Here is a 144,179-nt window from a genome sequence, read left to right as displayed (position 1 = left end):
TGCAGTTCTCTAACCGACGATGGGCCGATGTGTGTGTGTGTGATTGGACGAGGCGGTAACGTTATCGGTAAAATATTATCTCACCGTATACCTTCGTATATTACGTTACACGTATATAGATTTTTACATTACGTTATATATTTGTTATTAAAATACAAATTAGAGAACTTCGACAAAAATAAAAAAAAAACTTTTAACGACGAACTTCTCGAGCGTTACACGTCTTGTACAAATAATGAAGACTCGCGGGAATTTCCAGCAACAAAATTTTCTTTGAAAGCAGAAAGCGGACTCCGACTTTTGACGCTAAACACGTTTAATTACAGCACTTACAGACAAATACAAATGCACGCGCAGAGGAAAGGTATCACTGTGTGCTCTTCTGACGGTTCGGTCTAATTACGGGCAATGATTCGCCCACTGTCTCTACCCAGAACCATGGTTCTGTGTCCATAATGCAGACGGAGAAGGAAAATTTAATTAACCACGGGGTTACCCTTCTAACTCAAGTTGGTGCGCGACGCGACTCTATATCTGCCAGCGTTTGGCTGTAAACGTGAATTAGCGCAACGTTATTATCGGATGTTCCAAAATTAACGAGCGTGCGTGGCGTATAAATTTCTGCCGAAATCGCGATCTACGAGCGGTCCGTCTTGTTCGCAAAACGATGGGAAATATTCATTTATTTTTTTCGTCGCGTATATACACACACCGCACGCGCAAACAATACCGCTTTATTATTGAAATTACCGAAGTCTATACAGAATAGTATAATGGAAATATACGTTCAACTCTTTGTATCTATAACGGGAAAACACTGAAGAGAAACAGCGCGCGCTCGAGTCATCGCGCCGAAAAGACACATGTGTAAAAAAACTCACGAAACACGTCTCTCTCTCAAGACACATCTCATCTCTCGTTAATGAAAGGCCAATGTATGTAAATCGCATGCGACAGCACATTCACAACCTCGCTCGGATTTTCGGAGTGAATCGGACCAACGTGAAATCGGGCGCGAGCGCTCAGTTTTGTTGCTTTGACAACCAACGGGATTGAGTCATCGTATTATAAAGAGGGTCACGGCTCAGTTCACGCTCTGCTTACAACTCGGTTAACATAACAATGTAGCGTCTAACAAAATTTTCTCATTTCCAATTTTTAAATTTTTATCGAAGACGCGGACATAAATTATTCAGCGTTTATGAGAGAATCAGTATTTATAACTGAACTCTATGATCGTGTCTCTCCCGGAGCTCTTTCTTCTCATAATGGATATGTATCTTCGTGTATCAGATGCTCGAGAAACACACGCGCGCGAGCGCGGTAGGAAAAATACAACGAGCGTGCGCTCGCCTCTTCCCCGAGGATTTAGTGTGTGCGCACGGACGAAAGAGAGTTAAAACGTTTGTTACTTGTGATTAATGGCGGCGCACACCGCGGTCGTTAGGATACGCTTCCGTTCTTTTTGTTAACACTTGGCCTCGCGGTTCCGCTCGCTCGTATCTGATTTCTTTGCGCGCAAACGCTCGCGTTTGATATATAACCGCTACTTTGTTGCATGCCATCGCCGCGCATCCCATTCCCCCCTGCGGGTGACTGCGCATTTTTATTATTATCGCAACGTTAAATATAATCCTTGTCCGACTCGCGGCGAATTCGTTTTTGAGAAGACTCGAGAGAGAACAAATAACAACGAGTCAATTCGAAAAGCATTTTCGAAATTAATTCGATTAAAAAAACATTTGTGCGACAATTTCCGACAAAATTCTCTAATCTTGATTCTAAAAAATACTCTATAATAATTATTTTTTTAAATGAGACTAAATAAATTTACCAGAACCAGATAACAGTACGCACACATAGTAGAATATTTACAAAAGCAACGAGCAGTCGGTGTGATCGGTATGATGAATGTCGGCGTGAGATTGGAGACAGTTAACGCTACCCTCGACGATAACGCTATTGCGCAATATGTGTACGACATATGCGGACGCTCGGAACATTGTTAATAGCTTTAACAAGACACTAACAGTGTTCATTTTCTATCTGCGATAAGTGTGTAAACGCGCGACGAAGGGGAGATCGATCCGAAGGCTCTCCCGCGCTGCGTAACTTCCTCGAAACGTCCTCGAAACGAACGACGGAGGACCCTCCCGAACCGAGCGCGAAATGAAATCGATACGCCACCGTCCGGAGAAACAAAGGTGTACACACTCGACCGATAGATAATCGTGCGCGACGCACTTACACTTCCCGAGACTTACTCGAATTCCAATTTCCAACTAACAAGCGTATACCTACATAACGAGAAACCAGAGGACCGATAGATGTACGCGACGTTGTTTCTCTCGATATTGGCGCGCGATATGTCGAGAGACAAATTGTATCTTTCGGACATTTTTCGAAACGCGGCCGAGCAAAATGGTATTACATTCGATGTGAGTCATCGCGATAATCTCGAGTTTTGTGGGTTTTTTTTTATATCACTCTTTGCTCGACGCGACAAAGTTGTGTTTATTCGCGCGGCAATCCGAAAGAAATTGCGAAAGAAAAAGAGATAAATTTGTATCGGGTGAAATTTTCTCCGCTAACATTTTCGATTAAAGTAATTAAAAACTGCCGCGAAAGCAATCGGATCCAATTTTCACGAACTTCTATTTCACAAATTCCCGAGTTAAAATATATAAAATTCGAGCCAAAGAGAAGCTGCTGTGTTTCGTTCACATCGATCATGTAACATATACATATATGTATATATTCGTGTCAAATATGTTTTTAATTAAACGTGAATTTATGATAATTGGATTCTATTTCAGAGAACCGATTCGTTCCAATTAAAAACATTACAAGGGATCTCTGTGCGCCGCACAGTTCGTTGCACTCGGCGAGTGCGATGTATCGAGCGCGTTCGAAATGTGTGTATGGAACGCCGCTTTCGGCTAAATTGACCCTCCCTCCCCCCCCCTCGCATAAGAGAAAAACGTCTTTCGTTTAACAAATGATACACTTTGCCGGTAAACTTCCGAGATTTGCGGACCGCCAAGTCTCGAGCAAGTTCGGTGTTCATGAGCGTTCGTGCACATTACGGCGTAACGAACAAACCGATTAAAAAGGAAAACGATACGGTGAAGTAACGTCGTAATTAAAGGCGCCACATACACCGGCGCGAACGGCACAAACGTGAGATAAGCCTTTCTTTCCGGAGCCGAGAGTGAGAGAGAGAGAGAGAGGAGAGCTGCGCACGTTTTAGCGCAAAGAGAACACGATCTTGTTGCACCACTGTGTACGCTGAATGTGATCTCATTATGCCGCTGGATGCGCGATCTTATTACACCACTGACTGATTTTCGGAACGCGCTCCGTGAGAAATTCAATTCAACTCGTGTATAATGCGATTGCGAGTCGGTGTAGTGTACACATAATATACGCGCAGGCGTTTCTAATATTTCAAAGCAGTCAATCATAGCGAACGAGAGAGAGAACGTGCGCGCGCACACAAAACATGATGCAGTATTAAATGTCTGTAATATGTCATCGAGGAAATCCGCGATACATCGAGTGTCACGGCTCGCAAGTTATTGTGAGTATTCAATACATCGCGTGATGCGACTTCAAAGAGACATTCGAAAGTCATTCGTCATTCTACCGTTATGAACGTTTGCGACGATTGTAAACGCGCGAGCGCGAGCGCGTTTCCGAACGTCCCCGTGACATCGCGGACAATTTTCCGCGTGTAAACTCGTGTCATAATGTTCGATATGCGTGTGATTCACAACGGTTCTGTTAGTCGAGACAGAGAGTATCGCGTACAAACGGGTTTTTCGTAGATAATGTTAGATTTACGATGACGGAGCGAATTGAGTCGTTCGAAAAAGAAAGTGCTACATCACTCGCGCAGTCTCCGAAGCGAGTCGTGTTACGATATTATTGGACAAATTAAAAGCTTTGTAAAAACATCAATATACAGAACGGGAATTATTGAATTTAATAACAAATTTTGTGTCACAGAGATTTTGACCTGTTTAATCATGTAGACATATTTTTTTTTTTTTAGGTACTTGATCCGTAAACTCTGATACTTATGCCTAACGTTTTTTTTATTGATTAAAACGTTAGGCAACGGAAAAAGTCTGTAAAAATTCATGATGCTTTATTCAACATTCTATATTAACATTAATTTTGATACTTTTTTTATTTTCTAAAAATATCTCCATTAAATAGTTATGAGATATTTTATTTTCAAAAATCGCTGAGACACTAACATCAGATTTTATAAAATTAAAGGTTAAAAATAAGAGCGATAAAATTATTATCGACGTATTACAAATGCGCTTGTGTTTTCTGTCAATTTCTGTAATTATAACGGAATTAAACTTGCAAATTGAACTATGCAATTGTCCAGTTGTAAATATACATTGAATTGATCAACAAACAGAAAAAAAGCACTAAACTGCAAAATTCACTCGTCCGTGAAATAAAATAGAAAAAGCTGCATATGAAAGATTCTGTATTAATTACTGTACACACAGTTAAAGTACTCACGAGCACAGGCGACCGAGATTACAAAGTAATTAGTCACGAGCAGTCAGGTACACGCGTTACTTTTAAGGAAAAACTTGCGGCGAATCGAAGGCCGCGAAACAGCGGTGCCCGGATCCTTGACAACAAAGATATCGCTTGAATTTTTCATAGTCGCCACGAGTCTCACAAAACTGTTTCTCTGAAAGTGGCACGTGTGTAATAAACTTGATATATTTTTAATACGAACCGCAAACTGGACCGTTAACAAAAACTATTGTAATTTAAATATGTAACAAAAAAAGAGTTCCATAAAAACAAATAAGCAAACAGATCCGTTTTAACAGCGTGTGCATTTATCTTTCAAATTCTCGAGAAAGATCTTGCTAGATTTAGCTCAAGGAAAGAATTGCGCAATAACGTTCGAAGATTAAAAAGGCAATTTAACTCTCTCGGATATTTACATAAATGGTTTTTGATAGAATCGTGCCGTGAGGTTTCTCAAAAAAATGCGCGCGATCTCGCGCCCAAGTACGCGCGCGCGTTGCGCGGTAGCGCGCCGCTGTTAATAACAGAGCAATTCATTAGAGTTTACCACCCGTTGTTTCATGAATTCGCCGATAAATTCTCATTAGCTTTGCGAGAGAGAGAAAGACAACTCGCGCGTAAGTATGTATATGTTTGCTGCGACCGCTCGGAGATAAATACAACCCGATAACGCTGTGACCGACCTTGCCCATTGACCAGAAAACTGATCTGGCTAGAATTTGCAAATGATCCGATCTTGCGCGAGAAAAGACGCCCGACGTGCGCGAAGAATGAGGCGATATTCGAAAAATATTTCGTGAGACGCGACCGAAAATGCTGATTCAGCGTTAAAAATATTAATCCGGCAATATATGTGTTTGCAAAAAAACTTGTTTGTCAATATTATTCAACTTCAGCGAGTGTAAAGAAAACGCGAAATCAAATATTGTTATAACGCGCGTTACAATTGTCGATTTGCGTGTGGAGTTTTTGTTTTTGAGATATTTTTGTTTTAGATTGCAACAAAATTTTTTGCTATTACTCAACCGCGGTACAAGTGTAAAGAAAACGTGAAATCAAATATTGTCACACGTATTATAACAGTTATCCACTTTGGATATGTGGAATTTTTTCTCGGATATATACATGTATTTGTCCACATGTTATTCCGATAAGCGCACCATTCACGCGCGGGATGTACGAGCGACGGATAACGGGAATCGTTCGCGCGAAGAAAAAAAACCATATATTTTTTTCCCGGTCGAGATAGTTACGGTAATTCGCGATAATTGTTTGTTCCGCGATCGCGTATCGTTGTGCGCGCGCGATACGTAAACAAAGACCCGTGCTAAATTTCAGGTACAGAACGCGCGCATCACGTACACACACACGCGATGATAAACAAAAAATTTGTACGTTTCGAATTTTGTTTTTTTTTTTCAAGAGAAAAAAAAGTATCGCGCAAAAAGTATCGAATAAAAACGTTTAGAGAAAAAAAAAAATCTTTTATACGAAACAATTTTTCATACACCTGCAGAAGATCAATAAAAATGTTGTAGCGCATCTGTATACAAAATGTAGTTGAAAACAAAAAGCGATCGGTTTTCGATGATGGCCTGATCAATCATTTGTCTGTCGAAATCGAATTTTGAAGAGAGCGAAAGAGAGAACTTATTATAAAATATACACAGATGTTACATTAAATTAATTTACCATCAACGCGCGCGCGCGTATATCAAACTCGAAACTTGCGTTAACTTGAGGGAAATGTGATAATGTATTTCACACGAACACTCATTCATCTCCGTCAATTATTCCGATTACTCGAAGGAAGTTGTGGCACACAAGTTTGTAACCGCAACATCGAAAACAGCGAGCGTCGCTTTCATTTGTCGCGCGCATTTTCGTTATATATATATACCTCATTCGTGTGTAATTCTAACCTACTTTCGCGCACACGGGGGCGGCGCGTTTTCGCAACGTCAACACATTACCACTAATTAGGAAAAAGACTTACGATCCGCGGAGAGATAATCCTCAGCGGCCAAGCTCGTGCAATATTCGCCAATTCCACAATCGCGCCGACATAGGTTAGGTTGGGTTAGGTTGTGAGTTTCTCCGTTGAAGCAAACGTCGAAAACAGTCTACGCTGGTCTTCGAGGCCACTGCGCGACCGAACAACTTTTGTCCGTATGTATATTTAAAAAAAAACCTCCTCACACGTCACTCACCGCTGTTTACATCCGACCGCAAGTCTCACATCCGGTCGAGAAGCAACACTACGCGCGTCAAACACGCGGAAGGCGCGCGCGCGCGAAAAAGGACGCCATGATGAGCGTGTCTCGATTCAAATCGACCGACGATCGCGGCCAACTTCACGCACGTCGTCTCTCGCAACGAATTTACTGTGTATCTCGTTCCGAATCGTTTCCGCTTCTCTTTTTGCGACTTTTTCCGATTCTTTACGCGAGGAATCTCTGCTCTTACACGAAAGAACCGACACGTTACACCGATGTGCTGCGCCGTGTGTGCGAGGAGTGAGTGAGACTTTTACAACACGACTTACGACGCGATCCACGAAGCAGGACGACGCGGCAACGTGAACTGAATTCGGCGATGTTCGCGGCCACGCTCGGAGCCCGATTGACTACTTCGGGCGCGCGCGGGGGCGAATGAAGGCGTCGCGCCGTCCCGCGCCGCTCGCGGCGCTTCGCTATCCGTTCGTCCACACAACACACTCCGTGGAAACTATACCCGAGAGGGGGGCTCCTCTCGCGCGCTATACAACGTTGTTTATCGATAGGCACATGTATACACAGTCGCAGTTTTCTCGTGCAGGATCGTGCATCCGCGGGATTTGCAGTCACGGTCGATTAAAACACGACGCGGTTACGTCCGAAATAAAAATAGAAAGGCGCTCCGAAATAGCAGATATCACGCACGACGAGTGTAAACAGATTACGAAAATTCTACGGGTCACGTATATTGCTTATCGGTGAAATAAATGAAAAGGTAATTTTAGATACCTACGTGGCGTTCTCGAAGTTCTCCTGATATTTCTGTGAATTTTAAGACGAGAAAATAGAGTTTGTTTAAAACACGTATGTACGTTGGATGAAAGCAAAGAATTGTTTTACGGATTTCTCTCTGATAACGATCTTCTCAACTCAATGTTGGTAAACAGATCGAGGTCTCTTTTTATATTGCAGTGGGCAAGAAAGCGAAGAAAAAAAACGAGAGTAATATGCGATCGAGCGGAATTTACGACATCTTCGGTCGAACTGCTTAGAGAAATATGTGAAGTATCGGCGATAAAATGAAATTTACTGCAAACGCGCGAGATCGCGGCGCGGGGTTTTATTCCAGAACGCGTGTGCGCGATTGATTGAGCGCGGTATCAATGAAAATTATCGCGAGCTGTGCGTATGCTGGTTTCGAATTCGCATATCATCAACAAAATCGAAATTAGTTGAAAACACGTCTATTTATATTTCGAAACGTTTGTATACGCGGGAATTTGCACGTTCCGTTTCGCGCGACGAAACATATGCGCATGCTACTCCGTGCTGCTGTATGTGTACCGCAAACAGACAACCGAAGAAGGAAGAAAAATATTTCCCCGGCGAGATATTAAAACTTGAGAAGACTTAACATATGTCAAAAACGCAATCAAGAATGGAGGTATAAATTAAAAAAATATGTGTGTCGCGATAAAGTCAGAGACGAAACAACCGAACCGTAACAACAACCGGAGGGATGTTTTCGTTATCCTCATAGAAATTTTCCCGCGAGTTCACTTGGTCAAGCACGCTTGTTTATCGATGTAAAATCGATGCGACATATACGCGCGCGCGTACGTGCACATATGTGCGTACAGACACATACGTGTGTGCGTGTGGATGCGTGCGACGCGCACCTGCCTCGCACACAGCTCGGTCGAGAGAGCACAAGGGCTATTTCGGGGATGAAAGAACCGCTCTTACCGATGCGATCGTTGCGAGAATTCCGGATTACCGGAGAGAGCGAGAAAACTGAGTCGTACACTCGAATTGCGTCCGAGTGACGTGTATTACGCAAGAGTGTGTGTGTATTGGCAAACGTATATACACTCAGGAAGACGAATGTGTATTGCCGAACGATAAACTCAGCATTCTTCGAGCAAACAGAGAAGAAGGACGACAAATACGCGACGACCACGCGCGAATTCTTAAAGCGCGCAAGGATTTCAAAACAATCTCGAGATTGTACGCGACAAGAGATTGTGCGTGCATGCGCGCGTGCGTTACGCTTCCTAAGCGTGACGTCAACGTGTTTATCGCGCGGTTATATAATCGTTCGACAAAAAAATTATAAATAACCAATGTAGATAATCGTTGTTTCGCAAGATCGTTTCGAAAGCGAGTTTGGAAGTAATCTCGCGCTTAGCGAGAGAGCGCGGTTAATTTGCCACATTGAAACGCAATGCGCCGTTGAGTAAATTGAGAAGCTAATTCGTTTGTTTCACCGCTAATTCGCCCCGCGTCGAAATCCGGTAATCCTACGCCGAAGCCGCTAACGTCGGCTTATTCGCGCGGAGATGGGATTAAAGTGAAACGGATCGACACGTTGCGCGCCGGGACGGTGTAATCGCCACCACGCGCGGGTGCCACGCGGGTTCCCCGCTCGTGTTTCTCTGCGGGGGAATGAAATGCCGGGGAAACGAAATTAGCGTGTGTGCGAAATTCGGGCGCGAATCCGAGATTTGCGTCCGACGAGAGAAAAGTATACCCCGTCGTCAAGCGAAAGAAGAAAAGAGAAACGTCAACTCAAAGTTCTCGCGCGCACGTCTTTTGACATCGCGACTTATCGGCCTAATTTGGAAAATGAAGTTTGAAGAAACTCCTGGCGATTCCTTCGGCAGCCGCGAATTACATTCCTCGCGAGAAATAGGCGATGTAAATATACATAGGTAATAGTTTATGTAAATGCGACGAAACTCTAGCTACCGCAATTTTCTCGTGCTCGCGATATGGAAAACTTCGTCGAGACCCAATTATATAAAACGACAATGCTAAATAGATTTTCCCCGACGTGTCTGAGCGAGTTACTGTTTTACCAAGTTGGAAACGAACTTTCAATGCACACACTCCGACTCGCATGCGAGCCCCGTAGCGAATCGGAGACGAGGCTGACTGGGGGAAACGTGAACGCGTGTATATGTGCGCGCGTATATGTATACGTATGTATAAAAGAATATATTCCAGACGCATACGATAAGCGAAGGTTCTTGGCCCTCGCCGGCACCGTTAAGTCAGCCTTAACCGACCAGTTTCGAGGTCGCGCGCACCGAGGTGGGGCCAAAGACGATACCGCGCGCCGGACAGACGCGATCAAATTCGATCGCGCGGAAAACACACCGCCTCGCACGAACGGGGAGAATCTGCACACACGCCGGAGAACGGAAGCCGTCGCGTTTATACAAGTTGAAAAACCGGATGCTCGCGGCGCAAAACGGACGCTTCTCGTTCAACGCCGTCGTCGAGTGATCGCAGTGTCGCGCGACATGTTAAATAAACGCGAGATTTTTCAGTCGTAAACATTTAACGACCGTACGTGTCACAAGACAGCCGTGAAACGACAAAGTTGCGCGCGATTAGGCGCGCGCGTATACAATGTTTTTTATGTCATGAATTTATGTCCTATCGTAGATGAAGCGCGAACGTAGCACGTACACGCATGGTAGCGATCTCTCGTCTCGACAACGACAATAATCGGGGGGTTTTTTTTTCAGGTCGCTCGTGCCAGGTGAAACCCGCGCCGAATACTTAAATGTCGAGTCGACGCGCGCGAGATATACGCGCAGGTGCGCATAAAGACGTGGCATTTGTTAAACGATTATTCGCACCGGACGCAACAATATTTATACCGCGTTACGATATACGTCAAATGTCAGCGCGGAGGAGAAGCGTGTGAGTGTCTGTGTTTGCGAAATCGAATTCCGTGCGTGTTTTTTTCTGTTTTTTTTTTTTTTTTGTTTAAATAAGACGCGAAGATTTGTCGCTTCCGCCGGTGATACGCCGCAGCACAACACACACGGCCTCGAATTTTTGCAATCTCGAGCCACGCGCCTGTGTCGAACACTTTCGCTGATCCACGCGCGGCGGAAAGAGAAGGGAAGTGGATTGAGTGTTTGTTCTCTCGCGAAATGTTCAGAGTCGCGACTCCCGGCTTGCGCAAAACAGTGGCACGGGTCGCGCGAAGCACACCTGCATAAAGACCGTGAATGCAGCCTCCTTTAATGAATCGCGCCGCGGTTCATTAAAGGAAGCTACATTCAGTTTCTAACGAATGCGTACAGTATCGTATTTAAATGCATTTTCCTAACGAGCGGTTTGAAACACACTCTCGCGGATGCGGAGCACGAAGGCAAAGACGAAGCGAGCGAGATGTAATTTCACCGAGAATAAAACGTCAAAATTCATTCATATTCTCTTTCTCTCTCTTCTTGCACGAGACGACCAAGATGAAGCTATTTATCACGCGGAAAAAGAAGCAGTTATAAATTGTCAATTTGTTTTGTATTTTCATTAACGTGTGACAGATTTTGAGGAAATACTAATTAGTATTTTTTTCGAGAGAATTTCAATGTAACATTCCTACCAGAAAAAGCGTGTGTAAACAATCACAATCGATTCTTTCGACTTTACTTTAGTCACGGTTTTTAAGACACGTGACTAAAAAAGACAGTCACGTGTTGTTTTTCCACTCCCCCCTCTTTTATTTTTTGAGTTTGATTTTCATGCGTTAGTTTGGACATCTCTCATATGTACATCATGTGTATTATATGGTTTGTAAGACGTATATACTAACTGTCATCGCGGTGACAGGTTAAGTTCACTGACAACACGTTAAAATAAAAACAATAATAGCGTGCCTGTGTAGTATTGTTAAAAAAAACAAACAAATTCGTCTGGGAATGTAAATTGAATTAATATCTTTAACCGAATTAATTTTTTAACTAAATTAATATTTTTTTATTTTTTCACTCTCGAGTATTGTAAAATTTCTATCGCAAATTTTCTATCTCGGCGAGAGATTCAAGCAAACAACCTGGTGCTTCTGATAAGAAATCTTAGATAATCTCAATACGCGAATATTCGTGTGGATTTTTTTGTTTTTCTCGCGATATAAATCGTAATCGCCGCGCGGCAATGTTGCTAATGGCACGATGACAGACGAAAGATACTTGGCAGCCAAGGTCCCGAGGTAATGAAAATTAATGTTGCATTCACCAGAATGACTTGGTAACCAACTATTACGAGGTCGTACACGACTACTTTATGATCGTGAGATTGTCGGTAGTCAGTTGGCGCTGATAACGCTGATAACGCGGATACCGGAGAATATCGGTAGGCATCACCACCACCTTTGACTTTTATAATTTTCAATTATCGCAAGCAAAGCGAACGTGAGCTTGTCGTCGAAAGGTTCACACTGAGAAAATATCATTCGTGATTCATACGCGTTGTATACGTGTTGCGCGCGGCTGTTGATGCTATCTTTAAGTTTTAATTTTGTGCTCAAGATAAATTTAATTGAGTAACGTGATTCATCTCAGACACACCGCGCGCGAGATTGCTTTCCATCCACCGTTCAAGTTTTAATTTATCTGTGATTTATATCTTTTCAATGCACAATGGAGTCACATACGTGTATATGTGCGTGTGTAATCTTCGTTGAAAAAATCTCGGAAAGATACATGAGAATTTGTTGATCTTTGAAGCGATTTCGCGATTAAAAGAAATATTTATCCGCGGTGAAGAAAAAATAAAGAACTTGACTTGAACACTCGTTTTGGAAAATTCGATTTTCGAACACAGACGAGTGAAAAGGCGTGTTCTTTGTGAAAAGGGGTCAAAATCTTGTCATCGCGCAGAAAAGATGGAAGTCCGATCGACGATTCTGAATACGAATCGTCCGCGCGTGTATACGTATAATCTTGAACGTTGGCGTTGTATTTGCATTCGAGATCGCCGATTTCGGGTATCGCGATCACGTATCCGCTCCGAAAGTTCTCGAAAGACGAACACGCGCCCGAGTCCGAGTACTTGAAGCTATCCTGAATATAAAGTATGCCGAGACCTGTACTTGCGATCGACCTTTCCGTAACAGGCGTGCGGATATTTTTAAAACCGGTTCGGAGAGGCTCGTTCCACTCGGCGGCTGCTCGTTCGGGCCACCGGAAAGCTAATGAACGCTTACAACGGTATCCTAATTGCGCGCGCATTCTACGCTGAATTTCGTAATGAAAATTAATTCGACGAATCGGGAACGGAACGATCGATCTGCCTCGTCCATAATTAAAACCGAACCCGATATCGTAAAAGTAAACATTTTGTATGCTGCAGTGATACAAAATGTTGTACATGTCAAACATTATTTGCTTGCAGTCATGCAATTTATCAACGGCCAACTTTCTACAGTGATAAAAAAAATGTTGCGCGTTAATAAAACTCGGATTAATATAAATTCGAATTCTTTCTAACAATATATACGACGTACAGCGTCGCGAAAAATGTTACTTCCGTTCGGCGGGTTGCAATTAAGATCGTAAAAACGATTAAAAGAGCTCATTGAGTAAAAATTGATGGGTCAGGCGCATTCGACCGAGTGTCTTGATTAAAGAACGAATGTGTGCGAGATAGAAAGAGAGAGAAAGCGTTTTCGGTGCTTCTCTCCGATTGCGGAGAGCATTTTCGCTCTCGACACTCGACCAAGGTAAATGAACCGTGAAGTGTCATCGAGGCTCGGTGCAGCGAAGTACATAGTCGTAAACGACGATTGCGCGGACACGTATGAATATACGAGCTGTGGGTCTTCTATTGCTTTGTAACGCGTGACAAGCTCGCACTGCGGCTCTGGTTACCTCGTCTTCGAGTACGTTTACGTGTGTATAAAGCTTCAGTCTCGCGTAGTCTCCGAAACTCGCGTGTTGCATATTTTCAACGATAACTGCAGGCGCACAAATTTCCGCATGCGCTAACAACATCGAGTTAAGTCGAAGTGTGAATTTTCCGATTGCATCGGGCGAAATTGATGTAAAATTTGTAAAGTGAAAACAATTTTGTAAAATAATATTTTAACGCGTAATAAACAGATGTGCCGCTTCCCTTTAGCGTTATTTCTCATTTTAACACATCGCAGAAGAAAACCTTAGAAAAAAATCTCTCACGTGAATAAAACAATTCGCGAATAAAAGAAATGGCGTGCCGCGGGACATATCCTGTGCATTCAAGAATTCTATGCGCTCGCATCGCGCATTCTACACGCGCACGTCACCGGGTATTCTAATGGCAACCGGTGTTTCCCAAGCGCTTGTTGTGTCGTCGTCATCATCCCGCTCGCTTCTGTTCGCCGTTGTCGTCGCCGTCGTTTGTTCCCATCTTCTCTTTCTCTCTCTCTCTCTCTCTCTCTCTCTCTCTCTCTCTCTCTCTCTCTCTCTCTCTCTCTTTCTCATCCCGCAATCATACGGCAAGGAACGCTATTCCGCCGAGTAATTATCGTATTGACAGTGGCTAATAACTGGGCATCAAATGAATAGTGTTTTTCGCCGACTGCGCGTTTTCCCCGCTACTGTTTTCGCATCACGCGTCACTTGTACAAATTGCTCGTACGGCAGGTTCCCGAGCGAGGAATCATCGGTTCGAGCCAACTGGCACTCAACGTTTCAACGACAAAAAAAACATCGAATCGCCGTTTCTATTCCGATTACACGGGTTTGAAACGCGATTGCGTTATTCGAATAGAGAACCTCGCGAGCTTTCCGAGAGATGCGACCGCGCTTGCATTCTCTGCAATAAAAAAAAAGAAACACACACAAATTTCCGTGAGGTCGTGACAAAAAAGTTACGAGATACGAATGTCGCAAGTCGAGTGACAAAACAAATTAGAGAAAACCGCGAGATAAGATAGCGCGGTGGGAAGAAGGAGAAGAAGGGAAAAAGGGGAAATATCGTTTCTCTGTGACACGACTGACACGCAAAACGTGACGTATAGTTTCTGCCAATATCTCCGCCGGTCGCTGTCCATCGAATTGTGTGGGTTTTGCGAAACAGCGGATTCACATGTATGTTGGTCAAGGCAATTGGGTTAAAGCGCTCGCGATCAACGTAAATTTCTTAGCACTTCGACGTTTTTTTTTTTGTAGACGATCGTTGCGCGCGAACGCTTCGGGAATACTTCGAGCGCCGCCGATTGAAACTTTGTACGGAAATTTCGAGGAGTGAAACGGTCGTTTCTCTACAACCGCGTGTCGACAGTAGTTTTCCTCACTGTCAATAAATATCAAACGTTGACTTCGTTGCTTGCAATACCGACCGATAATTTCAAAAAAGTTTTGTAATCCGTAATTTAACACAAAGTTCGGAAATTTTGCTCGAGGTATTTCTTTTCTAAGAGATTTCAAGGATTACGTAAGCATCCCGCTGTGACAGATAAGTCAACACGGTCAATATTCAGTTAAATCTTCGGATAACGAATTAAAAAAAAAATCTTTTTACAATCTAGAAAAAAACCACATACGGCGATTACATCGATATGAAAACACACCATCTACCGGTGAAAGGAACGCGTATGTGAACGGGTTCTTTTTTTTTCTTCACATATGCTATTAAAAAAAAAAGGTTACGATATCGCTGATCCGACAGCGGCAATTCGATAGCACTCGTGCTCACTGAGATAAAGCAGTTTTTTTTTCGAATCTCATCCCGCTCGGTGTTTTCGATCAATCGAAATCGATAGCGGCAAGGGAGAAAGAAAAAGAGGGGAGAGAGGGAACTCGAGCGAAATTACGGCGTTATCGAGAACACATTTAACAGCGCCGATCGGAATTCCGGTGTAAAGGGCGCTTAAAGCGCCGCTTCGCAGTTGACTATCCTACAACGCGCGCGCGCGCGCACACACGTCGCATCTACTCGGCGAGAAGTGCATTTGCAGAGAAAAAGGAGCAGCCATTTTCAACGGCCGCGGCCTTTGTACAAAGTGCTACTCGTTTCCCGCCGTCGGTTCTGCTCAGCCGCCCCGGCACTCGAGCTCCTGGAAAAGAGGAGAGGTGGCAAATTCACCCCGGCTGAATGTATCAACCGTTTTTCCATGATAAACGTTCCCCCGGGTCGGAATCATTATTTATGCGTGATGCGTTCGCGGAATCTACGACGTCCTTTCTCCTCGCGTTCCGAAACGACGTCGGCATTTTTTCTTGTCGCGAAGCGCAGCAACGACATAACGCAGCGCAATAAATCCGATAGATTATACGCATTCGGTCGTAAAGTTGTTTCGGAAATTTCTCAAATATAAACTCTTTTCTCTCGTGAAGACGCGATTAACAATTTTTCAGAAAACTCATACAATTCTACTGACGTATCTGTAAAAAATGGATACAAAAAAAAAGATTTCAAAATGCAAAAGATTGTCGAAATTGACCGACCAACGTGTGGAATTCTATCACTCGTCGTTTGTAGCATCAGATTGAAGAGCTTTTGTTAAAATTTTCGCACGCGTGAAAAGAGGTTTGGATTTAAAGCTGTTTCGAGAGCAAAGCGAGAAATGCGATTTGTCCATTTTCCGTGCAGTTGCCAAGTGGCGCGCGGCGATTTGTTGTCGCTGGTATATGAACGACGCGAGAATAGTGTGAAGTGCATTACGCCCTGGGACGGGGGGTGGCTTGGGAGTAACGCATGAGAGGGCAAAGGTTTATCATTTTATCGTCGTTCCACGACGGGATGCGGCGCTCCAATGACACGTGAGAAATCTTGACGCCGAGAGTTTCACGGCATCATTACGGTCTATATTAAAAAAAAAAATTAATAATAATAAAGTGGAAAACGAGCAAACTGCATATCCGCTCGGAAAATATATGAACTCGAGACAAATATAGATCACGGCGAAACGTGATCAATTGTAATGCGCGCGTATATTGCGCGTCGTCACACACACACAAGCCGTAATTTCTCTTTCCCCCTTTCCATCCCGCGCGTAAATATTGTCGGAGTACAATATCGTCTGTATTAGCGAGCGCGCGGAGAGAATCGCCTTTTGCCGGGTTTTAATTAAGTTTTCACAGAAAACCTCACCCCGTTCCTTCTTCCGACAATGTTACGTAATCTCCTCGAGACAGTATTTTTTCATCCTTTAGAAGAACGCTTGAGAGTCGCGCCTCTCCATCTTCAACAGGTTTTACACGTTACACAAATCTAACTTTCAAAAATATTTCAACTCTCTGTGAATTCGTTTACTTTTAAAATGTCAGACATGCGCCACGCGAATGTACACATCCGATCGAAATAAAACAACATCCGCAGCGTAAAAAAAAACGCGGTTACAAAAATATCGCAACCTTTCGAAAACAAAAAAAACCCCACCGAAGATAAACACGATGAGAGTTGCTTGACGTACTCTCTAACAAACGCGAGAGACGATCGGGAGCCGGAAGTTTCTCTCGGAATAAAGTTCTCAGACTCGGCGGCGTTCTCGTCGTTGTCGTCGCCGCCACCGCCGCCGCGGAGGTGCGAAATGTCGTGAACGGAGCGCGTCGCCGATACGTGACGAAGTTTCGTTTCGTGCGCGCTATTCGATTCTTATCGGCAAGGTGCCGTTGACCCGGTCCGTATGTGTGTGCGTGTGTGTGTACGTGTGTGCGAACCTTTTGCGTTTTGCCCACACGCGCGTGTGAAACACGCATGCACGCGCAAAACGGACGAGACACACACGCCGGTGTGTCTCGGGATCCCAAGACAGAGGGACGATAACGCGCGGCGGTTGTGGGCGTGTTGGATGTACCTGGAACAACAGAGGAGAGAGACCGTGAGAGGGACAACGTCGAGGTGCAACGCAATAACCGTCAACTCGATAAAGGAGGACGCCAACGACCGTGACATGACTTTTATGTGTCGTCGAACATATACATAATCACGTTGCTGTGTACACGCGAGGCAGATATTACTCACGACGTCCGACTCCGCGTTATCCTTCCTTTCGCGGGGGCGAAAACGAGCGAGGGAGGACGCTCTCTCGCTAAATGTGTTTTATCAGCTGAAGACGGTCACAATGTTACCGTTCGCGTCACAGTCTATTTCGGAGTTGCGTCGTGGACGCTCTATAAAATTTTGATTGGAGTAGGCGCGTGAAGATTCGCAGATTGAGCGAAGAAGAGGCTCTCGCTAAATGCGATCAAGTTGACGATGGTCGCGCGACATCGTTACTCGCGGTCTATTTGCGACGCCATAAAATTTTGACCAGAACGAGCCAAGTCTCCCCGAGATGCGCAAAGAACAACATCGAATATAGAACATCTTTGTCTTCAAAATTTTGTTTTTCGAGGATATTTTACGAGATATTGAACAAGACCAAACACTCTAGACTTGTTTTATGATTAAAATGGATTCCTTTCGTGGCGAGGGAAAATCTCGGAGACTATCGCTCCACTTCTTAAATTGTTCTCGGACGATGCCATCTTCAGATTTTGTTTTTCTCGAGACGCACAAAATGCGCGGCATTAAAAATAAATAACGAGACCGAAGAAAGAGAGCGTTGTTTACGACTATTCCCGAAGGATGCTTGAGAACGGACATGGGGTATTCGCGCGCAAACTTTTCCATGGGAAAGTGGAGGAGGCACCTTTCGCGCGCGGACGCTCGTAAAAAGTGCGGCGCGGTCTTATGAGTTTTAAATCGTGAGTTATAACGCTGAGCGAAAGAGCTCAGCTCTCTCTCTCTCTCTCTCTTTCTGGAAGGCATCCAAGTCATATTATCTCAAAACAGTCACATTGCCTATTCCAAGAGCAACGCGAGAGAGATAAATAATTTTGTGAAATTATATAAACACAAGAACCTTGTGCGCATAAAATAAACAAACGATATTGAGTACGTACAGCCGGACGTGTCTTCCTAAAATCGCGTCTCCAGCAGTTTTTATTTTTCTGCAAAACAACCGCGATTCTATCTTCTTTCATCCGCTTTGAGCGATGCGTCATTTGAATATTTATTTTAACCAACGTTCTCGAGGAAAATTTTAATTACTCCGCTTTCAAATCGCAATCTGAATTAATTACGAGCGTATTGTTTTCGAAAAAAAACCTCGAACTTCATTTGAGAACTCGAGATGCTTATTAAATACGGGACGTTGTAATTAAGTGTACAGCGAGGAAAAAAATACGCGCAGTCTTATCGTTTGATATGGAAATAATAAAAGCGGGGTCAAAGTCTCACACACTTCGCGTGAACAATAAAAATTTCATCAATCTATTCTCGGTAACGTTTCGACGGTCGTTTTCTCGATTTTGAAACAATCGCGAACGAAATTGAAATGCGTCTAGTTTTTAAATGTGTATTTTAAATTTGAGCGCTTTCTCGTTGAAATACGCGTCGAGAAATAGCGAAACCGCATTCCGTACATTAGCAACACGAATATATTTTCGCATGTCGAGCTCCGACTCCGGGGAGAAGCAATCCTAATTATGCGAACTTGGTCATTGTGGTAAAATTACCAGAATTCGCGGTTAGCGAACGATACGCCGGCAATTTACTTTTCGCGCCGAGCTGCTAAATTGAACCAAGTAATTATTCGCGAAACGAAAGAAATTTCATTTTCGCGATAACTCTTCACGCACGCGCGTTTTGACGTCTCTGCGAGAGTTACTTATAAAAAATGCACACCTGGATGAAAACATCGTCGACCAGAAACTAATCAGCTGAGAGATCGACGCAAAAAATATCGGAACTGGAGCAAGTTTTATGATTCTCTTTCCTCTCTCCGTGCGTAAATAATTCGGCATGCGGTTCGACGCGTACACATCAAAGAGAAAAATATTCAAACTAAATTAAGCACAAAAGTAGATGTTTCAAATATTCAGCGCGCTATTATTTACTCGCCGGAGATTATCTCCCGAGAGAGAGAGAGAGAGAGAGAGAGAGAGAGATTCTGCACGTTCCGGAAATACGTCGCCTAAAAACTCGCGCACACACACAGGCGAGATATCAGTTTATAATTAGCGCACATTATCCACCGCCTGAATGGAATATTAATTGCCCTATTAATTTCCACTAACTATAATAATTTCATGACTAATACCAGTAATATCTTTCAAGAAACTATTACGCGGCGTAACCGGTATTTCTGTCGCTATTTACTTTCACAATGCATCATTGAATAACACGAGAGGTAGGTAAGTTTCAAAGCTCTTTTTATCACGACAAAAAAAAAGAAAAAACTGTATATTCCCGGAATAACAGAATTGCATGCTTCACAAATTCTTTTCACGGACGCGCTTAAGTTGCAAGAATGTATATATCTCGTCTCTTTTCGTCAGCGTTTTAATATGCTTCTGAGAAACTAACAGGAACATATTCATCGTTCGCTAACGACCTTCATGGAGACAAGTGACGTTCTTATCAAGAAAAAGCGTCGCGTCTTGAGAAAAATTTCTTCCTTTCGAGAAGATTTTTTCTCTATTCGATGCCGTTTCGGAAAAAGACATTTTTGCAAAAATAAGTGAGAAATGTTCAAGACGTTCTTTTTTCAACGTGATACTCGCTCGTAATAATAATTAAGAGACGACGTAACCGGATGCGCATCGCGACGAAGACAAAAGCGTTTAATTAAAAGACACTTCCGGCTTCCAGATGTGGTAAATGAGATTCACGCGTGCCGATTATGTACGACACGCGCGAACGTTCGCGTATCTCCCTCTCTCTCTCTCCCTCTTTTTTCTCTTTCCACAAGTTAAAACTTATTACATACTTGTTTGTTTATCTGGCGGTGCCTTCCGATCAAGGTTACCAGCTGCGAGGACTAACTCTCTTATGCATGCGTTTTTCTTGTCGCGCGCGTTGTGAAAATGAACGAGTAACATAAGTAGGTCGTTTCATGCATAATCGTATACGGCAAACATCCTTCGTGATACCGTGAGGGTATATAATATACGAATGTCGCAAGTGTATTTGTTATCGCGCGAGCAATCCGCGCAGCAACACACTTTCCGGATTCTCGAATCCGAACCCGGTGAGAAACAAAATGCGCATAAACACGCGTAAAAAAAAATACTTGCCTTACGTCGCGTATTGTCAATTGTTGCAATTGCACGGGACGCGAGCATATTTGCAAGGCGTCTTTCTCGTCTTCGACAACAACCGAAAATGAAGGAAGAGAAAAAAAACCACAAAATAATGTAACGTAATAAAAGTCGCGTGTAATAAATATGAATCTCCGAGTAATAAATAAATTCAACGCGCGGTCCGCGCAATATATACGTTTCACATATCTCGTCACTCCATTTACACATGTCGCGATACGTATATTACCCCTCCGATATCAACTTTCCGTTTTGCATTATACTCGCGTAATCTAACCGTTTTTTATCGCGATATTAACATGATGTATCGCGATGAAAAATACACGCGCGAATTTTTCGCGCATACATGTGTCACTTTAATCAAGTCAGAACCGCGAACGCGTATATCAGCGAGCTCGTGTGTCAGATAAGAGTCGGAGATTAAGTAATATTAATGCATCGCGAAATTAATGCGTCTGAACGTTGAAAGATTAGATATTGCGATTTATTCCGATGCAATCGGGGTATCGACATTAATGAGAGATACCACCCCCGAGTATTATCGCACTTTGTTCGTCTCTGGTTTCGCTCCGCTTGGGTCACCTCGCACGTAATTTTTAAAGAGACATTTTGACAGGATCGATCTCTCGCTGGGAAGGTAGGGACAAAAAAAACAAACAGATTTCCAGCTGGCTTGCGAAACGCTGTCCCACACATGTTATCCCGTTAAACAGCTGTGAAAAAGCACCCGGAAAGAAAGAGGAATCTCACAGCGGAAGAATTTCTCGAATTTCCGCGCGAGATGAACAAAGCGTGATCGACTGTGTGCGTAAGACAATACACTAACCTTGATCGTCGGTCCAGTTTCGAGACGCTCACCCCCGCGGCGTTGGGTCTTCTCTCACTCGCCTTGTGTTGCTCGCCGCCTGCAGCGAGCCTAGACTTGACGACAACGACGAGGAGATGTTGACAAGGTGATGACAGACGATGACACGATCAACAAGAAAACTGAATTTCTTAATCCTGAATTTCTTTTCGCGACGATCTGTCTCTCGGCCAGCCGCGAAAATCCGGATCTTCCTCGAGAACTCCTCCTCCTCCTTCTCCTCCTCCTTCCTCCTCGTTCTCCCTCGCAACGCCTGTGGTACTCGCTCTCGCGCGGTGCTGTCTTCTTCGCCCGTGTGCTTCCTCTCCTCTCTTTCTCGCTCTCCCTCGCTATTCACCGTACACACGGAAAATGGCAGCTCTTACCTATATACGCAGCTGACCAATGCCTGCCAACTCGCGCACACTGACACGCACCACTGACAGGTCACCGCGGAAATGACGGAGCACGGGGTCTTTGGCGCGATCGCGACGCTCACGGGATTCACGTTCGACGGACGGGGGGGGTCACGCGGGTCACCGCCGAGCACCGGAGTCGAATTTCACGAGGAGAAATGTTCGCGAACGACAGACCCGTTGTTTACGACGCGAGACCGCGTACGTTATGCGCCTTGACACGCGTCACGTTGGCATCACTGCGCGCGCTTGTGCTCGACCGACACTTACGTGGTAGCCGGCTCGACCGCGAGATAGCGTCACCAATCCGTCGGTAAGTCAGCTATTTTGGCGCGCACTTCGCGTCGGCCATTTCGCGCGAGTATCTTCGACCGCTAAGAAGTTTCCCGTCTCGGATTTTGAAAACAAAATGTGCTTCAAGTCCATCCGAGGAACGGGGTTAGGTATATTTGTAATCTGATTTTCGTTCAGTATTATGCATATTTTGACATTTGCAAGGTGACGAGAAAGAAATGAGTAAATATTAAAAACATATTACCGCAAAGTGTATGTGTTGATAAGATTGCGACAATAAAAACAACAAACGTCTCACTTCAGACTTGATTAATCAAATGATGTAACGATAAAGAGATAATAATATTTTGCGAAAATTAGTTTCTCGATCTACATATAGCGTATTTCGATATTCATATACTGTGCTTCTCTATGTTTTAATAAGCAACGCAGATAATGTATCGACTGAATTGTTAATATCGTCGTGATCTTATTTTTGTTGTTTTGTTTTTTAATTTATACTACACTACTCGGAAGAACAAATAGTCGTCAATAATATGAAATATGTAATGGAAAATGAGAAATATTTATTATAAAAATTTGCAATAGAGATCGCCAAGTCACTAATACACGGTGTGCCTAACAGATGCCGTCAGTTTCTCTGCACAGCTCTGTTTTTACTTTGCGTGTCACGTAATTCATTTTTTTGTGTCTTATATTTTACAAAATGTCTTTTTCAAAAGCGAGAGAGAGAGAGAGAGAGAGATCAAAAATAAATTCACGATCCAACCCGATACCGTTCGCGAAAACAAAATATATATCCGGAAGATAAAAGGCATAACAAGCAAAAACACGTTTCACCGAGATATTAAAGTAACATTTGTGTTTCTAGTCACGCAAAATATCAAGAGAATGTTGAATGTGCGTTATTATTACGTTACAAAACGCGATCGGGTATATTGGTTTCTCGGGCTGACAAAATCAAGCATGCGGAGTGTGTTTGTCAATGTTGTTTAGGTATCGAAACGTAATCGAACCGGAGAACCTCAGGGGTCTCTCAGACATAACATCTCGCACCACGGAGAGAGTCCTTTGTTAAAGTCGTCTCTTTACATCTCGGTTTTCGCATTTTTCTTGCTTCCATTCGCTCTTCAAAACCCTGAATGCCTTGCGACTTTCTGCGGTTTGTTGACTTTTTCACGGTGACCCGCTTCGAACATGATAACAAAGCGAGAGGCACGAAGGCATTAATATTCAAATCTCACCGTGAGCCGTGAGCGCAGTTTGAAAGTGGCATTTTAAACGCAATTGCTTTTCGATAGAATTAACAATTGATTTGTGAGTTAATTAGCAAAAAATTAGCGTAAAAAAATTTAGAGAAAAATCTTCAATTAAAAAAACCTTCACATTATCTATCGACTCGCATTATCTTTTCTCTTTATTATCGCTCTGTCATTGGCGACTTCGATAATAAATCTCGGTGTCGTTCTAAACAGCGCGCTCTCTCGAAGTTCACATTTAAGAATAATCATTCTTCTTCCGTTATAATAAAAATCCGTTTATCGTTCTCTATCAGCATGAACGTGGCATTACGTGGCTGGAAGATACAGAGGCGAGGGAGGCGGAGGGGGTTGATGGGAACAGCGGGAGGGGTTGGGGACTTCGTGCTGAACCTTCGTAGCGACCTGCTGGTCGCGGCGATGGTCATTTGTGGGAGCTGAACTCCTCGGGCGAAGGACGAGGGGAAAGGCGAAATGTCTCTTGCGATCCCACGACGAGATACCGGACACGCTACAGCCCCTCTTAAACCTCCTCCTTCCCCGAGTGATGTCCACCGCGCGACACGCCACCCCCGCCGGAGACGCCGAGATTGTCTTCGAGGGAGGGAGGGAAAGGGATGGTGTACACAAAAGAACGTACGCGGACGTACTTTTACCACGTCCGCGGAAAGAATTGCCTTGACACGCAAGAAACTGGCGGCTTGTCCCTCACGAAGTGGAATACTGGCGAATCGGGATCGTAAATAACGTCGCGTTTAACATCGTTATTTATGACGTCGCGAATACGATTTACAAAACAAATGGACTGAACAAATTAACGTTTCGCGTTTTCCCGAAGACTTTCAATCTGTAATTAACGTCCGATCTTAACGGGGGATTGGTTTGACAATTAGCCGGTGAAGCTACAATTTCAGTAATCCACGGGAAGCTTGGTATCTTTAATGTAAATTTAGCAACCGATCAAACATCATTTCAAAATCGTGAGTTTCTAACGAAATTACATTTTAAATCGTGAAGAAATTACATTTTCTCGCAAAAACCAATTTTTCTTTTTCCGAGAAGATTTTTTTTTTTTTTATACGGGGGTGGAACGCGTCTTGTGTGGGAAAACGAACTGCATATACCAAGGGCTATTTTCAACCCCCTGATGGTTATGCGCTGACGCGCCATAACGTCTTGTCAAAGGTTTATGCAGGCGCGTGTGCGGTGCTCGTGGTACGCGCGATGGACACGCGACTTCTTCCTGTCTCACATCGTGTATCTACCTTACGCTTCCCTTCCGTCTTTTTGCCCACCCTCGAGCTAAACACGTTCGTTTTTCATCGTCTTTGCTTTATCGCGATTTTTCAGAGTAATAATCATGTTTTATTTTTACGACGTTAAAGAACCCCCACGGAAATTACGACAAATAAATCTTGCCAAAAGTTCAATAAGACAACATCTATATGTTAATGAATATTAAAAAAAAAACCCAAATTTCGGGGAATAACGTATTGAAATTAAAAACATAATTTCGGCACGCGATTTTCGATGAAACGTGTGTTTAGAACAAAAAATACACTACAACGATATTGTAATAAGTTGCGTAAAATAAATATCGAAGGAATATTGTCAGATAGAATCTACGTTGTGTGCAGCTCCGTTCGGATAAATCGCTCCCCTGTGCTATGTAGTCAAGGAGCAGGAAGATCGTATACCGATCATTCGAGCGGGAGGTATGATAAGCGACCGCACATACCTGCCGTGAGTACTCGCGGTACTCACACGGGAGGGAGAGGAGGAGGAGGAGAAGGTATATCGTGTAGGGGCACACACAGTCCGGTATCAACACCGTGAGACACGGCAACGCAGCTACTGGACATGCCACCGAGATCAGTCCGGCCGATATCGCCAGCTCGTATTTATGGCCGCCGAGATTTCGCATTATTAGAGCCATTTACCGTTTTCGCCCTATAATATCGCAGGCGTATGCCTGCACCGAGATTGCCGAGAGGCGCCTCGGATCGTGAATCGCGAATTTAAGGGTCGATGGAGACCGCGGGTAATTTCGGAAGACTTAGAGCCTATCAGATATAAGTTACGTCTTAAGCCCAAGTGCCTTCGGCCACGACAGAGTATAAAAAGTATACTCGGAATATTATTTTGTACGCGCACACAGTCGAGTACGTAACATTTTTTATTTTTTATTTGGAAACACATTGAGTTATTTTTGAAGTTATAACTCTTTGTAAATTTCAAAAATACTGTTTCTATCGATTGTTCGAGAGTTTTTAAAATAAAATAATTAATATCTTCTTCTTTTGTAACGCTGAGATAGAAATGTTCGATTCTCCGCGACGTAAAAAATTGATCTCGAGCGTGTAATTGTGTTCTTCGTTATTTACCATTTCTAGAATATTATACGAGTGTAGGAATCGTAACGGTTGTGTGTGATAGCGAACCGTTATTACACGGTGTAAGTTACGGGTTCGGCAAGTTTATTAGGACGTTATACACGTGCCGCACGTGGAAAAGGCACACGTGAAGACTCGTCTACTGTCGCGGTCAAACGGGAACGATGACATTTATTCAAACACATTACCGATGTAACGACCTCTTTCGTGACGATAAAACGCGAAGACAAATAAAGGTGGTATTATTTTACGGCAAATTTGTGGAACAGTGTCTCTCCATTAGACGTAATTTTCAACGGAGATCATCGAACACAAATGTAAATAACAGTATTACCGCGCTTGGAATCTTTAACTTTATCCCATTAGCGGAATTTGTAATTTTACAAATATTGAATTATCTATCGCTAGTGAAGATTGAATTATCTATCTCGAGTTTTATCGCGCGGCGCGTCGTAATTAAATCCTCTCCCTCTCGTAACCGAGGCCTTACATCGCGGATTCGGGAGCGACAGCGGCAACGATAGGAGGCTCGGGAGAGTATGTGTACTGTGACAGAAGGATATATATATATACTGACAAGAGACCCGAGAAACCATCCATTCCTGCATTAAACCGCGTTATCGCCAGCGTTAACATTCGTCTTCCAGGATGCATTGTCCTGCGATCCAGCTGGGGCAAGGTCCTCATCCGTCTCCCATTCAGGGTCGTGGGTCTCGACATTTCCGAATCTCCGAGGCGGTCCATTGTGCTCGGCCCTCGCGTCGCTCTCCAGCCCTTTTCCTTCACCTCTCGCGTCCCTTGGCTTCGTTGCTCTCCTCCTCCTCCTCCTCTTCCTCTCCTCGCTGCTCCCGCCTCACCCTCCTCTCTCTCTCACTCTCTCGTTTCACTCGTCTCCTGTCTCGTTTTAACTCGCTCCCGGAGTCTTTATATCTCCGCTCCGTCTTCTCGGTCTCGTGTCCTCTCTTTCCACGCTCGGAGTCCTCTCGTCCAGAGGTAATACGGTACCTCGAGGAGCGTCGGGGAAGGGGCGGCATGAGGGGCAGGAGGGAGGCGCGCTCAGTAGATGGGGTTTTTAGGGGTGGCGACATGGAATCCGGGAATTCGTGTCTCGCGAGGTAGTCTCGGCAGGAGCTCTATCGATTCTCAACCAGACACCATCCTCCGAGCATATCTCGCGAGCGATACTCTCCGAGTATATAACTCGTCGAAAAGTTTCGTTCTCTTCAAAGAACGCTGCTGAATTGTCGCCGAATAATCGTGACAGTTTTGTAACATGGAAGGAAACTCTTCAGCTTTGTAAAACAAAAGTGAAATTTTAATTAAATAATAATCGACGAAAATCGTATTCATGGTTTTTATTACATATATATTTGGAGATCGTAGCGGACTTAAAAGTTACAAATTTAAACGACAAAAAAAATTTAGATGAAAAAAAACGTGCTCAAAATACTCCGCGATTGTGTGTGTGTGTGTGTGTGTGTGCGTGTGTATATACGCGATAACATTAAAAAGAAAATATATCTTAAATGATTTATTGCGCCAAATTTACGGCGATGATGAAAGGAGTGAAGGAAAATAGACGTAAAATCAAACCGCCACACTACCGCGAAGGAGAAGCGAAAGTAACCGATAACCAATAAATTCCTCTCTAGTACATAAGGCACTCAAATACCGCAAACTTAATACAGATCCACAAATTGCTCATTTGTCATCACTAATTTCACTTTGTTTCTTTTTTTTTTATAGAAAAGGTATTATTGTTACAATTACGTATCTAATTATCGTTACTAAAATTAAACACAATTTTTACATACTTACGTATCGTCGAAATTTAATTTAACGAAAATTCAAAGTATTGTACATTTCTTTTTAGAAACTCGTGCGCGTGCGCTCGCGTTGTTTACTATTATAATTTCGAATAGCGCTCGAAACAGAAGACATTGATTGGAGATTGTAGAAACATTGTGGGAAATATCGCGAAAGTATCGAGAGAGAAAGAGAGAGAGAGAGAAAGAGAGGGAAGGAGGAAGTGAGAAAGAAAGGTAAAAGGAAGGACCGCAATATCACGGCGATAAATCCATCGAGAGTTGATCAGCCGACACTCTGCAACCCGTGCACGTATTCTTGGCATATCCACTTGGCGTGACCAGAAGAAGGGACGCCATCTTGAGGGTTTTCTCGCTCCACCTGCGAGGGTGATTCTTTATTGTTTCAATAAGCACGGCACAGGTCCAGTCTTATTAGCGAAATAAACCTCTTTTAACGGCGCGCTGCCGTACTTCTCGTTCCTCCTCTCTTCCGCCTTCTTCTCCTCCTTTCGCTTCTTGTTTCTTCTTGTTCGCGAGAGACGCGCGGTAGTCAAGCACGACCCCGTGGGAGAGGAAAAAAACTCTCCTCTTCCTTCTCCTCCGGGCGAAGACGAGAGAGATTCAGCGAGGATAAGAGAGGAGCGGAAAAGGGACCGAGGGATTCTTGAAAGAGTTCTCTTTCAGAGGAGTCCAAAGAGAGAATCGATAGGTTTTTCCGCGGGTTTCCATGGAGACCGCGAGGCGAATCGGACTGTACACGCGATAAGCGAACGAAGACGTGGAAAGAGCATCGCCGCAGTGGCGTAAGCGCCATCCCCCTTTTTCGTTTTCCTCTGCCTTTTCCCTGTCGCCGAGATTACATAAGCTCTCCTTCCCGCGCCATGCGCCCGCACAATGAGCCCGTTTCGCGTAACAAACGTAATGCCGCGAATAACTGTAAGTCACCGTGGAAATACCAGTCAGCGGCGCCGTTTTTCTCGTCGAACCATCCTCACAACATCGAGTTTCGTCTTTTTCCCCCGGCGCGATTACATCGCAAAAGTAAAATTTATTTAAAAACCGCTGATCCTTTGAAGGTACAATGGAGGCTAAAAGTTTCCGCGAAAGTACTTTAGCACGGTTTAGTTCAACTACTTTGAAAAAATTAAACTCCGTTTATCACCGATCAGAAAAAAAAAGAACAACTTTTGACTTCTTGTATTTCGTAGGGAAATAAATCGGTTAAAAGTTTCTCTCTCTTCCTCTGAAAGTCCGCGATCACTTTTTGATTCTTTATTTCCTCGTAACAGAAAGAGGGAAAGAGAGAGAGAGAGAGAGCGCGCGCGTATCCCGAGCGGCGTCGTCCGACTCTTAAACTGCCCTTCCTTGACGCGATTCGCCATCGGGTCGAGGCGAACAATCGCGTTCGATGCATCGCGCCAGGCCGGCCATTTTGCTAAGATCGTTTCTCATCTTTTACGAGGTTCGACACTCGTGGGCTCCGGTCGCCGCGTGTCGTTTCGGCCCCGCGAGAAACAATCGAATGTCCCCGGGGGTTTATTTTCGGAAGCCTTAATTTAATTTCCGTCCCGCTGACGGGTGAGCGCGAGAGAAAGACGGAGGAAAGAGAAAGGGAGATAAACCGCGCAGGAGAAGAGGTGGAGGAGAGCGAAAGGAGGATTGGAACGAGAGACCGTGGTTGAGAGACGAATCTTTTGTTTCCCACCGCGCGTTTTGTGCTCGCAATAGTCTTTTTGAGTCACGTCGAGCTTCCTGAAGAGACGCGCCGATGTCTCTGCCCCGGGACTTGTCCAAATTGCGAATTACGCTCGAACGAAAAGTTATATCGCATTACAAATTGCGGCAAAAAGTCAGATTGACGATTTACGTGCATTTTTCTGTAGATCAAAAGTTATTTTTTTTTAAATTTAAATAAGATAGCGCGAAAACAGATTTCGAGTATTGTACGAAACGATCTTTCTATTCGCGCGCCCACATCCGTACTTTTATTTTTTTTAATACCTTACGTATCTCGACGAAGCGTATATCTACTGAAAAATGTGGGTGGTCGTTCGCAAACGTCTTTCACATGTTTCTTTCATTTAATTCTCAGAAATATCACTTCGAGTGTGCCACCCACAGCAAGTCGCGCGTATTTTCTCGACAGGTCGGCAGCATCTGATGACTTCTTCTGTTGCGAAACTGATATATTCTGAGAAGAGAGATAACAGAAAGAGAAGAGAGATTTTTTTTTTTTTTTTTTTAATAATCAATTAAACAGAGGTGCCGGCAAAAGTAATCAACGTTTTTTCCGCAGTTTTTCAATTTTCTAATTCGCGACGCAAAAACACGTTCATGCAAAGTTTCGCTGCTGTTCGCAATCGCGTCGTTCTCTCTCTCTCTCTCTCTCTCTTCTCGACATCCTTAACGACTCGCGTTGGATGTTGAACCTGAGATCAAACGGCTGCGGGTAAAAGACGAAATTCGTCACGAGCGGAGTGTCGGCTTAGCAGCAGCGATAGACCGGAAAGGTACTTCGCAGGCAGTGTCTCGCAATGCGTGTTTGTAGTGACGCAGCCCACCGCGCCCTCACACGTATACCTGTCCGTACGTATTCGCGCGCGCACACGTGTGTGAGTGCAAGTCCCGCGTGTGTACATACTTGCACAGACGGGTGCTCGTGTTGGTGCGCGGTAGCTTTGCCAGGAGTCAGTGACACCTCTCGCATCGTCGGTGGCGGCGACTGCGGTTTCTGGTAGCCATGGTAACCACCCTCCCTCTGCCTCCACGTCCTCCTCCATCTCCTCTGCTTCTCCTCTGCCTCCTGAGGGGACTCTCCTCTACCTCTGTTCCTCATCAGACTCCCCGTTCTCCACCTGCCTGTCGGTTTCTCTCTCCGACAAGGAGAGAGAGAGAGAGAGAGAGAGAGAAAGAGAAATTCTCTCTCTCCTCCGTTTCCTCCTCCAATTATCATACCATCTCGCTCGGTCGCACCCTTCGTGGATGTCACTGCGGCCTCCTCTCCTTCGACTCCGTTCTCTCCTTCTCTGTCGTCTCGGCTTTGAGTTCCTTCGCAGAGGACCGATTGAAGTGAAAGGGAAAAAGACAGAGAAAAAAGAGAGGGAGAGAGAGAGAGAGGGAGAGAGAGAGAGAGAGAGAGAGACGAGAAATAGGAAAGAAGAAGGAAGACCGAGAAGTGGCCACTGTTGCCAAGCCTGTCTCTCATTCTCTTTCTCTTCCTCTCGGTCTCTTCCTCTTTCGTTGTTTTTCCTCTCTCTCTTTGTCTCTCGTTTCTCTTCTCTCCCGCGTCAGTGTATACACCACGTCGGATACGACGCAAGTCGCGCTGCCAATACCGTTGACGTCGGTGAAGCCGACGGTGTGTATGAATAGATGCAGCACCGCGCTTACTGCCGCTGCAACGACCACTCTGCCGATGCAGTCTCTCCGTTTCTCTTTCATCCTCCTCCGCGGCTAACCTCCCTCCCCCTCTCGCGCGATATCGCCCTCCTTCTTGTTCCCGATGTCTCTCTGCTCCCGGCTTCTCTCTTCTGGCGTGTCTGCCATAATGGCGTTAGACCGTCACGGCGCCCGGTTATAGCGCGATGTACGACAGGATGTATGACTAACAGTTTCTGCTATTCTGGGAGACGAGCTCTCTCCGGTGCCGCGGCGACGTTAAAGGAGAAATGTATGATTTTGTTCAACGGTGAGAGACGAGTTTCGGGCTGAAAAGTCTTGAGCTTGCGTGCCGAGAAATTGATGTTTAATTTTGTTATTTCAATATATATTTTGTTCGTCGCCTTTTCAACGAGACAAATTTCAAAACCACGGCGCGATAAAATTTTTCGGACTGTTAATAATATTTGCAGCGAGAATATTCGCATATATAGTTTTCGCGGCAAGGAAGAAACCTCCATTTTGGACAAATGTGTTCACAGATACGGATCATCGCGGCAGCGCGCGCAACCCACGGAGATGAGCAGAGATGCTCCTGCTGCTGGACCAATCGGGAGCAAAGGATGCTCCCCTCAGTCCAATCCTGGCTCTCTTCGCACGCACACCAGTCATCCCGAAGAGTCGGAGGTACGCGGGGATGCGGGAGGACGGCTCTCTGATGAGCACGAGGTAGGCATCGCCACGAGTGGGAAGATCATCGGCCAATGGGAAGCTCCCTAGTCAGAGATAACGATGGCTCGAGTTATGAGCGCGTGAAGAGAAGAGGGTGGGAGAAGATAGTGACGGAGACACCGCGCCAATCGTAAATGCGGATTCCCTACACAGAAAACGCGTGCGATGAGCTACCAACGCTGACAATCTAGAGGTAATAATAATAATAATGATAATCGCAAATGTAAAAAAACAAGATAATTCTTTCGACACAATTTTTGTCTAAAGTGAGAGAAACTTATTAAATCGTTTTGTCGTGAAAAAAATTTATATTTTGCGATCGTGGAAAGAAACGCGCCGTGTCGAGAAGACACCTATATTTATTTATCAGAGAAATTGCTGTTTCTTTTTTTTTTTTTTTATCCAAGAGAAGTAAGCGTTCTCTTATGTAACGGCGAAGTTCACCTCGGTTTGTTCCTCTCTTCTTTAATATCACACTCGTTCCGCGTTGAAACGCGATTTCGTCACGAGCAAGAGAAGTCTACTCGCGGTTTCCGGTGGAAACTTGTGAAAAACGTGCGCAGCTCGAGCGGGCGAACACGTGAATTAAAGTTGACGGTATTTCCGCCTAAGACCCTTCTTGGTGGCGCACTTCGCGTATTGCAAAAAAAAAAAAAAAAAGAGGAGTAGAAAATCTAGACGTGATTTCGTCGTCGTTACTAATTGGACGCGCCTATACAGTCGGGATCTAAAGATGAAAGCGTTTTTCGCCGGACTTTAAACAAACAAACGCGCCGCTACGAACAGAACGTCGCCGTTTTGTTGCCGCGTTTTCCGGAATGGCATCCGCCGACTAGATTTTCTCTCTCGTTCTCTCTCTCTCTGTCTTTGCCTATCTCCCACATTCTCTCTATCTTCTTCTCTCGGTGGCGGAGAGAGAATGCTACCCGAGGATGAGGTGGAGTGGAAGACGAGGTGCGCGCGGCTCCTCCTCGGAGGATCAATAGAGACAGGGAGACGAGACCTCTTTCCCACCCTCCGCGCGCCCTCGATGCTCTCTTCTCTCTTCCTCTCTTTCTCTCTCTCTTTCTCTCCTTCCTCATCCCTTGGCAGCAGTACCTTTCAGAGGGGACCCTTCCTCCGACTCCTCTGCCACGCTCTTCTACTTCACCGCATTCTCCGCCTCTCGCGTTGCCCCCGACGATGCTCGCTGATAAAACAAGAAATAGAAATCGCGATCCGAGCTTGCGACGCGATAGAACACGATATAAATTCGGCGTAAAGAATAACGATTATCGCAAATATTACAAAATTGTTCGTGCGATCTTCGTGTTGCGTAAGAGTCGCAAATCTTTTATGTTCCAGATTACCTTCCAATTGGAAGAAATAACGACGAAATAACTGATAAGACGATTGAATGTAATTTCGCTTTTCGCAGAATGTTATATTCGATAACGGGAGTTGCTATTCCAGTTCTGTTAACGGAATAGCACGTCTGTGTGAACCGAGTATCGAGGTCGTCACGATCTCGTCGTGAGCTAGATATATATATTTTATATATATATATATATATACACACACGTACATACATACATACATACATATATATATATATAAACTATATATATGTATGTATATATATATATATATATACATACATATATATGTATATATATATATATATATAAACGCGTTCTCCACGTAGGAAAAATAAAAAACAGTCACCCCCGGAGAGACTCCATAGAATCCAAGGAAAAATACGGAGAAGTGGGCTTAATGTTGCGTGGCCGGGATGCAAGGGCTGCTGACGGAGGCCGCGGATGGCTTGGGCGGGGGAGGGTTGAACGCCGCGGTGGTGCAGAGAGGAACGACGGGAGGGTGGAGGGTGAGCGGGAGAGTCGCGGAGCTCCGGTGGGTAATGTTGCGTGATGAGACGCCTCGCGGATTCATCGAGCAGAGGAGGCGAGAGGAGGAAAGAAGAAGAGGAAGCCGACAGGATGGAAAGAAGGGAGAGAGAGAGAGAAAGAGAGGAGAGAGAGAGAGAAGAGAGGAGAGACTTGCTCTGCTCTAATTCTAAAGAGCACTCTCGTCGGACTCGCCCCTCCGCGCCGCCAACCCTCCACCTTCTCCTTTTTGTCTTTCTCTACTTTCCAACCCTACGATACGGGCGCTGCAGCGCGACGAAAATCTAGCTGGCAGACCACCACCGGTGGGTAGCCCCGATGTCACGGGGATGAAAAACGCTCCTTACTCGGAGAGTTCTCTCTTTTTACGCTCTTCTTCTGTCTCTATTGCTCCCCGACGGGCGCAATGTCTTTCGCCTCGTTCACGACGTCGGCGGAAAGAAAACGGTTCCATCGGTTTCCTTGTTCAATCGGTCTTTAATAATGCGCGACGATTACCGCGACTCCGTACATCTTAATGATAAACGTCGTATATTTAAAAATAAACGTGTACATTCTAAATTACGTTTGTTTGTTAAATTTTGTAAAGAAATGTGTGAAAAGTCGTAGTGGTATTTAAAATCGTTTTTTTCTCTCTCATTAAAAGATACCGAGATTAATTAGTTTTTTTTACTAAAAATATATTTCGTCTTACATTAAATTTTTCTTTTAACACTTTTTTACAGTTAAGTTATTTTAAAATTTACTACACACGTCTAGTTTTTCGTTAGAGGTTACATTAAAGTAATACAGCGCGGAGGAAATGTATAGCGAGGGACGAGGGATTAAAGATGTTTGTTTCCATTGGCGGCGGGGTCGTTGATGCTCGCGAGACGGAGGTCGGGCGTAAAGGGGTGGTCGGGCCAGCTCGGTTGTGATTAATTTGAATCAGCAAATGCCTTCGAGGGTTTACACTGACTGAGCTGAAGGCACCGCCATACCGGTAATATGCTACGAAGAGAGGAAGAGACGGCAGACGGCTGCGTCGTAGCAGCGAGTCGAAGGGGTGGCGACGACGGGGGTGTGTGCGGATATGTTCACAAGGGAAGGAAACATCCCCCGCACAAACCGCAACGAAAAGCCACGAAGCAAGCCCCCTGCTGCTTCTCTTCGGGGACGATGCATGCCACGAGGAATGAGATAAAGGGGCGCGGGTGGAAGAACGGGGGATGGAAGTCTCGAAAACGGAAGGAGGAGGAGTAAGAGGAAGGTAAGAGACCGTCTTAAATCACATTTAGCTCTGTCTCGCTCTCTTTCACCTCCACGTAGTGCTGCCGCGATCAACAACCCCCGATGTTGCCGAGGGAGCATGTTGAATCCGGCTTACAAATTCGATTATAAGCCGAGATTGTGCGCGTCCTGCCCTTCCGCGCTCCGAAATTCTCTTAAAAGTATTGTAATTGTCGAAGCAATCTACTGTGATTTCAAGTACTAACTCGAGTATTCTTTCTTTTTTTTTTTCTACCATTGTTTTCTAATATTTGTAGCAAAACGAGAGAATAATTTCAATCGATTTTCCAACAATTCCAACACATATATAATGTGCAGATTTTATTTTAGAATATATAACGTAAACATTCCTTATTAGATGTGTGTAAAGATTTAATTGGGCGAAACGCCATTGGTCTACGTGATCTAAAGAAAAAATGTCTCTTTCTGAAATACAGCCGAAAAAAACATTCGAAAGGGATTAACGGGCGAAGAACTTTTTACGACCGTTTGCGTAGCACAACGAAAGGTCCGTGATACTTGTGATAATGATAACTGCTCGAAGATTGAATTCTGTTTTGAAAACAGCCGCGAATGTAACTCGAAACGTTCTGTTTTTATTATCCTACGTGGACGCTCTTCGAGGAACAAGGGTGCTCTTTGTTCGATTTATTGCTCCGCTGCCCGGGCAACGGCGTGAAACACGACCTGCGATTTTTTTTAAATTTAATTCCTACTTTGATGTTTAAAACGCGCGTATCGCACACACAACTTTCTCTTCTGCATTTTTTTAATTTTGTTAAAATTGCTCAATTCATCATATTATCTTTAATTACTTTGACGCTTTGGGGGAAGGGAGGAAGGATCGTGGAAATGGATGTGCACGTGAAAATTTCTCTCGCTGTTGAAAGAAAAAATGACCAAAAACGCATTAACGACGACCACCGCCTCTCGTGTTAAACTGGAACATGCGAGAAAGTTTGACATAAAACCCTTTTCTTGTTTTTCTCGAGTTCTGAACGCCCTTTCCCAGGGCAGGACGCATCGCGAGAAAAATTGCCCGCGCGTTTTACCTACATAACAAAATACTCCCGAAACACACATCTGTGCGCGTTTATTAATTGCTTAAAACACATTTATCACATTTTTTGTTTTTTTCAGAAATAGAATATTTCACCAAATACATGAAGGTTTTGTCGAATTTTGCATTTAATCGAACTTTCCTAATATTCCCTCTCTAATTTTTTTACTTCACTTTTCTAGAAAAGCTCTTGTTTGTTTATTTTGTAACTTTCATATTTTATCTCGCAATAAAAAAAATAAACTGACGTAACGCACGTTACGTTGTATGCAACGACAATGCCGGGGAAAAAAATATTACCCACGGATTCGTCCCTGACGAGGCAGGGGTGTCGGCAAACCTAGTCAAAACCTACCTCCCCTGGACTTCCAATTACCCGCGTTTAGTTGCGTTTTTCCGCTCGAATGCTCTCTCTATGATACACTCGCGCACTCGACCCACGCTTGGCTTTTAGTTACCCAAACCCACTTACCAACACACTCGCACACTCACCTGATCCGCACGTACTTGTGAGTTTGTGCAGAATCGCACATACAGAGAGAGAGAGAGACACACACGAACAGCGAATCTCACAACAGACCGATTCGCAGAACGAGATAACAATTGATCGGAAAAATACATATCGATAAAATCTATACGCGCTCGTTTCTTGTTTTTCGGTACGCACTTCCGGCTTTTGGATACGCACCCTCTCTCTCTCTCTCTCTTTCATCATCCGACAGATGCGAGTGTCTGTGAAAATCAATGCGCCACGGTGACATATGCGGTCGAAACGCGCCATCGATCGACGATTTAAATGTGCCGTCGTGGTGCTTTACGATAAATCTTTATCTGACTTGGCAGATCACGTAGCTTGTCGTGTGTAACTAGCTGTGATAAAAGTAACGTTCGCGAACGATAAATACGCGCGATGTCTTTTACCGCGGTCGTGTAATAATACAATGACGAAATATATTGTCTTGACCTGGAACACGGAAGTCACGCCACGGTTCTTTGTCCACCTTATTGAACGCATAATTTGCGCCGCGGAATGAATGCCGCGTGTGTGTCGTTGGTCTCTCTCTCTTTCTTTCTCTCACTCTCTCTTTCTTTATCGCTCGAGATACTTAATTTACCAGCACCGCTAATTGGTTCAGAAAGTACGTGTATAAATTATTCATTTGGTATAACGAGCGGTATTTATTTATACATATCGGCAATTAGATCGAGAGTCGATCGGAGATATCTCGTATCCAAGATGAAAGTAAATCCAGGACAGCGATTATCTGTGACGTATACGCTCCCGTGTAAAAAGTTAAGCCATCGGAGCTTATCGCCCTTGTTTGTTCTATCAAAAGGTGGTTATAAATGTGCGATGACTAAGGTCACATAATATCCACCTTTTAATCATTAACCCCTCCGTGTTTTTGATTTAAATTAATAGCCGCGCTTTCCTACGCACTCCGAAGGTGCGCGAGAGCTCGGGTGGTTTTACTTAATATTTCACATCTCGTTAGATATAATCGCGTTAGAATATAATAACTCTTCTACCTTCCTCTCTCTTTCTCGCGCTAATAGAATTATTACACGTTTTTAGCGTTCGGTTGGTTTTCTTTTTGTTTTTTTATTTTTTTATTTTTTATTGCCCGCGAGATTTGTACATCGCGCGCGATCTGTCGCACGTCCGTTACGCTCGTTTACACGAGCTTCGGACTTGTATGGTCGGCGACGTGTATCAATGCATACTAACGAGGCTTGTTAATCGGTCCTACGAATGCTCGATTTTACAACGGCAACGTTCAAGGATCCGGGAATAACACGAAGTTAATTTAAATACGAAACATCACACAAGCTTTTAATCTTCGCGCGGCATGGTCAACCGGGCAACCTACTTTTTTTTTCTTTTTTTCAGCGCTGATACACGCCACCTCATTCATATACATCGCGGCGAATATCCACAACGTAATATCTCCCGTGCTTATTGAACAATCAGATACGTTAACGAGGGAACCGAACGAACCCGCTCGATTTGAGGAAAACGTGCGAGGAGATCGTCGTCGATATTCGCCGCTTGTGTGTGTCGCGTTTAAATACATACCCGGACATGCATTTGCATTTTGTTTTTCGTCTCCGCTTGGAATTTTTAATGATTCTTTAATATTTGCTTATAAATTGTTCCCAATGCCTTTCGACGATTAAAGCCGTCCACAGTCTACGTGTTGCGAAAAAAGTTCGTAAATAAGGTTTTTGGTAAATTTTATTTTTCTTATGCATCGTCCTCTTTATATAAAAACTTGGAGTTCGTGGCACACGCGTGCTATCTTGAGTCTTGTGATAGTTGTCTGTATTTTACACACACACGAATTTATTGTATCGTTTAACAATAATTACAGTAATTGGGGTGTAATAGGATATATAATATAATAATTTGCCATGTGACAGGGATACATAAATTATTTGGGCAACATGCAAAATAGACGTCATAAACCAGATACATCGTTCGCAACATCTACAGCTTTACGACGACCAAACCCCATTATTTACAAGCGGCTCGACTTAGAAAAATTAACATCTATTAACATCTGGAAATCACAAGTTTATTTCTGAGAAAGATATAAAATTCACCGCGCGCGCGCGCGCACACAAACTGCAACGTGTAGAATTGCTTTTATAAAGTAACTCGCGCGCTTGCATGCCACCAGTCGCGGATCTCGGTCACCGCCAAGTTATCAGGCATTAGAGATATAAAATTAAATATGCGTGGTGAAATATCTCGAGGAATCTCACCGAATTCCGTCGATCGAGGATCGCGGAGCGGACGCGGGCCGCGCGATTGCTCGGTTTTGTTCGCGCGCATCACTCGCGATCGTCGATTAATGACGTTTATTTGAACGCGATCAGGAACATCTCAGATATTTTTTTTCGCGCTCGGATCTCGGAAGGCGACAAGGGTTGCGCGTACAAGGCGGGCGGCTCGCATGTCTCAACGAGGCGGTCTCCGTGGTCACATCAGTCTCCGAGCATGCGAGGGCTCTCTCCCCGACTAAATCCCCGTAATATACACACAGGGGCACCACGACGAGGTACTATCGCGGCATTATACAGACATACCTATATCCCAGTCCGATGACTGCTGATATGACATGCGACCGTCTTGGATATAGGCTGCACGACATGTTTCGCTCTCTCCTTGCCTCATACACCTTTACCTCCCTCCCCTGGCCGTCGCAATTCTCCACCGCCTTTCCGGCGGCCCACCCTCTTGCGCGCTCACCTCCTTTTCCTCCCTCTTCCTTCTTGCTCGTCCTCCCTCTCTCGCGCGCTGCCGTCTCGCGTCGATGGAAAATATGCGGCCTGCTGCGACGACGACGTGCAACTCGCGAGTTCATGTGTTATTCCTTGCGCACAATGCCACACGCTCGCATTTAATAAGACCAACACACAACGTCGTGAATTTATTATTCTATACGATCGCCGACTTAAATCGGAGGGTGAAACAATAAGACTTCTCTTGCGATGTCTGACAAGTACCTTCTATATAAAAAAATCCATGTGTACCGCGAAGTGCGCGTTTCGGAGTCAAATCTATCGCATCTATTGTTGCTTCTTTTTCGCGTTGCCGATTGGTTGGTTGATCGAGTCGAGTCGAGTCGAATCGAATGAATGAATGAAAGAATGAATGTTAGCTTCATTTATATATGAAGGGCGCTCTGGGACAGTATCCCCTAAAGCGCCTAAATACAAACATAACTTAAGAGTAAAACAGTAAATAAAAATAATTTAACAAAGAGATAGAAACGCAAATATTGTGATATAATATAAGAAAAGTAGAAAAATAAGAATAAATAAATAAAATTAAAAAAATAAAAATAATAAAAATAATAAAAATAAAGAATGAACAGTAGTAAAATACAATGAAATACAATATTAATAAAGAAGACAAAATTAAATTAATAATACAAAGAATATCGTCCTTATAATAAATTATTAAGATGACATAAATTAGGAAAATGAATCGGTAAGATCGAAAGAGTAAATAATGACAGAAAAGCGATTTTGACAGTTCGTCGTGGAGAAAATTAAAACCGTGACTAAAGTAAAGTGACGTGACAGGAAAGAGTAGAAAAACAATACGTGACTAAAGTAACGTCACTGTAATTTATATTATATATAATATTAAATAATATATATATTATACATATAATTTATTATATATTTATAATATTATACTTTATATTGTATTATATGTATTATATACATACTACAATAAGATCATTGATCTCAGCCGCGTGGCCTTGGCGGGGTCACTGACCTCGGCCGCGCGGCCTTGACGGGGTCACTGACCTCGGCCGCGCGGCCTTGGCGGGGTTACTGACCTCGGCCGCGCGGCCTTGACGGGGTCACTGACCTCGGCCGCGCGGCCTTGACGGGGTCACTGACCTCGGCCGCGCGGCCTTGGCGGGGTCACTNCTCGGCCGCGCGGCCTTGACGGGGTCACTGACCTCGGCCGCGCGGCCTTGACGGGGTCACTGACCTCGGCCGCGCGGCCTTGGCGAGGTTACTGACCTCGGCCGCGCGGCCTTGACGGGGTCACTGACCTCGGCCGCGCGGCCTTGACGGGGTCACTGACCTCGGCCGCGTGGCCTTGGCGGGTCACTGACCTCGGTCGCGCGACCGCTGCGAAGTCACTGCTCTCGGTCACGTGACCGCGGCGAAGTCACTGACTTTGGTTACCTGATTACGATATATATATGTGTGTGCGTATTGTTGTGTTTTTATTCTCCCCTTTTTCTTTTATTTTTCGAGTGTGATTTTCATGCGTTATTTCTGACATCTCTTATATGTACATCATGTGTATTATATTGTTTGTAAGACGTTAGTACTAGCTGTCATCGCGTGACAGGTTGTGTTCACTGACACTACGTTAAAATAAAAACAATAATAGCGTGCGTGTAGCGCGTGCCTGTGCTATGTGTAAAAAAACATTTATTAGTACTCTCTCTCTTGTACGAAACGCATTTTCTGTGGAAAAAAAATAGTTTATTCTGGTTTTAAAGCTCTGACGCAAGCTGGAACTGTTTGAAAGGTAATTAGTTATGTTATTAAAAATCAATATAATTGGAATTTAATGAAAATTGGAAATTATTAAGGAAAACCGCGCGAAACGGTCTGAAATGTTAATCGCGGCAATTTTTTCACGATGACCGTACAAGTCGAGATTAGAGTCGTGTCTCGCTTCCCGAGTAATTATTGCTACTACATCATTTCAGTTAATGTAATCTAATTCATCTTCCTCTCCGAGCCGCTATCCCGACCGATGATCAGCACGGCCGCGGCGCACGCACTCGAATAAAAAAGAGCTTGCCGCCTTTTACTCGGGGGAGTCTCTTATGTTAATATATGTACGTTAAGAGTAAAAGCTCATTCTTCTTACTCACAGATGCTTTCTCCAGATAATCGCGCGCGTACGTACGTTTATACGCGCGGTATACCGCACATGTGCGGCGGGGTATTATTCTCTCATTTAATATTACACTAAAGGCGCATTAAGCATTGTTAAAGGAATGCAAATTATCGGCAACTCGATTATAGAATAGGCACCGCCGCTGACGCGGTTTGTCGATCAATGTTTCTCGACCGTTTCGATAAATATTTGAGCGCTTTAATTACGGTTGTACATTTGGCGATTATTAGCGAACGGACTGTAAAACTTGTAAAGAAAACGGCGATGGCCAATTGTTCGAGAATTTCGTCGTTTCCGCGAAGTCGTACGCGGCCGGAAGACGGGAGGAAGTAAAACCTTCCTGCAGTCTTCTTCTAATGTTTCGAGCGGTATTGATTAGCGATGGAAGAAACAGAGGATTCGCGAAAGAGAAAAGAAAATGTTCTGTACGCAACACGAACGTTTGGCGAATAAATAGTCCGTGAGATTGGATTTGAGCAAATTTTTCTAGATAGTTAAATAAATCGTTTTGAAATATAAAATTGTTTCGGAATAAAACAAAAAGAAGGTCGTGTATTAAAGCGACGAGGATAGGTTTCTGCGTATGATCGGAAAGCGGAGAAGGTAAGTTGATAAGAAAACCGGTAAAAAGAAGAAAAAAAATGAAAGGTGTCCGCAAGTCAAAGAGTAACTGAACGCACGTTCTTTTGCGGATCGATAAGGGTGGTAGGGCGGATTGGCCTTTTAGCTAAGGGTCGAGAAGGAAGGCGAGTGGTTTTTATAGCCGGCGAAAGGACAGGGAGGGTCCTGGGATCCTTGGGTACCCCACTCGACCAGAGTGTCCCTAATATACGTCATCCGTTAACGGCGCTTTCCCTCCAACCCTCCGCCGCGGCTGATCTCACTCCTTTGCACAGAAGTGGTCGGAGACGACTTTCTTTGTCCCTCTCTCTTGCGGCGATGTCGAGATCGCGAGTGGCACTATGGGTCTACAACGAAAACCGGCCCTCCCATTCGTCATTTCGGTGATCCTTGACCAAAATCGAATCACACGCTTCTTCCGTACGAGCGAAGCGGGACCGAATACTTTCAACATTGCGCGTCGATTGATTACGTCGCGCACGATTGTAAATACGCGCCCGATAATTTCACAGCTCGCACATTTGTCACGTTTTTATATTTTTGATCGCGAGGATCAGAGTTTATCGTGTAATTTCTAAAATAGTTTTTTTTACGCGAAAGCGATTGAAGAACCGGATTGTGTTGCCGCGAGAGAGAAACTCTCGCGAAGAAACCATTGCGCGCGATCTACTTGCGTTTGCGAGAATAATGCGCGGCTATCTTTTGTACCTCGAACGACACAGACCCGTGCTCTCTTGGATCGCAGCGCGCTCTTCGAGTCCTTTCTTCGGCATGAAGGTCGTAAAGTCCACGCTGGGAGGGCTCGTCAGGAGGGAGATTAATTGAATACACTGAGTACACAGTGTGGCAGGGCCGCATGTCGCGCGTCTGAGAAATCCTCACAATCTCAAAGAGAAACCCAAGTGCTTTCTCGATCGCGCGAACACGCATCGAGATCGAAACGCATAAGATATAATTTCCCAAGATTTCGACTTCCGTCTTTTTTAACAAAAATTCTCGATTCTCAACTCGCTACTCCCGTAAATTTCAAAATAATCTCATCATCGTCAGACGCGCGGGAGTGTTTTATTATTCTCGCGCACTCTCCTGGCGCGTTATTCCAAGTCCAAGTAACGTGTTACGTTGCTTCTACCACACGCTGATAGCATCGGGACTCGTTCCTACGCCACTGACAGACGCGTATTCAATTCGCGCATAGAACGTGCGCGCTCTCGCCGCACGCAGATACGAACGTACACGCATACGTGCATGTATATGAGCTGACTCTCACCAACACCAGCGACCAGCACCTGCCTCTCTCGCCGGCGAATGCATAACGCGACCAGCACGCACACGTAATACTATATCCATTTGAATATGGATGCCTTATGAAGTCACACATATCCTCCTCCCACCTGGTCCACCCGCCCTCGTTCGTCTCTCTCTTTTTTTCCCCTTTTTTTCCTCGTTGTCGTCTTCCTCTTTCTTTCGCGCGCGCGCGCGTGTGTTTTTTTTTTTTTTACACGAGCGCGGGTGGAGCACGTGCAGTCGGGAAACAAAGAGCGCCTCGCGAAGAAAAGAGGTGACGCGGGTGGTGACCGCGGGACCGAGAGAGAAGGTGAAGCGCGCGCGTTATGGGGTGGAGAGAAAAATGATGTTGTGCAGGAGGAAGAACGCGCGCGGGAGGCTGAATGAGAGTATGCGAAATGGCCTCCGACGATGGTCGCGCGACGCGAAGAGAAGAAGAAAATAGACGGCGAGAGGAGGGAAGATGAAAATGCGAGGTTGGAGAACGTAGGTCGCGACGTATGTACGACGACGTGGAAACTCGATTGAACAGTTTTTGTTGGTTGGTTTGAAACAAAAAAAAAAAAAAAACAAATGACGAAAAAATGGAGAATCTCCGTAATTTTTTGTGCGCGGCGAGAATTCATTTTCTCACGATTATTCAACATTAATATTGCTGCGTTAACGAGCAGCAAATTGCCGAAATAATTTAAGCGTTACGTTTCTCGTGTACAATTTCAGATTCAAGAGAAGCGAGAGAGAATTTACGACTCGTTAAACGAATCGCAACGAAACGTTCGTTCGAGCGGGTGGCCTCGATTAATTCCGTCGCGAATCACCGATCAAGGATCTAAGAAGCGAGTCCCGCGGCCATACGTAATAAATATCATTTGTCTCGCTTCCAATTCCGGACTGGATGGAACGTTAATCCGTAACGGAGTTTACCGTTCGATTGCGCGTTCATCCGCGAGTCGATTACACTTTCGTATTCTAAACAAAAGCGCGAGCGCTATCTTCGCGCTTGTCAGTTATTTCAATCGCGCAAATTCAATCTCAAGTGAAAAACAATTCAAAGACGACCGGATTTGACGATCAAGAATCTTAATGTTTGTTTTCTGGGTGCGAATCCCAGAGCGCTGCGGAAATAACCGCGCGCGCGCGCGATTGAATCCTTTGATCTGGCGAGCAATGAGTCGCGGGCGATAACCGTAACACCGGGAAGCGGTCTCGCTCGTATTCGTCGTTTCTCATCGGCGACGTACGCCCGGTCGGTGTTTTACGATTTTCCAGGATGAAAATAAACCGCGCGCCGCGGCCGCGTGCTGCGGCGGCGGCTCGGGACGCGATTTGCCGCGATATTTCTGCGCGACTCCGCGCCGAGCCAAGAACACATCGGGCGAGTCGTCGACAATAAGCATCGGCGTCGCGCGCGAGAGAGTCGCAGCTAGTTCTCGTTAAAATAACGAGTCCTTACGATTCGAGAAGCTCGTACGGCGCTCATACGCGCGTAATTATAACGGGAAACGATGCAGCGCGGCACATTTCGGCTATTCTCGTTCCTTTCGGCAAATTTCAGCGCCATTTTCGCCGCGAGTTATGAAGTATTCATAAATGCCTCCCTCTCTTTTTCTCTCTCTTCGAAATGATATCCGTTTTATTGTAATGCCGATTTACTTTAGCGTTTTCACACTCTTACGATATCAATGCGTTATTATTACAAAAGAAAATATGTTCCGAAGCACGACGAGATAATTTGCAACGTCGGGCAAATTTTGATAATATAACAAATTTCAAGAAAATAGACGCAACTATTTAAGAAAATAGAATGTTCAAAGAGAAAAATACAAAAATGCGCTATGTCTCCCCCGCGTAACAACGCGAATTCGAACGCGGGATAACGCGGAAGGGAAAAAAAAACCAAGTGAGATGAGAAGCAGCCGAGAATCCTGGGGTACGAAAGGACGAAGGAGCAGGGCGGAGCTGCGCCCGGAAGGGTGCGCGGGCGCGTTTCGCGCCGAACGGCCGTTCGTGGGGTCGGAGGTCGCCGTTCAGGTGCGACGAAGACGAAGAGGAGGGACGCTTAGTCGAGCAAACGCACCCAGAAATGCAAAGTCGAAGTGCCGGCGTGAAGTGAGTTGCCCGTCGAGGTTCGACGACGTCGTCGTTCGCCGTGACTCGGGGAGCGGTTTCACCCCTCTCTCTTCCGATTTCTCAACCCCGTCCGTTCGAACTCTCGGAGTTGAATCGCGCGTTTCGTAAGACAAAGTGTTCGGACGAGGATACAGTCGGTAAAAAAAAAAACAAAATTATCAGTCACACACCGACGAACAAAATTGCTCGACTAATCGACAAACGCGTGTATGTAAACGGACGCGAAAGTGCCCGCGTTTGCGTCGTGAAACGCGATGTTTTGGACATCGACTGGAAAATCAATCGATACCGCCACGTGTTCGCCCCCCACAGCGTGGTTGTAGCCACGTCGTGTAACCACGTGTAAATTACGCGGCAAAAGAAAAACCGAAATTCTAATACGCGCAAAGAGTTGAAAGAAAAAAACGTCACGTAGAGTTTTCGCGCATACTTTTGACGATTTCGTCAAAACGATCGTCATCGAAGCAACGATTGAAAAAACGGTCTCAGTGTATCGGTGAGGACAAACACTTGCAATTTTAATGTCGCACTGAAAAAAGCTGATGAATGGAAATAATTCGTTGGATGGACGCGGCATTCGCGAGCTACGTGAGAGTCTTATCAAACAAGAATGTTTGTAATCTGTGCACGTGGTGAATACTTCGTATCGGGACGACGGTTACAGACCACGCGTCAGCAATAGCCGGCGATAGCCGCGGCTGGACACGATTCAGTGATTCAGCGTCGTCAGCAAAGGCGAGCGAGGCGAACACCTGTTTCTAACGGATGCTGTCGTCTGCTCGAGCGGACGTAAGAAGAGATGCAACGAAATTCGACGCTGCGCGGACATCGAATGGGATTTTTAACGCTCCGAACGGCGCGGACGTGAGCAACCCGTTGAAAAGGGAGCAACGCGATATTCTTCGTAAAAATCTTTAATATTCGTTACGTAACAATTACAGAGACGAAATCCAATCGAGTGACGAAAATGTGAGAAGAAAACGTAAAAAATTTCTCCTCGCAAAGATTCTCGATTGGAAGCGCGTCTCGATCAAAAGCCTCGTCGTCGAACTTCCAAGTTTCTGGAATTCGCGTCAATCGTCGATGTATTTACGTTTGACATCGATTTCAAATAACGCGCTACGTTTCATTCATGCTGGTGACCGTTGTACGAGGAAATTCATGGCGATTATCGCGTACAAGGAAGCATGAATGAAAGGCCGCGTTACAAGCGGAGTTTCCACGAGAAATATCGATCTCGAAGCGGCGTCTCTCCGCGTTATCGATGAGCGCGAGATTCGGAGCCGAGCGCGCGGCATCTTCCCTCGTCTCGGACGAGGCCGCGTGAACGGCCGACGGAGAAGGCAGGTAGGACAGAAGCACAGAAGAGCGAAAAGAGGCGAGAGGTCGCGAGAGCAGCCGTGTGCACGATTCGCACCGCGGAGGAGAGACAGCCGCTGATCATTGGTGGACAGCGGAGCCGGGTCGCCCAGGTGGTGGGGAAGCCACCAGGTCGACTCCGCAGGTGGGGAAGGCTAGGAGAAGGCGGAGGAGGTGGAGGCGTCGTCGACGCCGCCGCGGCGGTGGTAGTGTCGCGGACAGTGGTAGTGGTACTGGTAGCGACATGAAGAGGAGGCAGAAGAGGGCGGAAGAGCAGGAGGTGTAACGACGGAGGTGGCGGTAAGAGAGGAGAAACGAGAGGCAAAAGCAGAGGAAAGCGCGAGAGGGTGAGAGAGGAGGGAGGGAACGGACGACTCGCGCGGGGAGTCGTCGTTGGGTACGCGGAGAGAGGGAGAAGAGAGTCGCGAGGGTGGAGGACAAGGTGGCGAAGAAGGAGGAGACGCGAAGGACAGGGGAGAAGCCTCCTCCGCGCTGTCGGACGACAGATCCGACGTGCGTCAGGATCCCGGACGGACGGACGGAACCGACCGACCGACCGACCGACCGACCGATCGACCTACCTCTCTCTCGCCGCCCGTCGGATAAGCGGAGGAGGAAGCGGAGGAAGAAGACCGGTCGTGATCTACCGGAAGCCGGCCGCGAACGTGGACTTGAACACCCTCACTGACAACACCGCCGCGCTCGGTAACGTGTCTAATACGTGGTGTCGCGAATATTTTCTCGTCGATCACTCTCACCGCGATCGATCGAGAGAGTGAAACCATTGCGTGTCGCGAATCCCGCGATTGACATCCATCCCCCGGAAACAGAAGGGTGGACCAGCAGAGAGAGAAAGAAAGAGAGAGAGAGAGAGGAGAGAAAGAGAAAGAGAGAGAGTGTGAATCGAGATCGACAGGATAACAAATCGGTGTATAAACACTCGCATGGCTCGGAGGATCGTCAGCAACGTTCTTACAGTTAGTGTTTTGTTTTCGAGTTCACCACCCACCGTCGTGCAGCGATGAGATCCAAGCCGGTGGCAAGGAGACTGGCACAGGGTGAGTGCAACGATTTTTCACTTATAGCAGACAAATATTTTAGAGGTAATTTTAGAAAATGTGAAATAACAAGAGAGAAAACTGTATAGAGTAATCTTATTTGTTTTAAACAAGTTTTTCCTTGTTTTTCAAAGACTTGTACGTTTTATCACTAATTTTTAGTTTTAAACACAAGGTTTTTTACTCAGAAATTTCTGATAGTTTTTGAGGCGCAGCTTGTTTGTTTATATTTTCGTGAAAAATCACTTTGGAATTGTGTCGAAATTTCACAAACGTGTGCCAGAGAGATACACACAAGATAAACACACATGTAGTAATTTCTCTATCTATTTTGATACTCACAACACTGTGTGAAGAGCGAAAACAACGTGTTTGACAAAACAACATATACAATTTTCTATTTCACCTTGAATCGTGTCCATACGTTTCCGAACACGAAAAATTCTCGTCCCGTGTACGTTTGCCTTGCCCCGTGCAGAAGTCTTGTAATTTTAATTACACGCTGAAAATATGGGATGGGAAAATGTGCGTGCGAGGAGATTGTAATTACTGTTTAAATTGCTCGACGAATAGGTGCATTTAGAACGCTTTCAAGAAACATGTCGCGGTTTTTAATTTCTCATGTGAACTTTATGTTCGCAACCCCGCGCGAACGGTGTACGACAGAATTTCCTCGTTACTGGTAAACAATGATTATGGCGGTTTTTAAAAATAACGTTATTTGCTTTTTTCAATCAATTTTAATAATTTCACAAGTTTTTCACGAATTCTTCGCTTTCTTCGCGATATTAAAGTCTCTCGCTCAATATATTTATAAACAAGCAAAGGTTTATTATTTATTTAAGGATTTTCCGCATCGCGGCGTATTTATTTTCTTATCGCTGCATAATTTATTTTGTAGATTTGCAATTATATTAAGATGAAAGTGTACTGAAAAGAGAGAGAGAGAGAGAGAGAGAAATAATTAACTCACTCATGAATTATGCGCGCGTTAATTTAAAAAAAAAAAAAAAAAATCTAGATTACGTGCGCTAACATCTCGCTTGCAATACGAATTGTAAACTAAATTAAATCCGTGTGTAAACATTCATCAATTTTCGTCGGCAAAGCGATGCCCGTTTTGCCAGCTTGAATCTTCGCGATCGATAAACGGAATCAGAAATGAAACTCGTATTCCATCGGTCTTCTGGAAACTCTGCTGTACTAGAACGGAAGACATTACGAGTCTTTCTGCGGAACTTATTTAACGAGGCAATAAAAGCATACCGTGGCACGGGTACTATATAAAACTCATTTTCAAGACTTCGTCGTGTGTTGCAAAACGAGCTTGTGTCTTAGCCAAGTCTAGACTTCATGATATATCCGTGACCGATCGACAGGACACACTATTTTTGACAGACTTAAGAGTCTTGTCGCGTGACGCGAACCGCCGCCGCGCGTATACGCGACGCATTTAATATTATTTCACGTTTTGCTAACTGCAATTAGTTCGATCGTATAAAAACAAAAGTAATTTCGGCAATGTAACAAAGAAAGAGCGTAACTTGACAAATTTACGTGCGCGTTAATTGCGAATAAGAAATTCTCCCGTTAATGTCGAGTCATTCAAGCGTCGTCGATTCGATTAGTCGATTTGACGCTGTGTGACAAGATTCGACCGCGACGCGCATTTTCCGATAACGGAGTCGGCGAACGACGAACGTCGTAGTGACGTCGCTGTTGCGGTGACAAGGACAATGTCGGAAGACGAGTAGTAGGCGGTTCTCGCGCTGGCGCAAAAGCGACGACGTCGATATCAGTTCTTGCTTTTCTGTCTTGTCTAGTCAGTCTGCTCGTCCTCTCTCGCCATTTTGGCTTTTCGCTATCGCGACGAAGTCCCGCCCATTCGACGAGAGAAGACGTCCTCGATGATTCTAACGTATATTGTGTATTTGACGTTACGTAAATAATTTTTCACACGCTATATAAAACTTCGCGTTTTTTTCTAAGTTCGACTTCGCTCTTTTCGAGAGAATCGTATCTGCGAGGCTTTGAATTATTTCATTAGCGGAAAAATGAAATTTCGGAGAGAAGTAAATATTGAATGGTCAACGCGTTTGCTCGACAAAAGTGCGAATCGATTTCCCCCCTTTGTGCGATGGTTAACAATGCAACATCGCTTGGTCTATAAAAGATTCGCCCGCGTCGATGTTAATTTATTGTTGTATCGTGAATGGGGGTGGCGGAATAAATTTTCGACGAATGGCCATACAACGTGCGCGCGCGCGCGCGCGCGATCCACCGGTATTTTTCTAAACCCAACAGAAAGGGGACAATGACAGTGTTGCGCGAAAAGACGGAAACAGTGAGCCTGCTCCCATGAGCGTGCTATGACCATTGACTTGTATTTATTTCTGGCATATGTTGCGCTGCGCGGAATTTATTATTAACCTCGCCTGCGGCCGCTGTTAGGACGACTAGGTTCAAGGAAAGAAGAGCAAAACCGTACGCGCGCGCGGTGATTTAAAAAGAAAAAAAATTAGAACAAAAGTTATTCAAAATATTGAGATTGTTTCACGGAATATCTGCGGAATTTCAAACCAAAAAAAAACAACATATATAAATATTCCGCACGAAATAAAATATATCCTTTGTAAAGGTACACTTTATCTTCTATCTGTCCCGATGAAACCGTTTCGAAACCAACGACAAAATTCGAGGGATCGAACATCGGACGCGCATTGTGCGAGACACAAGCGGCGGGGAAACTCGTGAAACTGATAGGAAGCGGAAAGAAGAAGAGGCCCCGAGCACACACTCGAGAGACCGCAGGAATAATCGCGGAATCCACCTACCGCGCGCGGGAGTGTTTTTTTTTTTTTTGAAAGAAACGCATCATCCCATTGAGAGTCGCGCATCTAACCGCGCCACCGGAAGTCGTATCCGAGAGGAGACAAAGCCAAAGAAACACAACGCACGTGGGAGGAGTGAGGGGGCGAGGGGTGGAATGGGAAGGAGAGAGGGGTAGTTCTGTTTCATCGCCGCTTTTGTCTCGCATCCTGAGAGAGAGCGCGGACTGAATGAGAAGTATGAATAGATCGGATGATCCTAAGGTAGGTCAGAGTCCATTCTCGTCCTGCGGGAGACTCCTGCTATTGCGGATCCCACCTCTTCTTCTTATTCTTATACTATCCTTCGCCGCTCACGTACCGTCAGACGGTCTCTCTCAATTAAAGACGTTTTTCTTCTGCCCGATGCGATCGCGTGCGAAACGCGGTCAGCACCGCGGTTGCACGGCCGAAGAATTTTTTCTGTCTTAATTACGAAGTAATTTTGAAGAACAGAGGGAGGGATTTTAGATAACGATCAAGAAACGAGATTCTTAATTCGCTCGACGTTCGAATGGCGTGAATTTTTGAAGTGTATTTTAAAAATACGTCGAGCGATGAAACGATTGATCGGCGATCAGTCACGGGCGTTGCGATATCTTCTCCTCTTCCATCACGACGGGACGAAACTTTTACGGCGCATATTATATCGACGTACGCGACGCGAACGTACGTATCGAAGACGAAGCGATCAGAGCGGAGTGAGGAAGGGAAATGAATCGGATTGGAGAGACGGCTCGACAGAGGCGGATCTGTGGGATGCTAACGAAGCGCTTCGGATCGCGCGAACAATCGTTGCCTCGCAGAATATTTCTGTTCGCACGTAAAAAATTATATTGCCAAGACGCCAAGAACGCATTATTTTTATCGCTCGCATTCTTCAATTGGGAACGAGCGATAAGTTTTATTTCGAGAGTGCACCCGAGAGAGCAATCGCGTCCAATGATGAGGGACAGCTCGGTGTACGTTATCATCGCGCAAGTTTCGGGCACTAAAGAAAAACTTCAAGGATCGCGATTAAAAATTGCGAGCCGCGCATTAAATCGTGCCAGATCACAGATTGTCTCCCCGTTTCACCGGTTGACTTTTAATTAACGTGTACGGCGCGCGCGGACTAAATACTTTATCGCGAGGAGAGAAAGAGAGAAAAAGAGAAAAAGAGAGAGAGAGAGAGAGAGAGAGAGAGAGAGAGAGAGAGAGAGAGGTCACGTTGTGTCGTGTGTGACAGGCACGCCAGGCAGCTCGTGTAACGTGTACTCACGTTTTACGACACGACCCGGCGTTAATAATACTTAAGCGAACTACTAGCGGGAATGGCCGATCGCGAGTCGATCGCCTCGTAAAGCCGAGTATAATGAGATGATGATGCATTTTCTGCTCCCGATGTTTGGTTTTGCCGCGCGCGATATTCGCGTCTCGCCGATAACTCGTCTCGATTGCGAAGAGAAGGTTCTTTCGAGAACGGAGGTTAAATCGCACGGAGGTTTTAATCGAATTTGTTACAATCGCAAGATGCGCAGTTTCGATTGATTCGCAAAACGTCGAGTGTAATATTTGTCGTTCGGAATTTCGCGTCGCACATGATTCACGGAGTAAAATTAGTTTTTGTTTTTCCGCGACTGACACGCAGTTTTGGATTTCTTCGCGTGCGATGGATCACGAGATCTATTTTGTACGTCGCAACGAAATTGTTGACACAGAGTGAAAACCGATGCCGCATAATATGCGCCGGGTATCGATGGCAAACTCTCTGATTCAATGTGACGTCAACGTTTCCGAAAGAGTAGCTCATTGGCGAGGCGATCGGACGTGATCGATTCGGCGCGCGACGTCGAAACGCCATCGCTTCCTCGAAAATTTCGTTTATGCAAAATCCATATAACAGAAAACTTGGCGAAACGACGATGCGTTTCCTTCCCGCGTCTCGAGTTTTCCTCGATCTCGATCGATCCTTCTTCGGATTTCAATCGCCAATGTTATTTTTTCGCGAGAGTCTGCACCTTCCCTTTTTCTCCCACTCGTCGTTTTCCCCAATTAACGCTCGTTCCGCGTCTGTCATTTGTTTGCCGTTTCCAGCGGGGAATGCAGTCAGTCCGGTTGGAAACAAATGCAGCCAATCAGGCATGACGGACAAATATACGCGCGAACCGAGCCAGATCTCCGCACGTAGAGCGCGTACCTACATCTAGCTTTCGACACCCACGTCGATAATCGATCGCGCGCGACGTGCGAACATTGCCAAAGTGATGTGTTGAGTGTGATCGCGGATATCTGACATTTCGACGCGGCTTTCCACGCGAATTTATGCATCCCGTGTACACGAAGAATGCGAATCCGCGCGCAACGTCTCTCGCAGCGAAGACGAAGCAAATTGTTTTTTTTTTTGTTTTTGTGTCAGAAGAAACAATTTTTCACACGCGATCAAAAGAGCGCAATTTTTAAATCTCTTTTTAAATTCTCGCACGATTATTCATCTCTTGCGTTGCTCGTGCGCAGCTTTTTTATTCGCCAATCACGTATCTGCCTCGCGCGACAGATCCGACTCGCGATATCTCGCGAACGGTATTAAATCCGGACAACGTGTACGTAACGCGTGTTGGGGCAACATATACGCGCACGGGCGATAAGGCGCCATTGTTGCCCGCAACTGTGCAATTAAACAATTAATCATGTAATTAGACATCCGTTCCGCTTCGCCCGCATCAGAATCTTTTTCCGCGTATAACGGCCGATTGTTTGACAAATACACACTTCGGCTCGCCTCGCGATTTTTCTGCCAATCGCGATCGTCCCGCTGTGTATCAGATGCGATTGTTCAAGAAAATGTGGGGAAAACAAGACGAATAAACTATGCATAATAAAGGATGCAAATCGAGTAGTGACTTTTTTGCGTTCGGTTGCTAAATAAAAATCGAACGGTTGTGATCGCGCTGCGGTTTAGTGACGAATTTTGTCAACATTGCAAAGTTTTTTAACGTGAAAATATTGCAAAAAATATATTACCCGCATCGCGGGACAGTTCTGTGGATTAATTAATCAAGTTAGAAAATGTTTCTACGTGTTTGCGCCGCGTGTTGTAGAGAATTAAAAAAAAACAAACAAAAAACAAGTGACATACGCAATGCGCATGTCATATTTGATAAGTCACACAGTGACTAAGCCTTGATTCGAACAAAGTAATGAGTAGCCCCTGGATAACCGCCGCACGTCACGCTGTTGAGTCGTGAAATCGTCCTAACGGCGCGACGCAGGCGCCTTTCTACGATACGCGCGAGACATCTCTCTGAAATTTTTTTTGTTTTTTTACAAAGCCGCAAATATTTACACGCGCGCGCGATTGTCATCCGGTCTGAAAATTGGACAATAATTCCGCGAAGAGGATTGAGAGCGTTTTCGAAGCTGAAACACAATCCATCGGGGGCTTGCGATGTTTCGTTTTCAAATATGACGACCGAAAGTAAAACGAGAAAAAATGACAAGAAGGAAAAGAAGAAACGACAATATTTCGTCGTGACTCGTAAAAGATTCGACGTTGCAAGAAGAATTGGTCGCGGCCGCTTCCGCGACGATAATGGCGTCGATAATGGCCGGGGAATTAGCGGCGACGTCGCCGATGGCGCGCGTTACCGACGTCGCGGTAATGGATGCGCGCATAACGCGTCGTGTCAGCGCGCATTATTGTCGACGAGGTTATTAAATCTCGGAATCCTCCTTTATCTCGCCCGGTTCCCGGTACTCGTCTCTCTCGTGGACCGCGCGAGGGTCGCCGTGAAGAAGTGCGAGAAGAAACGAGCCTCTCTCGGCCGAAGGACAGAAGAAAGAGCCAAAGAGAACCGTGGCGGATGAGCACTTCGTGTCCGCGCATGAGCCGCCGATCGTTAAAGACGATCCTCGTCCTGTCGTTCGAACGACATGTCTCATCTCGGCTCCGTCTTCTTCTTCGGAAAATAAACGGACAGACGTCGCTCGACTGTTTCGATCGCATTCTTTTCTGGTGACTCTCGATCGGGGAATCAAGTTGCTTGTCGAAGTTGATCGATAATAACGATCGTTAATCACTCGAATACGTAACTTATTTTTGATGGGTCACGACGAATGGCGCGTGTGTAATTCCTTACGTATCTCGGCGTTTTGCATAAAAAAAACGACGCTTAGTCGTTATTTCCGTATTCGCGTGAATCCGCGCGACAAATTCGCACGGATGTGTTCGGCGGATCCGAGCGGACGATAAAAGCGTTTGACGAAACGAGAATGGAAAGGCGAACGTACAGAAAAGCGTTGTAAATGCACGAGTGTCTCTAAGAAGGGAGACTCGAGCACCCTTTGGAGTGGCTCGCGTGTCTGGCATTGCTTTACGAGTCTCATTTCCCGCGACGTCATTCCACCACCACCACCACTTACATCTGCGCGGCCGGTCAGCCGCCGAACTGGGCCAGAAATTCCGAGATCGCGCGCGATCGCGCCGAGGCGCTTCGATCTCTGGTTAAAAAAAAAAGAAAAAGAAAATAAAAGAAAGAAAAAAAAACGGCAGACGAATGCGCACACGTTGAAACACGGCGGCGCGCGTTTCAACGTGTTTCCCTCGCCACACATCTATCAGAGCAACGCAATCGGACTTCAATCTCATTAAACCAATTTTTTCTGCCGCAACATTTTAAGCAAAATCACGCTCGCGCAATTTCGAAACGAGGAAGAGGAGGAGGAGGAAAGGGCGGACGGTGGAAAGCGACTGTGAAATCGTCCGCGGCTCTTGTGTGTCACGTAATTTAATAAGTCCGGTTTTCGTGCGCCTGTATCGATCGATACGTATTACCCGAGACGCGCGTAAGATTTCCCCGATGACAATCGGCGCGGGCTCTCGTGCGCTCGGCTCTCGTGCGGCATAAAAGTGTCCCTACCGAGGACGGTGCGCCGCTCGTGCCGCGCGGTGTGGACTCGCTCTGGTGTGTGGTCGGGACCCCGAGAAGTAGGTAGTCGATGTAGGAATGACATGAGCGGTTATCTCAGTGGCCACGCGATATTGTCATCAGGAATGAGAGGGCGTAAAGGTAGTTACCGTAAGGGCGGGAAAGACAGAGAGAAGACGAGGGAGGGCGAGTGAGAGAAAAGGGGTGTGGGGGAAGGAAAGGACGAGAAGAGGCAGGAGGTGGACGCGGTGAAAGGAACGAAGGTGGACTCGACAGAAGAAAGTGGTGGAGAAAGAGAGAGAGGGCACGATAAGATCATCTTACCACCCTCCGGCATAAGTCGACAGTGGCCTTTCCCTGCCCTGACCAACTCCCTCCGTGACTCGACGGAGACCATTTCGACGATAGCGCGCGCACACACAACCCTCCGAGTCCTGACCGGCGTGTTATCTCGCACGCGAATTAGCTCTACAGATTTTCTCCTTTTTTCCTTCTCCCACCCTCTTTTCAGCTCCTCGCTCTCTCCCGCCGTCTCTCCTCGCCCTTTTGCCGCCTTCGACGAAACTCTCTCTCCCGCGTCGAAACCCCTCGCGCTGCCACTTCTAGTCGACGACGACGTTGCGACAACGTCGAAGAAGGTGAAGGAGGAGGAGGAAAGGTTCTCGCGCGCGCTTCATGCAACCCACCCGCATACAACGCGAACCACCTCCTCCTGCTCCTCCTCCTCGTTTTCCCTCTTCCAGCACGTCTATCGCATTAGCGCACTGCCACGTTGTCGGCTGCACCACACGCTGCACCTGCATTGCATGGCAGTGCGAGGCCTGTGATTTACGCGCCGCCTCGGGAGAATCGCGGCGCATGATGCCGTTTATTGGAAAGCGGCTAACCGCAGCGCTTTTCTTTTAACCGTGATTGTTACACTTCTGCTAAATCACGTCACACGATTAAGGCGGGATTAACATCGCCTCGGAAAGGGGTTGCAGTCATTTAAATAATGCCGCTTTACGTGTCAGTATTTTTTTTCTCTCTTTCTCTCACTCTCTCTCTCTCTCTCTCTAGATTTTTTTATTATGAAGAAATATTATATTTTTATTTATTCGCAATAAGTAAAACATGTGTAGCATTGAGAAAATCCAATAAATTACTTTTCTGACGCGACTGAGATTTTCACATTTCAACGAACTGCGCGACGAAATTTGTGAGATAATCTTTATCGGCTCTTTGGTTGATCTTTATCTCGGCTTTGGGTTAACGATACGTTCGCGGAAAAATGATTGCTGTCAGTGGAGTCTCGAATTTCTATTGCCTCGTGGTTTTGAGAAAAAAAGTCATTGCGACACGCGGGATCGTGCGTAGATTGTGTTTAGACAGGTCTGAGAGATTTATCGGTAGCGACGCGATTTTACGATCGGTTCGACACAGCGGTGCGAGCAATAGTGTTGTTGGGGCTTCGTATGACGTCATACGTATTGCTGTTACAGCGAAGACACAGTAGTGTAATCATTGCGGCTGGTAATTCAGTGAAAAAAGTGTGAGAGCGTACTTTATCGGAGGCAAAGTAAAACTTATCGCAATTCGTTTTTTTTTTTTTTATTCTTAAGTTATTGTTCAACAACAAGCGTGTAACGTTTTATATTCTTTTTTCTATTTCGTTTTTTTTTTTTAATTTATTGTATAGATAAAAGTGTTTTCTAAAATACTGTTAATGGTGCGAGAACACATTTTCCCATCATGACACTTGAACAGTCGGTGAGGAACACGTCCGATCCTAAGAGCACTTTTGATCTAGTTTGGTGTGCTTGTACTCTCTCTCTATCTCGAGTGCTAAACTTTATTATGTAACTTCCAAGATCTCACACGACCTTTAAAGAGCGGACACTGAGACACTCTCTGTCAGAGGTCGTAAACCTCTTTCTTTCCCGTAAATTCTTTAATCAAGTCAATTAAAACTGTGTTGAAGTGATTATTGTTGCGTTATTGTACAACGCGTGTAAAACCAAATATTCTCGTCTTGCCGTGAAAAATTTGGGTAATTATGCAGTTATACGGACTATTTTCCGATCTCAACAATTTTGACATATGTTATCAAGGTCACCTCTCTGAATAATAATATGAAGGTTTTATCCGTCGCTCATTGTTTATAAAAAAGTTATGAACAAAAAAAGTTTGATGATTGAACTCTCGTTTTAAATATAAAAAGATAGAAAAAATATAGAAAAAATATAGAAAGATTTTGGAGAGATATAAGAGCAACTATTCCGCGCTATGGCACTCGCGATTATCATTTTGAGCATTATATGGCAGAATTTTTGTTCAAAAGAATGTATAATTTCGATACTCGAATTGATGCCTTTTTCGGCATAATGAGTGCTATGTATTCACTACATCAAATGTGATATAATNCATGAAACTTTTTTTGTTCATAAGTTTTTTATAAACAATGAGCGACGGATAAAACCTTCATATTATTATTCAGGGAGGTGACCTTGATAACATATGTCAAAATTGTTGAGATCGGAAAATAGTCCGTATAACTGCATAATTACCAAAATTTGTTTTGCATCTCACGCGTTCGCTTGGCGACAACATCATCCGAACTCTTCCCTAAACGCGTTCGGATTATTTTGTCTTCGATATCTCAGGGGGCTTCCACGCATCGCGTGAATATTTAAAACAGTTTAGAATGACAAAGAAACGGGCAAACACGTGGCCGCGAGAAATGTGTGTTGTCGTTTCGGAGCACGTACCACCACCACTGTTGCGTCTATTTTATCCTTGCGCGGGCTATACCCGCGCGAGGGTAATGCTCTTCGAAAGCTCGAAAGGGATATCGTGAAATTCGATTTCGATTTGTCCGCGTCTCAATTTCCTCCACGCGCATATCTTATCGCATTCGCGATAGCAATCAACCAGTTGCACAACTGGTGTGAGATATATGAAAAGAAAACAAAATATCGTAAGCTTTTTTGGGGAGAGGGAAAAAGATTAATTAATTGATTAAACGATTGAAGCTGTGTGTTTGTTAAGCGCTCTGGGAAAATCCCCTCGAGCGCATTCAGACAATTACAAATAGAGAATATATATATATATAAAAAAAAAATAATAATAATAATGAGAGAGAGAGAGAGAGAGAGAGGGAGAAATTACGCAATTGTATAATTGTATACTAATTCACATTTGTCGATATGAAGTGCTTCGAGCACACGCTTGATCTAGCATCGTGTTTTCCGCTGCGATGACAGACGCGCGAAATTACCCTTTCACCTTTCGCGCATATTACAGTAATGCACCAGTCACACGACTCGACTTCTGCGAAACGTTCACGCGTGCAACTATTATTACGGCCCGTTGTGTTTTTAGATGACAACTGAACGAAAATCAATAAGCGTGGCGAATCGGAACAAGTTCGGGCATTTCTCCGCGGCGTTTCACGTATACTATAATATATATGTACATATAGTAGTACACGTGCATATCTTCGCGTTTCATCGATTTTCACGATTCCGTGCGCAACTTTATGTAACTTTCTTCTGTTTTTTTTTCTTCTTTTTTTTTTCTAACACAACGCCGTGACACGGCTTCATCTCTTTCAACTATATTGACAGAACACACTTGTTCGCAAAATTGAAAAATAAAAACACATGATGCATTTTTTAATTTCTTTTTGAACAAACTTGATCTTTGAAAATACAAAACTATGAATACATTTGCGATTAATAGAAATGATCTATAATGCAACAATGTGCCGTCTCATTATTTATTCATTATCAGTCGTCGCTGCGCGCGCTCGTTTTAATGTATTTTTTATTATCATTGCGCGTGTGGAGACAGTAATCAATTTTCAATTATTTAGTTTCTGGTTTATGACTCGCGTCTCTCTCGTCGCAGGTGTGCATTGCGCGAGTGGAAAAGAATCTTTGGCATATACGCAATCACGGGGCGTATATACAAATACAAGAACGGACACGAACGGTTAGAAGTCGCTCGGCGGCCGTAAAGATACTCGGTTTATCGCCTTGGCCGACCACTAAACGCCGTTCAATTGTCTCGACTCCATAAAACAAATGGCTCTTCGCGTGGATTCTTATGGTTGCCCGACGCGGATCATGTCTGCGCACACTGGGCTCTGATCGATCACGAATCGAACTGGAATACTAACCTTTCACGATCACTCGCCCGCGCAAAGTTCATACACAACCGTTACATCAAACACAATGACACTTCGCGAGAGTATCGTCTCGAACTTTCTATTATTCTTAACCGATTTTTAAAAAACAATAAATAGTAAATCTCGTCATCTTTTTGTATATTTTGTAATTAGATTTGATTTAAAATTATTTTTTTCATCCGTTATGTAATTCGTTCGTTAACTCCGGTTTCACATGTCCGAGCCAATTCTCTTCTGTTCGCGCAGAAAAAGACGTGCCGCGGTCGTTTATTTCTGAGAGAAAGTATCCCCAGCCGTTTATCGAGTAACTAATACAAAAGAGGGTTTCATTATCTTCCGAGCGAATTCCGCCAGACGCGCGCGGTCTCGAATGTCTTTTCTAAGCACTCTTCTCTTTCCGTTTCTCTGTTCTATTCTCCTCTCAATGGCGGGGGCCTCCTTATCTTCACGGAGATTCGCGCGGCTCACTCGCGCTGAATTGAATCTCGCTATGGGAATCGTGATCGTCGGTCTTTCGCAGTTTCACGGACGTGTGCGCGCGCGCGCGCGCGCGCCCAGCCGTGTGAGTGTCACTCGTGAGATGTGGCTTTTACTCGAATTAATTTCGAAATTGCTCCGAGTAACGAAAACAGAAGAATCGTCATAAACATATTACTTAAATAATTAATAACAATTACGTGGAAATTTTGTTTGCAAGAATAAAAAAATTGTTGGAAAAAATATTACAACTACAGACGAAAAATGAGATTTTTTGCTATTTTTATTCGATTTTAAAAAATCTCTCGTGAATTTTTCTTTTTGAGAATATCTCGAGTCCGAAAATTTTATCTCTCGTGACGGAAAATATGTTCGCGATCTTCGTTGTTCTTCGCGCGCATAAGTACGTCCGGCATTTCGCACGCGCTTGAAACGCGCGTGCAACGTACTAACACATTCGCCTACGCACAGCCCCGAATATTTATGCCCGCTTCGCCACACGTGCATGCACGTGTGAGTTCCGCGGGCATATTTGTGCGCGTGCATGCCGCTTTCATGCCGTTTGTTCGCCGCTTGGGAACGGAACGTTCCCTGAGACAAAAACGCGGTCCGAGAGAACGAACGGAGAGCGAGAGAACGGGAGGAAGACAGAGAAGGAAGAAAGGAGAGGAGAAGAAGAAGAAGAAGAAGAAGAAGAGCAAAGATCGACGGTGGCGCGAATCGAGTTTAGGACTGTGTCAAATGACATCGGTCAGGACACGACCGTTGCAAGCACAGCAATGATCCCAGGACCCGGAGAATCCCGTCGTTTGTCGATCCTTTCTTCTTTGAAGACCGCTCGAAAGGATGAAACCCGAGGTACACTCACGGGGTCAAAAGTCGCGCGAGCATCGTGAGCCGAAAGACTCACGTCGAATTACACGCCTGCGCGCGTGTGTCTCGTACACACATCGTGCGGATCTGTTTTGCCAAAATATTTCCTCTTGGAAATCCTGAGAGCAATTTCGCTTCAAAGAAACGCTAGCAGGTGTCAAGCAACATTCACAAGAGACGTTCGCCAAGTGGAAAGACGTGTTTTTAATTTAATTCCTCCCAAAAGAGCTTTGATATCTTCGTCGAAGTCGACGAATAGTTTCGCCGAGTTGAAACTGCTCTCAAAGTAATATTCGAAGATGTTTTTTGGGTTTGAACCACGTTAGTGTCATTTTTATACCGACGTTTCGAGAACATTTCAGCTCACTTCATCAGGGACAGCATTTCAAGAGCAGCCTCTTCTCAAATTCACGGGAAGTACCGCAAAACTCTCGTGCTGCGTGTGTGTTTTATTGCTGATTGTTTCTTCTCGTGAGAAAAAAAACGAGAATAATTACTTCTGACTACAAAAGCCGGTAGTGCATCGTCCTGTAGTTCTTAAGTTCGAAGTATTTTTTTTCGTGGAACGTTTTCCTATCTGTCAACGTCCGTTCAAGGCGCATATATTGGGAAAAACCAAGAAGAGCGCGAGACATCTGTGATCCACCCAGGACACATGCATATCCTTACGTAATCGTAAACCTCCGAGGATGTGGGCGGGATGTTCTCTCGCGCGGTCGTACGTTCGTGTTTTGAATGATCGGTTCGTCGGTGCCCGACTAATCGACCGCTACATTCGAACAGATGTTAACATCGCCGAGAAAGAGAGAGAAAGAGATGCAACTGTCTCTCCCTGATTTTATTTTGGCCATCGTTAGCAGCTTCCGGAGAGAGCGCGGTAATAAAAGTCTCGTGACACGCGACCGTAACTTTTTTTTCTCTCGTTTATTAATAACAAAAAAAAGAATACGCGGTAGCAGTTAGATAATATGTTGTACAAATTCGGTTCAACAATTGCGCTTAAATGTATAAATTCGACACTGCGTCAATTTACCGAGAGAACGACAATGACCGTTATTCGTCCTTCAGATCAAACCAATCTTTCATCGCGCGGGGAGGTAATAGTTTCGTGTTGTGTCACATGACACTGTCAAACGTGTGCGTGAATGGCGCGGAGCGGGCGGACATGTGTGAAATTAGCTTAATCTTCGTGCTCGGATGACAATGGTGATACAAACGCGGTGCGTGTACGACACGTATCGTCACCGTAGTGTATAGCACGGGACAAATCTCACCCGTCTCTCTCGACACCCCTGTCTCCCGCCGCTGTCTCTCCCCGTGTAAATACATTAGAGGATGATCCTCCCAGTGGCGTGGACACTTTCGCGAGATAGCGCGCTTCGGCACTCGCAGGAAACAAATTGTTGTTGTACGCGGCGCGTTTAAACAACAAACAAAATTATCTGCGAATTTTTAAATACTTGATATTTTACTGGACAAAAATTGGTTGAATTTGTGAACATTTTGTTTTCTTAAAAATGCGCAGTTTATTTAACAATATTTTTAACGCGCGAATTGCTGACGGAAAATATTCGAAAATACTCAAATTAATTTGTATTTCGCGTAATAGGTGTGTGTAAATATCCAGTTTGCAAAATTATTAAAATGCAAACATCAACTTCGAGTGAGACTCGTCGTCGCGCGGACGATATTTGCGATTGACAGTTCGACGCCATTGACGAGCAGATATCGGCGGTGCAGTAATTTAACAATGAGCCAGCTGGCGCGTGCTGCAGAGAAGGTTGCGACCCCTAATGTAGTTATATAGTGTACTTTCTCGACACGGACGCCACACCGACGTCGGTTACACGCGCGCACACTCGTGCAATTTCACGCGGCACGTCCGACAATGAGCGGGGATGCCTCAGCCCTTTTGTCACAGCGGTTCTCGCGTCAACGCACACCGAATCCTCTCGTCTATTTTTCGATCTATCTGTCTCTTTTCGATCGCGTCCTCTTCCTTCTCACGCTTGTAAACTCGCGCACCGCACACAAACCAACCCTTATTTATCGGCCTAATTCAGTCATCGGGGGTTTTGAGGGCGCAATAGTTCGCAAATTCGTCACCTCGTAAAGACGCACGCGATCTTCAAGAAAATATTCTCCAACGGTATATATTTCCGACACGTAAACCGTTTGAAAGCGTAACGATTCCGCGGAGCAACGATGCAATTTTTTAAAACTCTCTCACTTCTACGCGCATTTCGATATTCATTCGTAATCTCGCAACGGATATTACGGACGCAGTATGAATAATTGGCGCCGAACAATGATTCCGCTTCGTCTCCCCTGGCTTATTTCGTCGCCCTTCGAGCGTCCCACGAGCGAGAGAAACCCGCGCGCTTCCTACACCCGCCCGCTCCGCGCGCGAGGGCGAGTGCGTTATGATTAAGTAATAAAACATTTAGAGGCCCCCTCGCCGAACTGAAAAACATCCCCCGGCTCGTATGTACGTCTCCATTCGATCGGGCTCTCGCAACTCGGACTCGCACACACACACACACACGCGCGCGCGCGTACGCATAGTAAAGGGCGTGACGACAGATGCAACGGAACATATCTACCCTTAGCTGGGCGGTTCTCTCTCTCTCTCTCTTCTCTTCCTCTCTCGCGATCGCAGATAGCATTTCGCGTCAGAAGCGGTTTGAGCTCCGCGATCACGATCGTGATTGCTGATGATCGCGAGGAGGGGGTGATCCTTTGTCGCTTGCCTGCGCGCATTGTTTACTGGAAAGCTGACTTCCGGTGGGCGCGCGGTTTTCGAGATGCGAGATAGAGAGCGGTCGGATATTTTAAATAGACGATTATCGAGACACGCAGCGGGGATATTTCCACCGCTAATCTACTGCGGTACACACATTGTGGAAAATTCGAGTTTTATTCGCACGGGCTTTTAAAAAATCTTTTCCCGTCTGCAAAACATAAGAGCGATTGCATATCGATAAGAGAACAAAGTTCTTTTTTTTTTTTTTTTAACTTTAATTTATTCTCAGAGAACGTTGCTATCAAAAGTCCCAGAACTCGTTTTCGTTTCAATCGTCGTTTCAATCATTTCGTTGTCGGACAAGTATTATTGGCCCGACGCGAGCTACTGTCGTTTGCGTGCGTCGAGACAATGGCACCACGGCTTACCGGACGCTCGTGCTTCCGAGCTTGATTTATTGGTCCCTCGAAGCTCGCGGATTGCCCGTAATTCCAGTTATTTCTTCGTAATCCGCGAGTTCGCGTTCCTGTCCGGCTACCCGCACGCGGGTGGCTTTAGCCCATTGCCTTCCTAATTTTCTCATCTCAACTTCGGCATTTCACTTTCGACCTTTCTCCTCTAATGTCTCCTCCTAAAATCACAAGCTTCGACCCTTATTCAATGAAAACAAAAAACAAGGAAACACATTTAGGATTGACTTGCCGCGGTAAATAATGTTTTTCGCATTCTCGTATCAGTTTGAAAATTGGAACGCAAGTTTTTTTTTGTTTGCAAAACAAAACTGACCGTTATTGCATCTTCGTTGTGAGAACTTCGCGCGGTGTCGTGTTCCCTCGTCTTCCTCTTTGCTACGAGAAGCTTTTTCATTTTTCCCCTCATTGTTCACGGTGGAAGAAGCAAAGACGCTCAGACGTAGGCGGATCCTCGCTCCTAACGTTACCCGCGTCGTTGTAAGCTACGTTTGAAGATCGTACACACAATAGCGTATGGTTACCAACATCTGACCTCGCGTACAATGTCGTCATTAGAATATGAATGTAGCTTACACGGCTCGCGTGTCGTAACGGCACGCGACGCATTTCCATCCAGTCGATTCGATTTTGCGTTATCTTGCCTTCTGTCAAAAAAAGAAAAGAAACATTCACGAAGTAACATCGAGAAATTCTCTCTCGCGCAATATCCGCCGCTGCGAGCAGTGAAATCAATTCACTGCCGCGCTGCTCGATCCGAGGATTGAAAAACGTCGAACTTATCGAGCGCAATTTTCGCCGATCTTCGCGGAAGACTCGCGAAGTTGCACGTGACAGTTTTCATCGTCGACGGCGGGAAGAACAAACGGGCCGGAATCGTTTTTTTTTTCCGCACGGTAGAGAACGCAATTAAGGAAACGACGACGAGAGATAGTGGCGTGATCGGAGTGGCGCCATGCCTTCACTTCCGGCGCAAAGATAGGCTGACGCATAATTTCCGGTCCGAAGCCCCCGAGGATCCATCGATCAAACATTCTTCGGAACTCGTAAGAGGCTCGTCCGAATATTTCGGAGATATGTCGGCGCGCCGCGTTTCCTTGTAACACAACGGGATATCGAAAAAGAGAACGGACGTGACTTTAACTATCAATACACTTGTTGATAATTTCTTAACCGCGCGAGAACAAAAATGCGACGAGGAAAGTTCGTCTTCGAATATTTTTGTAGAAAGATAAAAAACCGAAACAAAGAGAGAGAAAGATAGGGAGAAAGAGAGAGAGAAAAAAGTCGACTATGACACGACGAGATTGTTTCTACAATACAGTTTTATTGGTTTTCCGTAACATTCAACGCGATCGTTACGCGGCGCTTCTACACGAAACGAGCGTTTTACACGACGACTTTATTGACTTAGGGATGTGATATACGAGCGTAGCGAGGGAAAGAGAAGAGCGTCTCTTCTCTGCTTACAAGATATTTCACCGACTTATCACAACCGGCGAGGTTGGGCACCTCCTTTTCGCCGCCCGGTGCATCTCCCCCGACGACGGCGGCTTTTCGTGCGGCTGCGACAATTATTTTGGGGAACCCTTTGATGGACGTCGTCTACGTCGGATCACGTCGGACCTCCACGTTTCTCGGGTTGCTCCATAAAGCACTCGGACATTCATTGGCCTCCGGGCTACTTCTCTGTGTGTCACCGACGAGAGAGGCGAGCTCGCCGCTTCAAATTCGTGGCTTCATTTCACGCCTGCTTGGCGAACAACCGTCTCTTTAGGATCAACTCGGTGCTTTTACTCACCGTGCGCTTTCTACAAACCGCCGCACCGCGCGCGCGTAACGCAAATAATTTTTGATTTATACGCGCGCGCGCAAGAAGAATTATAGCGACGCGATTATCGAGGGAATTAATTTCCGGAACAACAAACAACGATCTTGATAAAAAACAAAAAATGAGAGAGAATTATCTTTGAGAATTATCTTCTCATTGTCTAAAGATTGACCAGTCGCATCTCATCAATGTGTTTGAATAACAACGGCTATCGGTATGCAATGTTTTTATCCGATCGATGTACATAGTTGAGAATGGACAAGATAACAACTAGAGAGATAAAAAAATAAAAAAAAAAATTAAGTATCACTGTGAAGATAAGTGTATCATTTGCCTATTGTCTCACAACAAAGAGAAACATGCCTGAATGTTTCATATCTGGGTAATTCTCAAAAAACGTAATCTCCGTGGACTGTAATCTCCGTGGTATATTGACATAAAAAANATAGATAAGTTTTTTATATTGCATAGTCACGTATTCATATTACGAATGGTGACTTAAAATGGTATGAAAAAACATAATTCACCCCTATCCGTTAGTTAATAATAATTATTTTTTATCAAAACTGAAAGTTGAAATTTACGCGCTCACAGAGAATCACCCATCTATAAAAAAAGGAAGTTTGTCTTAGAGAATGTCGATATTTGTTTGTCAGACGTAGTTGCATAAGAAGAGAGACCTGAAGAGCAAACCTGTTTTTTACCATCATTAGACAGAAGTACGTATATCTCTCCTCAGAATCGTGTTCCATCTCTCTCTCTCTCTCTCTGGTCATATTTAATATTGTATAACCTTTCTTTTCTTTTAATTTTGTATAATCTATCTTTTCTTTTCTCTTCTTACATTTGTTTTTCTCTTATTGTTTTCTTATATCTATTATTATTTTTCTTTAGTTTTGTGATATTTACTTATATTTTTATTTATACTTTTATTTTACTTATTATTATTGTTATTCTTTATTTTTATTTTTTGTTTACTTTTGTATATTTCTGCTGTTTGCAGCGCTTGAGAGGATTCTATCCCAAAGCTTAAAAAATATACGCTCCTATCTATCTATCTCTCTTACAACATCGCGAAAAATCTATGAAAAGTACAAGAGCTGCGGAGGACAATCTTATCTCAATTCTAAGTCGCACCGAAATGTTTAGGAAGTCTTTCATATGCACAGCAATACGCGTCTGAAATGACATTCCTCCACAAACATTAGAAAAGTTAATTTTGTTGATTTATTCAGATCCATGTTCTACGGATGCTTGCTAGACGGTACTTGAGTACTTAAGTATTTTGAATATTGTTCTACATTTTTCTCTTTCTTTGCTATTACTTTTTCTTTTACTCTCACTTCTTTATTTTTGCTACTCTCACTTCTTTATTGATACTTTTTTGGGGTTATTATTATTATCATTACTTTATTACTTATTATTTTTATTTACTTTGTAATTTTATGTACTCGCGTTGTAATTAATTTGTTACACTTAATCTCAATTTTATTTGTGCTATGTACATTTTATTTTATTTTGCGCTTAAGGAGATATCGTCCCAGATCGCTGTAAATAAATAACGCTTTCTCTCTCTTTTCTCTCTGACAGCAAAGAATTTGGTGAAGTTACGTCGTAAAAATATATACATATATACATATATACATATGTATATAAGCAAAATTATTAATTTATCTTATTGAAGTTGTGCGGATGTAATCGTGCGATCTCTGACACCACGCGCATTATCTTCGCGCGATTACGCTTGGAATAATAAAAACACAAACCGATTGTATTTATTATATCGCGTCTTCTCGTTACAAAAAAAATAATTCTCTGAGAAATCTGTTGTCGTTATCGGCGATTTTCGGATAAGAATATACACGTGAAATATTTTCATGTTCCTCTCTCTCTCGGTTTTCAGTCTCATAAAACATCCAATGATCGACGTTGTCTAAAATAATTTTATTGCCGCGAAAATCTTAATTAATCCTATTGCAATGTCAAGAAAAATAGTTGTGAAATGTTTTGTTTCCAAAATCGCTATAGAAAAAAATCAATAAATAACAATCACGAGAGGATGCGGTTGTTTGCGCACGTCGAATCACTTTTACTTTTTTTTTTCCAAAGCGAGATTTTTCGTACCCGTTGTCTCGAATCTAAACAGATTACGAACGTTTGCCGATTTGTGCACCTGCAGCTTGCGTTATTGCTATTCTTGCCGTGGCGTCTCTCTTATCGGTTTTACGTGCCGAAATATTCTTTGTGGACAGAAAGTCCCATTGCGCTTGTTGAAGTATCATCTTTTTGTTTCTTCTTTCGGTAATCATATCTGGTTCTTTTTCGTCGTCCAATTGTCATGGCTATCCCCACCCAGACAATGCGGGTCACTAGTTTTAATCATCCGTCCCAGGCGACGCCGGCGAGAATCCGGATATCATCGCGACGTATGTCCGTGTATGTCCTCTCTTATCCTCTTCCTCTTCCTCCTTCATTTTATCTCTTGCTGTGTAAATAGTAGTCACAAGAACCTTCAAGGGCTTCTCGGAGCGGCTCGCCTTTATCTTGCCAATTGTTTAGGCTGGCGAAGCCTCTCGTGACACTTTTAGCCGCATCAAACGATCTCACGCAGCGCGGAGGGTCCCGGGGGAGTTAAGAGGCGCTTGTGTCACAGGATCCCCGAAGATCTATCTTTTAATCGCGTAACAACAAGAAGCCGGGAGATACCTAAACAGTATTACCTCATCGAGATTTTACGCTTCAAGAGACTTACATACGTGAAAAAAGACTTTGTTCAAATATGATATACAGCACCCAATTTTTTCTCGCACATCCAAGAAAATACATAAATACTACAAACGTGACAATTATCTTTTTTTTTTATTGTATGGATGTACGCGATATATTTTAAAATACATTATTTAAAGTAAAAACTTATGTGCGTATATCTGTGTGTTCGGAGATATCTGTTTATTTTATTTTTTTTTTTTTTTCAAAATTTCTGTAAACGTGTGAGCGAGAGAGATACATTTGACGTCTCAAAATAACTTATTACCAATATCAGTTTGCACACAATCACAAGGACAGATCCGGATGCAAGGTCGCCTCATCCTGTGTGCGAGCCGATATCAGCTTGCTCGGTGATTATTGAACATCGATAGGCGATTCCGCCTGACGCAATCAATATTTTCGCAGTGTTCGGATCGGGCGCGCGATTCAGATCGTATCGAGCGATCATATAAAACGACTCATCCGGCATCAACAGATAACGTCGACTTTCTGAATGAGATTGTCGAAGAAAAAAAAATTTCTATATCTTTACACCGGATGGTATGACGTGAAAAACGCGCCACAGCAGTTATAAAATGTACGTGGAGTACCGTCACTTGTTATCATATCTCGCTCATTAGCTGACATTTTACCATACATTTCTCTCTGTCACTACGAGTTGCGGTCAGAAGTTGACGCGATACAACTTATCTTTTGGAAGAGTGTCTTTTTCCTATGAGAGATTTTATAACAACAATAATTTTATACAATACTCGAGTGTATATTTTACACGTAAATAAATTGTGGTACTGTTTACATATGTATATAAATATTCAATAAAAAAAATAAAAAATAGTTTGCTATTAATATCTTAATTTAGAACTTTTGACCGAGATATTTAGATTCTTTATTCTTAATAGAGTATCTTTCTTTTCGTCAGATCACAGTTTTTAAATATTTAACTTTTTAAATTAAATTTTATGTTTAGTTCTTTTATATATATCTTCTTATATATATTTATATTCAATATAAATGTAAAATATTTTTTTTAATTTAAGACACAATATAATATTTAGACAAATATTATATTGCAGTATTAAAATATATATATATATATATATATATATATATATAGACAAATATTATATTGTGTAGTGTTAAAATATATACATACATACATTAATACTTTATCGATCGTATATAATACAGAAGTTCGGAGTTCCGTGAATCACCCAGTGATAATAAGGGGTAGTCAAATAGATAGAAGCAGATATCGCGAAAGTGTTGTTGGAAGATTTGATTACCATCGGAAACACTTTCGGTTCAGTAAACATTTAGACGTTATACCGTGAGCGATTCTGAGTCAGATCTTTTTTTTTTTTGTGACGAATCTACATACGCGCATGTGTGCAACAATAATGAGGCTTTCAGATATCATCGTTTTTTTCATCAAGTGCCGGTTTTAGAAATTTTGGATAAAGGAGATAACCGTGAGTATACACGTTTTCGAGGAATTTCGTGTGTTTTTGTGCGCGAGGACTTTTGATCGAACTATTTAAATTCTTCTCATGCAAAATATCTCTCTCTTTCTATCACATTTATTTGTTTACATACTCAATTTTTTAAATATACTTTGTTGTGTTTAATTCAGTCTTTATGTAATATTTATATTTTTTATAAATTTACAGAGAAAGTGATTAATATATTTTTACTTTGTGTGACAACATTGGATACAATTTTCCGCAAATATGATTCGATTTCACGAACTTTAATTTACATACACTAAGTAAAAAATTTAATATTAGTTTAAAGTCGGTAACAGATAGTCCCGAAATCCGCGGTGATTCACGAACTTGATAACGCGAAACAGCAGTCGCATCGGTCTTCTCTTCTAGAGCGATTTCTGTCGGCAAGCCGCAAAATAATGGCAGAGAGAACAAAATCGGCGAGGAACACGGGCCGTAATTCGTGTCGTTTCTTGTTCGGCGAACTTTACGAAGTGCCCATTTGCCTTATCGACTCTCTCACCCTCTCTTGCGAGCGCTTTCTTCTCCTCGTTTCTTTCCGAACTTTTTCTCACTCTCTTTTATTCCGGCCGGCGGCGCCTACGAATCGTCCCTGCGAGAAGAAACAACTTCTGACACGCAATCTTGAGCACACGTAAATCGCGACGCTTCCGTTTCCGTACTTCGACAAGGAGAGGAACAAGAATTCCACGCAGGTACGTACGTACACATCGATAGCGGGAGAAAGCGATCGTAAAGCGTCATTACGTTCGGAGACATTAATCTTCTTTCCGAACTCGCTTTACGTAGCAAATCGATACTTCTTCTCGCGAGAGAGATTCTTATTTCTCGCGATTACTGTTTATTTTAAAATTTTTGACAGAATCACACACAATCGAAATAGAGAAAACGCTTTTGTTACGTAACAAAAAAAATCGAATAAAAATTGAATTAAATTAAACGGATTGAAAATTTATGCACGATATGCTCGCACAATAAAATGTCCGTGACTTCGCAACAGCGGTTACCTGCATTATTATCTGGCAGTTCTTGTGTGTGACTTCTTTCACGTCTTGGTTTTCGACAAGACAGTTCTCGATTTCGCTGATAGGATCACATGTCTGTCACGATAGATAAGATAGCGGAGAAAGGTCCGAATCTGTCTCTCTCTCTCTCTCTTTCTCTCTCACAGGAAGTGGAAGAGAGCAGATCTATTAATCAAGAGAAGGTGGCGGTCGACGCGCAATCGAAGACGCGAAATTCGACGAATAAATAAACTGCGCCCTCTCCAACTCGAAATTTCGTCGAATATAATATATATGCAATATAATATATATACAACATACATATATGTTGTAGTGTGCAATAAAAACTTACACAACGCTCGGAAGAGTTGAATGTGTGCTATCGTTTCTCTTTTATTGACCAAATATTTATCTTTATCTGATTACGTACGACAGACAATATTTGCACAATATAATAATAACGCTCTAAAGTTTTAATTTATCTAATTAATACACTCGATCCTTACAACAAACGGCACAGGGATTTCCACCTTGATACTTCGAAGAACATTCGTGTGTGTATACATCTTATCAAAAAAATATCGCGTGATATTTAATAATCAAAATACATACTGACCGACGTAAGGCGGAAGAAGATACTCCGAAACTTTAATAGTTCCGATCGAAAGGGTTAATCGACTGGGAATGAGGCCGAAACGATTCACTCCACGTTCCCGTCACGTCAAATGGGAAGAAATGAACAAACGAGTCCTCACAACGCGACGCCCGCTCTCAAGGATCTCCCGAGATGGGGTCGGCGTCGGGGTTTGCGTGTGTGTGTGTGTGTGTGTGTGTCGCCGCGACGCCGGGGTGAGAGAAAAATGAGTGAAATCCATTAGAGGGGAGATTCCGTGTCTCTGACCTATCCGCGTTCACGCGGCGTTAACGCGCGCGTGTGTGTCGCGCACGAATTTTCTCCGTCGGTGTTCGCGAGGCGCGACAAAGTGTTAGAGAAATCCCTCGGTCCGTCTCCCGGCAATTCCCAGCCCATCGTGTCACGTGCATCGTTAATGCACTTTTCAGCTCAGGCTCCGGCCGTTGACGCGCGACGTGTTAATTAGCACGAAAGACGTTTGTCCGCGCGAACGTAGTAACTCGCGTAATTGTCACAAACGATGTAATTGTCAAGTTTTAATGTTCTCGAAGTTTCTCCCATTTCCCTCTCTGTCAAATCTGAGTTACATTGTATCCGTGTAAAATAATCATATCTCCTGTTATTTTTATTTCCTCAGGTAAACCCGAACACATGAGCTGGTACAATTGGCGGCAGATGCGACAGTTTCGAAACGATCACCCCCTTCGAAACAAGTTTCGTACGTTCCTACTACTTGCAACAAAGATCATTGGCGCACAATCGTACCCGCAGTAACAATATCCATACGATTATAATTATTCATGGGTCGCGTGTGTTGCGTCAATCGTATCATTCTCTCGATAGCGATTCTTGTTCTGTTTGGACATGTGGTGCGTGTGCTGCCGACGCGCGAGACGATCCAGGACTTCCTGAATCACGGCGAATCTCTCCCCGTTCCTACCGCAGTCTCTACAACCCTCTCTACTCTCTTCTCTCTCTCTCTTTCTCTTCTTTTTTTTTTCAAAGAACCGATCGTCGAGCCGTTTTGTCTCGGTAATGCGACGATTGTTGGCGCGAGCCTTGAAACAAAAACGCGACCGTACCATCTGTCGGATCGAAAGAGAAGAACGCGCGCGTGTGCGTGAGAAAGAGAGACGAGAGGGAGGGAGGGAGAAAGAGAAAAAGAGAGAGAGAAAGAGAGAGAGAGAGAGAGAGAGAAAGAAACTGCGGGAATGAAAGAAAAGAGCATCCGTAAATGCGACCAAGGGATTGTTTTCTAGTGGCGTGTCGTTTAGCCCCCGCCATGATCCTCCCTGCGCGACGAGAACCGCCACCCTCCCCTTCCGAGGGGTCGTCGATAACACCGTTTAGGCTCTCGATCTTTGATCCTTTGTTGCCTTCCGTGTGTCCGTCGAGGACTCCGAGTTTCAAGAGCAAACTTCTCAGTTAAAACTATTAATCACAAGCACGCATTTCTCTCTCTCTCTTTCTTTCTCGAAATATTTTTAAAAACAAATTGTTAAAATGTACACATTTAGCTGTTTTATTTTTTCATAATAGAAACAAATGTACACAATAGGAGTAAATGAGGTTTGAGTCACGCATCTGAATCATGAGCTTTCGATCGTGTCGAAAGCGGAGTCGACCAACTTCGCGCGATGCCCGAAGTAATTTACGATCGGACGCACGTTCTTGATGAAGTTCGCGCGGTAAACTGCGGTTTGAAATATACAGGACACCCAGTAGGTGGTCGATCCGTGCCTAACACGCACCCCGCATAACGCGTAAATGCGGTGTAGTAGCAGGGTCGTGGATTCTAGCAATTACACGCCCTCAAGTGCCCTCAGAGACGGAGCCCCATTAGGACGAGAGTCGGGGGATGTTTTAGCGCGGTGTGGCTCGATTTTCGAATTCGCGTGGAGCACTCGGGTCCTTGCGATTCTCCCGGACCGCCATTTTGATTCTTCATAAATGATGTCCGTTGATAATAGCGCGTCTGTATGTATTTCTTCTTTTTCGACAAGTTAAATTACGAATGAAAACAACTGTTTCAAAATTCTCTCTTGAGGTTCTTATCTAAAGAAACAAATAAAAAAGAATAAAAAATATTTATCTAATTATTTGAACATTAGTAATTTAGATATCCAATCACTTTAGATATTGCTTTACGACTGTTATTAAGAATATAAATAAAAGATATCCGTTTCCCAGATTTCTTTTATGTTTGCTGTTAAATCAAGTATTACTTTTCGCGTCTCTTCTCTCTCTCTCTCTCTCTCCATAGGAATAAATATAATAACATTAGAGAAAATAATCATATAAATAAATCACACAGTGGTAATTTTTGCCCGATCGTAAAACTTTTTTGCCGGGGGCGTTTTGCCGCGGTGTGTATGTACGGTCTGTCTCGGAAAAACATCCATTATGTGCCCGACCGGTCATGCACCGTCCATAGATTGCCGTAACGGCGAATACAGCGGCAAGAAGCTGCCATCCGGGCTTCTTTATATCGTGTTGTCTTACGCCGGGAGCGGGAGCAAAACCGTCGGGGAAACCCCTCTCTGAGTGCTTCGCTATGTAAGCCATTTCGCCGAGCAGTGGGTATCGGACATTGGCATCGTTATATCCAGGTACGACGCGCTATAGTGTATATACATATATATATATATATATTCTCTGTACATATACTATATATATATATATATATATAAAATATTGCCACGGTCATGGCTGGGAACGATTAATCCTCGACGTCGGGACGTCATTGCCATCTTCGGTCCCTTAATCGGAAGTCTCCACGGCCGAATACGTGGCGATGACACAACTTGACGTCACAATCACGGTGAAATTGATTGTTGCGCCAACGACGATTGCGCTATCTGTACGACCTTCGTTAAAATGATTTACTCGTTAATTAACGAGAGGAGGAATTTATCGTAATCGCTTTTTTTCTTTTTTAACGAAGCTTTGTTTGTGTTTCGGTAACGCGTGATACGCGATTAACAAAATTCCTCGCACGCGTCGCCTATCTTTAACGCCAGCCTTCAAAAACGTTCGTCACGCAACTCAATGTCCACACACCACAGAGAAAATAACCATGAGACGGGATTTTCGTGCATTTCCCCCTTCAAATGTTTAGCGACCGACTCTCTCTCTTGTCGCGGCTGCGAATTCATTTCGAGCATTACAAAACGAAGAGAAGCGGAGTAAAACGTGTCAGTTGCGAGAGGCGCGCGCCTGGGCGAAAACAACGAAAATAAGTACGTTCGTCTCTCGCGCGTTCAGTTGCTCGCGCGTCGGCAGGTACACACGTCTATTTTACATCGAAATTGATTTTCCGAAGAATGGAAATGTGTGTTTTTTTTTTTTTGTTTTTTTTTGTGAAGAACGACGACGACGACTGGATGTCGGATCGAACGACGCGTTGAATTGGCATGTGTACACGCACGACACGATCGCGTCGCGCGACGCGACTGTCGATGGCACGATAATCAGTTTTTCGGGCGCGCGCAATCCCGGCTATTTAGCGCGTCGATCGGGTGCGCGCGAGTCTCGGTCTCGTATAACGCGACAGGAGTCGTCAGAATGACAGAGCTTGATCAAAGGCCCGTGCCGGTCCGTTTGATGTCTGATGCACGCACTCCCGTTTCACAACGGTCAGCAGCCGCCGCCGGTTGCGCGAATTCGAATTCGCGATCGAACTTGAATTTCGATAGGACACCGTCGAATCGGCGCGCACACCGCAAGCTTTAAACGGATATATTTCGAGATCCTTTGATATTTCATATTTTTCCAGATCGACGTCGATACGTGATGACGGTAATGAAATTTTCGAAAAACAATGAAAAGCTGAAACGATTGAAGTAGCGCACGGCGAATATTATCGGCAATACGTCCGTTTTGAATTTTCAACGTGAACGCGTATATTTTCATCTTTGCGTTTCAAATGTATGTAAATTTTTTTATTTTTTTTTTTTTAATTTGAAGGAAGATAAATTTTTCTCTTTTTGCTCGTACAACCCCCGTCGTGTCTCTCTGCAATTCGAGTTTGATAACCATTCGTTTCGGTGACAAGAAAATTGAATCTTCCTCTTCTCCCTCTCACCCTTAATTTTTTATCCCTGGCGCACTTCGATTCTCGTCAGTTATTTATGATTTTCGTTGTTCTCTCTTTCTCTCTCTCGTCTCGCGAGAGACGTCGCGAGAGTGTCGCGACTATCAAAGTCAAATTAGAACAAAGGGAGCGAGGACGAGTCCGTCCGTTGGCGCACACCCCTTGTTGACGATTTTTTTCGAGTGAAATATAGATTGTCGCTTATTGGCTGCGGCACATCTCTCGAGAGTGTCGCGATTTCTCACGCCTCGAATTGATTCTCCTCGCCTTCAATTCGGAGACTTTCGAAAAGCGCGACCGCAAACAATGTCTTCGGAATGGCGCGCAAACCCTTGAGGTAAGAAGACAAAAAATAAAGAGGAGCGCTCTCTCGACCTTTGGAAACGGTCGAAAAGTTCTGCGGGTCTTCCTTCGGATTTTTTGCGCGCGATTCGGAAAAGGGTGCATCGACTTTTCGACCCCGAGACAAGGGTTTCTTTGAATGCGGCGTGATTCTTCTACCTCGTCCACAGGTGTTCTTAGACCGACTTACCGCTCGATTACTCTTCAACTTGTTAAGTAAAAAAAAAAATCATTTTTTGATGTGACTTGCAAAAAATATAAAAAAGAAAACTCCGAAAATTTTATACTTGTAGATATTTTTTTTGCGCAGTACATCGCAGCCGCTTTCTCGCCCGACAAATAATAATTCAGCGTTTGTTCTTAAGACGCGTGCGATTAAAGTTTGTGACAATCCGGGAACGATCTTTATGAAATTTCAATTACAGTTCCATCGGTGTCACCGCAGGGTTCCTTCGCTACCCTTCGGCTTCACGCCTTTCAAATCTCTCCACCCTTCTACACGTCGGTTCCGAAAATCATAGGATGCAACCGTAGGTTGCGATATGTCGCCGAGTGAGATGAGAAAACATCTTACTACCTTCCGCCGTCTTTTCAAATCGCGCCCTCGAGGATTCTCGAAAGGGTGTGACGAGTGTCGCTTCCCCTCATATCCTTCGCGGGATCGCGCGCGCGCACGCTGTCCATCGATTACTCTTCCACAATTGCGGATATTTCGGCGGAAAGGTGCCGTTGTCGATCGGAGATATTCGATTCCCAGATGGCTGTCGTACCTTCATCCCCCTTCCGCTTTCTCGTCCCCCTTTTCTCGTTCCGTTCTTCGTCGCGCGTTCATTCGGACGCACAGCTTCCTTCTTTCTCTCTCCTCCCCGCTGAATAGAATCACGGAGCTATTCTTCCAAGCATTGTGAGCGGAGGCAGTCTATTCGCGTGTGATGGAACGATTGCCGGGAGATATCTGCCTCTTATCTCCTCCGAATGCGATGCGAATCCGTTTGTCGGCGGGCGATGATCTCGCTGATGATGATGACGCTTTTAAGCGTGACGTGATTCCATCGAATCTCCGCTCATCCGTTAGACGCAAAAAGTGCGCGACAAAAAACCCTCATTCGCCAGTTTCTTTCATTAATTGCCGAATTTATTTGCCGATTGTTTTTTTTTTTATTTTTTTAACTGATAATCGGAGTTGATGATTATCATCTTTCCTGAAATTTTAATTCACCGTTTGCGAGATTGCGAAAAGTCAAATGTGCGTTCTCGTTTAAACAAACGTTTGAAAGCTATCGTCTGCGGATAAATGATAGTCACACGAGTCCTTCGTGTGAGAGGCGATTTATCGATAGCGATCTCGACTGCGCGATTCGGAGACGAACGCACAATCGTCCTGCATTCGTCGAATAGGGGGGGCAAGCGCGATGATCGTCCGCGAAACGGCAATCTCCGCGCGCTGTTTCCTCGCATTTCCATTTCGTGGCGCCGTGGGGTGAACGCCGGGGGTGTAAACGGTCAGATCGTATCTACCTGATCGAGAAGTGGCCAGGCCGCCCTTCCGTAACTCCAGTCGCCACCCGCCACCCCCGATTCATCGAGAAAGAGAGAGAGAGAGAGAGAGAACAGTCGCACCATCGAGTCGAGGATTTAAACTTTTGAATTCGTTTTATCTCGCAACTACCCGCAAGAACGCGCGGGGATGCGATGTGGAGGGAAATGCCGAAAGGACGGTCAGCGGCCCGTCCATTGTCGGGAGAAGAAGGGGGGTGCCTTGTTTACGAGCCGGGCGTGAGATTCCGCCGTGGAGATTCGATTCTTTTCGCGACGATTTATTTCGGCGAGGACCTTCGCGCGGCATATACGCGCGAGAATTTAGTCCGGGGCCGATATCCGCGAGATTGGATTGGTGAACTCGGCGTTTTCACGACCGGTTGATGTATTCCCCGAGTGAAAATGTGAGAGAGCGACTTTTCAGAGGCGCAGACAATCTGACGCACGAGAGAGTTTTCCATGTTGCTTTAAATTTCTTTTGTTCGACGAGACTTCTGTCTCTTTCTCTCTATCGAATTAACATTGTGACGTTTTTTTTAGCGACGAAAAATAATATATTGTTTTTTATCGCGAATTTATTTGAACAACGAAGATGATTTGCTTTTTTTTAAACAAAAACCAGCTTACGATTTTGATTCACATGTTTGTTAATGAAATGACGTTAATATATTTTTAATTGTCTTTGTGCGATGCGCGAAAATGGGACAAAGATGCGGGGAGAAACACGTGAGCTTTCATTTTTCTTTAATTACGGATGTTGCGGAACATAGATTATGACGTTTGCTCGCGCTCAAAAACATCTGTTCTCTTTCTCCTTCCACGAAGTTCTACCCTTGCGCGCTTTAACCCCCGGTTAAGAACCGATATCCGCAGGGGTCTTACCCTTCGATTCTGCTCCTCTCTCTGGGCGCGCGAGAAAACGTCGATCGTCGAGAACTCGCGCCGAGAGTGCGTGCGTCTCGTTCAAACAGCCCGAAGGATAGGATGGTAGCCTAATTAGAATTTAATCGTTCTTATCGACTTCCTGCGGCCGCCCCGCAGATAAATCCCGCAATTTATTCGCGGCTGCAATACGCGCGCGCGCGCGTGTTCGGAGAAATTGCGTTTTCGCTTCGTCGCAGATAAAAAATTTTACTTAATTTTCATCAGAAATACAAACCTGATTAGCATTCAATCTTGTTGTCATTCATAATTCACGATACAAGATCAATCTTCGCGCGAGTCGATACGCCATAAATTATTCTCACGTTAATCTCAGAAACATACAAAAAGAGAAAGAGAGAGAGAGAGAGTTGTGAATGAAGATTACATTTTTAACTATCGATACTTCGGCGAGAAAAAAGAAAGAATCACGAAGTAACGAAGTAATGCTCTGATAATTGAAGAGAAAAACCGAAGTCTCTCCGGCGAAAAAAAAATCTTCATCATCGGCGGGCGCGACCTTAATTACCGCGCGCGAGCCTCACCTTAAGGAGTGAGGGTTGATTAAAAACTCCGGCAACTTTTTTCGCGCGCGAATTCGCGTCGTCATCTTTTTATCCTCTCTCTCTCTCTCTCTCTTTCGTCTGGATATAAGAACAGATGAATGAGAGCCGAGCGCGGACGAAACGAACGGCAGGGGGTGAGAGGAAGGGAGAGAAGCGGGGGTGGACAAACGCGGCGGGACCGACGGGAGATACAAATTTAATGACGAGACACGAGATAAAATTAATTTAACGGCGAGTTGCGCCTGTGAACCGGCCGGGGGCTGTGTGCTGAAGCCCGGATCACAATGGCGCAATGGCCCTGGCCGGTGGGCACAGCAAACTCCGCGCGCGCACACATCGCTACTTCAGCGTCGTCGTCACCACGAGCCATGTATGCCAGCAGCATTACCATCGTCAGTTATACCACTACCACCGTTAAACCACCTCACGCTTCACCACCATCAACAACCATCGCCGGGACGGCGCGGACGTGTGCGTGTGTGCGGGTAGGCCACGCTCGAACCAAAACATAATTAGCCTGCATTGTTAATGTATCAATATTTGCACGCTGTCCTGCCTTCCAGCCGCCGCGGCGCGCGAGCTGCGCGCTTTCCAATAAGCTCGCACTTTGTTGCACCCGATATTACGCGAGTATATCGCTGTTGATTACCGCTCGCGCGATTTTTCCTCCTCTCGTTCACTCCCATTCTCTCTCTCTCTCTCTCTCTCTTTGCCGTGTTTCTCTTTCATTCTGTTTCTCTCGCTCGCTTGCTCGCTCGCTCATTTCGGTGGATGCTTACTTGGACACACGCTAACCGCCGCGCTCCGCTTGCGCGACGCAAACTCGATGCACAAACCCACCTGAATTAATCGCGGCGTAGTTGCGGAAACCTGACGAATCGCGTGCCCGACCGGGGGAGATTAATTCATGGACGAATTTTCGTCCGCCACAGAAAGACGTGTGCTAAGCACCCGGTGCAATTTGCATCGTTAATTGTTCTCTCTTGTGTTGTGTAACATCAAGAATCAAAATGCGCGTGACGACGATTATTGCCGCGCACCGTAGCGAAATTTTGCAAAATACGCAATCGCGCGAAACTTGCTTATTAACCAGCTTCCGTTATTTTTTTTTTTTTTTTTTGTGCTTTACACGAACGAAATGCGTTTGAGCGCTTTGTGGAGAATTTGCGGTATCGTTTTTTGTAGTTTTTTTTTTTTTATTGTATGCAAGGCATCGAAATCTACGCGATATGATTATTGCGCGCGGCGGAATTTGAAAAATAATTGAAAGTTGAGTAAAGATCGCTTGTTAATTAAGTTTCGTTGTTTTGACGGTAATTCGAACAGCACGCTGATTACGTTTACACGATGAGAGAGAATCGAACAAATATACCTAGTACCGAATTTCAGGATTGTTCCACTTGAAACTTGAGAATTAAGCCAACAGCGTCGAGAGAGAGAGAGAGAGAGAGAGAGAGAGACTGTGACTCTAAAACACATAAGACACACTGCAAAGCTAAACAGAAGCGATGAAACGAGGGCGTTGCACGGGTGAAAGAGCGCTCAACGTATACCGGATTTTCCCTACTTCACCAACTTCCGGTTGCTCGCGTGCCGCAATTCTATCGCCCACATCTGGATCTTTCCTTCTGCCGATCTTGGCCGGGTAACCCAATTTGCACAATACCGGAGAGTCTTAATCGCCGTGTGATTAAATGCGCCCGCCAATTTGTTAAATTCGACTCAGTCAATCGATATCCGCACCGACTTGTTCTCAGTCTCCTCTTCGATGCGTGAAGACATCTCACGAGACGTCAAGTAAAAGCAACGTTGATGATAAAATACGAATTTTATTTTGACAAAAGTTTTCCCCGCGTCCGAAAACTATCATCCGTCTCACGGACACAGATCTCGACGCGACCTTAACTTGCCTTCGACGATCGTTAAAAGGTCGAGGTGAATTCTTCGGGGGGATCACGCGACGACAAGCTGCGGGGGTCTATCGAGACCAAGGGGGGGGCGTTCCTTGGAAGGAACCCCACGGCACCGGGAAGGTCTTCCGTTAGTTCATCGTCTTCCGGTGACTTCCGGTAGCCTCTAACGAGGGACAATGCTCTCCTGGTGCACGCGGCGCACAACAATCGCGTCTCAAGTTCCTCCAGGCGGGAGGGCGTTGCTTGGCAATCTCGCTATCCTCGTCTGCCGGCTTCCCATTCTTCTTTTTTTCTCTTGACTACTTACTCCACGTAACGTGCTCCTCAATGACACATTAGAAGCCGGCACTTCGAAAGGCGACGCGCGTCGTGTGTGTTGTACACCAAGAGAAGGAGAGAGAGAGAGAGAGAACAACACGATTCTCTCGACTCGTACACAAATTATAGACTCCCGAGTCGACCGTTGACGCGGCTCGTCGACTCGTAGATACGCCATTCGCTATTTCGGCCACTCGGGATATGCGCTCACGGCTGTGTACTCGTGCTTGTTGTTCGCCGTGCGCGCAATGGCATTCACGGACACGCACGTCTCTCTACGAATCTCGATCCTTTTCAGCGGATCGCGCGTCTGCGGCTCTCCTCTCTCCCTCTCTCTCTCTCTCTCTCTCTCATTCTCTTCGCTCGCTGTCTTTGTGGGGAGACGCGCCAATTGCTCCGGGCTAACATCGAGTCGACTACTACGCGAGCTTACACACTCGGGCCACTCGAGCGCGAGACAATTGTTTAGTCGCCTCGAGGATTGACTTCTTTTCTCTCATTCTGCTGCTTCGCTGAGTGGCATGTTGGCTGCTCTCTCCTTATTTCCTTTTTCTTTTCTCTTCTTTTCCTTTCCCGGTCAGCTTCTTCCCCCGACCGTTAACGGTCGACAGTGAGACGTCGAGCGGTCTCTCTTTCTCTCTCTCTTGGTGTCGACAGATTCCCAATCGAACACCGGGGGATCGCATAATGAGATATTGTACACTTCAAGTGTTATGCGAAAGTAAAGAATATATTGAGAGCTTCTTTTTTTCTCAACTCTCTCATACGAGAATCGACCATTCTAATAAAAACATTGAGAAAAAAATTGTTTTAAAAAATTAAAACACAAAACTTTAAAAAGTAAATTAATTTAAGAAATAAATTAATATATAGTCGGCAATGACAATGTTTTATTAAAACACACGGGCGCGTTGCGAGGGAAAAAAAAAACGTCTCTATCTGTCGCTCCGCATATCCTTTGACAGCGGCAGTCGACGACACGCCCGCAAAATTGCTTCTCCAGCGGTGGAGCTCGGCTGCGGGAGAGACAATTTTTCGGGGGCTGCGAAAAATATTAATAACTCCGATGTTGCAGAGTAAAGGACGAAGGGCTTTCCGGAGTAAGGGATGGCATGGTCGGGGGTCGTGAGCGGGGTGGCTGAGAGCGGGGAAGAGGAGGAGGAGAGGAGGAGGAGATGGAAGAGGCGGTAGACCGGGGGTTAGCGACGAGGGGGTGGCAAGTGTTTCTGTCAGTTTAATAGCTTCGCGCCTACCTACCTCCTCATCCCTCCCCCTCTTTACTCCCACGAACTCACCCTACACGAGCACACTTTGCCGCCGACATTACAGCATCGTCACTCCACGTGTCAGAAGTTGCGCCAGACGTAGGAGGTCTGCTTAGATCTGATAACCCTTTGATATTCCCGTTATTTATTGCCCCCCCTTTCGTAGCTGGCTCGTCACACGCGTGAGAATCGATCGGGCGCGATTCTCAGACAACACACAACTTCTGTGTGTCACGTGAAATCACAACACAAAGTTATTATTTATTAAAAAATTACACGAGAAGATTTTTGCCACGCGCAAGATGACAATAGTATTAAAGTAATAAGAACAAGGAAGTAGTAATTTTTTTGTTTTTTTCATAATCGTGAAATTAAGCGGCACAGAAGGGGAGAAATGTGTGCTATATCTAATAAATATTTAATTATATTACTAAAGCTAGTGTAGTTACATTTAATTTAGTGTAATAATATATAAATGTTTTAATTACACAAATATTTACAAAATTTCTAAATAGTATGTACGCACAACGTAGAATGTATTACAAACAAACGTTATGCAAACGTATGAACATTACGTAAATTGTTTTCATAAATAATTGCCGGATTTTAATGATTTACTTCTATTTATTCTCTATCTCAATTTATTATCTTATTTGCGTGTGCCGTCATCGTCGCGTATCGTTTAATTTCTTTGATCTCAATATTTCGCGAGTTTCATTTTTCTCCGAGATTTCACGAACACGGCAAACTTTGTTTAAGCAATTTTTTTGTCACACGTCATATCTTCGTGTGTTTTTCTATTAAAAAAAAAAACAAAAAAACAAATTTCCTCTCGAAACGTTTTGAAAACGTTTCGCGTAGGATCTCTGGTTGTACTACAGAGATATTTCGATTTTGTCACGGGATATCTCGGTCTGCGCGAAGGTCCAAGTGATATCAGCATTCGAGACATTTTTATGCCGGTGTAAATCAAACCCCTCCAGATATTGCGCGAAGGACGAGAGTTGGCGCTGAATGAACGAGAAGGGTAACGGGGGGGACATTGCCGGCCATAAAGAATGATATAACTGCACGCGACATATGTCTTCCTGGTTGCGAAAAACCAGTCATATCGTCGTTGTTACCGCCTCGTGTTTCTCGTGCGCGCGCGCGCGCGCTTTTGCCAGCCGGTAGAAATGAAGATTTGTTTCGGCGTCTTTTCGACGTCTCCGTCTCATATATTCCGCTCGCGCGGCTTTTATCCCGCGGCTTTCGTCCCGATTTTACGACGCTCGCGCGCGCCAGATTTAAATCATCGTCTCCGCACGAAATAAAACGCCGATGAAAACGCGAACGAATAATTCTTTATTATTTTCGCGCTTTGTGCGAAGAAAGAGACGCGAGAAAAAAAGATAAAAACTCGAACGTCCCCTAATAACGTGCAGATAATAATTTTCGAATGAATCGAGCGTTCACAAATTTTTTTTTAATTAACTGACACAATTTTTGTGCTTTTTCTCCTCTGAATAGCTAATTTTAAACCGATATTTTTTAGGAATAAGAATGTTAAGATTTTTTGTCAAGATAACAGATGAAAGAAACCTTTAACGTTCGGAAGAAAAATTTGAAGAAAAAACTGGACGCGTACGAAGGTAATCGTAGAAGTTTTCTGTTTTGTTACCAACCGCGGAAAAAACGATTTTCGAGAAAGTCTCAAATCTCTCAATTTTTCTTTTTCTAACAAGAACGTATCCATATAGGAGGATATTTTTTCCGTCAGACGCGCTACAATATACGCGGGATTGACGTTTTTCTGATACTCTACTCCTCCGATTGACTTTGAAGTCGATTCGTTGGACAAATCACGGCGAATTGTGGAGTGCGGTTGGAAGAAAAAAAAATCCGAGACTCGCTCGGGAGGTTTGACAGCTACTTTTCGCGGTGAAAAAGTGGTCACCCCTGTCCAATAAGAACTTCGATGGCTGTCCTGCTGACCTCGTCTCCGCGTGGGGTCTTTTCTCCCTCTCATCGCACAACGTTTTTCGGCAACTGCTTTTTTTGCGATAAAAAAAAAAAAAAAAAAAAAGACAACATCTCGCTGCGTTAGCGTTTCGCTAACCAAAGTCAAGATTTTCACTGTTGCTCGCGCGTGAATTCACCGACGAAAAGAAACGTATAACGTGTCGATAAAGAAGTACAATAAAGGCCAACGATACGCTTCGGTGACCGTTTAGAAACATTTGTATGCACAGAAAGAGAGATAAGGAAACCGTAAGAATGAATTGTCACAGTGAAATAAAAACAGCTGTTATTTTTTTTCCTTTTGTTCGAAAATTGTTTACAGACTAATTATAATTATTCTCTGAGTTTGTTAAACCTAGAGTTTTTTATTTTAAATATTAAATAAAAATTAAGAAAGATTTTAAATATTTTGTATATTAAATATAAAAAAAGATACTCTCATCGGCATAAAAAAAATAAAAAATGTTAAGTGTCAACTTCCCTTTAAACATCGCATTTCATTTCTTGCGCTCGGTCTGAGAGAACTACCGCTGGCGCAACCCCCGGAGTCTTGAAAAAAAGAGAATTCCGTGCTCTCTCGTCTTTTTAGATTCAGCTACCGCGAAGTCTCCTCCGTTATCTCGCGGTGTCGCTACTCCCTCTCCCGTGACTCCCTTCCTCGCCGTTCTCTCAGACAGTCGCATTACGCTCCACCGCCAAAGCGCCGCGTCCCTCTCGCTCGCACTCCCGAGGGATGCTGTGCGGCCGCCTTGGTGGGGATCGCGATGCGATAGGGGTGGCTCCGCCCGTGAGCCAACCAGAGGTCCCGCTGAAAGCGACCCGCCACACCCCGTGAATGTCTCCGGGATCCCCGAGAGAAACCCGTGCCATCCTCTTCTCTAACTAATTCTCTAGTCCGTCGTGGGCCAGCTGTCACAGAGGACCGTGTCAGTCTCTTCCCGTTATCCGTCTATTCCCACAGACCAGACCTAAAGGTCGTCTAAAACGGCCCCGCGTCATCATTCCCCCTCTCTCTCCCCTCGTGATCGTATCCCGAGGAACCCGGGACCTCCAGTCGGAGTCGCGATCCTCAACCGTCCTGATTGATCGCTCGATCATGAGAGTCCGTCATCGTGTCCTCGCCGACATCGCTCGTTACTTTCGTGATGTTGACGTGATCTCGTGAAGGAAGATACTTTGTGATACCGATGTGTCGTCGGAAGTGATTCTCAGGAATCCAAGATCGCTCTCTCTTCCCCTCTCCCTCTTTGGAGAATCCAGGACTTCCAGGCGAGTGACCGATGAACGGTCTCGATCTGTCCCGGTCCGTCGTGGATTACAGGATGACCGGTAAGTCCGAAAGAAGCCGCGGATTCGATCATTTCGAAGAACTTACGACGATGATGAAATTATCTGCTTGGCGCGGTCGAAGGCCAAGTTGTGCGATAAGAAACGATTTTCTTGGTATCTCTCGCATGTGAAACAACGACAACACGATATATTCCGAGTGATGCCGATTCGACTGACGTTGAACAGAAGACAATATTTTTTGAATCGGAAGAAACACTGATGATACACAAACTACACTTGTGTTCCGTTTTATATTTTACTCTGAGGTACGTTGCACACTTTGCTTCGCAAAATTTTTTTTTGCGACAAATTCGCAAAAATTGCTTTGATGGAACATCTTCAATCTTTAGTAACAAACTATCATAAACTCGCTCAACAAATTGTGACTAAAATGTTAGAAAAATATTATTTTACATAACATTATTGTACGGTAATCGGCTTCAAAAACCTGTCACTGTGTTAATGTCACATTCGAGAATATTTTTGTGTCAGAGCTCTCAATCTCGGTCCGGGATCGACGAAGCGAAGTGTCCTTTCTCGTGCTCTCTCTATTCGGCGCAAACAATGAGTCGAGGAAGCTCGCTGACCGCAACGAGTACGGAAGCCAGACTCCGGAGAGAGAGAGATTCGATCTTCTGTCCAATTTGGCGCGCGTCGGGCTTGGCAATTCCGTGACAAGCTGATAATCTTATCGACGTTTCACGATACTGCTCCTGCGGCCGCAGGATCCGACCGCGTCGTTTTTTTTCTAATTAACCTCAATCGCCAAGCCCGGGGTCCTCGTGGCGGATAAAAAGAGAGAGAAAGAGAGAGAAGAGAATCTGGTCAGCGAGATTGGCATTTAATCGCGCCATCCGCCAATGGAGCTTTCGGGAACCGACGTGTGCGACTCGCGCGTGCCGACAACCAGTCCGGCGCGCTCCTCCAGAGGATCCTCGTATCACCAGGATGTCCTGTGCGGTTAAAGGCAACGACGGTCTGCGCGAGCGCGAATGTAACCCGCGGTGGCAATCACTCCTTTACATCTCTGCACTCGCCAATTTGTTTAATTATCTTTTCCGGAAGCCCGTGTGTTTGCGTTCCTTGAATCTCGACACCAGTCGCTCCACACGTCCTGCCACGTTGAAGGCAACTCGGCGAGGAAGCGAAAAAAATCAGATATCGAATATCGCGCGAATATGTCGGACGATTTTTAATTTAAATCGCGAGAAGAGAAAATTTTATACATATATATATATTGAAGAGTGTACATGAAAAAAAAGTCGTCCTGTTTGTAAAATCTTTGCATCTTGAGAAAATCGTCTATATTTATATATTTTAAAAAAAACTCACTTGTGACGGTATTCAGGCGCGCGCGCACACTTGGCCTTGTCTACTTAACTACTGGATTAATCCATCACCGTCGTCCGCGATCGTTTGTTAAACCCTTCGATCGTGAAACGTCAACTGTCTGGATATTCGACGCACGCAGCGACATATAGGCGAATCGATATAGGCGAATTCGCTCGGAGTATATATGTATACACGGCACACGCGCATCAATCATCGATCACAATGGGTCCCGTGCGATGCAAAAGAGTCATTTGCTTTTATAATTCGCTAACTACTTCACTACCCTAATAACAAACACGTTATTACTATTTTCATAGTAAATACAGACGCGCGGCATACACACACACACACACACACACAATGGGCGGTACCGACAGCGAACAGTTTTCATTAGAGTCGCCTGATCTGCCAATTAACAAACGTGTTATAATTGATTATTCATTTTTAAGTGCGACGCGCGCAATACACATATTCGCGCGAAATGTGCGACATTTGAGGCGCATATTCTAGTCTCTCTATTTACACGGTGACAAAATTTACTCTTTCAATGCACGTCTCGAAGAGAAACGCGCTCGAACAAATTCAAATCGCGGATCAATTCCCGCTCGATTAATTCCCACGATTAATTCGTTTTTGGAGAGCGTGAGCTCGACACTTCGCTCTCTAATCGTGATCCGAAACGGCTCTCGAGCCGCTATCATCAGGGATAACGTCACGTATGGGCTCAACAAGTACGCTCGTACTTCTGTCAAGGGAGAAAATACTTTGCCGCGCCACTTGTGTCCCATAGGAGTCAAAGGCCCCCTGTTTCTCGAGGGTTTTCCAAATATTGTTGTTGTATCATATCGTGTTTCTCTCGCGCGTGGATCTAAATTGCCGTATAACCGAGGCGGGACCCTCGCGCGATTAGGATTCTTCTTTACGATCATCTCCTCGGAACATCCTCTCCGGCCGAGTCCGTGTTTGCTCTGTCGGAATCGAGAAAAGCCGAGTTTCGGAGCGGCGACATTCTGCGGAACACAGAATCCGCGCCGTCATAAAATCACGTCGCAATAGTTTCATCACCGAGAAACAATGTTTCAATTCTTTTCTGTTCGATCCTCTCTTTTCGAACTATAAAAATAATTTAAGATCTGTGAAAGTAAAACTTCTGTAATTGCGAAGCGCGCGTTTAGATGATTAAAAAAAAAAAAAAACAATTATCGTTCTTCCACGACCGAGATGAGAAACAAAGTAGTTAGTGTTTGTGAAAACGTTTCAGTTTGTATTATAGAGAATTTATATATCGACGACTTTTATTTCTTCTCGTTAAATATGACACACGCGCGAGTTATCGGTATCGACACTCATCGGTTCTGTCTCTTCGTGTCGAGTTGCCTACCTCGCAGGATCACCGTTTTCTTTTACGACTCGACGTAAAGTCGACACGGATCCTTAAGTCTTTGTTTACTCGCTCGATTAGAATGGAACAGAAGACGCCAACATCGTAAAATTGATATTTTTAACGTTTTATTGCGGGATGCGACATAAATCGTAGTCTTTCCTCGAACGTCGAAATAACAATCTTCCTCTTTTCCATTCATTGTTCTTATCTTTATTTATATATATAAACGGCCGGACGAAAATTCTATCCGACGTCGTCGTCGACAACAAACGCAATTAGTCGTGAGAAAATTTCGATCGTAAAGTTAACGCCTTCCTTTATCTTCTTCTTTTTCTCTTCAACGATTTGTCTTGTCTCCGATACCACCTGCCACAGGTTGCGTTTCTAAAACGATCATTTGTTCAGACGCCGATTTAAACACGAAACTCCGTCTCTCTCACTGTTGTTTGCAGAGGACCCACGGCAGGTTTCTCCTAAGGCTTGAGGATACGCGCCGCAGTGAAGCTCGTAGTTTGTTTTCAGATATTACACCGTGACGGATATACATCTTTTTCGATTCGGAGAAATAAGACCGCCATTAAAAAAGGACCCGCCGGTAAAAACGAGTTGTGCAAACACAACACAGATTCGTGCGATGTTACTTTGTCACTTCGCGCGTGATATAATTGTTGCAAGTGATAAAGATGTGAAGTATGTAAAAACTCGATGCTCTTTGAAAGAACGCACAAAAATCTTAAAATCAATTCAGTACATCCTGTAACATCCCTGGTATATAGTTTTTAATAGTATTTTGATAACAACGGAATGGTTGCGGCAATTGTTGCGGGGAAGAGGGTTGTTCGATAAAGACGCTCGCGAGACACACGATTCATTCGTATCGCACGTAGGATACCGATGCGTCGTGGAATGACATCACGACACATCGGGAACAAGCCGACACAAGGGGACAATAAAATTCTTATCGCGACAAACATCCTTCGGTGTCACTTTGTGCGTGCGGCAGCTGTGCCGAAGAAGAAGAAGAAGAAGAAACCGCCCGGCGTAGCGACACTCGCAATTGACACTTGTCCCTGTGTGCCTAGGATTCCGTCAGATCGTAAAGAGAGAGAGAGAGAGAGAAAATGGAAGAGAAAGCGTATCGCAAACAAAATTTATTTCGTTCTTCCGTGCAGAACCATTCATGATTTTCCGACCTTTATCGAGACGCAAAGTTTACACGAAGCCGCGACCTTTCCCTCAACAAAACTCTCGCACTTGCGTTTAATATCACGAACCGCGACTTTATTGCGGGAACAACGTGCCGCCGCTTTCTCAGAAATGACCAATCGATACGTCATACTCCGAAAAGTCGTCTCTCTCTTTCTCTCTTTCTTTCTCACGTCAAACTCCCGTGCAACTAACTTTTGAGTAAATTGAATTGTCGTAAATATAGCGCGGATTTATTTTATTTTATTTTATATTTTTTTTTATAGTAAAAACTGTAGAAGATCCGTAGAAACGGCCGTAGCTTTCTCGAGTTTCTTACTAACCGATACAACAATTATTTAATCGAACGAAATACATCATCGAGCTTACAACAAACGACGACGACAAAACGTGAGAGAAGTACTTGTGACGGATAAAGCTTGTGAAAATCCCGAACGTTTTTGTTCGTTTGTTGTTAGGAAGCAGCGACGAAGGCGAGTCGACGTCGGGGGCGACAGGCGGGGGTGGCGAGAACGCGGAAATGGAGGAAAACGGATCGACTCGCACGAGCAGCAATAGCAGCAGCAATAATCCCGTTTACCGGGATCTGAAGCCACTACAGACCGGCGGCGTGCACGAAGTCCCGCAGGATTACAATCTGAGGAGCGGCGGCTATCAGCAACGCGATTACTTACCGGGGATGAAACGACAGCGCGGTTACGACAAGGAGCATCAGCCGTCGCCGTCTTCCAGGGAGGAGGAGGGAAAATCGGCCTGGGACTACGAGAAGAAGGCGCGGACGGAGTACACGAGGTCGTCGCGGGATTACAACGAATACCGTGAGTGATTTTCAAACGATGGCTCACACGTGTCATTGGAGATTTTCTTTCAAATAGAAAAAACGTTAATTAAAACTACATGTAATATTGTTGAAACATTTTTTCCAATTTGTGACTTTTACCGTGCAACTTTCACGACGAATTTTCTGCTTTATTTAATTTCTATTTTTTACATTTGAAAAATGCTAATAAATTTTTGATAAATATACGTCCGTGTGCGTAGAGGATACGATAAAGCAGGAACCCAAGGATCACCCTAGTCGGGAATGGGTGTCACCAGTTCCGGAGGTCGAGGTCGGCGGATCGGCGCCCGGTGGACCGTACGTTCGCGCACGCAAAGACATCCCTCGTGGCGCGAGATTCGGCCCGTTCCTCGGCAAATGGGCGAGCGAGCCTTTCAACCCCCGTTACGCGTGGGAGGTGAGTCGTGCACATTTATCCGTGCGCGGTGTACATAGATGTGTGTATGTGTGTACGTGTTTATCGTTTCCGCACGCTTTCGAATTCTCAAGCGCAAGGCAGTCCAAGTAGCGATCGTAAAGCGAATAGGTCGGTGCTCGATCAGCTCAAACTGACCTTTTGAAGCGAGAGATGTTTGCCGGTGCACTCAATGTTGCGAAATAGTCTTCCGACGTTTTTACCGGGAGCGGAGTCTTTTCTCAACCAATCAACGTTGCGAGTATTTTTTTTTCTATATGTGTGTGTGTGTGTGTATGTTTATGTGTGTTTCATGGTTGATAGAAATAAGCTTTGTTTTATATAAAAGAATAATGAAAGAGAGAAAGGGAGAAACACAGGAGAACGCGCTTTCACATATAACAATAGAATATAAATTAAAAGTTTTATTAATTAGTAATTTCATTAATTTAAAACTTTTATATTTGTGTTAATTATTTAGATTAGTTGTCCTTAAATTGGATATTGTTATTAAAATACGAGTTCTGCTGTTTTTTTTTTTTTTGGAGATTCATCCTGTAGTGCGAGAAAAATAAAGCGTGTAATAATGATAATAATAAACAAAAATAAACCTGTTTTATAAAAAGATGATGAAAAAAAATAGACTCTTTCATACATGATTGATGTTTCTAAAAATTTAACTTTTGACGTCCGACGCGTGAATAGGATTCACATTCACAAATCGTTTTCATTCGTCCTCGCGAGTTTTGCCGTCAGTAGGATGCGTTTATGTATTTACACAAGAATCACGGAGATTCACACGCGAATCTTATCCGGTATCATCTCGAATCATCGGGGAATTGTCGTCGAACCGTTTGAAAATTGATCGATCTGTTTATGGTTCGGGTTCGAGACCTAGGAATGCCTCGTCGTCCGAGCCGCGGGTCGTCGGCGCGGGTCTCTCCGTCCTACTGCTATAATCCCGAGTATTATCCGGCAGATGCCGGTTACGGATCGAAAGGAGAGAAAGAGGAAGAGAAAGCGCAGATAGACAGAGAGTCGTATCTGCGACAGCCGCCACCTGGCCCTTTGGCCCGTTCGCCGAAGGTGTCATCCGCGTTGACAGATCTGTCAATTGGATCGTCTCGGACAACGTTTTCTTCTTTCTTTTCACCGAAACTGTTCGGATTCCGCAGAAAATCTGTCAGAAGTGCACACGCTGGGCCGCACATTCCTAAGTCGACCGTAAAATCAGCGCTTGGAGTCAGGATCGACCAGCCAATCCGTGAAATCGTCACAACAGATAATGCGCGCTTCCTGCTCGCGACTTACTCGGCGTTACTTCTGTCTCGCCAAACGTCTTTGTAAATCGCAAATAAAAGAAATATTATATATATATATATTTTTTTTTTTATCGCGCGCATATGCGGGAGAACAAGATTTTCAAATTTCGAAACGGTAGGAAACTGATCGGGTCTGTTGCCGGTCCAGAGGGTGTGATAGATATGATAGCGGCGGCGTTAGCGCATGTCGCACTGACAAAATGTAAATGGCGCCATCCATCTAACTGCCGACAAAAAGGCAGCCGGAGCCAACTGTCGGGCCGGCGATTACAGGATCGATTAAAGCCAAACTACCCCTTCGTTTCGTCGGGCCGATCTATCAACCCCCACGCGCGGCGAGAGGGAAAACATCGCGCGAGCGAGTCGGTCGCGATTTCTCACACGTTCTCCACGCTCGCGTTTATTTTGCAACGCCACGCGCGAAACCGGAGAAAATGATCTCTCGTCAAATTTTTCCCGGAGATACGGATGTAACGAGCGAGGATGTAAGATACTTGTTTGATTTACAGAATATACACTTTTCTCGCGAATCTTCGTAAAAAATATCAGAGAATCGAACGACGCGATCATGAGATCGCTCCGCGCGATCGAATTACCGCGACAATATTTCGGCAACGAAATCCTTGGGACAGTTAGCGAACCTCTTTCTCAGAATCCGACAAAGCAAAAAAAAAAAAAAAGTTCCCTTCCGATCGATTCGCACGTTATTCCCCGATCCTAATCCTTTTCTCATATCCTTCGGAAAACGAGCTGAAGCTCTCGTGGCGCGAGATCAACAGGGGGAGAAATCTCGAAACCGAAATTCACCCCAAATTTCACCCCAAAGTGTTTATCCGACATTTCGCGCAGAAGAGAGGAAAGTTTTTACGGGATTATCGAATTTGAACAGATATCTCCGGCTGACTCAATTTTCTGGTCAATTTGGAAACATCAATTCTCCTCCCCCCTGAGCGGCAAACGATTTAAGTGTCTCTTGATGTGTCCGCAAACGACAAAGTAGATTGAAATCGTATTTGCATGACTCGTAAAACAATTTATTGCTACTTGTTTGCGCTATTTGCGATTTTATTTTTAAATCGCGATGAATATTCTACTTCGACTTTTTTCAAAATTTTTACAAAAACATTCGTCGCGAGAAAATTCAATCTGTCGGCATTGAATTCGCATTCGCGAAAGGATCGCGGTTTGATACCTGCAGGTATCGCCATTACATCACCTGCCGCGAGATTTTCACTTCGTTTTCCGAATTCTCCCGAAAAAGGGTGAGATAAAATACAGAAGAAAAAACCTGCAGAAAAAAAGAGGCGAGACAAGAGGAGGGAGATCGCGGGGGGGATTCCCTCCTCTTTCCCGATCCTGTTCGGTGACGCGTGATCCGCAGGACGACCGACCTGCGGCGTGCATGCGTGGCGACTAAACCAATCTAAGGCTTAGGTTCACTCGGCCGAGAGACCCTCGCGTGTGTGAAGGCCTCGCTTCAATTTGCCGAATGATTTCGAGAACCCCCGAGTTAAATGATCAACCGAGTTGCGTTTATTGCGGGGCGGTTGGCGTTTCGACAGACACGGTTGGTGAAAAATGATTCCGCGTTCGAACGCATATAATCCACCCACCTTTTACCAAATCACAAATACGATATATTTTTATATCACGTGATTCTCACACGTTTGCTAGTTTTCAATTTATTTGTCATAATTGGATACACATTACGACAATGTTACTTATTAATTAGATAAAATTTTATTTGTTATAATTTTATTATTATTATTAAGTGTGTGTGTGTGTGTATTTTAATGAATCGATAATAAATTATTATTCCGAACCAATCTATAAACTTCAGACATTAATAAAAAAAAATACGAGAAACGAACTAGTCCGCTGATTATTCGAAATAAATGTCTTGACAGTTTCAAGCTGTGATTATTAAAAGTTTCCTTCCCCGAAATGTGCGTTGCGCCAAAAGTCATTCATGTGAGACGTCGCGATTACGCCCACGAGATTCGTTTTTCTATTTTTTTTTTTTTTTTTTGCGCGCGCTCCCCCTTTTGCAGTATTTTTCTTCCCACTTTTCCTCCTCGTCTGCATATTGAAACCGGCGGCGTTTTTTTTTCCACGTGGTTGCCGGCAACCCCACTCGAGATCTCTTGACTCGGATTGGAGACCGTTCGCCTTTCGAAGCGACCACGTGGGAGAAAAGGAGGACCGAAGTAGCGCGCTTGTTTTTCATGCTGAAACAGCCGCACGCGCCTCGTCGCCCGTTCGGGACATTTTTTCGACAAATCGGACGGAAAACTTGGCTGTTAGTCCCGCGTGCGACTGACAAATTATATTAATGGCGAGACGTGCGTCGTCAACCGCACAACTTCCAAAGTAACGTGACGTTGTCATATCGACATGAATCGTATTTATTGCGATCAATACGTGCAACACGTGTTAGAATATATGTACGCGTGTATGTGTGTTTTTACACACTTTAGCATAAAAATTGAAGAAAATTCTTATGCAGAAGTTCAATTGTTAATAAAAAAAATTTTTTTAATGATAACTTGATGTGTTCGATTGTTGATGTTTGCACCGACATTTCTTCTTCCGAAGAGCGTTTTGTGTTTTGTTTATGGGAAACCATCGATTCACGGTGTATTGACGGTTTTGTGGGTCCCGTTCGTAAGATTTTCCTCGAGAATCGCAAGGGATCGCGTTGCCGACCTTATTAAATTGTTGGTCCATCCCGACAGCGGGCATTTTAGACAATCCGCGCGTCCGCCGCGTTGGGTCTACAATAGAGCACATCGGTACCCATTATCCGCCGACATTGTCCACATGCGAACTGGTCTTTAGGGCGTTACTGGAGGTCAAGCCCCGGAAGTGATTCGACAATGAGGTACATTATGCCCTTCCACTACTTCCCCTCCCCGTTCCTTCTCCCTCGGCTCCTTCTTATCCGTCTCGACCCGCGTTCTTATTAACTCCCTTGGTTGCGCCGTAAGTGCAACGTGATCATTTCTCCTCCTCGCATCCAGAGCGAGGAGGAGGGGGACTCGACGAGCTATTTTCAAATCGATATCCGAACGGTCAAGCGACGGGATTCGCGTTCTCAAGGCGTAGGGTTACGGTCGTCCGCCTTTGCGATTTCCCGTATTTGAATTTGAAATAGGAGAAAGAGGCGTCGAAACTTGCGCGCGCAAAGAGGACGACGACGGCGATTCGTGGCACCGAAAATCGAAGAGAGAGAGAGAGAGAGATGGGAGAGAAATGGTAGAGAAACAAGTGACAATCAGTGACGCGGGATCTCCGGTATTGTCCGAGCTGTCACGCGTCTGACGCGCCAGGATATCAAAGAATCCCCCGACGGGGGATCCGCGGTCATCTACACGTACATGCGCACGTACTGGTCAAGAAGAAACCGCGCAAACAACCACGTAAGAGGCGCATGCGGCGCCCCGTCATGGTTTATTGAGATTTGGCATCATTTTTTTTTAAGATTCACGGCGCGACATCGAAATATATTCGTTTACGAATAATTTTTGACACATCTCAAAATTCTGATAACTGCGGATCAAAGAAACAAGAGATTCTGTTAAAAAAATTATACATTTCACATCTCGAGAGCGTTGCGGCACTCCGCGACGAAGTGAAAAAAAAAAAAAAAAAAAAAACAAAGCTCACCTTTATGAAGTCATTTTTGTTTTCTTTTTAATGAAACCGCATTCGCGTTTACGGTCCTGAAGTTGACCTGCGAACGTCGCGAGAAAACCTGCACCACGAGAGAACGGCGACGCGTGAGACGGAGCTGGCCGAGTGACTTGGCGAAATATAATGTAACAGTTTCGAAAACGTTTTTCTACAAAAGCGGCATGCACAAGCGATGTGTGTTGCGGCGCATACGTTAATTTTTCGCAAAGGGCGCGGATGCAAGGGAGGCGACCGGGCCTTAACTAGCCCTTTTCTCGGGGATCGGGTTTTTGATTGACAGACTTCGGCCAGGTCCCGCTCGCGCGAGAGCGCCTTCCCGCATTATGTTAATAGAGATATGATACACCTTTGTGCGCCCCGTGCCGTTAAAGCGCATATTTTGACATTTAAATTTACTTGGCTTTAACTGCGAACAAATCTACGGCGTTCGCTCCTTTCGTTCGTCCGTCGAGCGAACGCTCCGTCGCGACTTCGTTTATAAAGCCACGGTGAAAATTACGGAGAAGAGAGAGAGAGAGAGAACGAGAGAGAGGTAGTTTCAATTTATATTATATTAAAATTCTTTCATATTTGATGCACACTGTGTGTGTGTTCGACTAAAAAAATATTTCTAGAATCAATCGCACGTATATAAAATAATACAAAATTAGAAATACGTTAGGGGGAACATTAATTGAGAAAAATGAGACACTCTCCGGCAAAATTGAGCATGAAAACATTAAGAGGCCGTATAAGGAGACAGCACTAAAGGCTTTTAACTATCTTTTCTTTCTCTCTTTCTCTCTCTCACTGCCAACTCAACTGTAAGTCCAATCCGCTGTCGCACCCTCGAGCGTGCTGCCGCTTCTCTGGGGTGGCAGCGGAGGGTGATAAATCTCGCCCCCCTGCTCGTTACCCCACTATCTGTCGATAATAGACATAACTGACACGTGTTGCCCGGTCGTCAGGCTGACCCGTACGAGACGAAGGCATCAGGATCACACCAGCGTCGAAAGACGTGTCATTCTTTCTTCACCCCTCCGACTAAATCTTTCGGGGTGATTGATTCCACGATATCATATTGTCTTCCACGCTATAAATCTGGAATCAAGTTACTGTATATATATATAGGAATTGGAATTAATTAGTATTCTCGCAAATTGCATTGTCGATAATTTTTTTTTTCTAATTTTTGTTGTCTCCCTTCAACAAACATTGCGACATCAACGTTTTTTTTTTGTTTTTTTTCGCATTTACGACGAAACGTACAGACAGATCGGACTTCTCGCGTTTTCGCAAACACCTGGCAAACGATTGGGGTGGATGGGTGCCGCGCGACGCCGGATAAGGTCTCCGCGTGTGTAGGAAGCCGTTCCTCGTCTTCCCGGGCGTGGACTTAATTGAACTTGTTCGCCAACTCATAACGGGCAAGAAGTCGGGCAAGTGCTCTCTCTCTCTCCCGGTTATAATTTACGTGAAACAATCGTCGCCTTTGATGTGCCGTCGTCGATTGTCCCTCGTGTTTACCCCTCCGGATGCCGCTGGCGTCCGGGGCAGGGAAGTTTCTGTGCGATCACGCACATTCAACGACAAAACTGAGGAATTGTTGAGCAATCGTCGCTAATAGTCTTCGCGCGATCAATTGTCTTTGTACTTTCGCCGTGGCGAAGTTGAGCGAATGAAAGGAAAACTTCGAGATAAAAGCGCGTTTCTGATATAAACCGAAACATTTAACGGAACGATGACTTTAGCGCGACTAGGGTGGCGGCTTAACTTTCTCTCTCTTGGACTTGGGCGAAATAAATGTTTCGGCCTTTTCCCGATGGGGAGAGAAAAACAACGAATAAGAAAAATCGTGACCAAAATCAAGCCGATCAGCTGATGAAAATATGACCCATTCAACGGATTGGACCAATTAAAAACCAAGTACCAATCAAACGCGCGGGTATTTTCGCGTTAGAAGTACACGTGTGTTGCGCATTGCGTATAATCGTTTCGAATATTTCTGACCGGGCGGGGGTGAGAGTGGAACCATCGAGTTTTAGACGCGTCGATCGCGGAGGGCAATTTCTCGCTGCGCTCGTGATTTCTATCGCGTTCGTGTAAACCTACGCGTTTAAAATGTAAACCCAATTTAACCCATGAATCGAGGGCCAATCAATGGTGGTAATTGTTTTGTCGCGGGTGAGGAAAAAAAAACGTTCATTCGGTTGCGACACTTTGAAATGCAGGCCCCGGCTGCTGTTTGATCAGACCAATGAGCCTCGGCCAATGAAAGTGCATCAGCCAGCGCGTATATGCGTGTGTATACGCGCGCGCGCGCGCGCGCTCTGATTGAAATTTTTCCCGGGCCGAGGCGAAATGTTAGGCGCATTGAAATTATGCAGCGCACATCGTTCGACGATTGAATCGAATCGAAAAGTGCGAGAAAGCTTTCGTACGCAAAGAATTGAATGGAAAATTCACGCGGAAAATATCACGCTATGTTTCCTCCGCGCCGTCGCCGTCTGTTTTCGGTCTACGTGTCCACTTAGCTCGAGATTGGGCGCGCAGCTCCGGGTTGACAGATTGTGCGCGGTCCGGCTACAATGACCGAACTAATCTGGTCCGGTCGCAGGGAGGTAGTCTAAGTTCAATATACACACAGGAATAAACTGCTGCCCCGGAGGCGTTTCCGTGTGTGCTCTCGACTATTGCCCTGCATAAATCACGCTGCCCCCGACTAGCCCGGAGCCTCCTGAATCGCGGCGTCGACTTAATTGTTGTCCCGCACGCCGCCGTGCAAAGAATGAAGGATCTCCGGCTGCGCGAGATGTGCATTTAACAAGCACCGGACGATCATCCGGCAGCTGTCCCTCCCCCGCGTTCGTTTCGCTTGTTGTTATAATTGTAATTGATCGCTTTAGATTCGCTTCGAGAATTGTTTTCAGATAATTTTGTGTAAATTTGTTGTATCGGAAGACTTTGTCTATTTTTCTCATTCTCTCAGACTCGAAATGAAGATTATCATTATTCTTTGTTACATCACAGCGAGAACTTGTTTTGAAGGGTCGGGCTGCGGATCGGCGAGTTTCGGCCAAATTTTCTGGCGGGTCAGCCTCTCTAATGATCGATCATATAAGGGGCTGGCAGTGACGCGACTCGGATATAATTTATACCGCTAGATACGCCGAGGGTAGCTTCCCTTAGAAGTCGCCGCGCGGAGAAGGCGAGGCGTGGGTATCGGGGGTGGCATCTGCTGCGTGTTAGACACGGGTCGGAGGGCACCGCTTGCTCTGTCATTACTTGCATTACTTTCCCGCCGTGAGTCAAGTGGGTCAAGTATGAGTAGAGAAACATGTACGCGATCGAGACGATTGAGAAGAGAAAGAGAGAAAACGGTCGGACGCTCGTTCCGACGCGCTTAATGCGGTCGGAATTATTCAAAGAAGTAAATTCGACGAAAAGAAAACTTTTTTGTTATAATCATTATTAACGTTTTAAATGTTTTCATATAAAATATATCAAGTTAATTACGCAGATGTGTAAAAATTTCAAAGTTTAATTGCACGTAGAATATATGTTGTGTATACATATATATGTACAGAGTTTTCTGGACAATATATATGTAATCCACTTGATGTCGCTTATACACGCGCCCGCGCGCGGCGCGCAATTATTCCTGCTAACGTGTGTCGCTAAATCACGTAATTTCACAGTCAAAACGCATGAAATGCGCGCAAAGCCGGGCGAATGTAACTACGTCGGCGAATTCTAATCAAGCGGAAACGAATCATTAAACCAATTAACACGTCATCCGCCTGATCTCGCCCGCGCGGGAGGAGAATTCGAAATAATCGTCGCCTCGAGAGGTTCGCGCGTCACAGTAATTTTCACAGGGTTTGGATCGGCGCGGACTTCGTTTGCGAAATTCGCGCGCGAGGGATACACGGCGATTCCTCGGGATTAATCAAGCGTTAATTAAGACTAGCGGCTGCTTCTCGGGGCTCCACTCTCTCTTTCACTCCTCGCGAGAGGAAATTAAGCAAAGATGTCGCCGCGCCTAAATGCCTCGGTCGGTCGTAAGGATCGCGCGCCGGCGCTACGTGACGCTTAAACTCGTAAACAGCTCCGTTATTTAGGGGATGATAATTGACCGTTTCTCTCACCTCCCCTTTTCCTGTCTCGCACCCGCCGCTCGACGATTTCGTCGAAACGGCGGAATGTTCCGTCGATGACTCTCTGGGAAATTCGCAGTCGATGTTTACGAGAGACGATCTTTCTCTCTCTCTCTCCCCCTCTTTCCCCGCTTTTCCCGCTTCTTCTTTCGCGGAAAGGGGATGAAAATGAAATTCGATACGCCATTGTTGTGTCATACGAGCATAATCTCGCTTATACGCCGTTGCCTCCCATGATGGATACGTATGGCGCGTTCGCGTTTATTGCCCGGCAAGACGATATTAATAGCGGTGATCAATTATTTCGCTTGAGTATCGCGGTGTTTTAATACCAAACCAACTTGAAAGTCAAAGAAACGTGTCGGCGCGAGTACAAAGGCGCGGATTTATTTATTTTGCGCTTGTTAGGTGCGTTTGACACGCCACTTTCTGTTTATTTCTGCGATCGCTTTTCTTTTTTTCATGATAAAAAGTCCCGTATAGACAAATGTAAATAAATAAATAAATAAATATATATATATATATAAATAACGAGATTATACAATACTCGGACATTTTTTTACATCTCTTTCACAAAAGCTCTATCTCTCTCAAAAATGGCGATGGTAGTCCTGTGTGAGTCGATCAAGTTGTAGGATGGATTTTCTCTATGAGAGAAAGAGAGAGAAAGAGAGAGGGAGGAAGGACACGCTGTGTCGGCTAAAAGCATTTTTGCGTCGGCCATCATGGGGCTATCATCCACCATCGATCCGTTATTCATAACTTTCGCTCCGGTCGTAGAACACTTTCTGTTTTATCTATAGAAAATTTTTTTTTTTTGCATTCTCTTATTGTTCCAATATCTAGTCTTGCAGATTTGTAAAAAGAAAATTCAATCAAAATTTCTATTTAAGAAGAACGCCATTGTCAAAAACAAGATCTTCGATCACGGAAACTTTTCAAAAAACGCCGACATAAATTTCCGTTAAGTTGCGATAAATCGTGATCGATTATAATCGTTTGCTGACTCACTCGGATTTTAACAATAAAGAAACGCGTCGTCCCGATTGTGAGGGATCATTCGAAATAAGGCAGAAGATCTGTCGCGTTGTCTGGTGACTTTATTGTGAAACATCTTCGGCAAGCGAGAGAGAGGACCTTTTCTTTAGGTCCTGCATTTTTTGAAAGTGTATTATTACAAAGGAAATACCAGATCAACAACGAACTTAATGGTAACTTCAAACCACGAATCCTCGAACTTTGAGAATTTATTAGCGGACCACCGATCCAATTTCTTGTCTTCCTGTCTAGCGCGTCCTTTTGACGTCACCATGTGTTCATCTTTTGTCAATCCGCAACGCGCGAGACTCTTAAAACAACTAGGTCTGTGTTTTTTGGCTTTTTTTTTTTTTTGAAAAGATCAACACGTGTTTGTTTCGAAAAAAATACCAAAACGATCACACGAGTTTGGAAAAAATCAGTACGAAAATTATGAAAAAATCATCTGTAATATTAAAATTAATCTTTAAAAGTGTCTTCCTAAAAGTGTCTCTTTTAATGATATCCTCATTGTTAATTGAAAATGTTTGACATAATCTTTTAATTCAACCGTTCTTGTACCTTGTAGGATGAGTGTGAGATTTTATTACAAGGATTCCGCTATTGTGCGACAGTGACGGCCTATTAAGACGTTCCAAGCTTGCGACGATACACTCCTCGGTATTATAATTTCCATTGGCCGCATAGAACGGTACTAAGGCATAAGGGCGGGACAACAGAATTTCGTCGTGAACGAGACAAATCTGTGCCAGGAATTGTTGGCACATGCTTCGGTTGTGCCGACAAAGCAGGGACATTTCCTGTAACCGAAAAGTGACAGATTTCTGTCTCTTTTGTAACTCGGTAGAAAACAAATTTTTTAACCTTGAGTATTTTTTTAATGACCTGTCTCAATTTTCTCAAGAAAAAAGCGCAATATTTTTTTCTGACCGAGATCTTCGTATCCTCCGCCATCTTTCTCTCTCGTCTGATAGAAAACTTGCGTTTATTTTATTTTTACAACCTTCAAAAAAGGAAGAAGAGAAATGCGCGCTCCTCTGTCGTCAAATGTTTGATTAAATATTTTCCGCCAATATTTGTTTGTTCGGCGAGCGACGATCTATCATTCTTCTTCGCAAAAAATCCCCCGCTGCGCCTACTGAGCGCATCTTTGTCGTAGGTGAGATCCGGGACAGATCCTAATCTGTCGTGTAACCCCAGAATCCCATTGTCAGTGCCCGGTTCGTGCCCTTCATCCAAAACGCGAAGCCTTAATGCCCTCGGTAGCCGGCAAAGTAGCTATTCTGATCAAACAAAAAAAAAAAAAAAAAAGAAATCGTGTTGCATTGATTCCTTCTTCGCGCCGTCGGCAACTGTCCCAGGGTTACTAATGCATTATTGTGGACTGTTACGGGGTTTCTCGGCTTACCTGAGCTGATGCTGCAAGACATGATAATGGAAGTGATACATTATTCGTGTTTCACGTAGAGTAAGTGTAGACTGTTAGATTTGTGTGTAAACCTAACGCCTCTATTACACTTAGACGATATAAAAACAATGTAAACTAAATCAAGAAACAGGGCTTTGAGAGCCAAACACGCTGGATGTAAGTACGAAATTATAAATTATTTTTAACGTGTAAGTTAAAATACGCATAGAAAATTCAAATTGAACCGCAATTCTAAAATTCATGTCAGATGCTACTTTGCATCACATATGTGTGAATTATTCATTTAACACCTATATGAAATTTTAAAAAGTCCCATTGCGAAAAAGATACCTTGGCTAGGAGTCGCCTTTTCAAATTCGTGCCACCAAGGCACGAAATAAATTTCTCGCAATATTATTAAAAAAATATAATAAGTATGATAAAAATATTTTTCGAAATTGTAATCAAATCTAAAACAGTCTCAACTTGACAAATTAATCGAAGAGTGCGATGGCAGAAGCGTGATCATGAAACATTTTAGAAACGCGCGTTACAATACACAAAAACTGTCTGCGCTTCTATTGCTGTTTCAATTCTTACTCCGTGTTTATTTATTTGTTTGGACACCGCAGTTTCGTAGAACATTAATGAGACCGTACTTTCGTATGAAATAGTCCTGTCAGTAAAGATTAAGATACCACAAATCTCGAGAAAGGAATTTCGGAAAATGAAGCAAATAGGAAGATGAGAATCAGAAGAGCGCAGAGAGAGTGAGAGGATCGTGAATGAAAGGAAAAAAACCGGTTTGCAAAAGGCTCGAGGGATAGAGGGCGTTTTCTCTTTTCCTTCTTTCTTTTCCGCTCATCTAATGTGTTTGAAGATTCTCCGCAGATATCAGTCCCCGAACCGCTTAAAAGCTTTAGAGTGAGGAAATACTTTCCGCCAGTTAGAGCGCTCTGACGGGGATTATTTACCTGGCGGGAATCGACTTATCCACCTGCGTAATTCATTGATTTCTATGAACGCTCTTCTAGTTGCACCTACGACCAGCAGGTGGTGCGAGCCTGCAGGTGTAAAATGTGTAAGTGACGACTAACGTATCGAGAAAGTTTTCAAAAAAGTTCGAGAACGTCTTATCAGAGACAACGATAACATTATCCTTACTCTCGAATAAAATATATTCAATGGAAAAACAAATTGTGATCATAAAATTTCATCATTAGACTCAATCTTATAATTAGTAAAGTGTTTTGAAACAACTCGATGAATATTTTAAGTATTTTACCGATGAGGAACTGCAAGTAGTTTCACACTGGACGGAAACAATGGCGATGAAAATATTTTATAATTGGTGTAGAAACGTATCCCCCGTATGTGTGTGTACGTACGTGTGTGAAGCAGAAGTGCAAAATGTGTTTACCGCATGATACGCGAGGGGTGAAAAAAATATTCCGTGGCAAAATGTCCAGGAGCGACGTTGGGCGAAAGTTAGCCGGGGTGAGACGCTTGGCCGGCCAAGCGTCGCGGGCCGTCGACACTGCGCTAGACAATTGACAAAAAAAAAAAAAAATCACTTGTCTCACCCTGAAAGTAGGGATGCTGTAGCGGAAAGTTACAGCAGATGCAGAAGGGTGATGAGAGGGCGATGTTTCGTGAGCGACAGCCCGTTAAACGCAATGTTCCGAATCCGAAATGTTGCGGTCTCGCCGCCGGAAATATGCGTGTCGTTTCGCGCACGTGCACTGACCGAATTGCGCTGGAAAAATAATTTTATCGCTTGTATCACTTTATTACGGCGCGACCGAATTGCGCGCGTTCGGCAAGAGATCGAAGATCAGCAGCGGTCACGGCAAAACACTTTACAAAAAAAAAGAATCGCTTTGTAATCAAGTATTTGCATTAAAAAACAAGCGTGTTTGTGTGTGTTCCAGGTGCGCATAGCAGGTAGCGGAGTGCGAGGCTGGTTGGATGCATCTCACGAGACGAATAATTGGCTGAAGTTCGTCAGAAGCACCACTAGTCCGCACGCGGTGAATATGCGTCACGTGCTGATCGGTGGACAGGTAATGAAAAAACTGATTACTAATGAGATCAAACGGCTCCAAATAACAAATCAAAAAGTTTCTAAATAATTGACGATGTGCCATTTTTGGCCTTCGACACAAATTAGATTGGACATTTATTTTTTAATTTCGCACGTGACTTTCAAAGCGATCGATTTGCTATTTGCATAAGTAAAAAGTAACTTTTCTAATTAAGTTCAAATAACAAAAGTAAATGATAAAAACCAATTATCGCAACATTCGCTTTCGTAACCCACTTTATAACTCGAAAACGCACGTACGGCGGTGCAGCGGTAATTCCGCAAAAGGAGCGAAGTATTGGTATCGCTAATCGACATCTGCGATCTTCAGCTTCGATCCGACCGCCTTGTGCACGCGTGATGAAAAAAATCTCTCACGTTCGCTTTTTCGCGCGCAAGTGGCGTGTGCATGAGTAATTATTTTGCATTAAAATCGCGCCAACACGATGTTACGAACATATCGCAATTATTATAAAAAAAACACACACACAGATACAAACAATTTAAAACCCGAAACGTATTTTATCGTTTGATTTTGAAAAATGCCTATTTGTTTTCTCACTTACTTAACTTTTGTAATTGTGGCGAACGAAATAATCATTTTGCAGACCCACACTCGCCAGCTACCGTCTGATTCATCCTCGAATTTAACAAGCATTTACAATGCAACAACTGACATTCGATCGACAGTTGCAGTTAATAGAAAAAAACAATAATTACTCGCCGCTCGTATAAACGCCATTCGAATCGATCCTGCATATGTTACCGATTGTCAGCGGGATTGTTGGAAGTCTTGTTTAAAATTACTCTGTTGTTTTCCGTCCGATTATTAACTGATAATTCGAGTAATTGTTTTTCCCCGCGATGTGTATCTTATATGTTTTTTACCATCTCTTCTTATTATATTGTAAAAGATAAATTCGTTCGATCGTTTTCGCGTGAAAACGCGTTTTCGCGTATACTGTCGCGATCAACTGTCAAATATACGTTAAGGGCGGAAACGATGAAGGTCACGGTGTCAATTTAGGGTCGAGCTTATGCTTCCAGACCCGTTTGGCCTGCCTTTTCCGTCTCTCTTTTTCCCTGCGAACCGCGGCACATGGTATCAGCGATGTTGTGGGCGCGCCGTAAGCTGTGAATGTATACAGGGTGTTTAGTTATTAAGTCACCCCACGGGGTCGTTTCGCTACTGACTTCCTATACGCCCTACTCGCAATCGCTGTGGGAATGGGGGACGCGGCGCGCTATCAGTGCCCTGCAGAATCGCCGTCGTAATGACGCAATTCGGGCCCCGTGACGACACCATAAAGATGGTTTTCACGTTCTCCCGGACGCGCTACCGGACCTCCGTAGAATCTCATGCAGATTTCACGCGTGTCGCGTGAAAAGCTCGACGTTTCAACGCGCGTCGAAATGCGCGCGATTCGTCCAGGACGAATGTTGCGTTCCACTATTTTTCCTCCCCGTTTCTTTTCGTTTGTTAATATTTTTACTCGCAAAAATATGTCGCTAGAGTTAGTGAAGTCTTACGCATATTTAGCGGAACAATTTTTCTTGCAACAAAAGAAACAAATTTGAAAACTATCTCGGATCTTTGTGCGTTAAATATCACAATATCTCGATGGTCACAGATGGTGTACGAAGCTGTGCGGGACATTGTGATGGGCGAAGAGCTTCTTCTGGGTCTTCGTGAGCCACTTCAGCTGCAAGATATGTTGGGCGAAAACACGACCGAGGACAGGAGCGATCGAGAGACCGGTAAGTGTGTCTGTGTAAAAACCTCACACACAAAGCCTCCGTAGACAATATCTCTTCATGAGCTCTTTTTATAAGCGAGAGGATTGTGTCAAAGGGACGTGTCTTTATCTATCCCATGTAATTTTACAGCAAGATACATCGACAATAGTTTATCGTTAATTTTATTTTACGCACACAATACGCGCTTGAATTAAAAAATTTCATTCAAATCTTCGGAGATGCAACTCCCCTCAAATAAAAGTTTAAAAGTAAAATACGCACCACGCGACGTTATTTTTACACTGGAAGAAATAAAATAACGTCGAGGAGGAAAGAGAGCAGAGCGCGGGGGGATAAAGTAATATTTGGGTAGCGGGCGCGAGATATCGACGTTGACGATCGTTTTGGCACGGCTTTACGACTTTCTGTGCCGATACGCATCGGCCGCACGTTGGCGGCTCGTGCGCTTACAATTACGCGTATGAACGCAAATGAAGGGCAAGGGCAGGTGTTTTCCGAAACGACGAATCGGGGGCGGGCAGAGGGTAAATCGTTCGTGTGCACGAGCTGCTCCGTCATGCACCCTTGATTCTGGCGTGATTCACCTGGTCGACCGTTGCGTATTAACCCCTCGTCCGGTAATAAGCGCTGATTATCAGGAGATAGACGGTATAGTCAAAGTCACATGTCGCTTGTGTGCCCCGCGTCGCTTCGGTCTGCGTCCGGAAACATCCCTCTCGTCAATCCCGTCATCAGGCCGATCGCAATCTGCTTTTATTTCTGTTTTTCAATTGAAAAGACTGTTGAGTCGCGCTGATACATTAATAATAAATTTTGGTTTTTTTGTTCATATTTCGCTTAAATATTAAATCACACAATCTTGTGGGAAGAAACATAACTCTGATATATATTAAATATCAAAACACCCCGACTGTGTCACGAAAGAGACGCTTGTAACCTTCGAGTCCGTTTAATTTAGTTAATCGATCGTTTGGATTTCATTATGTGGAGCATTGCGCGCGCCGTTATTAATAAATTCGCGGAGCGTTTACGAAGAAGGGTAGCGCGTCTACTACGTGCCTGACTTCGCGACAATTATCTGGTTGTAACTTCTGCACGATGGTCAGAATCGGGACGGCGACTTAGGTAGGGCCGAATTAGGGCCGGAGGGTTATACGCGACACCCAGATGTCGCGGTAATTAAAACCGGGCTTATTGTCGAAGTTCCGCCGTCGTCGAGAGTCTAATTCGCTCGTTCGGCTAATTCGCCGACAATTTTTCGTCATATAATTTCGCAAGATTTCTCCGCGCGTGGAGATCATATTTTCCAGGTCGTGTTATCCTCTGAGAATTTGCTATTAAATTTCTACGATGTAATATTTTCGCACAAGCTTGAAATCACCGAAAAAAAATAACCGCGTACTGATTGTTCAAATAAAATCACGATGAAGAAAGATCTGAAAAGGGGTGACGCTGTTTTATGGGACAGTAGCGAGAAATTACCGCCGCAATTAAGTCGCGCTTACAACGTTACTTTCCATAAATTAATTTTGAAATCAAGAATCTCGCATTTGTGCGATAAAAGCGTGTGCTTAAAAGTGAACGCGTTAATCCAGTGAAGTCATTTTTACGAGGGAATCTCCGACAAGCTGGTACGCGCAGCGAGAATAATGATGTCAAACAAACGATGTACGCTCTGTTCCCAACCCTTGCGCGAGAGAGGGAGCATCTGCGCCGCGTCTCTCCCTCGGATCATTTTTTCTGCAGAGAGAGAAAGAGATGGGGGAAGGCAAAAAGAAAAAGGATGCGAGAAATCATTTTAACACGCCTACATGGGGTGTACGTGAATTCAGAAGTCGGATGTTAACTTAATCTCGTGCATCAGACGTACGTGTATGTATATATATATCACGTGTTCATATTGATAAATTTACGCTCCATTTTACGTCTGTGTACTTTTGACTTTTAAACAACTAAATCATTTAAAAAACATTTACTCGTTAAATAAAACATTTTCAAAACGCACGTGTGTTTGGAAAAGAGAGAAAAGTTTTCAAAGAGTATTAAAAAATCATAAAGTGCACAGAAATAATAATTGAAGCATGTCGATATAAACATTAGAGACAACGTATAAAAACAATGTTAAATAAATTAATATGACTGCATATTGAATAATCATTTTTAAATAAAACCACAAAATATAAAAACCATAAAATATATGTAAAACCGTAAAAATGCAAAACATGATGATCAGCCACACTGACATGGCATTGTGGCTTTTCTCAAACGCTTTCAGAGAGACGTAGGCACATGCCTACGCGAAACGAGGCAAAATGGCAGGCGCAATTGTCGCAGACAGTTACGGTTGAATTATAGCTGCGATTTTTCGCGGTGCTTGTTTTTCTTTCGGTCGTCGTTTTCCCTTTTTTTTCCGCGTGTACATCGCGATTTCCCAATAGCTCTATTAGGGTAGCGGATAATTTATAGCCAACTATTGTCGATTAACACGCGCATAACCAGGTCTCGGGGACGATCTGAAAAAAAAGGGCACGGGTCAGAATGGGAAAAAAAGGGGTATCCGCGTATACAAAAGGGCACGCGACACACTCTTTTCTCTGAGGGGGTGGCGTACTCCGAGATTAGGGAAGTGCGTGTGACATGTTACAACCCCATCTGATTCATCGGACTAATGACACATTTATTTGACGTTTGACTTGAAATTTGTTGTGTTGCAATAGTGCGATGGGACAAAACTTTTCGGAAGACGTAATCGCTCACAATCGATGTTTCAGAAATAGAGAAGCGCAGAAAAATTTACTTCGGTTTTAATTTGCGTCTCTACGCAATATTTTTTGCTTGCGATGCACTTGGATTGCGTGCCCTTCGAATCGCGGATGTTGCGATGCAGCGCAAGAACATTGATTTCCGTTACTTTTTCCCATGCAACTGCCAACTGACTACTCGACCACGGGGGGTGTTACCAGTGGATCCCACCTGTTGACTTTCCGCAACGTGACTTCGTTCCTCACTCACCTTCTACACGGTAGATTAACATATTTCGACCGTTATTATTAATTTTTGAGAAACGACCGACTTGTAAAAAAAATTTAGCGCATATAATGTACAAATTGCGATCTCTCTTTCAATTTTACGTGAATAATTTTTATTTCGAGAAAATATCGAGAAAACAATGTGCGCAATTTACGTAACTTTTATCTATTTTGTAAATATTTAACTCTATTTTTTATTTATCGTTTCTAAAACTCGTCTTATACATTTTGTAAACCAAGTGAGCCGCACAACTTTTTAATTGTTTAAACAAAGTTCTGAGTCCGTTCTTTGTGGAATGGATTTTTGTTTTTAATTCACGCCGCATTTGCGCCGTTCCGAGGACAAAAAGTCAGCCGCATCTCTCATTGTCTAAATTCACGGCGTGCCGCTACGAATTAGTCGTGGAAAGAGGAACGATTAACGTACGTAAAGGGGGGCTTGGCATGGCGTTGGGCGTAGTTGGCGGTACGGAGGTTGTACCCGGTTCCCATGAAGGTCCGTTGGGGGCCATCATTCGACCATATGGTCGGAACAAGTGTAGCGGCAGATTTAAATAACCGTTGGAGGTCGGATATCGGTCCAATTCAAACGGATCATACTCGCATTCTCGATATAAAGAGTTAAACAATTCGTTAAAATAATATTTGATCTTTACATGGAATAATTTTCTCATTACTGACTTGAAGGTCCGCCTCTGCTGATAAACTTTTGCAGAAAGTTTTCTTAAAAGCAATCAAGCACGCGCCGTGCAATCAAATAAGTAAACGTTAGTTAGAAAAAAAAATTAATATAAACAAATACACAGAAGTTCGTACGTATGTGTTGCGATATAATGCCAATGATAGTTGCGTGTTGAATCGTGGTTAATCGCAGCTTGTCTCCTTCATGGGTTTCTGATTTTACCTGCCGTTGCGCTCTGATATTCGGAGGTGAACGCCGCAGGGGGGCTGCCGAGACTCACCTGCGATTGGCTGATCCCCGATGCCGCTTGTACCAATAGCAAACGATTCCCGGACACCCCCGCTTGCAGTTACCGGACCGGTGTACCGACCGACTAACAAGAACATGATTGTGTCTATTGTCTTCGAGATCGCTTGTGCGACGGATCGTGCTTGTCTATAGAGAAGAGACGGCGCGGTGATAGTGATGTAATTCGAGTCGTAATTGTGGACGCCACGATTGTGCCACGGTTTATACAAGTGTATAATTACATCGCAAACAGTTGATATTGACCGACCGGGACATTATTAACTCTGAGCGGTAAATATTTTATAGACTGCCGACACACACTATCATTATCTAATAAATTATCTAATAATTTAGCAATTTGTGATAATTTTGCCAGAAAGATAACTCTCTAAACTCTTCGTCTATATTATTATTATTATTATTTTTTTACTTGCTTAATTTATGTAACTAAAACGTAGATTTTGACACGCGAATGTAAATTGACAACAAATTGCGCTATGTTACAAGAGAAAGAGAGACACAGTTCGTGAAATTTGTTTTTTTTACTATTTTCCACAAGGCTAGTTAAATCATAGTCGAATCCCGCAGGAACGGTCTTCGTTATTTTGTAGATCGACCGCGATACTGCCGCTTTAATTTAATAATTCAGGGAACAATCCACGAGTCCACTTGTCACGCCACTCCTGTGGCCCTCGCGCGGTTCTGGATCACGTAATTCGCCCTCACCACGACAGGTCACGTATCATCGTTCGCCGGGGGTTGTAATTTATAGAGCTATGACCATTCGGGTGCGCGTACACACACGCACACAAACCGCGATGGAATTGCGACTTTTGCTATTGCTAGTACGTCGACGGCACTTGCGATCTTATGTTATATTGTGTTTCATTTACAGCCTCGCAGCACAGCGGAACCGTCGACGAGGACAAGGAGGATGAGGAGGAAGGAGAAACGAGATGCACCGTCTGTGACAAGCCGTTCCAAGATATCGAATTGTAAGCACTTTTTATCGCAAAATAATATTTAAACAATTTTTTAAAATATCATCACGTAATTAATGCGCCTAAATTTTTCTGCAAAAGAAATTTTGTTTCAATCGCCGATTTTATCGCATTTGCTGGATCTTCGCTACATCATTTCGAACGATGAGTCGTTACGATGTCGGGAGGGAGAATCTTTATTACCGTTTATTTCACGCTTTCTCCGTTATCCAAAGAATCGTCGTTAGCGCGCGCGCGCGCGCGATTCATGAAGGATTCATGGCACATCGTTATACGCTTTTGAAATCAGATCGACGACGATTACGTGTCGCACCGACATGTCGCCGGATCGAAATCGAGAGACAACGGGCTCAACCATAATCGACCGACATTAAAGCGCCGCGTTTGTCGATTTTCGTCGTCAATTATTAATTAATCGATGAGATTCAGGGGGTGAGTGCCACGTAATCGCCTTCAAATCTCGAGTGTCTGCGGCGATACGCGGCCGCGAGAGCTTTTTGTCACGCGAGCGCTTTGAGACTTCCTCTTTCCGAGGAGTTTCGAGTATTTCTTCAAGATTTCTCGCTCGTTGCGATTGAAAGACGATCGGTCAGTCCTTCATTCGCGAGACCGAGTCTTTTAATTGGGAGATTATTAGTGCGAAACAACAAGTAAAATATTATTTCAACGACTTTCGGAAATTATTTTTACGACATAATGGTGGAAAAAAAATGCAACTTTCTTTAATTAGATAATACCTCATTAACTGCAAGCGCCGTACATCATTTGTACATCTTTGTTCGGCGCAATCAATGGAGGGTGCCGATCTAGTTTCTGAAAAGATTCGGCTTTTTTTTTATTTACCTCCTGCCACTCAACGAAGTCAAACACTGGGTGCCTCGTATCTGGCATATGGCTTGCGCGGTACTTAACGCGTTTTTCCCACGAACGAGACTTTGACTGCCGTCAACTACACTAATCGCGCTTCATTCTTCGAGAGATTGTTATAAGCAAAGACCAAATACTCCCGTTTTCTTCTCGTTTAGTTTTCGATAAATTTATTTTTGCCCTTTCCCCTCTCATCAGTAATCAATAATATCCGACGTTTACATATCGACCGTGCGAATCATCTTTGGCGACTCGATATTCGCCATTTCACTTCCCGTAAATAATCTTCTCTCTCTTAAACCGCGTCTGAACGCGTCAGATTCACCTGTTGTGGAACGTTCAACCCTAAAGACGCGGGGGTGCTGAACAGTGCCACCCCTCTCACTTCGTATACATCATCGAAGGCGTCGCGTGCTCGCAGCTCATCTAACGTGGCACACCGTCACCATGAAGGCACTATCTCACCACGAATAGGTTTCACACGACGCGTGTGTTCGGGGGTGTAAAATCAATGCCGTCGCACCACACCATGGCATCCCGCGTGCGACGATAACCCGGTGCCTACCTCGTGACAACCCCCTTAGGACTACCGCTTTTCTTCGTGACGGCGCGTGTTCGTGCGCGATGGCCACCCTCTTCTTCAGGGGGTGCGCGCGGACCGTTATTACACGGGACTCGCCGCGGCCAAAGTCACTTAGTCATCATCCGAGACTGCGCCCGGCGCAGTCTTTGTCGGTGCAGGTCGGTTATCGTATCACATCCTGCTCGGCGCTTTGATTAAACTTTTGGTTGAACTTCGAACGGGACGTAAAGAAAAAAATAGAAAGAGAGACATTTTCAAGAATTTTCTTTAACAGTCTGCTTAAAAAATTATACTCTAGAGATACTTTTATAAGTTATTCAATTGTTTAAGGATATATTTAATATTTCTTATGTTTCTCTCAACTTTGTTTTATATTGAATTAATTTTTATCTACATATTACGTGGAATTTTTTCAGGTTGGACAGCCATCTGGTAACTTGTCACAGATATCCGGCAGAACAGCATCGTTGCGACAGCTGTCCACGTGCCTACGCTTGGCGGCCTCTTCTGGTACGACATCGTGCCATCGTTCACGGCGATCTTCGAAACTATCCCTGCGAGAACTGTCCGAAGGTAAGTTTTAACTTCGCGCCCCAGTCGCTAAAATCATACAATCCCTCCCTCCTAGTAGCATCTTCGTAGCGCTAACAGTCGAACATCCGGCAGGTCTTTACGGACCCATCGAACCTCCAACGTCACATCCGGACGCATCACGTGGGCGCCAGGAGTCACGCCTGCACGGAGTGCGGAAAAACCTTCGCGACCAGTTCCGGCCTGAAACAGCACACGCATATCCACAGTAGCGTGAAGCCCTTTCAGTGCGAGGTCTGCTTCAAGGCGTACACTCAGTTCTCAAATTTATGCCGGCACAAACGCATGCACGCCGACTGCCGCATGCAGATCAAGTGCGTTAAATGCGGACAGTCGTTCAGTACGGTGACGTCATTGTCGAAGCACAAGCGATTCTGCGACTCCACGACACCGACCGGCCCGCCCGGAACGATGCCACAGCTACCGACACCGGCGACGAGTCCCTTCCTCATGTATTCACGACCCCCGATGAGCCTGCCGGGCGGTTTGCCCTTCTATCCGCCCGGTCTGATAAGTCAAGTTCCTTATCCGGGACTCTTTCAGACCAGTCACAGCTTTTTGAATTCAGCATCTCTGCTGTTCCCACCGAAGATCGAAGAAGCCGAGAAGAGAAGCGACAGTCCGAAAAAGGAACGTTTCACTCCTCCGAGAGTGCTGCCGCAGCACAACAAAGTCTCCCCTTCCACGGCGGAGGAAGCTACCTCTACCTTCAGGCCGTCTCCGGCTAGACCGCCGATTCAACCAACTCCGGAGAGCGACGACGACCGACATGCAAAGAGAAGAAAAATGGAGGCCGAGAGCACTTCGAGTGGTTCGAAGGAGGAGACGAGCGAACAACCGCTGGATTTGAGGGTGCAGACCAAGAAGCAGGAATCCACTTCGAAGGTTTCGAGCAGGAAGAGCCACAGTCCGTCGCCGGCGCCAGTTCCGATCGAGCAGACACCCGCACCTCCCGATCCCCCGAAAGTGGAAGAGGATCCCGCTCCGCCGATAGAAATCGATTCCAAGGACGTTCCTAGTAGTCCACAGTTGAGGACCAGTTTGCCCACCGAACAACCACTGACCAATACGCCGCCGCACATGGCTTACCCCAGACCGATACACCCGATGTTCCTCGACACGATGTATCGCGGACCAGCGACAACTTTTCCAGGATTTCCCAACGCGCCACCACCTCCCAGCGGGGCAACACCGGAATCCAGACTGATACCTCCGCCACTGTTCGGCCCACCACCGCGCGGACTTCCTTTTTTAGGCTCGCTTATGAACGGGCTCAGCGGCGCTAGGCCAGGAGGAGGATTCGATCTGCTTGCCCGGCCGCCGCTGAGCGCGTTCCCCGGCGTGAAGCCGTTCCAGGAGGCCGTAATGGCGCCTCATCATCCGCACCATCACCATCATCATCATCACCACTTGCACGGCAAGATGAAGGACCGCTATTCCTGCAAGTTCTGCGGCAAGGTGTTTCCCCGCTCGGCTAATCTGACGCGGCATCTGCGCACGCACACCGGCGAACAGCCGTACAAGTGTAAGTACTGCGAGAGATCGTTCAGCATCTCGAGCAATCTGCAGAGACACGTGAGAAACATTCATGACAAGCAGCGACCGTTCAAGTGTCCGCTTTGCGAAAGATGTTTCGGCCAGCAGACCAATCTGGATCGACATTTGAAGAAGCACGAGGCCGACGACGGCAGCGGTGTGGTCTCGGTCGCGGACTCGCCCGGCAGCAGCAACGAGAACGAGCGCGAGGACAGCTACTTCGAGGAGATCCGATCGTTCATGGGCAAGGTGACTTACAGCGGCGAGAGCGGATACGGACTGCCGCATCATCCCGCCTACATTCCTGGACGGTTGCACGAGATGAACGAGTCCAAGATGGAGGTCGAGTACGACGAGGACGAGGACAGTGAGGAGGGTGCGTCGCCGGTTGAGGAAACGGACGGTATGTCACCGATCGAGGCCAAGGAGTCGCCGTCGCCCTCGCAGTACGATGAAAATCTGAAGCTAAGAGAGAAGATCTCTCAGGTGTTGCTCAATAACAACACTCCCGAGCCGGTGATCGAAATCTCGACATAGCCCAGAGGTCAGTCCGGGTGATTCGTGCGGTCGCTTCGATGAGCGAGGATATCCCGTTCACACACTAATGTACAGAATTGTCGCGACGTTCGGCAAAATCTCAATCTCAATCGGCGTTTACCTCGAGAGTAACACGCCGGCGCGAGATTTATTTAGTTTTTAGGTTTTACGGTCCGTGTATACTTCGAACCTCAGCAGAGAATCACATATCCGACCTTTTGCTTCCACAAAAGCGAACTTCGAGTATAATCGGGTTGCTCTTCTCGTATAAACGTTTATTGCAAATCCACGAAAGACAGCGATAATAGTAATAATTATTAATTACATGTCATGTGTATTTATCCCGAAAGTCTGCAAGAGATAATCAGAAGATTCACGTACATACATACATATATATATATATATATATACACACATATATATATATATTTATAGAATATATATATATATATATATATATATATATATATACACATATATACACACAGTAAACCCTATTATACTTATAAAACAGGTGCTCTGTAAAAAAAATGCAAGGAACTCCCTTATCCCTCCCCCGACAACTGTAATAAAGTCCCCGAAGACTTCAGATCCTTGTTGCGCATCCTTTTTCTCACTCCGCATTTGTTTGCACCGCGAGAAACGCGTCTCTTGTAAAAAAAAAAAAAAAAAAATATAACAAATGGACCAGTTAGATCCTACTATTTCTTCCCTCACAGACACATACACACACGCATACCAGAAGCTCTTCTATAGATCTAGTTCTCTAGTTTCTACGAACTCGTTATGAGTAATACGCGCACGTAATTGAAAATATCGATTCTATTCCCGCCTATTTTTTTTACCGTATCGATTGAAGAGAAAGAAAATCGCGCGTATCTTGTAATATTATTTATTGCGAAGTTAATTTGTCGTTATTATTATTATTATTATTACTATTATTATTATTATTCTTATTATTATTATTATTATTAAAAATGGTTTTTGTCACACTTGACAAAGGAACGAGACCGAATTGTTGCGAACACACACAATCAAGGCGCATCTCTGCATTAAGCTTTCCGACTCTGTGCGATCTGTGCGGCCCGGTGATTAAATTAATCAAACATTTTTAGATAAAAGACGATCTACGTGTGCGTTATTCTCGACTGGTTTGTTTTCTAAACAACAGTGTTATTTATAATAAAGTGTTTGTTACAAACGACCGAGGTCGTTGGATTTTGTTAGAACATAGTGAATAACTATATATATATATATATATACATACATACATACTAAATATATATATATATATATAATATATATATATATATATATATACATACTATAACACAGAATATAGTAAAAGCAAAAACAAAATTGTATTTACTGGACGCAAGATCCACCTGCGAAATCTAAGGACCTGCGAAGTGAAAGAAAAATACATTTATCGCGCAGCTCTCTCTCTCTCTCCTTGTATATCAAAATTGATGTGTGTTAGTCCGAGAAGCCAAAGCGACGAAGAGAAGACATTACGAAATACGAGAAATAATAATTATTGAACTGCGCGCGCGCGCGCGTGCGAAAAAGTGTGAATAATTTAAACAATTAGACGATGAGAAAAAATCTTATGAGGAACTGTGTACAAATTTTCATTAGGTGATACATTTGTAAAGAGACGAAAAAAAATTTCCGTGATTTTTAATATATAATATATATATTATATAAATGAATAAATAAATAAATAAAATACAAATTAGGAATTTTATCTTGCAGTAGGCGAGAAGGAAAACACAAAAAAACTCATGTAAACGAACAAATGTTCCTCGCGATTCACTCGACCTGTAGAAATAAATATATTAAGATGCGTTATATATCGATAGCGAGGAAATTAATTAATTAATTAACGACGAAATGTGAGCATGTCGCGTAATGCTTATATGTAAGGTAACTGTCTCAGTAAGTCAAAAGTCACGTGGATTACAGCAGCCAATCTTGTTGTTCGCACTTTGATTAACATTTAGTGTAATTAGATAATTAAAACATGTGTTTTGATAAAACAGTGGAATACATTTTGTTTCAGTTTCAATAAATTTAATTCTATTCCTATTATTTAGTATATTATTAAATTTAATTAGTTTCTCTCTGATAGAACAACTTTGAAAAAAGTGTAACGTAAACCTGCGACACACGTTTCCTTTCGTGCTCGATCGCGTGCGAGAGCGGAATTGACGCCACACGTGATTTTAAAACTCGAAGAATTGTCAAATCGTCGTTCGCTGCTCGCGTTGTCATGCGATTCGGCACGAGGAACGCACAACATCATACGCAGAGCCGCAAGGCTTTGGTTACCGAAACAATTACCTTACGCTCGCGATTAAATAAACAAAAGAAACAGAAAGAATATATTATCGTTCGTTTGTAATCACCAAGTTGGGGCTTCACTTGTTTTTTCACATAAAGGTTTTACGAATACACATTTTCTCTCGACATATCTGTCTCTCTTTCTCTCTATCTCTCTCTACTTCTATCTCTTTCACTATAGATGATAACTTACAAAATGATTAAGCATAAATATTATTGAAAATGAATTACTTAAGGAAAAACTATATTACGACGCTGTCTCTATCTATACATACTGTATAAAAAGCATTCTGTAACACGTCATTACGATTAAAATATTACACTTCAAGTTGATTACCTAAGCGATAATGTTACCTATCGATGTTCTCCTTTTTCTTTTATACATTTTGGATTCCTTATTTAATAAGAGCTGCGAACAAAAGCACTCTTTCTGTCGTGAACTTTTGACGTACAATGTGAGCTTCTTTTTTAATTAATTCCGAAACAATCATCAGAGAACGAATTCTAGTATTTTATCGTCACCTTATTTTGCGTTGCTCTATTATCCAATACGAGATAAATACTTATTATGCAAACTGAGGTTTTAGACAAAAAGTTAGTAAAGAACTTTTCAATATACTTGTGACTTGTGCCAACGCACACCAAGAAAGTACGAATTTCATTGGTTTGTGCTGCGCTCTGGCGCTGTTTACTCTAGATAAAGAGAAACGTGTGTGTATGTACAGATTTTACAGTAATTACAAATTACAAATCACTTCTAAACTTCATGCGCGATATTGTAGAACAATAAGTGTAACAGTGCATTTGTTTGTTTAGTGTTTTTGTTACATATCACACGTCGTACAAATGTTACAAAGTGCGTCTAGAGACTTCTCTTATCGACGACAAATAAGATCTGCTCCAAAGGCAAGAGACGAGCTAACAACCCTTTCATTCCGAATACGCTAGATCACGCTTTCGTTCAAAAGTCATGCTATTTGTCTGGCAGTAATTATCTCAAGACACGCGCGATTTTCAAGTTCAATTTCGTTCAGATAATTAAACGCAACAATTTTCATTTTTGTTTCTCGATCATTGGAAACTTGATGCCGATAATACAAAACTTTTTGTTCTTTGATTCGATAAAAATTCTTCAATCAATTAATTATCGATTGACTTGCATTATTTTACAAGTCGAATATGCAAATTCGTTTCTAGATCGCGCGGTGAACTAAGCGTTTTACCACTCGTCAAGTCGCTTTTTATAAACGACGATCTAAAAAAACGTTTCACACGCTCTCGCGATACGGAACATTTTTTTTTTTTCATCATTTTCATAAAACGTAATCAGTAATCGCTTGTCGTATATTTTTATTAAAATGCAATCAGATCATTATCTTGTCGTATACTCGCGTATGCGTCGTTGTAAATAAACGTCAAGGTGATATTGTAATATTCTTGCATAAAGGATGTGTGTAAAAAAACTTTAAACAAACACATCGACTCGAATTAGAATTATAATTTAATTAGACTTTGTTATATATTTACATTTCCACAAGTGTGTACTGTACTAAATACGTCGTAGTTGTCGCGCACTTTGAGAAAAACACGTGCGGCGTTTAATTTAAAGTTCTTATCCCTCCCTTCCCGCGAGCAAAGTAAAAGTTGAAGTTCCACAAACAACGTCGTCAGACGAGTTCACGAAATTTTGCCGTAAAATCCGCCGCAACCCTGTTATAATACCCCGCCCAGCAATTTACATCAATGAACAAAAAGTGCCCCGCTCTTTAATGCGGATCGAGCTTTTGCTCGCTCCAATCGCAAGAAGAGCGTGTCTTGATCTTAATCAACGGGGTTGTAAAAAAAAAAAAAAAGTGATATTACGGTGTCGTGTACCTCGTCATTGCGACGCGAAAAGATTGTCTCAGTCGCGCCGGTGAGGATTACAGAGTAATCAAGGGAACTGCGAGTGGGAAAGAGAAAGTACAAGTACGAGAGAGGATGTACGCACAGAAATTTGGACGATGTTTGAACAAAACGACGACTGTGCGCAACAGGCGTTCCGGAAACGCGCGGCGACGCTTCCGAAATTCTGGTAGTAGTCGCGAACGACGGTCGGCGCGCGATCAGCGAGCAACCGTTCGGAATGCGAGCAAAAAGGACGAAAGTGGCCGCTCGAGGAGGACGCGAGAGGATTTCTTTGTTTCTTCGTTGCGAAAACGAGCGGACGGCTCCGGTTTCGTCGAGCTCGAGAAACGAGAGACAGAAGTAGCAGTCGCTCCGAGCCACGAAAGAGAGCGACCGAGCGCGCTCGCGAGTCAACCTACAACGGCCATCGATGAGGCAATAATTCTACGCGCCAACGAACATTATTGCCAACGTGACGTTGACAAAAACGGCCGAGCTAATCACGAAATTCCGCGCGGCCTCCGGTTTCGCGGACCCCCGCGCGCGCGCGTTTAGAAAGTGGAAAAAATCGCGCGGCCGACCCCGCGCGCGCGATCGGCCAGCGGTGCGGATCGGTATAAGAACGACGTCCGCGCGCGACTTCGCTATCTACGACCGCGCTTTGCGATGAGGGAGTTTTAATTAAACTCCCGCGCCACGCGGCAAGATTTCTCAGTTCCGCAAGGTCTTGCGCAAATCCGAACCGATTGAACGCGAGCGTAAAAAAAAAAAAACAGTTCGCGCAAATTTGCGCGGATGAGGGAATTTTTGCCTCGGCGCGAACGTTTATTCCTCGCGTAAAATCGAACCGCGATGTGTTTTCTCGGAAAAGATAATTCGCGCCGCGATTTTTCCGAGCTATTTGCGGACGTTTTGCAAAACAGGAAAGAAACATTGTGGGAGCTTCAATGACGCGAATCGCGTATCTATTTTCAGTTTCGCGGATTCTGAGAAAATCCGAGAAGCGCGCCACGAGAGAGTTTATTTACTGTCGCGAATCGAACGAGAGTGTGTATACCGGCGGCGCGCGATATCGTTTTCTCGCACCGTGACTCCACTTTTAGGACACCGCCGATCGACCGACCGGCTATCGAGTCTCTCGCTCGTTCGTTTTTCTTATTTCTCATCTCGGCACGTCGCGCGTCTCCTTTCATTTTAACGCATGATCGCACACCCGACCGGCGCAACACACCCACCGATCTCTAATCCCGCGTACATATACACACATATAAAATATATACACGCAAAAGCGACGGGCCGATCGAGCTCTCGCAGATCGCAGAATAGAAAACGAATGGCCCGGTTGATGCTCGCAAATAAAATTTCCCGAACGACCGAACAAATCGTTTCGCGAACGAAATTGTTTCCTCCCGACGAAAAAAACAAGCGATATCTCGGCTTCGAATTCGAAACGATTTGCTCCCAAAAAAAGAAAAACTTTGAACGTGTTATTAACGACGATACGTACGTACGCAATACCACAGACGCGATTTCACGCCTCTCGAGGAGACTCTCTAACGAGAGAACCGAGCGCGACGTGAAGGATGTTCGTCGTCGATATCCTTGAATGTTTGTGCGCGATATATTTAACTACCTGGAGATGTGCTCGCGCAATCGCATCGCATTTTACATACATATCTCGCGCGCGGTCGTTGCAAAAAAGTTGTCGCAATCAACATCTTCTTCTAGATACACGACGCGTTTATATAATTGAACTCGATCGCCGCCACCTACGACAGCTTCCGAGAGATATGCGACGAAGATGGTTGGTTTTTTTTTCTGATATAATCTATTAAAGTACATTTATATATCTCGCGATTAGCTTGCGTAAATGTCGCGTGTCCGTCAGAACGCGCGAAGGACATTATCCAGGAAGAGGCGAGAGATCTCGGAAGAACTCTCTCTCTCTCCCGAGGAGAGAAAGAGAGAGAGACGCAAATCAGTTTACATTACTTTCACTGTTTGGCGAATATAGAGTTCGGTGCGAACCCGACGAGGCAGTCTTTCGTTCTTGTCTTCGTTTTCATTTCCACCGCACTGGATTTTCTCGCGTGTGCCGCGAACAAAAAAAAAAAAACAAAAAAAAAACGGGAATAACCGATTAACGGTTGGCAGGCGTGAAACCGCTTCGCCCGATGACTCTCATCCGATATTAGCGACGCGGCAAAAACCGCATATACACGTTTGATTGCACGCGAGCGCTCGAGAAAAAGACGCTCGACGCTAATGTCGCCGATCGCAAACGGCGTAGATCCGTTTTTCGAATCGACAGCATTTATCTCTCGTCGTAAAAGCGAAGATTTAATCGGATTGAAATAATCAATGCACACACACATACACACACGGAGAATCACGCTCTGATATTCAATTACGCGTTTCGACGTAAACACTCGCGCTTTTTTGGCGAGGAGAAAGTTGGTCTATAATGCGCTCGGTGCATCGCAACACACACTATCCTCTTCTGGATTCTCTCAGGATTATCGAAAAAGCAGAATTGTCATCTGCGCGCAAAATGCCGATTCTTACCAGAGAGAACGAGATGAGCGTAGTGTCGCGAGCTCGATGATGATCGTGCGACAGACGATGAAGAGAAGGAGAAGAAAAGAGGAAGAAGTGATTTATATAACCGATCTTTTTCCGGCGAACGAGGAAAAACGCTTCGCGTCGGACGAGCGGATGATCGACGAGCATGCATCGGAAAATTTCCATCGACAGTTGTGACTCTTCTTATCGCTCCCGATCGGTACAAATAATAATCGTTATTGGCATACTGTAGCTTATAATATCCCGCGCACTATTACATCGCTCTTGGGAATCTTCTGACCTGCGTATCTCGTGCGTACGATCACGCTGTCCTCCACGCGTTGACGATAACGATCTGCCGCGTAGGCGGACGTAATTGCGATTCAGAGGTGAATCGGATGGCGAACACAATACACACTCCCTCCCATCCTTTCCTCGTCGTGTTAATGCACGTTCCGAAACATTTGTATTAAATCGCGCGATTCGCGATGCCGAACGGGATTATTTCGATTGCTCCATTAAACGAGCCAGAGTTTCGTAATAACGGCGGGATTGTATAAATAAAGTTTTAATCTCGGCCGGCGTTTGTGTGTGTTGCGGGCAAACGACCGACGAGAGAGCAGATGTGGCGGTGTGGGAGTCGTCGCTCGGTTGGGTGGAGACCCAACGGCGCGCACGTGTGCACGTATTTCGCACACAGCCGCGCGAGAGTGCAAATGTCAAGGGATTCCTCCGATCGGACTGGAGCAAGAAGCACACTGGGAGCGCATATGCGGCGGACGAAGTGACTCAGAATATTGTGTGGCAACCGAAGTTCCCCGCCCGCTCGTCGGTTGCATCGTTTCGATTTCAGCCGCGCGCTCGCGCGTCAATTGCGGAGAAGCGCGACGATTAACAAATTTTTATTTTATTTACAAACAACATCATCACGTCTTGGAAAGTATTTTACTTTAGAAAGTATTTCGTCTTTGTTTCTCCGAGTGCGATCAAAGGTGAGAGAAAAACGCGACGTTCCCGATTCACATTTGACAGTTTAATTTGTTGTTTGTTGATACTCGATGACGAAGCGGGAAAGTTGCATCTCTCGCCAAACAAATGTCAGGGTGTATTTTAGATCGCGGGGAAAGATAGATGATCTTATTCACAGAGGCAATCGGAAAACGATCGGAGAGGAAACGTTCCTGAGAGGGAACTTCTCGACTCATGAAAGTTGAAGCACAACTTTGTGTTCAGGAGTTGCATTTCCGGCTTTCGAGCAAATAAGCTTTTTTTTTTTTCAGAAATAACAAGGATGTAACGCGCGTTCTTTCACATTTCGCTCCAACAATATGTTTCGCATGTAAGATACGTTTCTCAATAAAAATTATTTTCTATCGAACGTATCTTTTTCTTTTCTTCCTTATCTCGTTACGTCCTGACGAGCGGCGCGGCGCGGAATCGAAGTGGAAAAATCGCGCCGAAGCGAGGTTCCCGCGTGCGCGAGACACTCGCTCACACTCGCGTGCGACGTCTCGGATCGTCGACCCTCCCCCACGTGGGTATCGATAGGCAAATGTCAGGGGATCCCATGAATCACACTCGCTGAATCGAGAAAAGAAGAAAAAAGCGAAGAGAGACAGAGAGAGAAAGAGAGAGAGATAGATAGAGAGAAAGAGAGAGAGAAGCGCAAAGAGAGAGAGCATCCCATTCACACACAGGAGGAAATATCGAATCTCATCGCGGCGACATCTCGCAGCGCCGGCGAAATGTCAGGGGAGATCTCTCTCGATAGGTGCGCGCGAGAAGAGGGTTGACGAAGAAAGAGAGAAAGAGAACTCCCGAGTCGAGAGTCTCGATAAATCGAGGGACCGCGAACGGGTGACGAAAAAACGTCGATCCTTACATAAACGGAGGACCACGCCTTACCCGAGCGCGTTCGCCGTCCGTTTCATACAGACGAACATCGGATGTATCGCCATGTACCAACTTGCTGCACGTGTGTGTTATGCGCGCGCGCTCCCGTCTATGCGCTCCTCTCTCGAAGCGTGTCGATAGGCTGCTACACACCACGCCGGCATCGATGCGATGGAGCACACAGAACTACTATCCGTGCCGTTTCGCCTCTCCTATTCCAGAGAGTCTGGTTTTGCGCGGCATTATCTTACGGTATAGGTTCGTGTTGTATATACGTAAGGGCACCGGAACGAAAGTCCACCACCGGCTTGCTAAATCCTCTCGAAACACGCTTTTGCTCCTCGAGATTTCTGTATCTCGACCGATCTGGCCTGGTATTTCTAGCGCTCGCGCGCGCGCGCGCACGAGAGCTGCCGATTACGGGGATATATAATATCGGCGAGCGAGTGTATCGGCGCCGATTTGTTAACAACCGCTCCGAGGCCTCTCGTGTCTTTTATATTGGGAGATCATTACGTTACGAAGCGTAATTTTGAACCTTGAAAGACTGTCGCTTAACCGCGTTTTGCTAACCGGCACGACGCGCGGCTCGCTCTTCGGTAACGGTCGCAATTTTAGGTAGTTAGATGCCTCCATTACACACGCCTGCAGCAACACCGACTTCTGCAGCGCGCACTTGAGAAACGCGAAACTAATAATAATTGCGCGAGACGATAGGCGAGCATTTACGGAGGCGGGCAAAAAAAAAAGAAATATCCGCGGAAAGATTACCTCGCTACGGTTTTTTTTTTTTTTTTAAATGCGCGCGGTTTTTGTTTTGTTGTTAGATTGCGCATTGTGCAAGAATTAATCCGCGTGGTGGATATCGTAATTCGCGTTTAATGCAAATTCGGGGAATGATATAATTGCGACGACATTAAGTTATCAGTCACGCTCAAGACGCTCCCCGTGATTTCAACTCGACCAGACTCCTCCGTGAAAAATTAATTTGCTCCACTTCTCGCCGACATTTCGAGTCCGGTGCATCGTCTCGAACGAGGATTTATATCGTCGCGACATGTCGGCCTCGAAATTCGACGACGTATTAATTCGGCCACATATATATATATATATATATTGCGAAAGCGAAATTAAACGCTTTCCCCCCTCCCTTCCCGATCGTCAGAAGGTCGTCGCTTCGCCGGCTGCGCGCAAGGTTTCCTTCTCGTGCGGCAGCGATGAACCGTACGATGGCGGAAGATTTCCGTGCGACGAAGCGTGAAAAGTGGAACATTCCGCGAAATGTATTTCTAATATACACGTTTGTTTGCGCGCGCGCGCCCCGCGATTTACACAATGGCACACGTCGACAGCCGTCGATAGATAACGCGTTTATTTCCGCGGAGTTCTTTTTTTGTGTTTTTTTTTTTTTTCCTATCAAAGCTGATTATTCCCACTGACAGGAGAAAGGGGCGGCCGCGCTCGATATCACTTTCCATGAAATACCGATCGCTTTCCGATAGCGGGACTGTGCACGTATAACACTTCCGCCAAGACGTGTACGCACACGGAATCTCCGTGAATTATTAGAAGACAGCCGTTCGAGAGCGCGCGCGGCCTTGTTATTATCGCCCCAACATCCGCCAATTATGTTATCGCTCTTACGCTCTTACGCCGCGAAGCCGAAGAGATGCGTGCCCGTCTAAAAACGATACACACGCGGACAGGTACTGCTCCGCGGTTAATTACGTTACCTGGGGTCGAAGCTCACGCGTTAACCGATTTACTCTGCTCTGTTATTACGATTACTGTTATATTTCATTTTCGAGGTTGAAAGAGAGCTCGCGAATACACGACGGGACCTCACAGCGCGCGCTCGTATTCCGGATGGAAATAATTCTCGATTGTGGATCTTAGACCCGAACTACGAATCGTCCGTAATAGCTGACGACACGTCTCGACGATGCAGAAAACCTAATTTTTACGCGTGAGACGATCACCTAGGCGCGAAGGAACAACTTGATCGAAAATCAAGTAAAATTATAAATACAGATTTATAACAAAAAGAATCGCATAAGCGCTTTAAAAAACGAGGCAGCTTGAGTTAACCCGAGAAAAAATATTACAATAAAATATAAACTAAAGACGCGGCATAATTTTGTTTGCGAAAACAATCAATACAGATTAAAATCCGATAAACAAATACGAAGCATGATTAACAATCGTTTCTGATATTCTGGTAAAAGAAACAGCAGCGATGCGAGAGGAGAGCTTTCTTCTCGAATAGCAGTGAGTAATGAATATCATCTTCGAACGAGCAAACCGAGAGAGCAACACACACATTCCCGATGATGCATCGCTTCTGGTTTCGTTTCCTCTCCGGCTTTCGCGCAAACGCGTCTCTCGATCGCACTCTTGTTATCGCACAGTTTCTCGTGACTTCTGGATTCTTCGCTGAAAATCATCTCGTGTAACCCTCCGATGTAACTGTATCAGGTGCTCTTTGCCCGAGAGAGAGAGATACTTCTTTGCTACCGTTACGTTACTCGATAAAAGTCCCGAACGCGGTTTATGTTGCGCTCGCGCGCCTATTTCTAAGTGTACACACGCACCTGGCCTCCCGGGCAACACGGACCGGCGCTTACGGTTCTTCGGGGAGGGGAAGGGAAACACGATGGAATCGTTGCGAACGAATGTCCCGGAGCGCAATAAACAAAGACGTTTCTTCAACCGCTCCGCGATCTCGGCGCGAAATATGAAAGACGCGCGTCTCATCTCTCTCTTTCTCTCCGCAGTGGATAGAAAATGTTCAACCAATTCGTAAGTGAAACGGCAATTAATACGAGCTCGTAGCTCGTTTCTGCCAGGTATTTTACGCGTGTTTTTAACCGCGATCGCGACTATGTAGCTTTCTAATTATAACAGAATCGTGTAATTGCGCGAGCGACTGCAAAAGAGGAGCGACAAAAATGGCAGATTCATTTAATATAAATTTCAGTAATACACGTCGCGGTGTTGCGTACGCTAATGCGAGGAATATCGGTGGTGCGAATATTTCTACTCTACGCGATAATTTAACGTAAAACGCGATTACCGATCATTATTTTTATTCGCAACCTAACGTACGTACGCACATGTGTACGTTCTTGTTTATTAGTGCGTGGAGAGTGCAGGAACGTTTATCAATTTGCTGCAATAAACGTGACAGAAGCGTCTCCGCGTCTCCGCGGCGCGGCGAACCGCCCATCTCGAACTTGCGCAACATCAGCAATAAAACGCGTCTAAGCACTTCTTCTTCTCGCCGATAATCCGCGCGACTGCTCGTAAAATACAAAGGAGGAAGGAGATATATGTAATACGCCGAGAAGCGTAGATGAATAAGCGAGACGCTAAACGCGCGCATTCTCGCCCAGGTGGCTGCGCCAGTAGAAAACCCGTCCTGATCTCTAACGGGGAGTTGCAGATCGACGAGGTTTGCGCGAACACACACACACACAAATATGTCGAATAAAAAAATAACAAATCTTTTTCCCCGCGTGCGCGAGCATTTAATATTCCGGTCGAATGCGCCCGCTCGTGTGTCACGTCGTACGTTACGCGAGGAGAGCGGTAATCTAATACATCTTCGCTTACTGCGGATTCATTCTTTCGCTCGCAACGATAATCGCGACAAACGCAACCACAGGAAGGATAACAATTAATATCTCAGACGAAGAAAAAAATAACGAAGCGAAGTTTAACTTTTATTAACGATACTGATTGAAATTTTTGTTTCCTCTCTCTCTCTCTTTCTCTCTTTTACATACAAAAAATAAGCTAGTTAGATAATTATTTCAGCAGCGTAGTCGACGATTTTTGTACACGGTAAAATTCTTTCTTCTCTCCGCGCGAGACAAGAACGCTCGCACGTCCGCCCAACGCTCGGTCCGCGAATACTTTACGTACGTCACTGGTTGATCGCGATAGTTGCGCAATCTTCGACGACTTCAGGTACAGTAGAACGCGTTCGTTTTTCACCGCGCCAATTCCACCCTCGCTCGCGCGCGAGCGTACACGGCGCCGACGGCTACGAGCAGGCTACGGCGTGAGCTACGAGGGAAAGGGACGGACAGACACGCGCGATGAGATACGCTAAACACATATCACTTAGGTGGCGAGGAAAGAGAGAGAGAGAGAGAGAGAGAGAGAGAAAAAAAAGAGAGAGACCCGGTTCTGGGATCTCGATCTCCCGAGCGCGAGCATACGGACGACTCCTTTCGTTGCCGACGACTATCACACACGAGCCGCGCCGCAACAGCGCGCTGAGCTCGTGTGTGAGGAGCACAACGACAATCTCATCAGCGACGATCGCCGATCCCGTGCAACGCTCTCGCAGATCTCGCGGCGAGAATGTGTTGGTCGGGCGTGGTCGCGGTGGCCATGGAATGCGCTCACTTTCACCGGGAGCGCGGCCCGACGGACGGTAAATGGAGAGGACAAAATAGACGCGGAGAAACGCAGAGAGTGTGAGAGAGAGAGAGAGAGAGAGAGAGAGAGAGAGAAAGAGAGCGAGGTGGAGGATGAGGGGACAGAAGCGAGGAGGAGGGAAAGAACACGGCACCCAAGGTGCACGCACACGAAACATGCCGCCGCAACGTCGAGTATGTGCCATACCATGAGAAGCGCACGGTACGCTCTCCTTTTTCCCGCATTCTCGTTCTTTCTCGTCTCTCTCTCTCTCTCTCTCTCTCTTCGCTTCGTTAATAACACGGATTCGCAATTTTGTTTAGCATCAGGTAAAAGTCACGCAGAACTCACGAGAGAGGTGAGAAATTTGAGATAAAAAAAATTTTTTCTGGGAAAAGGCGCTCGTGCATCTCGAAAGTTGCGAGGAAGAAATCGACGTGGGATCCTCTCTGTTTTATCTACCTATTAAAATTGACGGCGCTAATCAATCACGCGCGGGACGAGCCGCGTGCGTTGCAATAAATGCGCCTTCGAATCATAAATATAAATTACAGTCACGCAGTCGAAGCCGATCGAACTCTGGCTAATAAGTATCTTGCTCACTTCCGTTACACTGAATTTGTTCGCCGATCGCGACCTCTTCCTCGTCCCTTTTGCTGTGTCAGGTGCAACCGAAGCTCCGATCCCGCGCGCCCCTGAAACCGCAAGAGTCTCAGGCTTGCGCACCGCAAGATTTATCCGCGAAATAAATACGAATCTCCCCGAGAGAGAAGTTACGTAATCCGGCGGCGTCAACGCCGCAAGAGAGACTCGCACGTCGTGTTCGCACGTCGTTTGCGCGTATGTCCAAATAAATCGCGTTACAATCGAGCGCGTCCTCGAAACACGCCGCGCGTTTTATTTTATTTTTGCATTCGCCTGCGCGTTTCGATTCGAGGAAACAGGAAATCGCGTGTTGTCATTGTTCTTCCCGTGTCGCGATTAATTAAAACCCGTCGTCGCGACGTGTTCCTTCTCGCTGCTGGCCGTTCGCTCGTTTTCGTTTTTCGCGATTACGTAAAAAAAGTTCTGAGACGCGTTTCGCTCGCCGATTCCGCAGAGCTCGGCGTTTTTTTCAGGAGGAAGGCCTTCGCGGATTGTCAAAAAGGAGAAAACGAGAGAAGAAACTCGGCGCGCTTATTCGCTCGCGTGCTTTTATTGCGCTCTTTTCGTATACGCGCCTCGTAAAAATGCAAGATTTACGATCATTATACGAAACGCAAGCGGTTGTAATTAATTGCCGGCCACCTTGCGGGAAAGGATTCGCCTGGCTTTTATTGCGTGAGAGTGCCGAAATGACCGCTCGCTCTCAAAAATGTGACAGGTCCGCGTCAGGTTCGCGAAGCGCGACGCGTGTGGATTCAGACTTACAGCGTTCGCTGCCAAATTGCCGCGATATTTCATTGCACTGCCGTACCATTTTGAAATGAAACTTGTTTCGAGACATTGTACGGAAGTTAAGTAAACGAAAAGGAAACCTGATGAGTTTAATTAAACACGCTATCGAAACGATCGGACTACTTGTTTCAAAAAGCAGTTTTTAACTTCATATTAATCTTGTTTCGTTCAGTTCTTAAACTTGTAAATTTTTGCGTTTGCTCTCTCTTCAATAACATGCAATTTTTTAAAAATACGTTGTTCGACAGATGCACACACGTGTTTTAATACAATCGATTCAATTTGTGTTCTTAATTATTGCAATCAGAGAGCAGAGGCTTTTTCAGACGAGACAGCGCGTTTCTGCGCGTTTCTATACGCGGGCCAAAGTAACGGGAGACAAGCGTCGACGGGCGGGCGCGCATTGTTCTTGTTTTTTATTGTCGCGTAATTAGTCGCGCGGACCTGCAATTACTTACTCGCCCGACGTAATTACGTACAAAACGTTCCCTTTTTCTGCCGCCCTTGCGTTTTTTTTTTTTTTTTACTCTCGCGCCGGGTAACACGCTTGCGAGTATAACGCGCGCATTTGTTTGACGCGAATGTGCGCGCCCGGAGATCGCGAGCGCTGCGCATATCTGATGCACGACCGACCAATTGGCATTTTCCTGAAATAATTGCATATTATATACGAGTAATTTTCACCCGCGGCCATTCAACCGTGAACACGAGCGCTCTCCTCGATACGCCCGGGATACGAGGAGGGAGGTAAAAAAGGGAGACAACGTTGCAGAGCGATACATGCGTTGCATCATGTCGACCGATAATATTATATATCGCGGCTTCGACGACCTGCCGCACACACATGCGAAAATATCGATATATCCTTTGACGAGGACGCGGTTGTTCGCGATAATCGACATTTTTTTTCTCGCGCCTGCGGATTGTACGACAATGAACACCGTGTGTTCGTCAGATTGATTGAGCGATAACGCGCGCGCGCGATGAGACGATATAAAAAAAAATGGAAACTGATGCGCACGCGACGTCGAAATTAAAACTTGGAAAATAAATTGAAAAATAGTACAGTCTATTATATATTAAAAGTATATAAGTATTTCTGTCACGTGATAGAAAGAAGTGAATAAACAACACGTGCCTAAAGTCACGTGACTTTACTTTAGTCGACGAGGTTTTAAAAAAGTAGTCAAAATAAAGTCGCGCGACAGTTAGGAGAAGAAAAACAACACGTAACAGGGAGAAGACACGTGACTAAAGTCACGTGTTGTTTTTCCACTCTTTTCTCTAATTAATTTGCCAGTTTGATCGTCACGCGTTATGTCTGACATCTCTCATAAGTGTATTATATGGTTTGTAATACGTATATACTAGCTGTCATCGCGGTGGCAGATTGTGTTCACAATGACACAACACGTTAAAATAAAAATAACAATAGCGTTCGCGTAGCGCGTGCCTAGTGTTGTGCTAGTATGTAGAAAAAATATATAGATGATCTATTTCTCAACGATACGCGAAAACTGCAGAGAAGAAAATATGAATCGGCCTCTCGCCGCGCGAGGCAAGGAGCGTTGTAATATTCTTTCCGAGGCGGCTGCAGCTGCAGCCAGCCGTGGCCTTCCCCAACGTCATCGGCGCGGATACTTGCGCTTTCCTGCGGTGCCCCAGTCGGAAAGGCTAATTAAAGCAAGACTACAACAAAGAGAAAAGGAGCCGCGCGATTGAGCCCGGCGACCGGCCCGGGATTGTTTATACGGTCCGCACCCGCGGAACCAGTTTTCGTCATAATTCGGTTGGTTGCGACGGAAAGATTTATCGATGGCAGCGATCGCGCTGCTCGTTTTAAACGTTGAAAACACGAGCGCTCGAATCCCCCAGCTTGCGTCGTTGTCTTTCATTAACGGGGCGTATGCTTGTAAAAAATAATATGAGAGATAATTTTTTCATTACGAGTGTAAAAATAAAAATATGTTTAAACATTGATAGGCGCTGTTGCGTTATTTATATCTCGGAACTTTCTGACAAATAGCGGTCCAAACTCTGTTCGCAACCTGTCGATCACGAAGAACGAAATTTCCCAAAGTTCGCGCGAAGGTCGTCGTGAGGAACGCGGCGAAGAGGAGCGCGATGCCGATTATGTTGAAAAATCATCGGTCACAAAAACCTATGTGTGCCAACGTCTTTCTCAAATTACACGTCCATTACAACGGTGTTATTGAATTACCCGACAGACGTTGCACACACACACACACGTACAACGAGTGTCAGTGCGCTTCAATTTCGAAAGAGTTACGCTCGCTCGCGCGCGCGTACACGCCTCTGTACGTAGTTGCCGCAACGAAACCGGGCCCGGTTTTTCGCCCCGACATTCGACCGATGACCCTCCCCGGTGCCGCTTGTTTCGCAAAGCGCAATAAGTCTTCTCTTAATTTTCGCCGCGATCTCTGACGGCGGGCCCTCTATTCGCCGCGCGATGGGCGTGAAACGTAGTAATTGCGGTCGGGCCGAGGCGGGTTTACATTAACGGCGCCTCATTGCGATTCGCGACGCGCCCGATTACCGGCGCGGTAACGATTATTAAACTCGCGCGCGAGGAAAAGAACGCCGCGCGATTAATTACGCGGAGGCCTACGCGACAGAACGATAATTAAGGGCGTGATTGAGATATATATATATGTATGTATGATCTGATTTATTTTCAATCGGGCGACACACAATCTTTCGCCGCCGCTCGCGCCGCGCTCGGTCAGGCAGCGCGTTTTTAAAACACGCGCATCCGCGGTCCTCGCTTTAATTGCTCCCTCAATGGGTGCCATCCGTTTAATTACCGTCAAATTAAAATCCAATTCGAGCAAAACCGGCTTGAAAATTACATTTATCTCTCGCGAATTTCTTCGCACGTTTAATATCAATAATCTCGATGTTTTATTTTTCTCGCGAAAGAAGAATCGAAGATTTTTTTTCTTTCAAACGAGAAAAATCTCGGCGATTAACGCGGTTTTAATGGCGAGTTAAAAGCGAGATCAAATTAAAACCACTGGAATGCAGACGCACGGAGTGCAAAAGCGCGCGTTCCATTTAACGCGTGCATCGTATTTCACGGAGCTCGTACAATCGATTCACTCGAGATATTCGAACAGTACATTATCGCTCGCCAAGCTCTCGTGCTCTCTTACCCGCGCCGTGTCGGTTCGGTCCCGGGGAGTGGATGAGGTACCGTTATGATTGCGCCAGAGCCGAGAGCATGCTCCGCATGCGCCAACTACTGTCCACTGTTATAATAATCGCAGCAGGAAGAGATATCCGCGTAGCGGAATTTTCGCGGCCCTTGCCCCCGCAGCGCGCATTTTTCCACCACGGCGAATACAAAAGGGCACGACCGCGGTGGCGGTATCTTCATCTTCACCTTCGCGTTTAAAAGCATGAATTTTCTCAAGAATACATTCAAAAGACTAGATCTCGAATTAATCGTCCCGTAAATCTCTGACGTTTAAGAGTTTACGGACATTTAAAGCTACAAAAATTTGTTTTTTTCTTCAAAATTTATCGAATTCAAAAAAGATGGATTTTTTTAATTCGCTATTTAAAAATCCGCGATATAATTGATGGCGAAACCGATCTCGCTTTGTATACATTTATTAAAAGCGGTGACACATCGAGATTGCGCGCCGTTTTCGCAAAAACGTCCGAATTTATTAGGAGCATCTGGCTCCACGACGGCGCCAATTACTTTTCCGCACACTTTTGCGCGTCTCTCTTTCTCGTAATTGCCGGGTATGGCCTCCGCTCCGGATTCGATCGCAATCGTGCCGTCTCGAGTAATTATCACGTAAGAGAAAACGAATCGAATATTTGCAGTTCGGATAAAAACGATATATTGCACAATTATCGAACGATCAATTCCGGCCGGTCGTAAAACAACGCGAACTCGATCGCTGCCAAAATGCTTGCTCCGACACGTTACAGAGGTTTATTCCGTTCGTACATAGTTCGTACACAGGTAATCGAAGGTTTCTTTTCCCGCACATACAAAGCAAAAAAAAAAAGCACACAAGAGCGCGAAGTTCGTAATTTCGATACGGAGATATAACGATTTTCGACACACAAGTTTTTCCACTGTTCTCAAACGAGCAAGCGATCGTCAATAGAAAGCGGACTCCGAAAAAAATAAGGCAGAATTTATCTCGACCGGCCTCGAGTTCGTTTTCGCTGTTTCGCTCCACATTTCGGTACGACACTCGTTCCGCGTTTAATGAGACAGACGCGCTCTTTTGACCGAACCTGTTCAACCGACAAAAGAAATAACAAGTACGCGCGACGAATGTCAACGGCGATTAATTAGCACACATACGCGTGCAATTCCGCGAGGCGACTCTCTCACGAAACAACGCGCAGTTGTTGTCTATTCTAGTCGCGTGCGTGACGTCTAATTACGCGCAGAAATAAACTCGCGCGCACGTAAAATATAACAATCGATATAATATCGCGATAACGATACAAATGATTTTTTTTTCTGTACGCAAAGTAATTTTTATACAAATACGACATTTTCTTAACGCGGAAATAACATCGTTTGTCGGGGTGAGAACAATCGTAAATTGCTCTCGTTGCAACCAGATCGAACTGCAGTTGCGAGATCGAAGAATCGCGAAGGTGAACAAGGAAGTCTATGATCTTGTGACGTGAGTGTCCGACACAGCTACCGCAGCGCGCGGAGACGACTTTGTAATCTAATGACTTCCATCGTAGAGTTCGACTCCTCGTTCGAGAGAACTTTCGAAACGCGCAACAATCTCTCCTCGTTTCATCTCGTCGTCGACGTAATTGTGGCGGAAATTTGATTCATATCGCCGTAACCTTTATCTCACCGTAGGATAGTACAATATTTTTTTTCCAATCGATTTCTTCGCTGGGAGAAGAGATCGATGAAATATCCAACGATTGATTTGACGTAAGAGATATACAAACGAGATTTTAAATATGTTTCGAGAATGCAAATTAAGAACATACTGCCGGCTTTAGTTGGCAAAAAAGTAACCCGATCGAGAAAAAACCACGAGACAGCGCGGAATCTCGTCTTGGCTTTCTCAGTCCGTTTGTAAATCGTCGCGTCTCTTTTTTAACGACGCGCGTAAGAATTCTTGAGAAACGCGATGAAAAGCAAAAAGCAAAAATTAAACATTCACATTCCCGTCCACCATTTCGCTTCTTTCGGTTGTTTTGAACAGAAGCCGTTTCGACCGATTGTTGCCCCGACGTGTTTTGAAGCGAATTGTCATCGCGTTTCAAAACAGCGCCGATAAGCGAAGAAAATATCACGTACGGAACCTCTGTGTCTCTCTTAACTTTCATTGGCAGTTTCTGATCCGGGGGGATGGATGAAAGACGCGGTAGAGGGGTATTGCCGAAATTATTTTCCCTCGCTGTACTCGATAATCGGCGTTTAGCCGGTACAGGTGTGCAAACACACTTGTCATTATTTTCCTTCGAAGATGAATGTTACTTGTAATTACTGTTCGATGAGCCTCGCTACGGAGCAAGATTTAAACATTCACACGAACATGTTTCATCCATTTGTACGCGCAACTTGCAAGCTGGTAAGTTTTCGAAAATTTATTAGAAAACCCGATTGCTCTGCCGAGACAGTTTTCTGTCACGCTTAAACAGAATTTATTCCGACTTTTGCGGAACATAATCAAGTAATGTTTGTTATCGTCTTCCTTGAGGAAGATTGTCTGCGAATATTGTTCATTCAAATTCAAGTCAGTGGAAAACTACGTCAACCACGTTCACTTATGCGCGTGGAATACTATTGTAAGTATTTATAAAAATATTTTACAACGACGGAAGTGTTATTCTGATTGAGAGAGTTCGCATTGCCAAAATTGTTATTCGTCAGACTAACGTACTTCCTAGTCGTCCTTTTATGTATAGTTGTGCTCATCTTTTTCATCAAACGATTTTCTATTTATCACAGACAGCCAAGATGATCGAACACGCTTTTTTTTACAAAATGAAAACACTTGGACAACCTCTGAATTCGGAAGTGGTAAGCTCTTCGAAAATATATTGCAATCGATGAGAAACTGATTTAATGGAAAAGGTCGATCTGTCGAAATCGTTTATTTCCGTCATTTTGAGGGATCTTGGTTTTGCTGAGTATGTACCTGTGTGATACTTTGCAGATACCTCCTACTTCGCTTACGACTTCAAATATCGAAAGGAATTCTACAGAACAAAACTCGTGCAATCCCACTGCAGTACATAAAGTCAAAGAACTGAAGAAATATAATGCGGTGAGTTTTTTTCGAAAATATCGGAATCCATGAAAAAGTAATGGTAACGGAGAAGATTGGAAATTATTTTTCGTCAATTTAACAAATTTGCTAGGTCGGCTTTTACAGAGTACAATAGTGCAACGGTGATAATTTTCAGATAGCTTTACGCAAAACAGCTTGTGAAAACTGTTTGACGAAATTCAAACGTGTGAGAGAACTTATCGCGCATAAAAAAATATGTGAGGCTGGAAAATGTAAAGTGGTAATTATCTCTTAAATCTTTGAAGACTACTTTTTCGTCACAGAGGAATAGGTTCGACTTCTTTGTAGTAGTATAATTGTGTAATATTTTACACAGGTGCCTCTTGCTTCGCTTACGAATTCAAATGTCGAGCAAAATTCCACAGAACGAAACTCGAGTAATTCCACTAAAGTCAGAAAACTGAACGAGGAAAATAATGAGGTAAATGTTTTTCGAAAATATCCACTAGAATTCACGAAAAACTGATGTAACGGAGAAGGTTGCCGAAATCATTTTTCGTCAATTTAACAACCTTGCTAGGTCGACTTTTGCACGATTGTGTAACGGTGATAATTTTTAGGTACCTTCATATGAAATTGCTTGTGAAAACTGTTCGATGAAATTCAAGTACGTGAGAGAACTTGTCACGCATAAAAAAATGTGTGAGGCTGGAAAATGCCAAATACAAGTGGTAATTATCTCAAAAAAATTCGGGAACGACGAAAAAGACGTTTGTCTGATAAACTATTTGTATTGTCGAAATCGTGTTCCGTAACGGACTCGCTAGTCGGCTTCTTTGTAGTATAACTGTGCAATTATTTTATTACAGGTGCCTCTTGCTTCGCTTATGACTTCAAATATCGAACAGAATTCCATCACAGAACAGGAATCGAGCAATTCTACTAAAATCCGTAACGTCACAAAACCCGACGATCACTCACTTGACAATCACGTGAGTTTTTAGATAATATTATTGTGTAATAGAGAAGTTTGGACTTCCGAAATCATTTTCCCTCGCTTCAACGGACTTGCTACTCGACTCTTGCGAAGTACAGTTGTACAATACGTTTTAGATATTTTTCACTCCGACATCAAGTAAAGTTCACTGTCTACAGAAAGAAGACAATTCGAAAGAAAACTTGAACAATCTCAATCAAATGTATTACGCCGCAAATGGCGATATGGTAAGTTTCAAAATATTGTAAAATCCATGAAAAAACCTAATTAATATTTTTGAAAAGGTACCTTTGTTTCCTTCGAACACTCTCGTCTCTAACGAAGGTTCAGTAAAGAAAGAACAACTCACCCACGATACCAAATTATATCACACCAATACGCCTCCGTACACGCCGGTGAGTTTTTGAAACTTATATTCTAGAAAATGAAAATCAGATCTGATATTTTTTTTTTTTTAAGGCAACTGTGCACTGTGAAAACTGTTTACTGAAATTCGAGAAAGTGGTAGAACTCATCGTACATAGCAAGATGTGTGAAATGAGAAATAATGCGTGCGCGATGGTAAGTTTTTCGAACTCATTAGAAATTTGTCTGCCAAAAATACATATTTTCTGTGTTTTTGCTACAATAAAATTGTTACCTTCTTCTTCTTTACAGATACTGCCCAAATGTATCTCTTGTTTACAACAATTCCCATCGCTGGAAGCACTGAATGTGCACGTTTCACAGTGTTCCAAAAGAGGCGACATTTACGCGTGTCCGGTAAGAAATTTTCGAAAATATATATAAAAAGTATTTATAATATTTATAAAACAGGCGCGTGCGTAAAGTCCTTGTCTTAGAGCTATATTATAATAAACAACCTATGTTGTACGGATCGTTGCTGTTTAGTTTTTAAGTATTGCGTACAGAGCAAGATTCTAATTTACATGTATTTGTCATTGAAATTGACTCAAGGACTGCGGAGATCCGTTCTGGACCAAACACGAATTTCAAGCTCATTTTCGATCTTATTGTCGAAGAGAACGTCGAAATAGATGGGAATAAATTACAATAGATGGGAATACATCACTGTCATATACAAAACAATATTGTTTTTACATCATTTCTAATCACATTTATATGAAAACGAGTAATATTTGAGTGATATGTGTTGCCGACACAAGACGCCAAGTAATAATCTCCTCTTGCATCATTCAACTTCAGAACAAGGAAGATTGTAACTATCGGTAAAGTAATATCACAACATAATGATTACTTCAATCCAACACAAAACAAGACAACAGAAGAATCCATGAACAAGAAAATTTTCTTCCGCGTTTGACAATCAACGATAACTGTAATTAGTTACATGTTATTGACTACAGTTTATGATTATGTTTTTTAATGTTTTTTTTAATATTCTAATATTTCTTGACGAGTATGTATTGTACAACGGCACAATTCACGGAATTCACGTGTACATGACTGCGTTCAGATAAGAAGCGCGTTATCTGAGCTCTTTCATCACTCTATCTTTATCGTTAGGTATAAAACAAAGATGGAATGGACGCAATAGCGCCGATAACGCGTTCCTTAAACGCAACCTGTACAGAACAGTGAGAATTCATATCTTTACTGTCTAGTCTTCTATATGTATTCTATCCTTTTCCGCGCTTCTAGTTTATTTTTAATTACATTCGAACTTTAATATTATATTCTACCTCAAAGTCGTATATATATCTAGATACAGTAGAACTCCAGTAATTTCGAACACTACAATTTCGACTTCTCCTTGATAGACGGGTCAATAGTTTCCCCCGCTATTCATGATTCCCCGATTTCTTGAATGACTGCGCAACTCGTAGAATGCGCAGATAACAAAGACAGAAACACGATGACTGTATCTTTCGTCTCTTGCTACCAGTTGGTAGCAAGGAAAAGGAAGGAAAAAAATGGAAGGAAAAAAATGGAAGGAAAAAAATGGAAGGAAAAAAATGGAAGAGGAAGAAAATCGTCGACTTCTAGGAAGAATCAGTTCCATGTGCTCGAAATTACTAGAGTTCTACTGTATGTATCTAGATGCAGTTCGTATATATATCTAGATCAATTACACGTATATGTAACATTATTTAATTTCGCTCATTAATTTACATACTTCTCACAAAGCGTTCTCCTACATTCTTCAATTTTAGTCGATTATAATTGAAGAAAAACATCGTTATCTCTTTCATATAGATGCCGAAAGATAAAAAATCCAGAGTTTTTTCTGCTTTGATAAATACGCATTTGACCGATACGTACAAACTGTATAAATCACACATGACTCTCTTGTATGCAATTTCTTGATGAGCAAAATAATAAGGCCAAAAAGAAATGATTGCTGGATGTACGTGCAAAACATTTTTTTAAAATTGATGCGCACAATTGATGTTAATTAGATTCGATATAGATTTTCGAATTATTATATATTTATGTAAATTTAATTCGAAAATTGTATGATTTAAGTTTACGTTTTTAAAATATATTTTACGCGTACGTACATTCAGCGATCGGCTCTCTTGCTGGACTTATTATTTCTCTCATTGTTAAATATACATAATTTGTTTTCAATAATAAATATTTGTAATATTTATTTAAGTATAGTTTTCGTAAAGTATGTTTTTTAACGTTAATAAAAATAAGCACGCGTATTCGAAGTTGTTAGTGGTTTCGTTTGTAGGCGCTGAAGAAGCCGCGGTTCGAATTCCTCTTATCGAATATTTTGTCGATGATATTTTTAAAAAAATTTAAATAAATTTTAAATAAAGAACAAATATATCGAAGTACATATATACTAATCTGTATTTTAATATTTTTTATAATTTTTTTTCATATCTTTTTGAACTAACTGAAAGCTAGAAATTGCGCAAAAACTCATTAGTTTTAACAACAAATTTTGCGTCAAACAAGCCTCGGCTCACTTATCAACTTCCAGCCAGTAAAACTGGCCAGTTACTAATCGGTAACTAGAAAAAAAAAAAAAAACTGAATTATTGGCTCGATTCTACTAGGATAGTTTTAGACCAAACAAACGTCGCCCTAACTTACTATCTTCTAGCCATGTTATAGAGATAAACGTTGTCCTTACTAACTTACTAACTTCTAGTAATATTTGAGATTTCCACTAAAGATAGCGAACCTCTACCGACATTATTTTTCTTGCCGTAACAGACTTATAAGTCAGCGTCACTCTGGTCTCTCTTTGGAACTTTTATGTTGAAAAGAAAAAAGTGATGGGAGGGATGCGTACAACAGCAACAAGTCAGGTATAGGACTCGTTTTGTTGTGCATCCCCTCCACACGCATGTAAAAGATCAAGCTAGACCTAACACCAAACCTAAGAGTTACTGATCGGTGACGGCCATAGATTGTGTAGTTTCTGTTCTGCATTTTCGTTCTGCGTTTTCTTCAAAAATGCTGAGCTGTGACTATTGTCCTTTGAAATTCGAAGAGCAGGAAGAATTGGACAATCATATTCAAGTATGTAATGCCAAAAAATCATCCATTCTACGGAAATTCAAACAACAGCAAGAAATTCTTGTTAAAACACGTGATGAAGAACCTGTGATTGTGCCGGTAAAATAAAAACTATTAGAAAACCATTCGAAAAAAACACGTAATCGGATAAAAAGATTACTCTCTGCCGAGATCGGTCGCAGAACTATTCGTTGGATTTGTGAAATATATTTGAGTAATCTTTTTTTATCTTTTTTTTTAAAGCTGTTTTCCTGTAAACACTGTTTCGATATTTTCAAGAGTGTGATAGAACTTTTCGAGCACATCCAAATATGTAATGCGAGAATCCACAGATACGCAACGGTAAGTTTTTCGAAATTATCAAAGCAATACGACGAGATGGCAGCACTCATTTGTAAACAGATTGTTCTTCAAGACACCGCTCTATTAAAAATAATTTTTCGTCGTCGACAACGAAATCGATCGTTGGCTTTTGCGGAGTTGTGCGATAAAAAACAATATATATTTATAAAAATATATATTTATAAAAATATATATATTTATAAAAATATATATTTATACAAGTATATACTTTCTTCTTCGCAGGTATTACCTTCATGTGTCTCTTGTTTTCAACAATTCTATTCGCTAGAAGACTTAAATAATCACATTTCGCAATGTCCGAGAAGATCAGACAGTTACGTATGTCCGGTAAGAGCTCTTCGAAATGTTTTCGTACAAACGGCATAAGCATAGTCATTGCAATAGAGATTACTTCATAATCTAAGCAATCTATATTTTGTACTCGTTATTGTGTTTAGTTTTAAGAGTATTGCATGCAGATCATTTCTAATTCACATATTTATTTCATTTTTAAAATTAATGTAAGGATTGCGGAGATTCGTTCTGGACCAGACATGAATTTCAAGCGCATTTTCATTCTTATTGTCGGAGAGAAAAACGTCAAAGGTGGCAGTAAAATTGTAGCACACGTTTGCTCTCTTATATCTCTCTGTCATATTAAAAAGGTATTGTTTTTACACAAAAATTGCTGAGCCCACAATCAATAGATTCAACCATTGTTTTCTTGCTGGCCATGTAATGGCAAAATATTTTTTCCGTGTAAACACTCAGATACAAAAAACGTGTATATATACGCCCATACTATATGTGTATTAATTATATTTTATTTTATAATTTATATTTTATTAATTATATTTTACATTTTATTTTTATATATTTTTATATAGAACAAAAAACATCGAAGACATACATACACAGAAACATGCCTCGTAAGCTCCTCGTAAGTCAACGTCGAGTTTTCAGCGACGCGTTCCGTTCACAGCGGTCGCATTTTGTTACAAGCCAAAGCGAAAGGGTTAAAATGAAAACGAATAACAATGTGTCACAGAGAATTGTAGAAGATGCAAGACAAGTGCTACAAACAATAATCCTTTTTGCATACTCAGGATGTAAATGCAAGAAAAACATAGTCCATGTTGCTCAATTATATGTACATATGACAATAAGAATTAATTCAATAAATAAATAAATAATAATATAATAACAATAAACAAGATTGCACTCTCTTAAATAGAATCAGTGCATTGCACTGAAAATCAGTACATATTTGACTCAGTGGAAGACTTATAAGTATGAATCAGTAAATATTTACTGATTTTCAGTACAATGCACTGATTCTACTTAAGAGAGCAATACTTAACGCCTTGAGAATTACAAAGCCGTGCCGCAAAAATGATTTCGCGACTAATGTCACACATAATCGCGGCATTAAATTTAAATAATTCAAAGCTTTATACGAGAAAAAAGTGCGGACACCGAGGTATTTCAGGATTTCAAAAGGTGGCGATTTACGTTAATAAAATCCCGTCGCTATTGACGATATGGAAATGTCGACCTGAAACTGACATTTTGTCGCGCCGCGTGGAAACGCGAAAACATTAGCTATCGGTACGTACGTTATATATTATCGGCTGGCGCACACAAGAGCTAAAGCTATCGAAGTAATTGTTGCTACGGCAAAACGACGCCAAAACTAGCGTTGCAATAAAGAAAAGGTCAATGCGATCATAAAGTCGGTAAAGGTATGCGACTGCGTTGATAATGACTCAACCGAGAATCGACACTACAACGATAAAATCGAATAGGAAGAGATTGCTCGATGTGTGTGGCATGAAAATTTTCCATGTATTGTATCCCCTCTAATTCAATTAGATTTTTATTAGATTAGTTTTGTTTGTTTTGCAAGATGCCGCTTTCTAGACGAGAATTGTTAGAAGAAGAACAAGATTTTTGTCGAGGAGCAGCGCACCTGTATATTTCGCGCGTTCGCAATCGATTCTCGATCGTGGCCAATCGCGTTTTACCGCCAATTCCCGCTCGCGCGCGCAGTTTCACCGGGAGCACTTTTATGGACCCATCGATCCGCAAGTTGTAACGCTATCCTATCATGGGACAAGGAAGAGGCGCGCACACGCCCAGTCCCGCGTTCCTCTTAGCGGGACTTCTTTTTCTAGCGACGTTGTTACGTGAGTGCGAGAGAGGAAAACGGCCCCGCATGTCGATGCAATCATCTGATGTGTTGCGGTATGCGGGACCTCGGTTTTATTGAGGTTTCTGGGAGCGTATCTTTTGCCGACGTTCGCAAACGCCGGTCCGCATGAAGAATTGCGAAAATTGGAGATTGATTGAATGAATAATTTGAATAATTAATTTAGATTAAGTTGTTTTATGATTTTAATATGTTTAAATT

At 44.1% G+C, this 144,179-nt stretch overlaps 4 protein-coding genes across 8 annotated transcripts; all 4 read left to right on the top strand.

Moving 5' to 3' along the window:
- The first annotated feature begins 47,502 nt into the window (after window positions 1-47,502).
- LOC109861821 (PR domain zinc finger protein 16-like) lies at window positions 47,503-116,500 on the top strand. Of its 5 annotated transcripts, XM_020441661.1 has the most exons (9): window positions 89,985-90,231; window positions 90,608-90,731; window positions 90,800-91,159; window positions 91,383-91,579; window positions 105,105-105,236; window positions 106,888-107,014; window positions 111,909-112,008; window positions 113,881-114,037; window positions 114,116-116,500. In XM_020441661.1, exons 3-9 carry the CDS (start codon window positions 90,862-90,864, stop codon window positions 116,126-116,128), a joined length of 3,024 nt encoding a protein of 1,007 aa, XP_020297250.1. In that variant the 5' UTR covers window positions 89,985-90,231; window positions 90,608-90,731; window positions 90,800-90,861; the 3' UTR covers window positions 116,129-116,500. The 5 variants fall into 5 exon arrangements, with proteins under 5 accessions (XP_020297228.1, XP_020297238.1, XP_020297224.1 ...); XM_020441639.1 differs by lacking the exons at window positions 89,985-90,231; window positions 90,608-90,731 and adding an exon at window positions 47,503-47,884; XM_020441649.1 differs by lacking the exons at window positions 89,985-90,231; window positions 90,608-90,731 and adding an exon at window positions 86,003-86,419 and having other exon boundaries at window positions 114,131-116,500.
- Window positions 116,501-136,164: 19,664 nt separating this feature from the next.
- Window positions 136,165-137,536, top strand: LOC109862256. Its single transcript, XM_020442255.1, has 6 exons — window positions 136,165-136,269; window positions 136,403-136,486; window positions 136,650-136,721; window positions 136,858-136,968; window positions 137,309-137,413; window positions 137,513-137,536. The coding sequence occupies exons 1-6, from the start codon at window positions 136,165-136,167 to the stop codon at window positions 137,534-137,536; spliced, it is 501 nt and encodes a 166-aa protein (XP_020297844.1).
- A 73-nt stretch (window positions 137,537-137,609) lies between these two features.
- LOC109862067 lies at window positions 137,610-139,054 on the top strand. Its single transcript, XM_020441964.1, has 7 exons — window positions 137,610-137,663; window positions 137,802-137,924; window positions 138,046-138,156; window positions 138,214-138,324; window positions 138,389-138,490; window positions 138,587-138,691; window positions 138,887-139,054. Exons 1-7 carry the CDS (start codon window positions 137,631-137,633, stop codon window positions 138,974-138,976), a joined length of 675 nt encoding a protein of 224 aa, XP_020297553.1. The 5' UTR covers window positions 137,610-137,630; the 3' UTR covers window positions 138,977-139,054.
- A 2,303-nt stretch (window positions 139,055-141,357) lies between these two features.
- Window positions 141,358-142,884, top strand: LOC109861971 (zinc finger and BTB domain-containing protein 48-like). Its single transcript, XM_020441846.1, has 5 exons — window positions 141,358-141,526; window positions 141,671-141,769; window positions 142,013-142,117; window positions 142,296-142,434; window positions 142,657-142,884. The coding sequence occupies exons 1-4, from the start codon at window positions 141,365-141,367 to the stop codon at window positions 142,383-142,385; spliced, it is 456 nt and encodes a 151-aa protein (XP_020297435.1). The 5' UTR covers window positions 141,358-141,364; the 3' UTR covers window positions 142,386-142,434; window positions 142,657-142,884.
- The last annotated feature ends 1,295 nt before the right edge of the window (window positions 142,885-144,179 follow it).

The sequence above is a fragment of the Pseudomyrmex gracilis genome, unplaced genomic scaffold, assembly GCF_002006095.1.
Source record: "Pseudomyrmex gracilis isolate BER0280 unplaced genomic scaffold, ASM200609v1 scaffold_9, whole genome shotgun sequence".
NCBI classification, from domain to species: domain Eukaryota; kingdom Metazoa; phylum Arthropoda; class Insecta; order Hymenoptera; family Formicidae; genus Pseudomyrmex; species Pseudomyrmex gracilis.
The sequence above is the reverse complement of the archived record's forward strand: the minus strand, read 5'-3'. Positions and strand labels throughout refer to the sequence as shown.

Excerpts from the sequence above, each read along its gene's own strand:
- LOC109861821 (XM_020441635.1), top strand. The coding sequence starts at position 86,371 with ATGAACGGTCTCGATCTGTCCCGGTCCGTCGTGGATTACAGGATGACC. Across the intron at positions 91,580-105,104 it reads ACCCCCGTTACGCGTGGGAG|GTGCGCATAGCAGGTAGCGG; the intron begins GTGAGTCGTGCA and ends TGTGTGTTCCAG. Across the intron at positions 114,038-114,115 it reads CCTGCGAGAACTGTCCGAAG|TCGAACATCCGGCAGGTCTT; the intron begins GTAAGTTTTAAC and ends TAGCGCTAACAG.
- LOC109862256 (XM_020442255.1), top strand. The coding sequence starts at position 136,165 with ATGAATGTTACTTGTAATTACTGTTCGATGAGCCTCGCTACGGAGCAA. Across the intron at positions 136,722-136,857 it reads AACCTCTGAATTCGGAAGTG|ATACCTCCTACTTCGCTTAC; the intron begins GTAAGCTCTTCG and ends GATACTTTGCAG. Across the intron at positions 137,414-137,512 it reads TGAACGAGGAAAATAATGAG|GTCGACTTTTGCACGATTGT; the intron begins GTAAATGTTTTT and ends CAACCTTGCTAG.
- LOC109862067 (XM_020441964.1), top strand. The coding sequence starts at position 137,631 with ATGTGTGAGGCTGGAAAATGCCAAATACAAGTG. Across the intron at positions 138,491-138,586 it reads GAAATAATGCGTGCGCGATG|ATACTGCCCAAATGTATCTC; the intron begins GTAAGTTTTTCG and ends TCTTCTTTACAG. Across the intron at positions 138,692-138,886 it reads GCGACATTTACGCGTGTCCG|GACTGCGGAGATCCGTTCTG; the intron begins GTAAGAAATTTT and ends AATTGACTCAAG.
- LOC109861971 (XM_020441846.1), top strand. The coding sequence starts at position 141,365 with ATGCTGAGCTGTGACTATTGTCCTTTGAAATTCGAAGAGCAGGAAGAA. Across the intron at positions 141,770-142,012 it reads GAATCCACAGATACGCAACG|GTATTACCTTCATGTGTCTC; the intron begins GTAAGTTTTTCG and ends TCTTCTTCGCAG. Across the intron at positions 142,118-142,295 it reads CAGACAGTTACGTATGTCCG|GATTGCGGAGATTCGTTCTG; the intron begins GTAAGAGCTCTT and ends AATTAATGTAAG.